Raw genomic sequence first — 143,427 nt, forward strand, 5'->3', positions numbered from 1 at the left:
CACACAACTCTGATTCCTACGCTGGAGAGACTGTAAAATCTAAGAAAAAGAGGCGAACCCCAGCATGGTTTGTATCCTTCCCATTTTTCCTTCGCATTTAAAAACAAATAATGGCATAAAAGAATTTGATGACACATCAAATCAGCATTTTCTTGATTTCTAGATTTATGGACTTCAGGTGTGATAGAATATTGTGGCGTGGAGATGGGATTGAGCAGTTATCTTATATTCGGGGAGAATCCAGATTTTCAGATCATAGACCTGTATGTGCTGTATTTGCTGTAGAGGTGGAGATGAAGAACAAGCAAGCAAAGTTTAGGAAGGGCTTTTCATGCACAGGCTCAAGATTGGGCTTTGAAGACTGTATACCTATGAGGCATAGCTTTTATGACTCACCTCAATTGTAATATCTGGTAGATTTTTAGGTTCTTGGGAAATTGTAAGGCAAAAGCTTCGTATGATATACTCCTACAAGCATAAGTTGATAGTCAATGATCCAATGTAAAGAATAGATTAAAAGATACTTGGGAATATTTATCATCCAAATATGTGACCAAGTAAAAACAAACCTTCAAAGATTAAAGCGAATAACAAAGCAAGAAACTTATGAAGTAGGAGAAAAAGGTACACAAAATATGTAATAAAGAAAGAGAAACACCAACAGTGTAACACTAAAATAAGTCTTGCAGCACAGGGCTGTAATATGACCAGAAGCTGAAAATGACCACTTGTACTTAATGATATGACAAATCCCAAATCGAAGTTGCATTTTCTTGTGGAACTGGACTTTCTTCTGATGGAATCAAATTTAAGTCCATGTTTCCATATGCATCATGATCCAAAGGAAGCTGTCCAATTTCATCATGATACGTATCCATCCAATCATGTTGGCTGGTCACCCCATGATGATCATCATTAACCATTACTTGATCTGCTGTGAACAATACTTGTCCTTCAGGAAATGGTTGATGGTAGATTGAAAGACCAACCGGAAATGAATTAGATTCTTGAGATTTAATGTCTGCATCATTCTTTTCACCATCACTCTTGCGGTAAATGCATGTTTTTTCATGCTCAGACCTAGAATTCTTGTCTGAAAATCCAGAACTTAGATTACTTTGTGGACAATCAGAGTTCTGGCAAGCAAGCAAACTATCCAAAATCACCTCACATTCAAACATGCACTTCCTTTTCTCACTTGCTGCTACACTTGCCAAATTAAGGCCCTCCTCCTTTTCCTTTTCTTGATCATCTTGCTCGGATGGTGAAATCTTCAGTGCTTTCTCAGTCAATTTCGAAAGGGCTTCCTCTTGATCAACAATTCTGGACCAAGTAGAAGTATCTCTGGCTGTCATTTTATCTTGCAAGCATTTAGACTGCCTCACCAACCTCCTCAATCGGTTAAAATCTGGAGCCATATGCTTAATATATAACAGAAGCCAAAACGCTCACCTTCCATGCCTTTTTAAGGTCATGAGGCTTCTTATACGGTGGTGCGCCTTGTTCTTGCGCCATCCCCTGATCACCCCACCAGAGTTCCTTCCCGGTAGGCCACCACGGCGGTGGCAAACCATTCTCTAACGGAAACCGCCGCTGGGGAGGAACGCAGTGTTGCATAAGAGCTGAAAGAAGTGAGCCTAAAATAGTATCTGGTATACCTTGAAGAAGATACAAAAGCGAATTTGGATCAACTCCACCTTCTTGAATAATTTTAGGCAAGAATTCGGCTATGGCAACTGGAGCCATTTGATCAAACTTGACCTTACCTTTCCACCATTCGCGCAAACTGTCAGATGAGCCAGTCATAGCTTTGCCCTTCTCTGGAACAATCCCATCAACAAACCCTTGAGCATTGCAGACTTCCATAATCTTCACCATATACTTAAGAATTGAATCTTGAGCTCTTGACATTTTCTTCCTTCTTGACATATCTTCTTTAGCTTGGGATTCAGCTAGCAGCCTTTCATTTTCCATCATCCTTTTCAGCTTTTCCATCGTCAGCCGATCCTTCCACATCCGTTTCTTGAGATCATCATAGCTAATCTCTTCAACTTCATCTTCCTCTTGATCAATTTCTGCGTTTGCTGGGCTGAGAGGATCATCCTCTTCTTCATGAAACTCTACCATGTTTGAAATATTTTTGAGTTAATGAACAATTACATGTGTGATTGAAATAGATGCATGTATCGAGAAAAGGGTTTTAGCTGGATGCATAAATATTGATGAACTATGGCGGTGAATACTGACCTAATGTTGCAGTGTCGGCCACGAATTGAAGGGGTAGAAGACAAATTGGCTCTCCAAGATTTGAAAGGAAAGTTTGTACATAGTTTGATTTCAGAACTTCAGGAAGTGAGGTGAGCAGTTGATGAAATTGAGGAATGTGATGCAAGTGTTAACGTATCCTACGACAATGTTAATTTTCAGCCTGCATGCATATATGGGACACATGGTTTTGGTGCTTACTCAGACCAATTAACTAAGCTCAAACGTCCGCCTCATAAGTATCACTACCGTCTCTTCCAAGATTAATGTGGATAACTCCATTCATATAGAAATGATTGCAAGAAACAGGAACGGTTGCGCTGGCAATCGTAGACGTGATTCAGATTTGCGATTCAGATTGAGCCACGTTATTTGATCTGATTTAAACAGTTTATTTTAAAAAGATTTTTTTTTAAAAAAAGCAATTTTAGGGTCCAAAATTTGATGCTGGAGCTATTTCTCAAGGTTAGGGACAAAGCAAATCACCCATTTATTGTATGTATCTAACCCCCGCATGAAAACTGGTAACATCGCCGGTGATGTACAGAGCGGGTGAAAAGACTTGAGTAGTGGCTTTACCCCATGGACTACAAGCTCAATAGCCCAAGTTAAAATTGGGCTAGGCTCAATGAAGCTCATTTGTTGATGACAAGATGATTTCTTTTTTCCCCTTCTTCAATTAAGACAGAACAACATGCAAGAAATTATCAACAAGAAGTCCGCAAGACCAGATTTACTGTTAGGGACATTAACTGAGTCTATTGTTAAAATAACTCTTCTTCTAAAATATACACCCAAAGTAATCTAATTTTAAAAATTATTATCTTTATAATTCTTTTTTTGCCACATAGGTTGCATGGATGGCAGAATAGAAATAGAGGCACACTCTATCTTTCTTTTTTATCTAATCTCTATCCTGATTCTCTCTCTGAACTTTTTTCTTTAGTTATTTTTTTTCTTGTCAAAAGTAATTCTAAAAAGCCAATATTTATATTAATAGAATCTAAAACTTCACTATCATTCCTGATATTGTATTCGTGGATGAAAATATTCTTCCCGAATTGATAATCTTAAGGTAAATGAAGATTATTCCCTTATCTTTTCTATTGTGTAGTTTTTGGAATATTCCTATAGCTTTCAAAAAAAATTTGAAAACTAATTATTTAACAAATGATTTCTCATATTGTGTGTTTGATAAAATATCCAAGAGGAAAACTACATAACAACATAGATTCACGCTCAATATGTTTGATTTCTACCACATATACGATCATGTTCATTTGTAGTGCTCCTCTATCACATGACCAAATAATCTCATATACTTAATATATTTTTGCACATTTATTCAACATCAATTGATGGTTTGTGTTACTTTTGAGCAACTTGAGCATTATCTTAATTACATTAGTAGATTTCTTTTGCATTGCATGAAATTTACTAGTCTCAATTTCAATCTAATCTACTAGTAGTTCTTGTATCTAGTGGTATTATAAATAACATGTAAATGATGACCTTGCTAATTATTGACAAATACTGGTAGTTCTTGTCTTAGATAGCATGACAATATTTGCTTAATTAATGATTTTTTTAATTTTGTGTAGGTGGTGCTGCTGAATTTTGTAGCAATGGCTGGTAGAAATGTTACTATATATTTTTTTATTGTAATGGTAGGATGACAACTAGCATACATGGTCTTAGTTACGAGGGTGTTACTCCAAAAGCCATTCGAGTAAGTTATAAAATACCATGAACTCATGGACAAGATATATGTTATCACTGGCTATGAAAAACATCAAGTTGCAATAAAAAAAACTTCTAACTTGTGATAGCTCTTTGTTTTCCTCATTCCCTATATATGATTTGCAGTGATCAAATAGAACTTACCCATTTTGGAGATAGGATCAATGAAGTGCTCGAATTTAGCATTATTGAAGTGCCTGAACATAGGATTAGTGGATTGCCTAATGACATTCTTGTATTCATTTCCTATTTGCTAACACTTAAGGAAGTTTCAAGAGTGTGGGTTCAAATATTTCAAAATTGCTTGCAATTGGCAATGATTATGAGACACATTTATTGATTGCAAATTTATTGTAATTATACCATGATAGTTTTTTCAGTTCAGAATATCTTGTTTTTTAGTTCTTTGCATAAGATATGGATGTTGAGAACTTTATTGCATTTTTAAAATTTAATTTAAAAAATCTTATTTTTGTCATTTTTTCCCTTACAACATGACTTTTTCCAGTAGTAGGATGCCATTTGCCTTTTTATACTACTTGATTGCTTCTATAGTAATTTGGTAGACTTGAAAATTTCAGTATGATTACTTTTTGTAAAAGTTCTTTTCAAGGAGTAGGAAGCATAACATAAACAAATCTGATAACTTTGAAATTTTTGTAACTTTTTCTTGTTGTTACTTACAATTTTCGTTGCAATTTTTGTATTTTTCAAATTTATTTTTGAAAAAATATATGAAATAGATTTGATACATTTTTAAAAAAGTGCAGAGACCAATAATAGCAAGATCAATAATGGTAGAATTTATTTTAAATAATTATAAGGAAATTATCAAAGTTACGCAATCTTCTTGTGTTTTTATAATAAAAAAGTTCAAATTTTTAGTTCATGTTGGAAACTATAGACGAGATTACAGCTTTCCTTTCTTGTTATCCTACATGGCAATCAGGGTAATTAGGTGGAAAAAATAACATCATTATGGAAATAAAATTTGAAAGTGAATCATATTGGAAATATTTTTTAGATAGAGTGCTATTTTGACAAAAAACTCAACATTAACTAGGTAACTGTGCAGTTTCTAATTTGACTCTCAAGTCCTTTTTCCACACGTGGAGTTTCAAACTTGTCTCGAGTAGTATCTTATTCCACAATATTTCTTGGGATAAGTCTTGATTTGGGGCTCTAAAGTAGACAAAAAAGTGTGGATCCAACCCTTAAAAATGAACTAGTTCCGATCGAGCACTCCAAACTGGAAATTTAATTCCAAATGAGCTCTTTTCATCCATTCACAGTTTGGTCCAGTGATAAATTCAAATCCTACCAATTATTTAGGGACTTGAAACTATTAATCTCTCATGTAAATTAGTTTAAAAAAAAAGAAAGAAAGATAGAACAGATCTCTTCCAGTATAAATTTGGTGGATTTAAGTTCAAATCAGAATATAGTTTAGCTCATTCTAGACGAAGGTTAATTTCTTCAAAGTCCCTGAATTATTGCTAGAGTTTTGCTTTACTACTAAAGTTTGGTTAAAATTATTGGCCAAACGTGAATTGATGGAATGGCTTATCTGAAACGAGATTTCCAGTTTCAAAGGCTTAATTGAGACTCGAACACTTTGGAAGGCCAACTCGAAAGTCACCCCATGTCTAATGGCTGATCTTCTCCACGACAAGAAACCAGCAATACACTTCCCCTTCCAATCTACATGCCAAAACGTTGATTGTGAAATTCGAATTGCCACAGAGATTATCTTGGCCAGCCAAAATTTCCTGGCACTTCATGAATATCAGATTTTTCTTTCTTTTCTTTTTTCATTGGTTGGAAGAAATGTCTTGGCAATTCAGAACAGCATTAAGCATCTAATGCCTGATGGCAACTACTTTGACAGCAGTCACATTGATCGGCTATTGTTCCTTAAACTTAAAGCTGATTGACATCAAGGAGAGTCGTCAATATTTTTTTTCCCCCCTTGAATTCTTTCCTTTTATGGGTGGGTGTTTGAGCACTTAGAGCCAAATATTCTTGCCATTGACATCAAACAAAAAAGGTCAGCTGGGAATTTATCAAAAGCAAAAGTGGGTGGAAAAACAGCAACATACACAAAACTACGTACCGTTGAAACTTTGAGGCTTCTAGCATATGTTTTATTATTTATTCTTTCACCTACTCATAGTTTTCATCATATTATTCCCACTTTTTTGGTTACTGGCTTCTTTACTAAAGTAAATATTATTCCTTGGATTGTGACAAATTGATTGGGACGTCAAAGGGTCAATCTCCACCTTTGCTTCACCTTATAAATTGTGGTCTCCCAAAATGGAGAACAGCACATTTGGAAAATACACTACTAGTCTTCAAAAAAATCTCTTAGATCATGGCAAGTTCATTTCAAGGCTGTAGGAAGTATCAAGTGGACTGTGAATGCCTAAATGCTTTTTTCACTGGTATATATGTCTCATTCTTTGGCCATTTTTTTCTCCTTTTTTTTTAATACATTTTAAAGTAAAAGACACAAGTCAACTCCCTCTAGACCACTAATCTATGGTGGGATTGCTCTAACAATTGTAGAGGAACAATCGTTCGGACATTAACTTGCAGGAAGACCTTAACTAGACATAGCTAGCTTCATCTTGGATTCATTTCATTGAAAAACAGAAAAATGTAACTAAGAAGGTTTCGTACTTTGCAGGCAATTGTGCACTTAAACGAAAGCTCGTGGAGATCCTCACAAGTCGAACCATGCAAGAAATGGAACTTATTCGGCAAACGTATTCAGCTGTCTATAACCAAGATATTCTTCATGCTTTATCTAACGTTCGAAGAAACGATCCTTTTGCTGTAAGAATCTTTCCTAGTACAAATTAATAATATGGTAGCTAATGATATTGTATGTGCCATGTTTTATTCTTCGATCTTTTTTTTGTCTATTTATAAATTGCAGAATATGGTTTATCTTCGCATAAATGAGCCACAAGAGCGTGATGCAGAGCTGACGAGGGATTCATTGTTTGGAGGGAATAAGGTGAACCTCAATGTTCTGATTGAGTTACTGTGCACTCGATCTTCTAGCCAACTTTCTTCAATCAAGCAAGCCTACTGCAACCGTTATGGTTCCAACATTGAGCAAGATGTTTCCCAGAAAATTTCTGGCAACTTCAAAGAGGTATTATGCATTAGGTTATTAAAAGTGCTGCTAGATTTAGGTTGGAGAGGACCTGGTTAGTCAACAATTTATCCTTCCAATTGCATGACAAAATTATAGAAATATTTACAACATTGGTAGATATGAACGTCGTAACAAATGTACACACTAACACAAGAATTATGCACAGCAATTATCCGGCCAAATTTTTTTTAAAAAAAATTAAATTAGGGAATTTGTCATGGAATGTTAAAAAAAGAATAAAACACGGTAAAAAAAACCCATTTGTGTAAAATCTGCTCATCGCTCCCATGTGAAGTAAAAAATTTGCAATTTCTATATCTCAAACCAATTATTACTAAGGGACAACAACACCAATCGTCCCTCACATTTTACTAATGTCAAATTCTGATCCCTCACGTGCAAAATAATAATGTATCTTAATCCTTCACAAATTCAGAACGGACCTTTTTTAATCTCTAAATATACCCTCTATCTCATTATAAATGTTATGTTGTCATTTTATTGATGTTTCAAAATAAGATTCGTTATTTCAAATTTAAAATATACTTTCTAATTTTACGATTTAAAAAAGTAGCTTTTTAAAATCTAAATACATATTTAACGAGAAAAATTTTGAATTCAAAAGATACGTGTAAACTCATCAGAGTCACCTTATCCAGATATGATGATTATAAAATGTTTTCATAAAAAGTTAGATGTCAAAAAAAAAATTCTAATATTGTGATAGAAGGAGTACATTTTTTGCCTTAATTTTGCCCAAAAAAGTTCACGTGCTTGAATCTTAAAGTCAAAATTGACTGCTCACATAATTATTACCAAATCCAATCTAAAGAAACCAATTTAGATATGTGTCAAACCTATTACCACTGGCTAAATGTTCGCTCGTCAATTTTAAGTCATAATGTAAAATTAGTGTTATACTCCTCTAATTGCTCCACACCTCTAATTGCTCCAATATGGTGGAAATAGAGTTAGTAGCATTTTTTGCAATTAATCATATAATTTTAAACTTCAATATATGCTTGCCTGCAGAATAAAAATTCATGAATACTAACAACCCGCTTTCATATATTTTTTTTGGGAGTATTTCAGATTCTTCTGGCAGCACTAAAATCAAGCAACAAAAGTGCAAGCAGAGTTGATATCAGCATGGCCATGTGTGATGCCAAGACACTTTACGAAGCTGTGGAGAGTGGAAGTTCGGTTGACTGGAAGACCATCATGTCCACTTTCAGCAGTAGAAATGCAGAACAAATCAAAGCCATATTACTCTCTTACAAAGAACTCTACGGCCATGAATTTTCCAAATTTCTCAAGTCCAATAAGTGTGGAAATTTTGGCAAAGACCTCAGGTTTGTGGTCAGGGGAATTCAATCTCCTGCAAAGTTTTTCTCCAGGCAACTAAGAGGAGCAATGCAGAGGGGTGATACTAAAGAGGTCATGGCTAGAATAGTAGTCACGAGATTGGATGATGATATCAAAGAAATAAACAATGTTTTTGCAGCTAAAACTGGGTGGTCTCTAGGAAATCTCGTTAAAAGGGAGTTCAAGGATTCTGGAAGCCAAAGAAATAGTAGTAATGTATTGATGGCAGAATTTCTTCTGGCCTTGCTAAAGTATACTTGACCAACTCTCCACTTGGTATTATTTCCTCTTTCTTTCTTTCTTTTTCTTATGTTTTTTCAGGGTTGTTTCCGTAGGTGGGTTTTGTGGGGATTGTGAAACCAATAGTAGTGTATCAGAGTTGTAATAAAACTGAAATCTGTTTCCATCCAATTTTCTCTAATCTTTTATTCACGCAAATCAGCAACTCATTTTTTCTTGTTCTTATAAACTACCTACCCATATAGGGTTACTTTTTTTTTTTACACCTCTACAAAAATGGATGTGGGATCTGACATTTTTATACCTATAAAAAACGATCACGTACGAGTCATGTGATAAATTTAGATTAAAAAATAGTTCGAAACTTAAGTTGAGACTAAATTTTACTGATTTGAATTTGTAATTGACAAAAAATTAATATTTTAAAAGTTAAAAACGAAAATTTCATTTTAAAAAATATGAGAGAATATAAAATATAAAATTAAATTAGTATAAATTATTTTTAAAAAAAATAGCTGACTCACAGAGTGTATATCAAATTAATCAAATGGTGCATGAAACAATAGCCGACCAGTACCCATCCCCATTTTGGGCTATGATAAAACCAAACCCAAACCCCATTGAAGGAGCAGAAATGCATTCAAGGCACACGCTAGCTAGCCTTATTTGTTCTCAAAGGTGATGTTCGATCAAGAAATAAGACAATGCAACATGAATCCTGCCAAGAGTAACCATGAAAAGAGCCAGCTGCTGAAGTCCTTATCCGCTGAGTGATTTGAACATTGGATACCCAAAAAAGTCGTAATCTAATAAAATCCTTTGGTCAAAAAATAAAAGAAAAATGGCAACTTATCAACTCAACCTGTGGCTGTGGATAATTTTGACCGGCGAGTGGAATCAAACACTTCCTAGAAGCCGCGGCGGCTACAGTTTAATTATTCTGGTATTCAGCATGGCTGGCCACCGGGCTGCTGGGCCTCAAGGCAGGGTGTTAGGATACAGGTGTACGCAGGAAATTTATTAATTTGGGTTTGTTTGGAAAGAGTAATTTGAAATAATTATTATAACACTTTTTGTAATGCAATGTATGTTAGATAAAAAGGTGGTTGAGAATATAAAAAGATAGGTTGAAAAATGTATTTATGATGCAAACGAAATATTATTTGAAAAAATTTGATATTTAGTGTTCACAATTGATATTAATCTGGTTTTATGTACGGGAAATGTTAATAACACTTCTTAATCTTAATGTAAAGATGACAATTACATAATCTTTTTTTTGTGTGTGTTACATAACAGTTTATTTCATTGTGCAATTTGACCAATACTGTTATATAGACTGGTACTCTCTTTTTATTTAATAGGAGATTTTAAATTTATAACCTTCTACGTATAATTTTTTTCTATCTTATCATCGAATCCAACCCTATAGACTCATACTTATTCACCAATAATCAAATATATATATATATATATATATATATATATATATATGTTTTTAACTACAGTTCAAACCAATTATTAGATGCGATATACGCTTGGCAGTTAGATATTACGATACAGAAGGATGGGTAAAATTGTGTAAGGTGCGACTGTGTATTTTTATTATAGTTGATAGATGTTTTGGTGTGTACTTATATTACTGTGTGAATTTTGCTTTTTTTTTTTTTTTACTTCATTGGCACCAACTACTGTGGGAAGTACAACCCTTTATGGCAAAATACTCTAAGAAATACAATAACTAGACAAAAGCACACTAAAACCAGATGTTATGTACAAAGTACATGATAGCTTGTGTTCTAGGCCATTTGCTTCTTCATCCAAGACTTATCAAAATACAAATGCATGAACTATTTTGAAGGTGAAAATAATTGTAATGTATTTGCATTGCTTTGGATAAATAAATACGATCAGATTGGTGGGTAGGTCGTTCATGAGCTTTGATTTGCTTCTAATTTATTATTATTATTATCGCTTTATGTCTGTTGTTAAGCGATGAGCTTTGGTTGTCTTTTCAATCGCTTTTATATGTGAAAAAATGTGCCAACCATTGCATCAATCATTTCCAATTTCCCACTTTCCAGCGAAGACCTTATCGCTTTGAGGGAGCAAAAGAACGGCTGATAGCAATTTTTTTTATCACCTTCTTTTTCTAGTGAAATTCAGGCAGCAAAACAATTTCATTAATGGAAAGAAAGTACACCAATTTAGCACGTTCAAGGAAACATAAGCCAAAAGATAAACCAAAATATGCATATTCCCAGAAGTATAAAATATGCATGTTCCCTGGAGTATAATAAAAATATATAAACCAAAAGATTTTCTTTCTTGTCTAAAATTTGCTAAATTCCAAAGGCAATAAGCATCTCCTTTTCTTTTTTTCTTTTCTTAATGTGGGTGCAAGGAAAACATATATATATACTTCTGGGGAAAACAATAGCAGCCTCCATTGACTCGATTTCTACGTCGACCCACGTGGCGCATGTAATGGTTTCCAACTTGCATTTAACAATGCAAAATCCATAATTGACGTTTAAATAATTAGGCCTTGTTTGGATTGCGGTTTTTCGTCGGAAAATTACGTCATTTTTCATAATCACATTTCCCTATTACCTTTTTTCCTCACATACATCAAATCGCTACAGTAATTTTTCCATGAAAAATCATGAAAAATGCAATCCAAACACAACCTTAGTTGTTTTTGCTCCCCTATAAGTATCAATCTTCATTAGCCTTTGGATCAGCACTGCATTCTACCGAACAAAAACATGGCATCATTTCACTGCTCATTCACCAAACTAGCATTTCTTCTTTTCTTCATCCCAACCTTTTCTTTCCTTGCTCAGGCTTCTGTTCCTGACAATGAAACTTTCCAATATGTCAATGAAGGTGAATTTGGGGAGTACATTGTTGAATATGGTGCTGATTATCGTGTTCTTGATGTGTTTAACTCCCCTTTTCAACTTTGCTTCTATAACACCACTCCCAATGCATACACTCTTGCCTTGCGTATGGGCACGGTCCGATCAGAGTCGCTCATGCGCTGGGTTTGGGAGGCGAATCGGGGTAACCCCGTCCGAGAGAATGCCACCCTCACATTCGGGAAGGACGGCAACCTGGTGTTGGCGGATTCCGATGGCCGCGTTGCATGGCAGACCGGAACAGCCAACCAAGGGGTGGTAGGTTTCAAGCTGTTGCCTGACGGAAACATGGTCCTCCATGATTCCAAGGGTAATTTTATCTGGCAAAGTTTTGATTCGCCGACCGACACCCTCTTAGTGGGCCAGGCCCTAAAGCTAGGAGGCCCGACTAAGCTCGTAAGCCGGGCTTCTGTAGAGGAGAATATTAATGGGCCATATAGCTTGGTGTTGGACCCTAAAAAGTTTGCTTTGTACTACCAAAGTAAGAATTCTCCACGACCCATGCTCTATTATGATCTAAACACTTTGCTTTCTGTCAAGGGAAATTTAGAGTCCGTGAAGTTCACAAGCAATCCGGAGACAGAGGAAGCTTTTGCTTATGAGATAACATTCGAGTATCAGATAGTGAATTCTTCAAGTGGTGGAAACCGGATCTTGTCAAGGCCCAAATACAACAGCACTTTGACATACCTTAGATTGGGAATTGATGGGAGTTTGAAGGCCTACACGTTCTATCCCAAAGTGGATTATGGAGCATGGGAGGAGACCTACACTTTGTTCACTAGAGACGATGGTGGAGAATGCCAACTGCCATCAAGATGTGGTAATTTTGGGCTTTGTGAGGATAGCCAATGTGTTGCCTGTCCATTGCCTAGTGGGCTGTTGGGTTGGAGTAAGGATTGTGATTCCCCCAAGCTAACGTCTTGCAGTGCTAAAGATTTCCAGTACTATAAGTTGGAAGGAGTCAACCATTTCCTAAGCACATATACAAGAGGAGATGGACCAATCAAGGAGGATGATTGTGCAAAGAAATGCACCAGTGATTGCAAGTGCTTGGGGTATTTCTATCACCTAGATACATCAAGGTGCTGGATTGCTTATGAGTTGAAGACCCTGACTAGAGTTGCAAATTCAACACATGTGGGGTACATTAAAGCCCCTGTTGACCTGAAACAAATGCAAGTTTCTTACAGTATCGGAGCATGAATCATGTTCATGCCTTGTAAGGTAGTAATAAATGGAGGTCTTCCTACCCATGATAACAACCAAAGATAAGGATAGAAGTCTTCCTTTCTCAAGTTATTCTGAAGCCTCTCAATTCTTTGATAAAGGCTTCACGAGTAAAAATGTCTGTACGGTTTGATCCTTCAATGCTGTAGTTCAGAAACTAGAGTCTTGGTTAAGAGTTTCAGCGTTGTGTTTTCTTTGCTAAATATTGTCTGTGCTCAAGAATTTAAAACTTGCCGAGTTCAAATTGTTCTGTCCAAGAATTTTCATCGTTGTAATCTTTCACGATCCAAACTTGCCGAGTATTGTTCTAAGAAACTATTTCAGAAAGTTGAAATTTTTTTTACAAAATTAAACAAAACTTCTTCTGCTAAACAAGAAGGAATGGAAACAGCAGTTGATCGCATTCACGAATTCTTGCAGTTGATCGCATGAAATTCTGCCACAGTAGCAATTTCCACTAAATCTAGAACCATACATGACGATTTCTTTAGTCCTAAGGCCATTGGAATTATGGATTAAACTTATTGATCGTTGAAAATGGTATCTGATGAATATTTGATTTGAGATAATAAAGTAACGCCAAAACTTACAAATAGTAAAAAATTTAACCAGTTTCTACAGAAGATTTCCATGATGATATCTTTAGCTAAGCAAGGGTTTGGTGCTGAATTTCCGTCCATAATCAGCGGATTTGTGATCAGATTTCAGACCATAAGATAATATAGTGACAGCACCAATTAAGATAAATTGCAATTCCGACAGGAATACGAATACAAGCTAATATTTGCGAGGGAACTTGATTTCCCTGCCTTTCCATTTTGGGCTCTAAGCACCCGAGATAGAAGGTGTAGGCCCAAATTAATGGGTTGAAGATAACGTCACAATTTTGGAATGGGCTCGTCCACTCTGTTTGTTGTGTTTATGTAATGTTGCACAAGTTCGAAACAGCCAATGAATGACTGGATATTTATAGGTAGCAAAATGAGTCCAATTAATTAATCCGGATCTGTCCACTTTGTTTGCTTTCCTTGACTATCTCTGAATTTTTTCAGATGAGTACCAGTGTTTAACTGATTTCACCAAGGTTCATATATATTCATAATGATTATTTAAACTTTTAAGACTTAATTACACTTTATCAAAAAATTAACACTAAAGACTTCTTATCGAGTACCCAAAGTCTGTCTTAATTTTTTTATATGAAAAATCGTACTTTAAGCGACGTACATACAACTAATAGATAGTTACAAAATAGAAGAAGATGGCCCACCTCTTGATTTTTAAGAGTTTCATGTCCGTATCTATCATTTAAACATATTTTTGGACGGGAGATTATTTAAAATATTATTTGGAATAATTACTGTAACATTTTTGTGATATGATAAATGTCAGATAAAAAAATATGTTGGAAATTATGTTTGTGATCATTATTTGGCTATCCAAACACACTTATTGTGATTTTTTTAAATAGTTAGTGTAGATGAACTCTTTTTCACACGTGTGTATCTCCCTAGGAGAAAGCCACTGAAGGCAGCCATATATAGTGGCAATTTAAGTAGAAAACAAGGATTGAATCCAATACCACCAAGACTTCGATGCTTGATAGCGACCACCGGACCAAAAGGCTTTTGCTTACTGCTAAGTGCAAGGTGAAATATTGAGATGCTGGTTTACGCGACACTAGGACAGTGAGAGGAAAAAAAAAGGGAATAACAATTAACAAGTGAAGTGGTGTCATTATCTTAAGTTATTTAAAGGCTTGATTACATATTGTTCCTAGGAATTCCCCCGCCCTGTTACCCACTAATTCCCCGCTCTCATCCTGCTCCACGCTCCATTCCCCCCCCCCCCTCCCCACCCGCCACCACCCCATCTTTTCTAGGGGGGTTAATAAAAATTTATCATATAATTTCACTATAGTCAAATTTTAGTAAATAATCACATACAAAAATATTAACACATCACCAAATTATTATTCATTATAATTTTACAATTAAAACCCATAACAACAATCAAACAAAAGTTATTTGAATGCAATCCAACAAGATAAACAAATACAACTAAAATAGTCAAGTTTTCACTTTTGACACAAATACAATCACTAAGTCATTATTTTTTTGAGAAAAAAATGTTATTGTGTTAAGTGTAATTAGGAATTTAGTATAAATGTACTAGTAAATTTAGTATAACTAATTAACAATTTTCATTAGTAGACATGTATAATTATTAGTATAATTGATAATATCAATTATATTACATATACTAATCTACATTATATAATACATATAACTAATATTATTATTATTATAAGTTTGTAACTTATTACATTAAATATTATATATAATTATATACATATATATTAATTTTTTTTAACAGGTGACGGACCCCTGTCCTCTGCCCTGTTTTCACACAGGGGGAAAAATTTCTCTCCTGCCCCGTCACATTAGCCTCCCGCAAGCACCCGCCCCAATTGTCATCCCTAATTGTTCCCTATAATTAGGCATCAATAGCAAATCACTTTCTATATTCACCAATCTACAAGTTGCCTTCTTATTACTATTAATCATATGTATGTTACCAGCAAACAATATAATTATATCCCTCATTGTGAAAAATTGTCTTATAAGCCTTTTCATTTTTCTTCCTTTTCTTCTTCTTTTCTTTATTATGTTTGGATCTTGTTACTCCTTCGAATTTTTTAATGATATATAATTTTTGACAATAATATGCTGAATATTTCTTTTTATGACTAAATATTTAGCGTCGTTTTCTTATAAAAATATTTAATTATCCTAAATCATTAGCAAAAATTAAAAGTAGTCTATCTTTATCAAAGATAATTAAATTAAGTTATATATTTATCAAAACTTTCTTATTAATATTAAAAAATAGAGATACATATTTACTATACATATTGTTTTTTTTTTCTTGGTTATCCTTATTAAGAATTTTTTAAGGCTTAATCTATATATAATTATTTCATTATGTAAAGTATTAGATTATCATATGTTATTTTAAGAAACTAAGCGCGGTTCATCTTTGATAAAAATATTTTGTTCTTTTGTTTAACAACATTTGATATATCATAACATTTAAATAATAAGAATGGCTCATATAAATAGAAAATACTTAGATTTTGTAATAAAATATATTTATTTTAATTTCTAATAATAACTTATGAAATTATATATATTTTGTAAGAAATTATATATATTTATCCATAAAATAAAAGTTTTCAACAAATTATTATCAAAATTTATACGCAGCAATAGAAACGGAGGATGTAGAAAAAGAAATTTAAACATAATTGTAAAAAATTAGAAGAAGAATAAAGAGAAAAAGAAGGGGTTGTCTCCTCACCTACGTGACCTCCACTACAAAATACAAATTGCAGCCAGCAAAAAAGCAACAGCAACAGCAATACCCACAGACAAAAGCCAAAGGCCATGACCCTGGTTTTTCTCCATCAAATAATAATGGGTAAAAAACAAAAAAGTCCATTGTATTAAATTTAATATACAGAAAACCTCTCATAATTTCAAAACGTATAAAATGATACATCATATTTCGAATTAAATTATAAAGGTGACGGAATCTGTTAAAATTAATAAAAATGACTTATTGGAAAATTTTTTTTATATCTAATTTTTAACAAATATATATATTATACTCCTTAACCCCCAACTCTCTCTCTCCATAGAATGAAAACAAATGATTTTGTTGAACTGTCTTTTGCTTAATTATATTAGGACATTTTTGTTATTTCGTCTATTCCTGTTAAGTTTAACGAATTCCGTCATCTTTATAATTTTGTTCAAAGTATAAGGTATCATTTTGTACGTTTTAAAACTATGAAGAGTTTTTCTATATATTAAATTTATCACATAAAACTTTTTTGTTTTTTAGCCAATAATAATACTAAAACAAAATGGGATCCAAAAAATCAAAAGAGTGGACCAAAGGAGGCCTGATTTATGGGAGCCTTGGAGGGTCTATTGGAAAGACCAAGGCGCACATTTTCCAACAAAAGCTCCAACGCTGCACAACTGCCAAAGCTGACAAATTTACTACTCCCTCCGTCCCGTTTTGTTAGTCTTGGTTTTTTTTTTCACACAGATTAAGAAAGTGTAATTAATTTGGTTGGAAACATAAATTTAGATTAATAATTTCCTAAAATACCCTTATGCTAATCACGAAGAGTGCCAATTAATATCAGTTACAGCTAATGGGTTAGTATTGGAAAAGTTCAATGTATTCAATGTAGTGGGTTAGTATTTAATAACAATGTATTAATAATAAGGGTATTTTAAACAATTTGAAAGATTACTACATTTCTTAATGGGAAAGTGGACTACAATTTGGGACAGACGAAAAAGGAAAACAAGACTATTAAAGTGGGACGGAGGGAGTACTACATACTGATATTGATAGAGTACCATGCAGACTCTGCAGTGATGCTGCATGGGACTAAACTCGAACGGCCTTGGCTCATCGCCAACTTTGTTTGGATTGTGATATTTTACAAACAAAAAAAAAATTATGTTTTTCGTAAGTATAATTTTTAATTATTTTTTTATCTCATATTTATCAAATTATTACAGTATATTTTTTTCAAAAACTCCTAAAAATAGTAATCCAAATGACTTGAATTTACCCAAGCAAGAACTATCTAAATGGAAATTTCTGGCCGAGAAAACTTTTAAGAGATAAAAGATTTTCTTGTACTTTTGGAGAATATCTGCTATTTAACACATTTCTGAATCATCTTTTATTGGTTATGTGACGCCCCGAAAATTAGGGTTTTTATTTTATGGATCTTTTTGTTGGACGAGCGGAGGAGCGCAACTTTTCAACTTGGAAAAGAAGAAAAAATTTTGGAAATGTGAAGGGGGCCAAATCCGGCCGGAAATCCGGCCAGTTTCTGGCCGGATAGCTGGCCGGATTGCCCAGCCATTTTGAAAAAAAATGGAGGAGCTCTCTGCCTTGAATCCGGCCGGAAATCCGGCCAGATTCCGGCCGGATTCTGACGTGGCAGGCCGGCCAACAACTTTTGACCAGCCTTTTTGCTTGATAAAATCTTGTTTTGGCTGCTTTTGCTCTTCATTTTTGCTGCTGCTCAACCGAGGCCTTTGGAGAAAGAAAACCTCTTCATTTTTCCAACTTCAATTTTCTCCCAAATCTTGTGATTTCACCGATGGTTTTGGATAATATTTCATACAAGGGCTCACTATGGTGGACTAAGGCTCTTGATGGATTGGATTTGGATGGGGTGCTCCATGTTGATAGTTTTCTTGAATTTGAGGTAAGTTGGATATACAAGTTTCCTTTTGATTTAGTATTGGTTAATTAATGATTTGTGGTGGCCATGTGTATTATTTTGTGGAGTATTTTGTGGGTTAAGGGAATTATGGTGAATTTCTGATTTATTGGATATTTCTCTGATTTTATATAATGGTTATGATTTGTGTTGGATTGATGGTTGGAAATGGTGTTAATAGAAGCTCTTGTATGTTATTTATGGTTGTTACGGAAAATTTCCGTATGTGAAGTGAATTTCCGGTTTCTAGGGTTTCAAATTGGGGATTTTTCCAAGGTTGGCTTTAAGCCTTTAATTGGCTTTGAATGAGGGAAATTATGGCTTAATGGAATGTATGGTATTGCTTGTGAAATATATATGCAATTGTAGTTGACGGTTACGGATTTGGTGAATATTGGTAGGTTGGAAATGTGTAATATTTAGGAGTTATGCCGCCCAATTTTTGAGAGTATGTGTTTGTTTTGAATTTGAACTGATCTTGATTCATTTTATGGAAATTCTTGTGATTTGGGCATTGGGAGGATTAAGTTCCATATGAGTGACATTTCTAAACTTTGTTTAAGTTAATTCATCCTTGTTTTGGCCCGTACATGATTGGTATAGACTAGTCTCATGTTAAGTGGGGATTTCCCTTAATTGTGATTAGTGATCGTCTTATGCAAAGGTCGGTTCAAGAAGAGTAATTTCAGTTTTTCCCTGTTTCTGGACTGAACTTGGACTGTCATTTTCTCTGTACTGTAGACCGAATCAACTTTTGCTCAAAACATGAAACTTGTAGATATATGAGTTGACTACTTGCCTGCAAAATTTCAGATTGTTTGGACCTCTGTAGCTTGAGAAATGACTGAATTGCCCCTGACTGTTTATAGACCCTGTTTTGCGGACAGTTTTCTGTCCTCTCCTAGATTTCGATATTTGACCCTGAAATTGTACGTTTTGACTTGGGAGGTCTTCATATAAAATGTTGGTATATGTCTTAGCTTCGTAACGCCATAAGAATCGTTTCAGTCGGATAAGTGTAGCTTTACTTATGATTAAAATGCCAAAAGATGGCAGGACCTTGTTAAGTTTAGAATTCCTTTTCTTTGACATGCTATTTGTAATTTAGGGCTCCGACTTGCGCAAGTCAATAATGTATGCTGGAAAAGGTTCGTGTGCCGTGGTTGGTGAGTGAACCTCAACTATTTCTCCAAAAGTTATTTTGAAATGATTCTTGGATTGATTACATGATGGCATCTCATTGTGTATGTGTGTGTGCCATAACATTTTGTCTCCAATGAGTTCGTGGGAAAATCTTGTGCTTAAAACCAATGGCTCCGCTACTGTCTATGCATTCTTTGGAGCATGATGGCTCCTTATTTCTGTTCATCTGGTTACTTGATCTAAGGGAGCGTTGGATCTTTAAGTACAAGGATTTTCATTGGCTCCAAGGAGCATTATATGCACATTTGGTCGCTAACTCATAATAGCATCTAAATACATTATTGTTAAGTTATTTGATTACCCGTTTTACTGTTCACTCGCTGAGCTTATAGCTCACCCCCAAATGTTTTTCTTCTCCCCACAGGAATCGAGGCAACGGAAGCGCTTGTATTACGTTATTTGTGTACTAGATGACATGTAACTTGTATAGCTTAGATTTGGATTCATTTGTGTAATTGTTGGGTTGACTGACTGTTTGAAATTGGAATGGATGGATTGTACCGTGTACGGTTTGAATTTGGATTGCCTCTTGTGTAATAGGGTGACTGTCTGAATTGGATTGGATTGGATGAATTTCTCTGGTATACTGTGATTTTGATTTAACTTGTGTCAAATTGGGGATTATACGTGAAATTTTGGGATTTTAGAACTGATTGGGATGCGTATAGTTTAGGTTTGGACTTCCTCCTGTATAATCATTGTGCTCAAAGATCAGAGTGGCGCAGCGGAAGCGTGGACGCTTCGCTTTTGATATGTAAATGTTGGAATATTTGATTTATATTTGAGATTTTATCTTGTTTTTGTTTGAGTACTGTAGTGATCGACTGAGTCCTGGCGAGAGTTGGGTAGGCGGCCCGTTGACCCCTCTGGTTCGCCTTAGGGGAAAATGGGGTCGTTACAGGTTACACACGTTATATTTCAAAAAGTTAATACAATGTTTTTTTTTGGTACAAAAGTTCGAAAATTTCCCAGAAAAAATGCAATCAAATGGACCCGTGAAATAAAGAAAATGGATCTTTGGCCATGAAATATTGCATCTTACACGAGTTACGCCAATTTAGAAGTTGCTAAGGCAAGGGAATTAAGATGGAAGGGACAAAACGGTTGCGTAAGCAAAGCAAGAAAGAATTTTCTCTCTTTATGTCTCCTTCTTTGGAAGTTTAGGACAAAAAAACAAACATTTTTCTTTTGTTTGTATCACAAATATAATTTTCAAGGCACTTTTTATCTTTTAATTTATCTTTTTATCTTATATATATTACGTTACAAATAAGTGTCACATTATTTATTTTAAATAATATTTCAAATAATTTCTTATCCAATGTAGGTAAAGCTCTATAACTTAAAAATTATGGATTCCAATCCCCTCTTCTCACTTCTGGCTTCTAAATGACGCATATGTTTGGCTGATCTAATTGACTTGGGTGCACTTGGGACAGGCTGAAAAAAAAAAACAGATTTGGATAAAATTGTTATACTAAAATCGTCTAAACACAAAACTCAAAAATGTATATCCAATCAATGATACTAAAAACTTTTCCTGGAGTATTAAAAAGAAAAAATTCATGATACTAATGAAGTTTATATATCCTTTATATATATAAGAAGCACTTGGCCCTTCTACTGTTGCTGGGATTTCGAGTGCATCGGGTGCTTCGGGCTCTTGTACGTTGCAATGCTGGTTTGTACGTTGGACTGAAGCACTTGGTGTTTCTACCGTTGCTCGGATTTCGACGCTATCCCCTTGCTCCAGGCTATTGTACGTTGCAGTGCTGGTTTGTACATTGACTCATTGAGTGCTCCCACTCCTGCTTCAGTGCATTTGGACTGCTGGTTTATTGGCTGTGGGCTGTGGACCCCGCCTTGATTATTATTTGTATAGATAGATGGCTTCTGTTGTACTCCAGAGCTGTGCGGATGGGAAAGAAAAAAATGCCTCTTCTCTTGAAATTATAACTTCACTTAAATGATAAATCAAGTTTAAAATGTGAAATGCGAAAAAAAAACCAGGAATTTTATTAAATTACTCAATTGAAATGTAAAAAAAAAACAGGAATTTAAGTTCAGACCAGAAGTTAAATTCATAGACTTAACAATCATGGAAAAAAACCATGTTTAAAATCTGCAATATGGAAAAAAACAAGGAATTTAATCAAACGACTGAATTAAAATCCAAAAAAAAAACCATCAGAATTATGATAAAACCATTAAAATCATGGAAAAAACCATTAAATTTTAGATAAAAGCCATTAAAATCATGGAAAAAATCAAGAATTATGATGGACATTAGAATTGGAGCTCATAGATGTAGAGATATTACATACATTTCTAATATGAACATGTATATTTATTAAACCATGAAAACAAATCAAGAATTATGGTTGACATAATAATTGGAGCCTATAGATTTAGAGATTAGAGAAATATTAAATAAATTTTTTATATAGAAATGTATGTAAGTGATAATATGTAGATTTAGATAATAATAAATTCTTTTTTTTTCCCCGGAAACGTTAGAATGATAATATATAGATTCAGATATTTTTAGATTTGTGATAAACATGAGATATCGTCTACTCCTGAATCTTGACCAAGGAGCTGAATCATGTGTCATAAGGGTTAAATCAGTTGTCTGCCACTACCTTTTGTTTTTTACTGTTTTGGCCATTCAGATGCTTATTTTATGGACCAGTTTCCTCCCAAGGTTGGCTCTTTTTGTCATTTGGAATTCCTTTGCCTCGGTTTTCCATATATTTCTTGTTTCTTACTAATGGACGACGGATACATAGCAAAGACAGATTTCGTGCAAATAGTTTCCTACATTCATAGAACCAGTTTACCTGCAAATTATAGTACATCTTACAGCTTCCTTGAGATCAGCTATTGTTTTATCCTCATCCAAACTTAATTTAGATGAGCTATTCGTTTGTTTCATGATAGTGTATATTTCTTTCATCTCAATCTCTACTCAGGTGTTCGAAGTTTCTTATAATACGCAGTAGCAGAGGTGGTTCGATCAGCTTCATCTGCTCTCTCCATGGAGGTTTTGTACTCTTTCCCGTTCGTTTAACTGCTTTTCTGTTCTGCCTGAATATATTTAGTTCATAGCTCGCTCCTTCTGTACTGATACCCTTGCCGCATTTTACGTAAACAATTTGTCCCTTACGCATCACCGGATATACCTGTTTACGCATATATATACAAAGAATATATATATCTGTCCGTATGCCTACATTCTTCTTTGTCTGTCTTTGTTTCTGCCTTCGTCTGCGCATATAAAAAACATGAGCTGCTCTAAGCTATGGATAAGGGATGATCGTAAAAGGATAACCGAAATCGTAAAAAGAGAGAAAAATTTGCTGCTCTATCTGTCGAAGAGAAAGAGGCTCGACGCAAAAAGAATAGAGAGGCTTCTAATTGGAAAAAATCGTTGAATAGAGAGGATTATAATTGGAAAAAATCCTTTCCAAGTCCTTGCCACAGCAATTTCAACAGGCTTCTAACTCACCAGCTTCTGCATCTATTATACGTACCCTTCCTGCTGAACAATGTTCCTATGGTACATGCTAATCCAAAAACTCTTATTATATTCTCATAATCTGTCTCTTCATGGTCTGTTCATGATAATCTGTCTATTTCTCTTGCTTCGTTGATGGTTAGCTTTGAATAATAAAGTTACCAGACCCGTTCCTTCTCCAACCTTCAAAGACAAGGGAAACGTTATTGGAAATATTGGTTGTAATCAAGGTTAGTGACAATATTTATTCTTCTTTGCCAACTTTTCTTACAATTTTAACCACTATGTTTACGTATACTAAACTTGGTATTTTTCTCCATGACCTTCAGCTGATTCACGCAGTCAGTTCTCATGCTCTGATTTTACAGAACACTTCAGAGGTACTATTTCTATCTACCATGAATCAATAAATCCACCTCAACTTAGCTGTATATGTTTGTTTGTTTCCTGCTACATTGTAGTGATTTAGGCTGTCCATTGTTTCTTATCCTATTTCAATTGCATTTCCTTTTTTATAATATCCATGGCACCAGTCCCAACTCTATTTATTGTAATAGGTGCTTCAAAACCTGGTATCCGAATTTCTCAGTCTCCAAACAATAGTGGTGAACTACCTTATACTGAGTCGGGTAAAAAATTGAAGGACCAGATTTCTTCATTCTCAAGCTATGAGAAAGGTACATGTCATACTTTGTTTTCAATGTATTCTTGATACTGATATTATAAACACTATTCTATTGATACAATGATCTATTTCCAACTTTCATATGCAGGGTCTACTTCTAACTCTGTGACACAAGATGCATGTGTAGCCACTGATATCACACACAACGCAGGTGATTTAAGCTTTAAAATTAATCATTGATTGTTGTTCATTATATACAACCATGACCATTATTATCACCAGCTATATTAGTAGTCTTCTTTGATTCTTAGATAAATCATTCATATGTATGAACTGCTACAAATTCTTGACAGAAATAGCAGAAAAAACTTCAGGTGATAAATCTTCTTTCAACTTTTTCAAAAAAGTCCTGGTACCATTGTCTCTAACAATCTGATGGACTTTATTTTTAATAGGTTTGTCAGCTCTGCTGCCAACAAACCAGGTGTATGAACTTCCTCATAATCCCTCTGCTAAAACAAGAAGAAGTGCAGGTTACTAGCTTTGATGTGAAATTACTACCTTCTGTGTAGAAGAGCTCAAATTAGCATATCACCTACTTAACAACTGTCATAAGATTGTCATTTTATTCTCAATTTAGTTGTATACCTACAAATTTGTTATTTTTGTTCCATGCTCATAGACTCTATTTCACTCTCATGTTTTGCAATAAATCATCTGTAAACTAATTTCAGATTAACAATTGATTAAATAATCAGCTCATTGAAACATGCTAAACTCTTTAATTGCTTCTGATAGGACTGAAAATGCTCCAGTATTTCCTATGGCAGGCTTTCAAAGCTGCAAAATCAGCTTCTCTGACTGGTTCATAATATCACGCTGACATGCATAAGTAATAGTTCCATTATATAATGTCAAGCCACTTCTGTTCATCCAAATACCTTGTTCATATTTGTACCACTATGTATATGAAGCTTATGGCTTCTGCTTCTGATTATATATAGTTGAATCATCCAGGCAGAAGTCATTCATCAGCAAAACAAGTGAAAGCTATTAAGAACAAAAAGAAAAAAAGCAGAGGTATACATTAGAAACTACTGGTTGTTCCTCTTCTACCTTCTTATTTTCACTTCAACCTTTAGTTTGGCTGAACTAATTGCTAATTTTATAGGTAACCAAGCTGTCGATAGAGTTCATGCACTCCAATTTATTAATGATCAGGCATATACACTATCTGCAAAAGCCTTTTGGTCAAATTGGTGGTCGCACCAATGATAGTTTTAACCTTTCAATTAGATTTGACAGCACGGTTAAATCATTGTTTGCCATTACCAAAACTTTGTTACCGTGTTGCCCTTCTAGATACTGATTATGTGGATCCTTAATACCTGACCTTAACCATTTTTGTAATTTCATACTTGTTGGTCTTTGGACGCCACTACTTCTTGCATCTCACTGATAATGATGCATTGATGCGATAGTGTGTATTTGATAGACAAATGAAGTTTCATGCAAGTTCCTCTGTATATTCAAGGATCAAGCTACTTGCAAATTTCTGTATATATTCAAGAAGAAGAACTCCCAGGGGTTTTCCTTCGCTTGTTTAGGAGAAGAATCAGGTATTCTTTTGTTTTCCAGAAATTTTTTTCACTTCTCCTCCTGGTTTTTCTTTGCTGGTTTTTTGCTCACTTATTTCAGGTTTATCTATTTATGTTCATGTGCAATATTTGGTATTCAGCTCTTTAATGCCCATGTGCATACTGTGTTCAACTTTCTTATCTTAGGTGCCAGTGGATTTGCTTTTGTTATCTTGGTTTGGTATATCAATAGAGGTATTCTGCTTCTTTTTACGTATAGTTCATTTTCTTCACATGCATGCTTAGTATGTTAAGTTTTGGGGATCTGGTTTTCAAAATCTGTTTTCCCCTTTGATCCACATAGCCTGCAACTCTTGCTTTTGGAGTATGCGTGATCATCTCACTCCCCGAGAAACCGCTTGTCATGACTATATTCACAAGCGACGGCTTCTTGTGCCAGAACTTGAGAAAATATTTCTGCTTTGTCTCCTGCTTCTTTGTTTTCTCTTGTGGTTCTTGGTCTTGCTCTTTTACCCCCCTTTCTTGCTATTTGTTTTGTTCAAGTAATTCTTATTGCTACATCTTTGTGTATCTATTTTCCTTAGGATTTTTGTGCTTCTACTTTTCTTTCACCTTTTTTTTTGTGAAGACTTCTTTGCCCAGCAATTATATTGTTATCTATTCTCATATTTTGTTCATATTTTTTCCTTGAATTTAAACTTTTGATCAGGTGGGATTCTTTCATGGAGGTTGTGGATTTTCAGCAAATATATCTATATGTGATGGTAACGCTTTTGTGTATTTTTTTTAAATATAGTGCTGACAATAGTTAGTTTTGGTACAACTCTTTAGTTTGTTCTTTGGGCTTTTAGAGATATTAGCTATGATAGTTTTCCAATTTTTAGGTCTTATTATTTTTGCAAGTGTCACGAAGCATCTTACGCCTCAGCCAGGAGCTGGTGGTTTTGATACTCCCATTTCTGGATGAAAAGAAGTCCAGTGATAGAGGTAGAGGTTTTGTTGTCTTAATCTTATGTTCTAAATTAACCCTGAAATTTTTACTCCAATTTCATATGTATTTGTTAATTTTTGGGTATTCCGTGTAATTGTTGAGATGGATGAGCATTTTCAAAAGCTAACGAAGGGAACACCTCCAGGAACAAAGCAAGGAACCACAGTTCAGGTGGTTCTTCTACTGGCCTTTTGGATGTACAACATGTGCTTATTTTTAAGCTATTAATTTGTGTCAAACAACCCGGTGAATCCCTTGCAGAAAATTTACAGAGGACTAGAGAGTGAACCAGACTTGCAATGCAGGATCCTAAGGTGATGTCATGTAAGAATAATCTGATCTACAAGTTCTGCGATGTTGTGAAAATTGTGAGGATGTAATCATAAACTACTATTTGATTAGTGCTTGGAAATTGCAGAGATTATAATCTTGTTCACGATTCCTATTTGATCATTAGGTTGAATTTGGTCTCCAAGTATTTTTGCATTTACATCTATATTTGTATTCTTTCATTGTTATATGTCAATGTCTTTTGTAGTGCTTCCATGTTTGTGCAGTATTACTAATTAGAAAGTTTGTCACCGTAGAATTTGAAGTTACCAAATGCTTCTTATCTGATATCGTTTCTCATCTTTATCATGTTGTTTGAAGACTTCTAAATAGAGATTGACATTGTAGGATTTCCACATGGATCGTTGTAAATTAATTCACATTGTTTCCGGTTCTATTATCTACTCTTATACATTATCATTGAAGTCTGTTGATATAGGAATATCACACTTTGTGCAGCTTCTAGATCTTTCTGTTTGAATGATTCAATGTGACTATCCCTAAATCAACTTCTACACATTACTGTGATCTAGAATAACTGATTGGCTGGTTTCAGAGAGAATGTTTGCCAGCCCTTGATCCCAATCACATCCAAGCAATGGGTTTTTGCTGCTATAGCGAAAGAAGTAAAATTCCTAACTTATTGTCTTTCTTCAGTCCCCAAATTTTCTTCCTCACTAAAATATTTTAGTTTATTTAAAAAATTCAGCTACACTTTAGCATGAGGATTGTAGTACACACACTTTGGTAATGAAGTTGAAAGCTTTGATCTCATTTGCTGCAAGAATCAAGTGGAAGTTTTTCTATAGCTTGCTTGTACTTCTGCTGTGAACTTGTACTTTAATAGTAGTTGACAAGATAGTTTGCATACCATACTGAACTGCATTTTTGAATCTTAAATGATTGTAATGAAGAAAGGAAGGTAAAAATTGGAGTTGATGTGCAAATGCAGTGGGAAAAACGATGCAAGAAGTTAAACGTTGCAGGAGACCTGCCTCTATGAGTGGCAAAATCCAAATTACAGAAGCTTGAAGAAGGGGTGTTCTTGGTGAGAAGGAGTTTCAGTGGAACTCATAAGCTTCTGGATGAAAAGCTTGAGGAAAGAGTAGGTACACAAAGCATTGAAGAAAGGAAAAAAACACCAAGACCAAAGAGTAGCAAGAGAGCACCGAAGTATCTAGAAAAAAGGAGGAAGATCACAGAGTTCATTTCCGCCAAATGAGCTGATCTTGTAAAAGCTTGTCCAGAAGAATTTTTTTTTATCTTTGATCTTATTTTGCGATTGAAAACTTTCTTTGACTTGATGATAGTAAATCACATTTGTTTGAGGGCTATTGCATATAATATCATTAGTTTAATCTTATTTTGCACAGTTGGTTATGTGTTCCTCGCTACTGTTTACGAAGTTTTTTCTCTTAATTTATTTTGCCTAGGAATATCAGAATCGAGTTTGCTTCTAGCTCTACTGGCAAACGAAAAAAATAAAGGGCCTAAAAAGAGGCGCCTGATGGAATTCACCCTCTCATTTTCCATTAGCCATACAATCTTATAATCCATATGCGGATAAATTGTCCACCAAAATATAAACGACCAAAATTTTTTAATAAAACACCTGGCGCCTGCGCATTGCGCAGGGAAGCCTCCTAGTATATATATATAGATGTACTGTATGTACATTCCATGGCAGAGTTCCAGACTAGATTCTACACATTTTTGTCATTTGATTTAACTTTGGCCAGTTCGGCAAGTAATTAAACGGGAATGAGTGAATGAATCAAATAATAAATCAATGTAGATTAGCATTTGCACAGATATCAAGGCAATGCCGCCGTAGTGTGTGTATCTACTGTGCCATATTCCTTTCTCTCACTTTTGCTCCTTTTTTGTCTCATAGTTTCTGCATTTCTTGCTAACACCACCTCTCTGTTACACAACAAACTCCTCTGTTCTCAGACCATAAAAAAGGTTGAAACTGAAATTCGTGGATGGATTGATTATGCAGATTGAACCCATCATCTACTCCTTTTATTTCCTAGTCTGTTCAGCTTTCATTTTTATTGCTTAAAAAGAACATTTTCTCAGTCTCAAGTCTTTTGATTCTTTCATGAAATAACCGAGAGTTTGGGGTCCTTTTTTCAGTGTGAAACTGGAATGTTACTTTCACAAAACCAAAAAGCTCAGAACTTTGGAGTCATTTTCAAGTGGGCTTTTTCTTATTTATCAAAAGAAAGGCTTTTTTAAGTGGATTTTGGTTTCTTGGAAGACATGCTGCTCCAGCCTCCAGGCTTCTCAAAAGGGTTGCTTTGTTTTGTGCTGCATTTGCTCTTCTGAAGTTTGAGGCCAAAATTTGAGTGCAAGAAGATACTGCAGAGGTTTGATTTCTTGGTTCTTAGCTCATTTCCTTTTCTGGGTTCTAATTTGTTTTGTGAAATTTTGGTTGGCAAGTGGAGTTTGTTTATATGAATGAAATGTCATTAGTTACTGAAATAGGATTGGTTTATAGGCTCTGAGAGAAATGTGCTATGATTATGCTGAAGAAAAGCCAAAAATGTTGGTTTCTTTGATAAAGTGGTATGCTTGATTTGATGGTAAAAGAGAGATGGGTGTAACAAGCTCAAAAGAGGGGAGGAGTGAAGCTTTAAGACTATGCAAAGAAAGGACAAGATTTATCAAACGAGCTATTGAATCAAGATATGCTTTAGCAGCTGCTCATGTTGCTTATGTTGAATCATTAAGAAATATTGGGAATGCTCTTAGGAGATATGCTGAGGCTGAAGCACTTATAGAGTCCTCTATACCTACTTCAGCCACTGAACTGGAAAAAACCCCTTCACATTCTTCGTATCTGTCGCCCTCGCCATCTCACATTGGGGGTGTTTCAGGTTCTCCAGTGCTTAATGGGAGCCCCCTTTCACCACCCAATGCTAGGATGAGTTATATGATGTCAGGTGGGACTAGTGCTGTGACTGTTAGGATGATTCCAAATTTACCAAGGAATATGTATGTGGGTGATGATGAGTACGTGACGCCTCCACCACCACCGCCTCCACCTCCACCTCCTGAATCAGGATCTTCTTGGGACTTTTTTGATCCAATTGATGATTCTGAGAGCTTTAGATTTGTTGGGGATAACAGTGTGCCTCTGGATTTTGATGATGTGAAAATGCATGGCGTTGTTGGGGAAAAACATGCGGGTTTTAATAGCAACAATGAAATGGATGAAGTGTTCGTGACACCAAAATCAAAGGTGCAGAGCAATAGCAAGTTGGTTGTGTACAATGGGAACTCATCTATACCTCAAAGGACTCAAAGTGGTCCTCAGCCAGTAGTTGATAGTGAAGTTAAGGGTATGAACATAGAACCAAAAAGGAATGGTTCTGTTGGAACAGCAGTGGGCAAAACAGGTTCTGAGCAGTCAATCTCCAGGAGAGATAAGTCTGCAGTGGGGAAGGACATGTGCACTGACAGAGAGGATCCTTCAGAGTTCATTACTCACAGGGCTAAAGATTTTCTGCCTAGTATAAAGGACATTGAGCACTGGTTTTCCAAAGCATCTGAATCAGGGAAAGGAATTTCTAGGATGCTTGAGGCAAATAAGATCCAAGTTGGATATGCTGAAGCTAAAGGTAACTATTTGTTGGTGATATTGACTTGCTTATTAACTACTTTTTAGTAATGTAACATTTGGATTATTGCATGTGCCTCTTCTTATGGCAAATTTTCTGGTTGCAAATGCTGAGTTTATATCATTCTTGTAGGAAAAGCACCAGTTGCAGTTTATTTGGCTTCTTTCAAAACAGCTTGCTGCCAAGGAAAAAATGCAAACGTATCTGATGGTGAGTTTTATTTACTTTTTCTTTTTTCTAACAAAACATTGTTAATATCAATGATGTTATGGAATTTCATTTGTAATTTTCCACTTAGCAAAGTTTAGACATTGAGGAGGTTCTAATTAAATAAGGTCGTGTGTTGTTTGAGATTGGTTGTCGTCACTTTTAAGTATAGATTCTTGAATGCATACTGTTTGTTTATCTGTGATCCATCCCCAGCCATTCTGACAATGTGATTGTTCCTTTGGACTTGGAGATATGATAAACTAAGGTTTGGTATATAGTTCAGCAAGAATTCCTTAGATTTATATAAATTGCAACAGTGTTGGAGCTTTTCTTCATCGATGAGTTCAAGTTTGTAGATTTTAAGGTAATGATGACAAAGGAGAATGTTTCTTCACAAACATGTGTGATTGACTATGCTCTTTTTTATTTTTTTTAAAAAACTTCTTATACTTGAGCAGATCCAGAGCAGCACGCAACAAAGGTTATTACATGGAAGCGGACAACATCTTCAAGGTCCTCTTCTTCAAGAACTCCTCTTACTAAAGATGACAATGACGGTAGTAGTAGTGACTTCATGGAGGAGTTCTGCATGGCTGCTGGAAGTCATTCTTCTACGTTGGATAGACTCTATGCATGGGAGAGGAAGTTATATGATGAAGTCAAGGTACATCTTTTGTGTTGCTTTTGTCTGTCTTTGTTGAAAAATTCTCTTGTTATGTTAAATTCTGTAAGTTCTCAAGGTTTTTCCCTGTCAACAAGTTAATGATAATTCTTGTTTTATAGACTCGTTAGATAGACTCTATCTAACTCGTTAGATAATTCTTGTTTTATAGACTCGTTAGATAGACTCGTTAATGATAATTCTTCTACGTTGGATAGACTCTATGCATGGGAGAGGAAGTTATATGATGAAGTCAAGGTACATCTTTTGTGTTGCTTTTGTCTGTCTTTGTTGAAAAATTCTCTTGTTATGTTAAATTCTGTAAGTTCTCAAGGTTTTTCCCTGTCAACAAGTTAATGATAATTCTTGTTTTATAGACTCGTTAGGTTACCAAGTTGGTTCGTGTACTGAAGTTCAAAGTCTGTTGCATGACATGGCTTTAAATGGCATATTGCACTTGCTGATTCAGAATGAAAATTGGTGTAGATGAGCATACATTGTTTTCTGTCTTTTGCTACACTTCTTTGGCTCTAATTAAGTTAATTCCCTTATTTTCCTTGCGAACTTCTTTGATGCTTAAAGCTCCTGCATCTTCAACTATTCATATAACTTGTACTTTGATCTTTTAATTCATATTATATCAGTTTTCCTTTGATATGTCATTTGCATCAAAATATGAAGGTATGTACATACGTTCTTCTAACTTCTTTTGGTGGTACATCCAAGCAACTTATCTAGGATTAAATCTTCAGATAGAAGGCAGCAGGTGTGGGAAAAAGCAAAATAATAGTGACAAAAGAAAAGCACAAACACAAAAGATACTACAGTCAACTTTAATGGACTTTTCTGTTTGTTCATCATTAGGTGTTGCTTTCCCATTCCCTTAATTGTTGAATTATCAAAATTATTCCCTGCCAAAGCCTAAAGTTGTCCCTTTCTCCTTCAGCCTCCCTTAAGTAAGAGATTAATAGCGTTTAGACACTGATAGCATTTTGGAGAATGGGGCTTGTCCTTTGATGTCAATGGAGTGTCGTACCATTATTTTTCCATGATGGTATAATCGAAGATTGAGACACCTCTGAGAAGTACAGTTATATGAAAATTTTATTGACTAAACAACAGAAATGTAGTCCTCAGATATTCTTTGGATGTTTGGGTGTCTTTGGTTCTTCATGCATGCATGCATACATACATACATACATACATATCTGTAAAGTTTTTTCTAGTGTGTTCTTTTCCTCATTTTCAGGATCGCGAAAGTGCAGTGTCAATATAAACTAATTGAACCAAAAACATTTCTCGTTTAAAAGAAAAATTAGTATAGTCACTATGAACTGAAGCCAGAGCATTATATGGTTGATTAATATTTGACAAATCGCTGAGGTTCTTCCTCTAACTTTTAGGGTCAGCGAATAATATTTTAAATTTAATTGGGCAACAATATATACTCGATCTGTTTTATTTGGAGTGTCATTTCTCTTATAGAGATTAACATTCATTTTTTGCAGGTTCAGCATATAAAACTCGGTGCTATGTCCTAAAGCATCATCCAAGACTCTTCTGTCTTCTTCTATTGCACAAATCAAACATTTTGAAATTCCACCAATAACCAATAATTATTTCTTCTTAGTTAATTTCTTATTTACACTATCAAACATCTGATAATTGATTTACCCTACATTTAACTAATTTAAAGATCATGTGACACTCTTTTGAACAAGATGATCTGTCAGTTTAACCAGTGGATCACCCTATGATCAGAGATTTGAGTAAACTAATCTAATTCAATTGGGTTTAAACATGACTGCAGCTTGGTATGGAGTAATTTCACTATGTGAAAATGATTTTAAGTTTCCTATGGTATTATGCGAAGGATGGATTCACTTGCATGTGGTATAACATCTGAATTTCAACAAAGTTTTTGCTTTGGATGAATGATATTAGCAGCAGATTGCAACATAGATTCTTAGATTTCATTTTCAGATTGGAGCATTCTGTCCTATATATGTGTTTTGAACCTCACTTCTTTTTCAATTTACCTTTGTAGGCCAGTGAATCTATCCAGAAGGAGTATGACCGAAAGTGCAACCAGCTCAGGCACCAATCTGCAAAGGATCTTAGTGCCCAAGTAATTGACAAAACCAGAGCTGTGGTAAAACATTTGCATTCACGAATTTCAGTTGCCCTTCATGCTGTTGATTCAATCTCAAAGCGGATTGAGAGACTGAGGGATGATGAATTGTTGCCCCAACTTTTGGAACTTATTCAAGGGTGAGATTCCTTCTGCATTACCTTTGCTTTTAAATGTATAAAGTTTGTACTTTGGTGGTTTTCAAGATCCTTTCGGTTGGTACATAAATCACGAGTACCAGCTCTCCAGTTTTTTGAAGACTGGAACTAAATTTAGTTGGTTTAGAACTCTCGTAGTTTGAATTTTGTCATTGGTGTTCCCTAGCAGATTAATCTGGATGTGGAAATGGATGCTTGAGTGTCATTATTCACAGTATATAACCATCTCGTTAGCATACCATTCAAAGACCTCGGGAGGGACTGCCCAAGGAGATGCGCACAAGGATATCATGTTGCAGCTGCTGCATGAAGTAGAATGTTTTGGCTTGAGTTTTGCTGATTGGATCAACAGTCTCACATCATATGTAGAAGCTCTAAACAGTTGGCTACAGAACTGCATCTTGCAGCCTCAAGAACGATACAAGGGCAGAAGAGTATTTTCTCCTCGTCCAGTTTTACCACCACCAATATTCGCTCTCTGTCGTGAGTTGTCTGCCGGCATCAAATGTTTGCCATCACAAGAACTTAGTGATGCAATCAGAGTCTTTTTATCTGATCTTCGCCAGTCCATTGGACATCAAGCTGATGAACCACCCAAGAAAGAAAACACGCCCGAAGCTGGCAATAATGGAGAATTGGAGTGCAACAATGAAGAGAAAATTGATGACAGGTCTGCAAATTTGAATAGCTTACAAACAAGTTTGGCAAAGGTATTGGACAGTCTAACCAAGTTTTCTGAGGCTTCACAGAAAATGTACGAAGATGTTAAGCAGAAAAGTTTGACAGCTATAAATGCATATTACAATTACAGACCACCACCAAGGTCACATACCATATGAGGTATATTTTGTGTTTGATTGTAACCAACAGCTTGGTGAGAATAGGAACTCTAATGAACAGGAGGATGGAATTCTTATCTTTTACATAGCTTAACTGGATGGGTAAAAGGGGACTTGTGTTTCAAGGCATTGTGCAGATCCTTGTATTTTTGTTCTTATCTAAATGTTTTCCTGTTCTGATTTCTTTCTTGGTGATTAGTTTGTGGACTTAAATCTTGGTCTGCTTGCATTCAGCTGGATGCATAAGCTACGATACCAGGGCAAAGGTTTCTGGTGTTTTGCAACTAGGTGGTGACAATTAAGGAGCCTTGATCAGCATAACTGCGTTGTAACAACAATATCCCAAAAGAGAAGCAGTTGAACCAACAGTGTTCATGTCGTATGTAGTTTGCATTTGATAGAAAGTTTACTGAAGTGACATATGAACCCCAACATGGCACACCGTCAAAATGGCATTTCATCTTTATTTGGCTTCCTCAGTTATACAGAAGAAAAAGTGGAGGAATCAAATGAGACTAATACTTGCTGTTAATGGTATTGTAAATTATTTCATCTCATTCATAATCAGTCATGTGCTGGCAAACGCGTCATCTGATAAGATTAAATTGTCTATGGGAACCTAAATGAAGTCATCAAGTTTCTCTTGTCCAGAGAGCCAAATTAAATAGATCAGAAGCTGTCGCATCTGGATTTCCTTCAAAAGAACAAACACTTTCAGAGACAGCGGTTCCTTTCAAATTGGTGACATCAAGAATATTTCTTGTATAGGAGATTCACGTTTAGATATTCTTTGTATACGCAAGTTACAATTATCTATCAAAGGATCAGCATTTCTGCTGAAGTATCAATCTGCTATCTTTACGAAATTCGAAATTTTGAGAAAGTAAGATGAGGAAATATAGCGGTAACCACTGTTCATATTTTTATTCCTCGAAGTAACAACAAAACTATAACTCCGACTTCTTCCTTTCCCGTGCAGATCAAGAACAGGGGAAAGTAAAAAGGACCCAGCTTTCTCTCTGGAACTAGAAGCCAACATGTTGAGTATACTGTGAATAAGCTTCGCCTGCAGTCTGCAATCCAATCGGAGCCCTGATGACATAATCTGGAAGATCAAAGGCGTCAACAAGTTCCCTTGCAATATTCCTAACTTGGAAACTCAGGTACTCTGTCAACTTGTGAATGGCCTGCACAAATATGGCATCCTATAAACATGAGTATAAGTACTATCAAATCAGGAACTGCAGCGGATTCTGGACAGTACAAATGTCATTATGTGACATCAGTCAGAATGAGTAACATACAAAGACACTAGAACAGGGTCTCTGAAAAGATAGCTTGATAGATATGAATTCTTCTCCGATGGACAAATAATCATCGTGAAAGCACGTAATTTTCTTAATCATGGTTATCATCTGAATCAGCTTTAATACCTTAGCTTTGTTTGGGGCCACATAGTCCACATTGCGATAAGTCCCTATATCATTCCAAATTCTATCTAAAGCGTAAAGATCACAAACAAGCTTCAGAGCACTTCGGGAACCTTCATCAGGACAGCTGAAGCAAAAAGCAGCCAGAGTCAAACTCAATTTTTAAGAGGAAAAGGGAAGAACTGAGGGCTAGAAATATAGGTACCTTCGCACTGCTTCAATGAATCTTTCAAGAATGACAGATTCAATATGGGACTCAGCAAGCGTCAAAAGGTGATTCAAACATCTATTCCAAGCACCAAACCCTCCAAGAGTTTTGGAGTGTTTCTGAAGTCGGGCAGCAACACTTTGAAGCAATCGAGATGTACGATACTGCACCAAAAATGTTACATCAACTACAAGGTATAGGCATTCTATCCATTTCCTGTTTTACATCAGATAATCAAACTCACTCTGAAGGCATCCAACTGGAATTTTGGATCCCGCAGATGGTCTTCACCTTCCCATCTGGAAGTTACTGGGTTAGGCTGAGAAAGATAAGTGTTCATGGACTCTTTCAAATAGTTCCATGTGACGGCAAGTGATCCCCCCTGGAACTTCTGTTTATACTGCTTCAATAAGTCAATCGCCACCTGAATTACATTATAAATTTGAATAAACAATTCCACTAGATATTAATCACCATCTAAGAGGAGTCTTTCAGGATAGTTCAATCATAAATTTTGCTGAGGAAAAAGCAGAATCTTAGTCATCAAAAAGCAACAAATTAGCAGAACAAGTTACCTACCAATCCACTGAGATGTGCTTCACCATCTATAAACAAGAAGGGGTGGATATATAAGGTAGGAGTAATTTAAAAGCCTCAAATAAAAAACACTGTACCACCTAATCCTGCATAATATGATCTACTAGCACAGGCCTGACCATCTTTCAAGCGGATGTGATGAACTGTGAGAGTGAGACTTAAGAATGTCATGTTTCAACACAATTTAGCACCTCAACTTACTAAAGCCCGCCCTCCAACCAACTATTGCAGCAAGATTCCTCAAAGAGTCATGATTTAATCTACTAAAATGCAGAAGGTCCTTATAAGCATATAGATGTCTCAGTGTCCATGAGAATCAGAGTGCATATATCACAAGAGAGCATTATAAAAATAGATTGAGATCCAGATAAAACCTGCTGAAGAAGAACGGTGTTATCCCCTTCAAATGTCTGGAATATATCATGATCATTTCTCAAGCTACCAAACCTATTTACGGCAGCATAACCATGGCCTCCACAAGCTTCTCTACATGTGTTCAATGACTTTGCAGTATAAGAGGTAACATAGGCCTTGAGTCCAGCAGAAAGTGAATGGACATCCCCAACCGACTCTTCATCATGTGTCTTCTTCATTTCACAATATTTATCCACCAAGTGAAGTGTGGCAAAATGGAATGCATAAGTTGAAGCCAGCATTGGCATTAGCTTGTGCTGATGAGACTGGTAATCAAGTATAGTAATCTCAGGTTGCTTGGGAGGACCAAACTGCTGGCGCAGTAGAGAATACCTTATAGCAATTGTGGCAGCAATCTTAAGGACACCGCTTGAAGAATATGCAAGGACGACTCTTCCTCCTACAAGTTCCCCTAATGTAGCTCCAAATCTTTTACTGATACTAGGCAGGCTGCTGGTGTATTTCCCATCCCGTGAGACATCTCCAAAACGATTAAGAAGATTATCTCGTGGAATCCTCACTGAACAGAATCTTAGTGCTCCATTATCTACTCCATTGAGGCCAACTTTATGGCCACAATCATGTATTTCAACCCCAGGCAGCGGCTTATGGGTCCTGAGATCCCTAATTGGAACAATAAAGGCATGAACACCCATATCAGAAGTACCTTTTGTATCATGAGTTGGTAACATCAGCTTTGCAAAAACTGAGGCAAACTTTCCATGGACTGCAGCATTCCCAATCCACCACTTGATAGCTCCATCATTTGGTGTGTTGATAATGAATTCATCTGTTAGTGGATCAAATGTTGCAACAGTCTGAAGGCCTTGAACATTTGATCCTTTTCAAAATAACCGAATGAGAGAGAATCAGAAAAAAAAGCACTCCGACAAATTATTTGAGAAAAGGTAATTAAAACTGAAGCAGTTGGAATATGGATTATGACCAATTAGAGTACTAGTTAAAAAATTAATCCTGGAAAGAAATATCAGCATAACAACTTTCTTTCAATTGGCTTCCCAAAACAGGAAAGTGCATCTTCTTTGCATAAGTTAAACAAACTTGTGAAACCTAGTATTTATGTAAGAGAACAACATGATCAAACGATACTGTTTTAGAAATTCTGTAGCATGCAGTTGCACTTGCACTACAGAAGGGAAAATGAAACGGGATTGATGTCTGCTTAAATATTAACAGAAAATACAGCAATCATAACCTCATCATTCAAAACAAATTGGTTGGAACGTGCTTTAAAAAAAAATTACAAGTATCAATGCTATAGTAGTATTGATCAGGTGGAAGAGCATACCATGGTGAAGCTCTGTCATTGCAAAACACCCAGGGTACTCCATGTTGTCTATACCATCAAAGTATTTATCCCTATGCTTTTTAGTTCCCAAGTTGAGAATAGACCCACCCCAGAGACTGCAAATTACATAAAAAGCATTGGCTTTTGTACATTGTTTGAGTGAAAAAAAACTGCTTAAAAGGCCAAGATGTTCATATTGGTTTGAAGCAAGAAGCAAGCCAAGCAGACAGGAAAAATATCGATAATACAAGAAGAAAGCAACAAAGGCAGACAGGAAATATCAATAATACAAGCAGAAAGAAATAAAGGCAGAAGCAACTGATGCAATTAGCTGGAAGTTTTTTCAATTTCCATCAAGTTTAATTTCCAGTGAAAATGCTATAAGTCTAGATCTCTAATACACATCATCTATCCACTGATGTGACAATGTAAAGATTCTATTCAACATTAATTAATTCAGAACCAAATATTAAATCAATCAGCTAGTATTCAGGACCGCAACAGATCAGGTACTTGCACAATTTTCACTACCATAGCTGAACTTATATGTACACCCTGCAGTCCTAATTTGACTAAACCCTATCCTTTAGTTATTGGCCGGAATTCTCCAATAGAACTAAGAGGCTAGTCCAATACCTTATTGTAGAATGTAGATAGAAAGACAAAAAATCAAAAGCTAGTTAACTCACCCCATCTCTGGTACAATTGATCATTGTTCACCCTAGTGCTCTAAAGGGGGGAAGAGAAGGAAAAGACAGCAAGAAATGCAGTCATCAAATTAAAGGCAAAACTGATAGTCAAATATATTATACTCCATATATGCATTACCTCAACTCAATTAAACATTCTCAGCCCAATTACATCCAGAGACATACATTGGCATACTGCAGAACATAACAGTTCTGTTTAATCACAAACTAGGTTGTGTATATTGTCCTCTGCAATCCCTTTTCTAGAAATATCACACAAAGGCTTGCCCTGTCCATGTTATAAGACGTGCACCCATCATCCAAATCCAAAAATTAGATATGATGATAAATCTTATTTCACCTAATCCACTGCAATGACATAATCAATCTAACTCATGTTAACTTGTTACCAGTTCAAATTATCCAAGTAGGACTAGTCAGAGACTATTTCACATTCTAACCAAAGTTCCCTCATTCATCGCGTTCTTTCCCTCTTGTACTACCAGATAATTCCATTATTTTCAGTCCATACATATACACTCCTATTGTGTTATCACCCTTACTACTCCACACAAATACTTAGAAATCAGGAGAGGAAATATTTACAAACATTCTAGCCATAATTTCAAAAGCGTCAGTCCCCAGGATAACTAACTACAAATCTAAATCCATATCTCCAATTCAAACACAAAAAAACAAAATTAATAAATGTGCAGAATAACTGAATACCAATCAATTAAATCATCCATTTACCTGTACTGCACGCCCATCTTGATCGCAAGGGACATGTCAACACTACCAACAGCTTCAGCAATAGCGAAATATTTAGCAGGATCTTCAACCACATATTTAAAGGGTCTAATATTAGCTTCTCTGACAAGCCCAACAAGCTGCCTCATGCAAAGCTCCCTGTGCTCATCTTTTGATATCTCGAGTGGGGTTTGCAGCTCAGGCCTTGACTTGAAGTAGTCAAATACTTGCTCCTGTATATCTCTATGCTTTCCTCTCATGAAACTCGACAGCTCCACCACTTTTACCTCAATCTTCTTTGCTCTTGCCGCGCAAATTAACATCGTCATCTGCTGGTGCGATAGATCATAATGGTTGGATGAGAAGGGGTTTAGATGCAACGATAGCCGCTCAATTCGCCGCCACGGAGTGGTGGCCAGCGTGGTGACTGGATTTTGTTGGTTTTCTTGATCATTTTCAGGCGCTTGAATGCCGGGATTTTGGGTTCTTGATGCCATCATCTTCAGCTGAAGAGGCACCGCTAGTGTGTGTTTTTGGGTGTGAAGATCGGAGGGGCAGAGATCAAGACAGAAGGGGTAGTTTATACGCAAAGGTTTTGGCTGACGTGGTAGGACTGACTGGACAGGTGTCGGGTTATGATTGGGTGGAGACTGAGGTCGTTAGTACTTTGGCGCGCGTTTCAACGCATTGATTGTTTAGGATAAAACACTGTGCTTGATTAATTTTCTTTAGGGAAAATTTCAATTGCAGCCACCTCCTTAAGGTTTGAAAATTTATGAAAACCTCTCCTAAAAAATATATCTTGATAACAATTGATGACGTAAGAAAAAAACTTCAATGAATATCCAATATTACCCTCTCTACTATGTAAAACAAATTAAATATTAAAAAGTTGACTATCATCATTATCGGTTAGGTGAAAATTTCAAGTTAGTTTTTTGCAAAAAAAAAATGTTTAAGCCATGTTTTGAAAACATTATTTTTGTTTGGTACTTTTGATATTTTCTTCAGTTAAGTAATTTTTAAAATACTTATTTTAGCAAATACCTTCCTAATTGGTTGGTTGACTTTTTGTAAATTGATTAATAAATCTAGTTAGAAAAATTGCTAATGAAGCATAACGTATTAGATAGATGACCTTAGAATTTTAGAATAAAGAAATATTAACAAAAATTTTCTATTTTTCTCTTTTAAACTCATTTTCATTTTAAAATTTGTACAATTTGTGAAGTTTATTATAGTCTTTTCACATCACTAAGAGAGGCGACTATAATTTTTCAAATAAGGTGTTGACCACAAGTATCAAAAGGAATAAATTCACAAATCTACCTTGAGGTTTCTACACTTGCACTAACACCTCTTGGGATTTTAAAATTTTCACTAAGACAAATATTTTGGACCCTTTGCTTACGTCATGATGGCTAAAATAACCACTTTGTCCTCTGAAGTTGCTGCCCACAATCACAATCAATCTTGAGGGCGTAGAGGTAGTTGTGATGTTTATATACAATTGCACCTGAATAAAAAAATATGGCCGTTGGAACTTGTAGGCGGTCGTTGCTAAGGCTGCTAAAACATTGCTTATGTTTCCATGTGGTGCTGGTAAGTTCTTGAATTGTATTTACACCCCCTCAATTTTATTAATCATTTCAAGCTTTTAAAGGACTTGCAATCTTCTATTAATATAGGGACCAAAAGGGCATTCATGAAATAAAAATCTCATCTCGCCCATGATAATAATATTTTAATCCTATTTGAACTAAATTGTTTCTAAAATCTCAAAAGTAAGAGTGGTCAGTAAAATTTTTAAAACCTCAGGCGGTGTCAATGCAAGTCTAAAAAATCTCAAGGGAGATTTGTGAAATTATCCCGTATCAAAAATCTCAGGGTAGTTTCTGAAATCATCCCTTTTCCTTAATTATTTATTCAGTTATTAAATAATTTCTTGAATCTTTCGCCTTTTAGGGCAAGCGGATGAGCATGAGAGGTGTTATCCTGTTTGAATATGGTTTTGACTTATGCGGATATTGGAAAGGAAATTGATGAGAATTTTCGGTTGGTCAGAGAAGTGAAATCTATTTTGGCAACTATATCCGTTGTGTAAATTGACTAGTTTGGCCTCCTTACAAAGGAAGAAAATTTTTTATGGAGTTTCAAGATTCATAATGAAGTACCCTTTACGGGACATGGGGAAATCTCATTGAATTCTAATGTGATTTTACCCTAACATTACCATTGTGGTAGGAAAGTTCATTCGATGTCTAAAATTAGCATCTTTTTTTGACATGTGGGCAGCAACCAATATTGTAGTCAATTGTATTCCATGGGTTTGTCTAGTTTCTATTCAAGTGATTAATAATTGATTGAACAAGTTTTGATACCAAGAAATAGTAAAAGAATCTATTAAAAAAACACTGAAAATGAAGAACTAGTTTACTACTCTCTTTTCTTTTCTTTTTTTTTTTTTAACAAACGACAACACAAATGAGAAGAGAGAATACACCTATCTCATATAAGAAGTTAAAGGGAGATATTCATCAAGACTACAGCGATACACTACTACACAATCGCTAAATGTTCCTAATTATGAGTGTGATTGGATAGGAGATTATTTGGAATAATTACTGTAGTACATATTGTGATGTGATGTATGTGAGATAAAAAGATAATTGAAAAGATAAAAAGGTGTATTGGAAATTGTAATGGTGATGTAAGCAAATAAATTTGGACAAATAATCTCTATATTATTACCCGTAGAGTGATTATAAAACTTTGTCAGTAATCAAATCGCATAGTGTTCATTTTATTTTATTGAAGAGAGTAGGGAGATAATTACTTCTGACAGGGCGAAATCGGGTTGGGGAAGAGCCAAGAGTGTATTTGGATAGTAGATTATTGGGACAATTTTAGAAGCTGTTTCAGAGATATGTGACAAATATCATTTAGCGTTCTTGAACTTTGAAAAATATCATTTGCCTTCCTTATTTTCAACTTTTTGTAACATTATAAACCCATTTTAAAATATATTATTAAAAATTCATTTTAATACCCAATATGTTTTCATTCCAGTATCACCCTTGTCTTGTGCACCTTTTTTTTAAAAAAATTTTCATAACAAATCTAATTAACCCCTTAAACTTCTAAAAACTTCACCTATATGGTTTTGTAGTTAAAAATTATAGGATGCTAATAATATTGAAAAACGTTTTAATAGTTTTCATGTCATTAGTTGGCACAATAAATATTAAACTTAGAAACTGGCAAACACTATTTAGTAAAAAGAATGACTTCTTTTGGTCTTTGAAAACATATCAAATGAGTTTGTAAACATAATTAAAATTTTTTTTTTCTAGTTTTCAGAAATTCTAACAATTTGAAAAACTCCTCAAGTTGATTGTAAAAACTTTGTAGTTAATAATATTTTTTGGCTTGAAAACACCTTAAATATACTCTTAATGTACTCTCATGTAAATCAATCACAAAAAATATATTACCATATCATTTCAAATAAATTTTTTCAAGTAATCTCCTATCCAAACACACTTATTATTTATTTACTAAAGCCTCATAACTATTTTTATTTACGTAGTTTGAACTTTAAACATAATTTTCTTGTATTGTTGCCTTAGTAATATAATGTTTCAACTTTTTTTAAAAAAAAATAAAAATCACCTTCAGATGGTGCCAAGTTTGATATGAACCCCTAACAATTTTAAATAAAAATAGAAGTACAATGAGAAAGACATCATACCTAACCTCGTTATTTCTATATATATAACATCCGTAAGGAAAATTACGTCTATCTAATCTAAGGAGGCCTTTGATAAAGTATAAATAAGTACATAATTTATAATCAACGGACATGTACTTGAAGTCACAGAGTATGCAAGTTCATCCGCCAATGAATTAACTTCTTGGAAAAGATGGCGAAACAAGTAAAACCGATTGGCCACTAGATTCAAAATATGGAAGATGAGATGTTATCAATGTCCTAGGGAATCCTCGACGACATTGGATAATAGTATTTGAAATAACCTTTTCGCTCATCCATTTTAATAACAGGTGAAAGAAATTGTAAGTAAGAGATTTTGGATTTAAATAATCTTCATGTTCGTCCATTTCCTGCAAGAATGTAATGCAAGAGAAGGCGCCACATTATATCGTCTCCTGCTTCACTCTCCAACCACATCACCATTGCTAAAACGTGCTTCATCTATGGTAGCTGACCTTCCACACTAAAGCTTCCCTTGTATTAAACCGATAATTACTTATTATTAGAAGAACTAACGCGTCCACGAACTAAAGCTTCACTCCTACCACAATGCCATTCCCAAAACTCACTTTGGTCCATGCCTGCGTTCCCACATTGCAAGATTAGTTTTGATGCTTCGGTTTCAATTGTAAATGAAGTGATTGGCATTAGAGTTGTTATTTGGAGTCATGATGATGGTCAATTGATTGCTGGCTTGTCTAAAAAATAAATCAAGGGCCCAAGTGATGTTGAATTGGCAGTCGGCAGAGGCTCTAGCAGCGAGAGAAGCGGTTTCACTTGCAAAAGTTTTGATGATTCCAAGTTTCATATTGAAAGGAGATGCATACTCAGGTATTAAACTGATTTGCAATTTTGAAGATATACTCTCAAACATAGGTTCTGTAATTGAGGATGTTCGCCTAAGTCTACTAGACGAACATATTGTGGATGTAATTTGGATCCCTAGATAGGTTAACAAAATTGTACATAACTTTGCACTTTTTGGCAAAGTCTATCAACCAACTTGAATCTCTTTGAAATTTCCCTCAAACTTTTGTGAAACAATTGGTGCTGGAGGAATTCTAGTAATCTAATTAATAAATTTATTAATTTTACCTAAATAAAAAACGTGTCCATGAATGTTGAAAGGTTTGGTGACTTTTTTCTCCATATGAAAATAATTAAATATGATATCATCTTTTTTTCGAATTGGACAAAAGAATAATGTGAAATCATGTTTTATAAAAGTTAATACACTGCCAACACTGTCACTTTCCTCCTTAATTTTTCCATATTAAAAATGCATAATACCTTTGTTATTTTTGGGTGCACGTTTTTACTTTGGATTATTTTTTTTTATATCAACAGTATTTATACTGTTAGCATTGGATGAATGATGCTTAAAAAAAAATTTTAGATTTAAAATTCAACTTTTACATATATATCATGGATCAACGATGATAATGTATACATTATAAGATTTACTCTTTTACATCTTAGTTTTTTTTCCCTTGCTTACGGTACAAAGAGCACGTAACTAAAACGCAATCGTTTCAGTTGTGTTCTGGCCTTCTGGGTAGCCGCTGTCGGTTCGATGGGGCGACAATTCAACCCGTGCCCGTGGGTTAAGTTGGAAATGGCCATTTGTAAATTTGCACCCAGCGAGGCGCGCTCCAAAGATGTTCAAAACATGAAAGGCGGGCTAAAACCTCCCGCGGTCCCGCCTCTCCTTGCCTAACCATCCAGATCTTCCGCCCCCTCTTCCCTTCAGTTGTGTTCTGGCCTTCAGTTGCTTACGGTACAAAGAGCACGTAACTAAAACGCAATCGTTTCAGTTGTGTTCTGGCCTTCTGGGTAGCCGCTGTCGGTTCGATGGGGCGACAATTCAACCCGTGCCCGTGGGTTAAGTTGGAAATGGCCATTTGTAAATTTGCACCCAGCGAGGCGCGCTCCAAAGATGTTCAAAACATGAAAGGCGGGCTAAAACCTCCCGCGGTCCCGCCTCTCCTTGCCTAACCATCCAGATCTTCCGCCCCCTCTTCCCTTCATTTTTCTGCCCCCGGGTTCCCTTCTTCAACTGCAATCACAGCTGATATCAAGCATCCCTGCAATCTAGACTCAGACATTCCTTATTGTCCATAGATTCTCCAAATCTTTCACCACGAGGTCAGTATCCAACGTTATCAACCGAAATGTTGTTGTTGTTGTTTTTTTTTTTTTAATTTTAAATTTGACTTTATTAGTTAATTTTCATGTAATGCCCATCAAATCCCAGATGCCCTTTTTATTAAAGTTCGCATTTTTTCACCTTTCTTGGAGTTATCAGTAATTTTTGTCATGACCTATTTTTACTGGTTGTTTTGGGTGCATTGCTTACTTTCTTTTTTGTTGGCCATATAGTGACTTGTTTGCGTATTTCAGGAAATATGTGAAATGGGATCTTTGATGTAAAAAAAGTTCAAAAAGGTGGTTATTTTAGTTGGCAATTGTGTTTTAGACTAGTGAATTTGACGATGGCTGAGAATGATAGCTTTTCTGATGGGCGTGGCAAAGATCGGGTAGTTTTAGGTGATGTGACAAATCAACTTGGTAAAAGTAGGTTTCATTCAATTTCAGGAGGTGGGATCTGTGAAAATGTTGATAAGAAAGAAAACAAGAGGCTTGTAACCAAATTTGTTAATGCGAGTGACAAGGATAGGGGTAAAAGGGCTTGTATATCGCCTCGGCCGTGTAGTCAGATTAGTTCCTTGAAGGGAAACGTTATAATGGGCGTTTCGAGGATATCACCTGAAGTTAAGGATCCCAAGTTGTTGGATAATGAAGTAGGTGGTTCGGTTATCCATGCTACTGCACAAGCTGGTGATAATTCGAGAGGTAGTTGTGAAGATGGTTTTTTGAGGCCTAATTGTGCATCTGAGAGTGATTGTGTTGAAGTAATTTGTGATAGTGAGGAAGGTAGAGTTGGTTCTGGAGGCTCTCAAGATGATAGTGATCATAATACACAAGTTTCGGGGAATGATGGTGATGATCATGATGTTGACAACTTGGTTATGAGTCAGACTGGCTCTGTTGATTGTGCAAGGTTGCCAGAGTCTCAGGAGTCTAGAACCTTTGAGTTAGAGCGATGCAGTGGACTGAAGACTGATGGGTGCTCTAATTTGGCGGCAGATATTGACTTGATAAAAGCTTGTTCATGTTCATTCTGTACAAAAGGTATATCTTGAAATTTTGAGCTCTATTTCCCCACCTAGTCATTAAATATTTGTTTCTAGTTTCTTGAACTGCCAATCATTTTTGTGCACTTGCATTGATAAGCCTTTGGTTTGTTCTGATGTCACATTCAGCTGGTTATATATGGTTAGACCTCCACTACCAAGATATGAAAGGTCGAATAACAGGTGAGTGAGTGAAAATCTGTATTGGTAGTCAGTAACGTCTATTGGTTGCCATTTTGATTCTGCTCCTTTTCCTTTCTCCGAACTTTGTTGTTCTATCTGCAAAGCACTAAAAAAGAGTCAAAAGGATGCAAGCATTCTGGTTGAAAGAAGTTGCAGGAATAAAGGAGCTGGTAAACATGATCAAGGAAGCTCTAGCTCAGCATCAAATTTAGAACATGATCTGATGACTCAGTGGAGGTCCCTGTTTTCACATATGGAGGGTATATTTGAACGTGAGGCCAAGGAACAAGTAAGTATATGTCTAGAACATTTTCTAAGTTCAACATTTTGCCTGAATATGTGAAGTGTGATATTGGATATTACCATCCAACACTTATTCTGCACAAGGCAATCCTATTATGTTTTACTTTGATACTTTCTTCTTCCAAGATTGCATTTGTGCCCAGTAAATATTGTCTGATATAGCTGATTATTTGATATTATTGAACGTGGAAACTGAATTTACTTTGTAAATTGGCTGGTGGAAACATTCAAGTAGTGAATTTAGTCATCATGAGAAGTTGAGGATTGGACATGTTAGTGTAATGTGTCCTCTGTTGTTTAAACTTTCAACATCTAGGAATCTAAATAGCAAATCCAGTTTGTCTCCTATAAGTGGTAGATAGGTGATCTTTATTTTTGCTCGTTGAGATTATGAATTTCACTATATCATGAATCAACTGGCTGGAGAATGAGGCTGTTACAATCATTACTTTAAATAACATGGAATCCTTTTACAGAAGTAAAGCAGAGATGAAAAGGGGCTCAAATGTATGGGTGAATAATGAAGAACTGAAGACATGAGGATAATTAGCAATAAAAAAAAATCAAAGAATCTCAAGGTACAAGTAGTTTAATGGCGATTGATGAGAAATTAATGTAAGCAGTGCCGGAGAGTTAATGTTAGAATTACTAGCTTTAAATTTTATTCTTAATCTAAGTTTGTTAGAGAATTTACTACCACCATCAGGTTATGTTAAATAGTGCAGCAGAAATCAAGTAAACTGAACTCAACTAAGAGGCTCTTTTGTAACTTGAGCATACTGATGTGAATAGCACATGAATGTCATATACCATTCTACATGCTCGATCATTACATGTTCTGAGGATAGAACAAATGTAGGTTATGATTACCAGGTTCCATTTGGGTAGGAATTTTCTGCTTGGGCAATTGTGTGTGTGTGTGTGTATGAGAGAGAGAGAGGGAATCCACAACCAAAGACTTAGAATAACCCCGTCAAAGGTTTGAAGATTTGTGTTAGGGTCTAGTTTCTGGTAAATGTGCAACTAAAAAGTCATAATGAATCTAACGTCGATTTGAATGAAAATTTTTTTCTTTTGTTGTATAAAATTGTTTTCTCTAAGCGATACCGATTTTAGTTCTGAATTATGCAGTCTTTGATCGTCTTTCATTAGTTGCAGACTCAGTGGTTTGTTGCTGGAATTTTGCCTGCAACTTATCATCTTTTCTTTTTATTATTATTATTATTATAAAGAATAGAAAAGTTATATTAGTGGGATGGATTCCTGTTAATTCATGATCTGTTCTACATAATTTTACATCAACTGGAGTAAACTGCTTCCTTTGCCAATCTGAAAGTGGTGGTCAATTCATATATGGTCGAAGAATCGTGGAAATTTTGTAGCCTATGCTTCGGCAGTTTACCTAAAAGAAAGTTGGCTTTTTATCCAAGATCTGTAGTATTGTTTGCAACTCCCAGTTATACCTTTTCATTGAGATTTTCATGCATTTATTGTGCAAACGATAATGATTTTCTCATTTAGTTTTACTGCCCGTAGGCTTCTTAGAAGTAACTAGCTGATTTTCTTTTATTGCAGGAAATCAGTTTAGCTTCAATAAAAGATTTAAGAGACAAATGCAAGACAGAACTCGAAGTTATCAATGGCAAAGCTCCAGATAGCCAGTAGTATGATCTTCATGCTTGTCATGTTTGTAATGCTGTTATCTCCTTTAAGTTATTTGTAGCTTGCCTTCAACCTTTTTTTTTTTTTTTTTTCTTGGTCTTCAACATCTTTGTATTTCTATAGCGCTTTTGCATCTCAAGGATTTCTATTGTATGTAACATTTGCTATTCCAAGAATAGGCTATGCCCCGTGGTTTCTTGAAAATACCCACGATAGCTCTGTTCACTCACGAATAGAGTATTTCACTTGTTTTACCCATGATAGCTCTGTTTTACCTTCAAATTCCTGTCATATTAAGATTACATGATTGTATTATTAGAAAAATTGTTGAAAGAATGAGTTGAGAATTTGATATTTAGCAGCCAATTGTTGCTAAAAACAAGATGTGACTATATAACCAACACCTTATAGGCATTTAAGATTTAAGATACATGGTGTATATATATACTTTGAAGCGAATATAATCTGTGTTCATATTTGCTGTGGATACACAGTTGCGGGGAGAAAAGAAGAAAGAAGTTATCACCGGACAAGTAAGTTAAAAACTCATAATGATATTTTACATTCATAATTTTGAACAGCAGAAGATATGCAAATGAATCTCCAACTGTTGTTCTAATTCGTTTTTTTCTTAAGAAACAGGTTTAAACAAAAATGACCAAAAGAAAAACAATACCCGGAAAAGGATTTTGTAGAAAGAATTGGAAAGGTCTTTGCTAAGTGCAAATGAGATCACTTTACATCTGCTGTTTTGTTGGCTAGACAATAGAGGCTTTCAGAAGAAATATAGGTAATACCAGCGTAGTATCCAGTACAATTTTCCTCAGCATGAGGCTCTCAGGAAGTTATATGCAGATGTGGTATTTCTCACTATATTAAAAGGAGATATTTCAATTATATTTCCCTGTTAATTTTGATTCCTCGCAGAATCAACATAGCTTGCTACTTAAAGAAGAGTATGCTATGCCATTGTAAGGCAGATGTTGGAGGAAACTTGTGTTGATTTGTGACGCCAAATCCCTGGTCATCTGTAAGTTTCTCTTAGCATCATAGCCAAGAACATGGAAGTCTTTGCTTTCAAAATTTTTCCCTCTATTACACTCTGATGCCATTGTTAGCCAATGGGGCATTCTGCCAAGAAAGATAAAAATGCTGCATGGGGAAGCAATTCACTCTCCCCCTGGCCACCCTCACCCCTTCTCCCCTCCCCTGGTCCCAAAACTGAAACAGAAACAAGAAAGCAATCGAAAGAAAATGATAAACTGCTTTACATCTCTGAAGAGGAAGTCCTAATCGATGGATTGGCAAGAAACCAAAAGTTTTCTTGGGTTGACTTTAGTACAAGAAGATAAACCTCTAAAATGTCAAAGTGATTGTTCAAACCTGCAAGAACCTGATTACCCTGAAAATGGTCATTACGAGTATTTCATTATCACGCACGACATCTTAGCTTTTAACTGCTACTAAGTATTTTATGTTATTTCTCTTATCATATGTGTGACGTAGCTTGTGATGACTGGCTAATGGCTGCTTAAAAAATTTAGCACCTAATATGCTGAGCATTGCTGGATGTGGAGGTTTTATCAAGATAGTGTCATGTGATGGCATTGACAATTGTGAAAGTCAACTCCACAAGGTCAATCGAATAAATAATCAAGACTTTATAGGCCACTGAACTTACTAGAAAAACTAGAAAGTCAAGTAGTTTGTTCATCCGAGTGAATCAGACTTCCACCAAGTTAGGTGCATTGCCACAACACCACTAAAAGGCCAAGTTTTGACCATCAAACCCGGGCCAGTTTAGTCTGTATACATTGGTGTTGAGGCACCCAATCATATTGCCACTAAGTATATTGAAGTTGAGGAATTGTTGGTGGAAAAAGTCAAAGGGCTTCATGTCTGTGTTGTTTGTGGACCTCCTTACTCCACTTCTTGTGGAGGTGAGATGAAGACTTTAAGAAATCAATCATGTTTTTCAATTGCATTATGGGCTATCCAATTTTATATCCCCAAATGGAAGTGCTGATGATATGGGCTGTTTGCATCTCATCTCTCTGTGTACATGATGGATGGATACACAGGCACTCTGCATTCACAATATAATAGACAACATTTAATGGTGGAAAATGGATCAACTTGACATTCGATAAATGGGATTGAACATGGAACACAAATTTTAATGGATTAACATTTTATACATTAACAGCGAAGTCATCTAAACATACTAACGTAAAATTTGTTTTTTCACTTTCTCTTTTTTAATTAGCAACGAAGTACTTTCGGCCCACTTATTGCTTTAGTTAAGTGTGTTGTAATACGTGTTGGTTGACTTCAAGGAGGGAAGAATGAGTGTATAGATAGCTTTTCATTTTTGTATTTTCCAAGACTTACTTATGCCCATGCTTTAATTTCATGGTCAAATGCATGCTTCAATTTATTAATAATAATTTGAATCCAGCTGGGCTAATAAACTGCTTTGTGGAATTTGTTTTATCCGACAGAAATGGGGCAGATTAGGTGTCATATGGATCCTCAATAATATGTCCTTCTAGGTCACATGCGAGCTAAGTCTTATGGATGGTAAGAAAGGGGACTTGACTAAAACATGGTTTTGCCTTTTTATAGAGGTTTCTTTCCTCATGGGACCTTTTTTTTTTAAAAAAAAAAAAAAAAAATTTCTTTCACAAGTGAAAAAAGAAATAGAAAAGAGTTATCTAATTAAGCTTTGTAAGTAGATGCAATCTAGATTGAATTCTTTCATCAAAGAAGTGAGCCAACCATGTTTGAAATGTAAATACTTTAGATCTTGAAACCAAATTCTAATGAATTATATATATCTCGATCTAGGTATTGTTTCTCTTGGAACTCCTCTCGAGAATAAAACCCTTGATCTTATTATGGGAATGGTGTCAGCATCATGCAACTACTATTGTTATCAAGTCTTCCCGTTTTACTAAAATAAGAAGTTCAAGAAAACTTCAAGTGACTCAAATTCTAAATTTCAGGACCTATTTTATGCAATTTTTAGTCTCTTATAGTACAAATGAATTGATTAGCACCAGCAGCAAAAGTTCTCTCAAGGGCAAAAACTACATAAGGATGACATTTGCAGGGGAGATTAGTTTAGTTCTTAAGGATGCATGTAAATGCTAAACAGCTTGGCAGACACCAGCTGCCAATGTAGTAGAGCGGGTACAAAAAAGAGGTTTGGAAATCTCAACCTCAAGAGAAGGGCTCTGAATTATGTACCAATTATTATATACTACCAAACTAGTTCATCATTGACAAGGGGACTTTGGCATTCCATGTCTATTTTACCTCGTACTTCATTGTCATCCCTGCCAGACAACCATAGATAATTGTGTTCCAAACCCTAAAGTTGAAAGTCCAAAAGCAGTCCCCAAAGGGCAAGATTCCCCGCCACCTTCTAGTTGCAGCACATGCACTGGCTGCAGTTTGTAATTTAGAAAGGAGATTGAACCTCTACCAGATACTACCTTATCAATCAATCCAGATTGATGAAATTGTCCTTATTCTTGATTAAAAATTGCCTGAAGTTTTCACGTCTCTCAAAGCCACATGAACTGTCTGAAGCCACTCTCAAATCTCTAAGTCCATCCGGCCTTCATGGCACCCAAAAAAAATTCTTGCACATATGACAAACATGGAATCATTAATTTGTGTAGGTTAGGAGGGCCATGAGTTCCCATTTTTCTACCCTAGATTAGCTTCTTTATGTTCATCTGCTACAAACGATGACAATAACAAAATAGATCTTAGATGAGTTTTGTTGATTGATCCTGTACAAGGATAAAATGGGATTCGAGACTTCTACAATCACTCACTGTATGATCAATAATATAACAGATGTAGATATTAACACATCAATAAACAGAAATATAACAAATTTCTGTACTCTTTAAAAGTTACGTTTCAGAATCAATCTCATCCGACTAAATTCAAATCAAACCCATCCCCATCATCAATTGCACCCTAGAACCCAAACTGTGATCATAGGATCCCCTCAAACGATAAAAATGTGTCAGCATGACGAGAGAATTTAAGACTCAGTGTGCATCAAGTCACACCTTAGTGGTCTTCAATTGTTTCTAGTCATCCTTCAATTTCAGAAATAGTGGCTTAGTCGACAAAGAAATCTGGTTTCATTGTCAATGACCATCAGATTCAGAAAGCGAGATGTGTTCATTTGAACGTGGCAAACAAAGGGTCCTTCAAAGAGATATCTCACTGCAAAGTACACATTTATTATTGCGTATAAGCTTCTTCAATGTAAAAGTACATTTTAATCTTGAATTTTACAGTTAGAAGTTAAAAAAATATTGGCTTAATAGCTACTTATATTCGGACTATGGCAATTTGGCAGACCTTAAATTGAAGAAAAGGCACAACAAATTTTATTCCTTTTAAGTATTTTACTTAAAAATTTTATGCTATATCAATCTATTACAATTTTGGTATTAAACAAACAAATGCTGCTGAAAAAGGGAGGGAAAAAAAAAACCCAAGGAACTAAGAAATGCGTCCAATATTTTAATCAATCAAGGTCATTGAACTTTGGATCATTTTTGAAGAAAAATGGGAACAGTATTATGAAACATAAACCAAGTATGAAAACAAATGAAGAAGTCTTTTACTTTTCTAGAGAGGCTAGTAATAACGCCACAGCATCTATTTTAGTTCTACAATTAATTATATGTAAAATGACAAATTAATCTATTTCAATACGAACCTAATCTTCCACAAGTGATGCCCTAGTTGTCGTTTAAAAAAAAAAAAAATCTATGATGAGTTAAAATTTATCTTTTTTTTTCCTTGACGTCAATAATTTACTCCACTCCAATGAACTAAAATTTATATTGTGATAATATTTTTTTTCCCTAATAGGAGAAGCGTGAAATTTAAAAAACGTAAAAAGGATTTTAACTTTAACCACTATACGAAAGGCCTTTAACGTTGTAGCAATAGTTTGTGCCCTGTGAACTTAGGATTAGTTCCTTCAAAAAAAAAAAAAATCCTTAGATTAGCTTTAGAACATCATTAAACCTTGGAAATGTTTGGATAGGATAACGGCGGTGGATATTATACTTTGCGTGGCATATAAGTGACGGCCACGTAGGAAATGACGTGTCAGACGTAAATAACAGGCTCCACTAATATCTCTCGATCCCAGCGGGGCCCGCAACAAATCCGATGGCTTCGCTTCATTCTCACGCTAACTCCGCAACTTGCTCACCGTCCGTCCCTGAAAGTAAAAGCTTCCCTTTGCACCCAAACGAGGAAATTAAATAATAATAAGAAAAGGACAAAAAGGTTGCTTTGTAACCACGGTCCATTTACTATTTATCTAGCCTGGAAAAGGTTTAAACAAGGAAGAAAAAAAATAAAAACACTTTTGAATATTATTTCGTTTGCATTATAAATATAAATTTTAATTATATTTTTATAATAACATTTTTATCTTACAGACATCACATCACAAAAATTATCTCAACTAGTGCTCATTGCATATCCAATGTGTGTGCAATCAAAAAATATATATATAATATTGATGGTCGTATATTTTAAATAAAACTTTTATTACTGAAGCAAACTTTAATCTTTGAAATAGTTCTCATAAAATAATTTTATATTGGTAGTTGTAGTGTTTAGGGATAGTTATGTTGAAAACATATACTTAAATAGTTAAAAGTAAAAATAGTCATAAGTACTTATAGATAGTTAAAGTAAAAGTAGTTTTTATGGGAATAAAAAAGAAAGACGATAAATGTTAACCCCAAACCCCTTCCTCATCCTTTATATATAGTATAGATATTATTTTAAATAATTTTGAAATATTTACTTTATTTTAGGTCAGTAAATTGGTTAGCTGTCAGATGAAAATGACACGACAAGAGGAACATTTACTATTATAAGAAATCACTTTCAAATATAACTTTTACTATATCATATTCAATTCAACTTGTTGATGAGGTTGTCTTGGAATTTATTTCACTAGGTCCAACCTTGCAAGTGTGTGCTAGTGAGTCACGCAGCACAAAAAAAAAATAAAAATACTGAAATAGTAGTATGTTTTGAAGAATAGGTCAATTTGATCCAAGTTAAACTAGAATTAATTGATGTTCAACTCACAAAATCTTAATAGTTTCTGTTACTATCATCTCTAACACTAACACAGATTACTCACTTCAAGAAATCGCCTTATATATGACAAGATTTCTTGTGCAAGTGCATCTAGACTGAAACTTGTATATGTTCAGACTTAGCATGGGATGGAAAACATATATGTTGTCGCTAAATTTTCAAAAGAATTGTACTAAAGTTTATTTATCCATCCAAAATTTTACGTGTCTGCGACTTTTTTCTTTTTTTTTTTTGGTGTAACAAGTGCCCATTAAAGTACTCATTAAAGAATTTTCAAGTATTATTTGTAAACAAAAAATAAAAAAAATTTATTCTAAAAGTGGATAGTAAATATGACTATATCCATTCATGCATGTGCGCCCGCGCAGGGGCGCACATATATATATATATAGACACACACATACTAATCAATACTCTAAATAACTATAAAAGAAAATTTTTCTAACGAGCGTACGGTCAGATATCTTTTCAGTTTAATTTTATTTCACTGAAAAGTTGACGGACGAAACTGAACAGACACTCGCTAAATAAATCCATAAAAATCTAAAGAATGCAAAATTTTACAAGGGATACCGTAAATGTAAAAACTGGATCAAACTATTAGCTTGCAATGGCATTTGATATTGAGGGTCCTTTTCTCCGTCCGCTTCTGGTTGGCTCGCTGGCGCCGCAATTGACGATGGATTGTCGCACTCAAATTAACTTCTTTGCCTTCCCTAGTTTCGCATGGGAAAATGATGATTATGATTTATTCTTCTCTTTCTCCTTTTCTCTTTTTTGCAATTCTGACTCTACACTGTTAACTTCCCTTCACCGCATGAACTTTGACTTATTGGCCAGCAGTTTCTACCACTACCGCTTCCCCTCCTAATCCATGGTTTTGCTCTTTACATAGACAACAATTATATATAATCCTGCGTTGCGTAGACATGGATCCCACAAGTATTTTGTCTCTTTGGCACATGTCCATCCATCTTCATCCTTTCAAGAAAATGGTGGTTTTGCTTTTCGCTAATGACAAAATTAGATGGGGTTTGGTAATGGATAAGAAATGATTAATGCAATTTGGGAAATCATATCCTACATCTCACTTTACCTTGGGGCAATATGTAGCACTATCATGACCATGAAGACTTCTGATGATGTGGGCTATTTTCTGTTTTCTAACCAGGCTGCTTGATTGGTGAATGTCATATTTCTTACTCAATTATTGAAAGGCGCCAAATTTCAAGTCTAATCATACTTCTTCTTCTTCTTCTTGTTAACTACTTTTCTTAAATTCAGTTGATTGTTGGGGGGATGAGTTATTCATGCAGTAATGAATATCCATGGAACCACTGAGCTCAGTGGTCACCACCTTGCCTCTCCCCATTTGGTACTAAATGTAGCAGGCCACTTTAAGTGATTATTGGACGGGTGTGTAGTGCATTCGTTTGGGTCGTTAGGTGATTTAATCCTCTCCGATTTTTCTCTGGATCTCTTCAGGTCCCTCCTATCCCATAGTATAGAATATAATAGAATAAATATAGGGTCTATCGTTGCAGGAAAAAAAAAAAAAAGAATATCCATGGACATTCATGTCATGTCATCATTCATGTATGGTGCTGTATTCAAAATCAAAACAAAATTGAGAATCCAAAATGAATTATTTCTTGAAAGGTACCCCCTAAAGGATTGTCAAAACCCAAATTTGAATTTGATGATAACTAATTATTCATGATTAAATAAACTTTGGAGGAACTTCATTTGCTACATATGAACAAATGGATGTTACAAATGAGGTTCACCAACTCAAATTTAGCTTTGCCCTTGAGAACTTTGTTTTGTGAAAAAAAGATTCTAAAGTTGTAGGAGTATCATTTTACCTCGTGTAAACAGAATTTGGTAATAGTGGAATGCGAATCTTGGACTTGTCTGTGGCCTCTACAAAAGTTGGTGCATTGCGATTATGCCATAATCCATTTCCCATCTAAAAAGAACTAATGAAATTGAAACTGGTCCATGACTCCATGTTTTTTTTTTTTTCCTATTCTTCTTCTTAGCTAGGGCCAAGTTAGACTTATACTAACAAAATCTGGTCCATACGATGATAGCTAAAGCTGTGGTTCATATTGAAAATCTCCTTTCATGTAATCCAATGGCCAAGTTTGCTTGAGGTTGGTGATCAGCAGGTCTTTTTTTTAATCTTCTCACGCCTTTATCTCGCTTTCAACTGTCAAGTTCAAAATTCAAATTTTAAATTTGGTTTTAAATCTTGAATCTGACAGTGGAGAGAGTACTCCCTTAGCCACTGACCACCTGATCATCATGCTGCTAAATTACGAGGTCAAAATTCCTCAACATTTTTCATCACATTTACGTGTTATAATCTTTTTTTCCTTTTTTTTATGAGAGTTTAGGTGTCATAATCTAGGCGTGTCAAAAAAAAAATAGCAAGGACAAAAACTTGTATACATCCTCAAAAGGCCAAAAAAAAAAAATGGTCCTTATATACCATACTACCATTTTGGTTCCCAAAGTTGAAGGTGACTGCCTACTAGCAGTCAACTACATTCACCATCTAATAAAAAATCTCCAAGTGGATCTCTACTGGCACCTGCCAGTCTACATTTCACTGATCTCCTCACGTGTCACTAACCCATTGGATCTTTCTCTTTCATAGAAGGTATCTCTAGAAGTTTGACAAGAATGTAGAATAATTGAGCAAAAAAAGCAGCTCCCAAAGTGGACTTAATACTAAAGAAATGAACAATTCAAGATTAAAATAATTAATCTTGTGTGTACCAGCCGCAGTCTTGGCCTTTATATAGAAGCATGGGAGTCACAACCATATGCAAGAGTGGATATCTTAAGTGAGGCCACAGAAAAATTTGTGAGTTTTTTTTGTGCATTTGCTAAATTTCTTTCTTTTTCCTTTCCCCCTTCTCTATAACATCCCGCTTCTGAGATCCCTTTCTGTCATCGTCTGTCTTTCAAGAAATTTGTTGTACTGCAAAATTTTAAGGGTTGGTTTGTTTTTTTCTTGATTTTGAACTCAAACTTCAGCTGCAGAAAATCTCAAAGCAAACCCCCTATAAGGGTGTTTTTGAAAGCCAGGTGATTCAGAATAGAGATCCAGTTTTCTCTTGTAACTTTGGTATAGTTTCTTGTAGCTCTTCTTTTTACTAGTACTATCAAGGATACCAAAAGGTTCTTTATTTTGAAACCTGTTTGATCCTTTTCTTTTCTTTCTTCCTCTCCTACCATCTGTTTCTTTAGTTTCTTGGTTCACAAGAACTCGGTTGTTAGTTTTTTCACGACTTTTTTTTGGCTCAGATCTCTTTTTTTTTTAAGTCTGAATTATTGATCTAAGTTATGGCAACAGCTATAGATATCTACAGTTATAGTAATCCTGTTTTCTCATTATCATCAGATCCCTTGAGGGAAGAGCTGATGAAAGCACTTGAACCTTTTATGAAAGGTGCTTCTTCTTTGCCCTCCTCTCCTACTACTACCTCTTCTCCCTTTTCCTCCTCTTCGTCTTCTCTTTCTCCTCCTTCTACTTCTTCTTCTTCTTGCTCTTCTTACTACCCTTTCGACTCTTCTTCTTTCTCTTCTGAGCCCAACATGTACTCTTCTTTTACCTCATATGTTCCATCCACAGCCCACATGTTTTCTCAAGGGTTGTCTAGCTTTGATGAGATGGGATTTGATGAGCAATCAGGTGGTGGTTCAATTGGGTTAAACCATCTGACCCCATATCAGATCCTTCAAGTCGAGGCTCAAATCAAACTTCAAAATCAACAACAGCAATACTTAGCTGCTCAGTCCCTCCAAAACTATAGCTCAACCAGGCAATTGCAGCACCAGAATCATTCCCACTTGAGCTTTCTTGGCCCAAAACCTGTCCAAATGAAGCAAGTTGGAACTCCTCCAAAACCCGCCAAGCTTTACAGGGGAGTTAGACAGCGACATTGGGGCAAATGGGTAGCTGAAATCAGACTCCCCAAGAACAGAACTAGGCTTTGGCTTGGAACCTTTGACACAGCTGAAGAAGCCGCCTTGGCCTATGATAAGGCTGCTTATAAGCTGAGAGGAGAGTTTGCTAGGCTTAATTTTCCAAATCTTCGGCATCAATTAAGCCAAGATTTTGGTGACTTCAAACCTTTGCATTCCTCTGTTGATGCTAAACTTGAAGCCATTTGTCAAAGCTTGGCCGATTCTCAGAAACAGGGGAATACAGGGGAGCAGCAGCAGAAGAAGGTCGGGGTACAGACAATCCCAAAAGTGGAAAACACCTTTGATGATTCATTGAACAGTGAATATTTCTATCCAGGAAATGAGGGTGTTAAGGTGGAGGAGACCTCATCATCATTATCACCTTCAAGATCTGATGAAACATCATCACTGGAAATGTCTTCACCTGAATCTGATATAACTTTCTTGGATTTTGCTGAGCCCACTTTTGACCAGTCAGAGAATTTCTTGTTGCAGAAGTACCCCTCAGTGGAGATTGATTGGGCAGCTTTATAATTTACTATATCTACTACATGTATTAGTTTTTTTGTTTCCTTTCCTTTTTCTAGTCAAGATTTTAATATTGTAATAATCTAGAGTATCGTAGAGTCTGAACTATGGCTTTCCGCAATGGTTTTTTTGACATCTGCAGAAGCCAGTGATTAGTGGTGGTGCTGAAGTGTCTAGTCTGTCCATATGTGGTCTGCTGGCATTTTTATCTGTGCATGACCAAGTGGAGATATTTCTATCTGCATGTGTTTGGTTTTGTAGTTAATGTAACCAAGCATATCCATGCATGTATAATGTACTATCAGCCTTGTTTAATGTAAATTATGGTGTGTGCTATATTTCTTTTGATTACATCTTTTTAAGTAGCTTGTACATCTCAAAAATGGCAAGTAACACCTACAATTTTATACTTTGGAGAAGCATAATTTTTTTCTTTTGAAGGAGGAGAAGCATAATTTGGTGAAGATTTATCAAGAACTTGGTGGGATTTTATTAAGCTTAAAATTGGTGATAGCCACTTTTCTTCCACCTGTTTTTACACGACTAGAAAGTTTGTGCTAGGTCACCATAAATGTGCGGATTGCTTACATTTCAGGTGGTCCTCTTAACTGGAGAAGCAAAACTATATAAGGGTTAATTTGTCTAGTGCAGAAAGATAATCAACAAAAATAAGCAACCATCTTTTTCTGTAAAATTGAAGAGTGCGACATATTCATTACTACCTTTTATTCATTTTGTGCCTTAAAATTTTCACTACTATTATTTAATCTATGTACTTCCCATCTATAATTCGGTTTTCATCTGCCCTTTTCTTCATTTCTTTCTTTTTAATAGGAGGAGGAAAAGATAAAAATACCCTTTTGTTAGATTCAATTAGCAGAATAGGTGAATAGTTTCTCGCAAAATATACTTTTAAACTTTGAAGGTGAAAATTGAGCCAAAACTTAGTTAAAGATTTTTTTTTAAAAAAAGGAGGTAACTAAAGGGCCCTAATGAAATTTTCAATATTCGGATCTTTTTGTTTAATTTTGTACTTGAGATTTCTAGTATTCGATAGCCTTCATGGGGGAGCTGATTTTAGTCTTCAATGGCTTTTTTCAAGTATTTGGGATTATAATTTCTTTGTTAATACCGAAAGGACTAGACAATGAAGTGTCTTTGCATCATTAATCTATTTTCCTCGAAGAATATAAACTTCAAATTTAATTATCCGGCGAGCTTTGCATTATAATTTACTTTTAGCTCCTAAATTTGCCACCATCTGAGTAAATATATGATGCTTTGAAAAGTTCTACTTGGACAATAAATCTTTCTTCAAGAATCAATTTAGCATCTCAATAAGCAATTATACAAGAATGTGTATTACTGAAAAAAGGATTATTACCGGTTATATATATATATATATATATATATATGTGCCTACTTGCATGTCAATCATATTCAACATGCTTTACCAATTGTGGAGTGGTCTGATTGACAGAACTGCACTTTCTTCCTCGTGTTGGAAAGTATCCGATGCTTTTAATTTTTGGGGTGATTACCCACTCACGGTAGAGAAAAGTGTGATTAATCAAGTGAAGCATCTTTGTGATTAGTCATAACATGGAATCTTTATTTTAATTTATGAAATTATTCATCTTTTTGGAGAATGTTTAAGCTGCATTAACACGTTAGGGATTGTTGTGCATTTATCATTTGCTTTCAAGAATATACCCAAAAGTCCTTGAAAGAACTTATGTAAGGGTGCGGTTGAGATTTAAAAAATTCACAAAGAGGCAAAACATATGCTTAATTTCTTGTAAGGGTGAATAGAAACATGTTTGCGGTGAGTGTAACTAACTTTAATAAGATTGGAATAACTTTTGTAATATATATAAAAAATAACTTTCTTATTTTAAAAAGGGCTTACGCTTCCCCGCTTGTTAAGTCTCCCGGCCTGCTCCTCACTAGGGATGGCAATAGGGTAAGGATGGGGCGAGGGATCCCTCCCCTCCCCCGCCTAGTACCCTAAAATTTTCCCTCCCTTCCTCCCTGTCTCATCCTTGTCCCTAGCTTTTACTACTTCGCCCCCTACTTCACCCTAACCCATACCCTAATAGGTGACCTATTATATTTTTTATTTTTCCTTTGACATTATTTTATATATATCTATACAATATCAATAACAACATTTTAAGTCACTTTTTAGATTTTTAGCTAAATATTCAATGTGAAATCAAGATTAAAAATAACTTTGATATTTTTTAATTCATTTCTCTATTTTTAATAGCAAACCCAAACTTATGATCATCAAATTCGTTTAAACAACTTACAATATGTGAAAACAATTGAAGTAAACTAAAAATAACCAAATAATCATTTTTATCATACAAATTACACATACACACACAAACATTATTGATATATAGTTACAATGCATATATATATATAAAGCTATATAAAAATATTGATTTTTTTAAAACTTTATATTAGTAACAAGGGACAGGGAGGGGATATCCTCCCCCGTCCCCCTCCGTCTATAACTGGGGGAGAAAAATTCCCCCCACCATCGCACTCGTCCCGCCTCACCCCCTACCCCATGACTCCCCTTGCACGGCAAGTGCCTGTGAGTTGCCATCCTTACTCCCGCCTTTTTAGTCCCACTTCTTTTTTGCTGAATAAAAAAAGTTCTTTTTTTTTTAAAAAAATTTAGTTCTCTTTTTTATTTGTGGACGCCCTCTTTGCAAATTACAGCCACTTTCTTTTCAATTTGTTTTTGAATTCTTTAAATACATCATCCAACTGTATTTATTTTTCAACCATCTCTTTAATGCTGACATACAAAATTTTATGTTTTTGGAGACTATTGTCAAAATTAACCCTAGGCGCAAATGATAATCCCGCGACCTAAAACGATTACTACATTTTGGAAGGGACCATGACAAATTGTGCATTAGATAAGAGGATAGAAAAGAGGAAGCATCGAGGAATGCCAAACTGATGTGGTTCTTCTACAACAATTTTCTTATCTCTACAGCCTTCACTGACAGGTGGGAACAACGAAAGGACTGGTTATTTTTGAGCCAACATTTACAGTCATAGAAAAATACAATTGCGTTATCTTATCCTCCGAAAAGATCAAGGATGGAGGGTACCACCCCACCTCAAAAAGATCTTCAATTCCATATTCTTATTCTTTCTTCACAGCAGTTGCATGCAAGGACAAGTCCATGCTGCCAAAAATCTTAAGAGAAGAAAGTGACTCTGAAAAGCCTTTCTCGGGCCATCATCAAGAATCCTTCAAAGCCAAGCCTCAGAATTTCTCTTGCTTCCTTTTTACTCCTTGAGGATTCCCATTCTGTGTAATTTTTTAGAGCTTCTTTTTGTGAGAATGTATACTATACTTGACAGTTATCTTTGTCCGAGGAGAAGTATGACGCAAGAGGCCAAAAAAGGAGTGTGAAAGTGTGTAAAAATTGCATCACAAAGTCATTCTTTTGTAGGGTTTAAGAAAAGATCATCAAGTCCCTACTTGATCATTTACCAAAAGAAAAGGCCAAGAATTAAAGACCCTACTTGATCATTTCACTTTACAGGCATTGATGAGGTGGTCATGAGGTGGCTCTACGCACCTCAACTAGGATTGTTCATCAGCAAAGAATCTTAATTATACCTTCTTTAACGTAATTTATTTTTTCTATTTTTGAGCAGTCATCTTTAGTGCGGATCGATGGTTTTTTTGTCTTGCTTACTTGGTACCCTTCCAGTTAGAGTAAGGTGGAGAGAAAAGTTTTTGGGAGTTAGGCGCCTTTTGAAACCTGAATTATGTAATCAGTTAAGAAAAGAAAAGAAAAAAAAAAGAGGAATTGTTCTTTCCATTTTCTGGGCAACCAAAGCCATTATTTTTTGCCCCTTAACATTTCAATTCTTTTTCTTCCTAATTCCAAATTGCAAGCAAGCAACACAATTGATAAAAGGTTGGAGGAAGTCCGCCATTTCTGCAGAATAGAGGAAAAAGGAATTGTTCCAAACCCAAAAATAAGATAATGGTCAGTGGATCTCCCTGCAAATACAAGCAAGTTGTTATGCGTCGCATGTGAAGGGTTATGTCAACATGCACGTTCTAGTGTTCTGCTACCAAAAAACGTTATCTTCTATTTTCTCTGCAGTTGGAATCTCTAATATCCATCTTTAACAATGTATTATTACTGGAGGGATTGCTGTGAAATGGAAATGTGAAGCATATTGACAACCACTGCAACTAAAATCATTAGCAATCCAGCCCCCATCCAAGCAATAGACTGATATATGGAAGCTATTCAGTCTTCAAATAATTTCGCATCAAAAGGTGGTAAAGATGAGATTATCCACAACGTACAAGCTTAAACAGCAATTGCAGTGGTGGAACCAGATTATATTGAGGGTAGAAAATTGCCTCCTTTAATTTTGTAAAATTTAAAGAATGGCCTTGAAACTATTGCGAACTTTTATGTTTTCCTAATTGTTCTGCCCCCTAAGTACCCTTTTCTCCTTAAAAATTAATTACTACATGAACAAGAAATAAAGTTAAAGCTTTTACAGCACAGAAAAACTCGTGATACAAACATATTCTCAAATCAAATTTCTCTTTCCATGATTATGACATAATTTTTGATGATGTATAATACTACTCCCATTGGTCATAGGTCCTACTTCCACCATTGAGTATATGAAAAAGTCCTAGTGATTATGAAAATTAGAGGAGATAAATAAACTTCATAGCAATGCTAAACTGCCTGAAAGAGCTATGCCAGATTCCTAAGCAAGTAGCAAAGGGCGCTCGATCGATTCCATCAAGGGAAGAAGAAAGAATAAAGAATTAAGAAGTGAGACATTAAAGGTTGAGATTCTTGGAGTTAGTGGTTCCGAATTCAAATCCTACTTCTCTCTTCCTGTTTCTTAATTCTCTTGCTAGAATTTTTTTTAAAGAGTGATATTATATTCCTTTTTAATTATTATTACTTTTTTTTTTTGGTTTTACGCTCCCATCCTTTTTCATACCCTTCCTACCCCCAACTGCCAGGCACAGGAAAGTATTGTTACTTCATTCATAAAGTGGTAGTCATATTCTAAATCATTTTTCTAAAATTTATAGCAAAAAGTATTCATCAATAACGGTCCTTTGACATTTTAAATCAGGTTAAAAAAGACAATAATGTTGCAACAGTTCTTTGCTGTGGAAATGAGCAAAAGAGAACTTTAATGGAATTGTGTTGTTTGGTTTGTTTATGATGGCTTGTTGTTGGAAAACATCTCAAATGCCCCTGCTAACGCCCTATGGGAATGCATGCCACAGGGTGAATCAAGCTAAAGATAGAGTAGGCCCATATATGTTTCATTTAGCTATCCGTAGTCCACAAAGACCATCTGGGCTGGCCGAAATTTAATACAGTCTGGATAATGAATACTTGAAGGATAGAAGCTCACCAGTTATGTCCAGTTAGTGATGATTTATTTCACTTTGCATTGTTATACTCAAGTTTTTGTTGATACATTGGGAACGAGGGAAGTAGGGCTAAAATTGAATGTTTGGATAGCATAATTTTTGCCAGAAATCTTTGTCTTGCATCATAAATTCATCTCTGTATATTGTTTTAATGTCACATAAATCAGATCACAAAATGTGTTACAGTAATATTTTAAAACTTTGTTCAAATAATCTTCTAAACAAACACCAAAATTTATATATCTTTAGGAAAATTTCTCTACATCATTCTAGTCTTGCTTTTCATTAAGAAAAAGAAAACAGTGAAAAAGAGTTGATTAATTGTACCTTTGCAATGATACTTTAAGGTACCGGAGTCATCTTTCATTGTTTCTGTCCTTACATCTCATACTGACCCAAAATGGAAGGTGCCGGAGTTGGTCTGGTTCACTTCAAACTATGATCCAAGAAACATACTCGAGTTTCAGATTCATATCCATAATGGCCCACTAAAATGGGCCTAGGCACAGAGGTTAAATTTCGAAATAGCCTGCAATCCTTCGCTCATTTTTTTGGAATTTGTGTCTTTGGCAAATGACTGAAAATATTTGCCCATTAAAGTTGGGTTTCACCATTTGGAGATAGGTGATGTTTGTGAATATCATGTTAAGGAAATGAATGAGAAATTATTTTTTTTCTCTCGTTCTTGCAGCTTTTTGGAGTATGTCTTGTACAACAAGTGTACCTCTCCTTTCTATTTCCTCTGTCTGTCAATCAAACGTAACTATTTTGATGAAACAAGACTTGTCTCTTTGTACCATAAAAATATTTTTCAATCATTTTTTTATTTCATATCCAACACTTTTTCAAAAAATCAACCCGAATTATCTCCTATCTAAACACACTAATTGACTTTCTCTCTGTGAATTCCCAGAACCAAACATCCCTACAAAATTTTGATGCAAGCAACTCTTCAAATGCTATGGATGCTAAAATCAGTGCAGGCCAAGTAGAGATGGGCTGATGTTGGGCTAGTCACTTTTATTTAACGAAGGAAGATTCAATTTAGACAAAAGCATGGAGGGGTCAAGATCGTAGGTTGTGATAGCCCAAATGTCCGTATCACAATTAGAATCTAATCCAAGAATGTCGGTTTTTTTTTTTTAATTAATCATTTCAAAAGCTCCAAATATTTGGGGTGTTTTTCTTCTTGAATGTGAATATATATGAATCCCTCCCTCTAAAGTAAGTTAGAAAGTAAGTTGCTAATTTGTACGGTCGGTGATCTTCGTTCTGGAAGAATAATGGAATGCTGTGCCAGTGGCCTTAAAATGCAGCAGCATATCATCACACGAGACAAAATGAAGTCCTCTAAGGGATTCAACAAAAATGGTCAAAACTCAAGAGCATATAATCTGATTTTGTTCCATGGAGATCCTCAAAGATTGCTACACAATTTTCAAGAATGGCGACTGGCCCGTGAAAAATGTTTAGCAAGAGGAAGAGTTGTCAAATTTGTGCTTGGATACCATAAGGACAGGACTGTGACATTTGCTTATTTTCCTATCAGAAACTTTGTAGGGTTTAGAGGCTTACGTTTTGTTTTTTATATGTTGAGAAATGTACTTTGAGAAAAGAAATCGAAGATCCCCCGATACCTTCAGAACATTTATTTTCTAATCTGAGAGCTCAATGAAAAATTAATTTTTCGTACGACAATCTCTTACATGTATGTAATAAGAAGAAGAAAGAGCTGGAAAAAAAAAAAGAAAGAAGCAACCCATGATACAGATTAAAGTAGAAAATCAAAAAGCTATTAGGCAAAAATATAATCCAATAAAATAAAAAAGAAAATTGTTTTGGAAGCTATAATGTCTTTGATCCTTAATTCTCTTCAAAGGTGCAGAAATTTGGCAATGGGTATAACCAAATATCCAAGAAGTACCCAAAATTTTCTTAAAACCTTGATTGTTGAAGCAAAAATTCCAATGGTACGCGACTCCACTAGGACATAGAGTTCCATCCATGTTGGTCCAAATGCCCTATCAATTAATTTACATGCTACTATCTTCTGACGTAGAAAAGGTTGATTTTTTAACGTCGTCTTTATTTGAAAGGTTCCGACTAAGGTGATTCATACCAGCAAGTTCGAGAACACAACCTAAAACTTCTGATCTCCCATGTAATCAGTTTGCACAAGTAATGGAATTTCAAACCCTCAAAACAAACTCCCCTGATGCTGCAGTTTGGAGTTGTGTTCTCCATTTGGCACGCGGCATTTGACAACAGAACTTTTGACGAGAATCTCAAAAAAAAAAATTTGAAAAGAAGTACTTTTATAAATTGGATTAATTCTATTCTTCGAAGAACATCTTTTCTGGTGTCGGATTCTTATTTGTTTGTGATTTTAAGGGTATCTAATCTTCACACCTCATTAGCTAAAAAGTGAACCCAAAAGAAATAATTCTTTTTCGACTTATAGTTGATCATGATTCGGCAACAATTGACTGACTAATTAGCAACTTGGGGGAGAGTGAGAAAAGCAAATAGTTTAGGTAATAAGTTGGTCAAGGTTTAAACTTTATGGCTTAACCAATGTATTCAGTCAACCGTCAAGAATTCTTTGAAAGGTATACGTTCGGCTATATGCATGCGTAGACCTTGCAATATAGGTAGGTTTTAGTTTGTCCAATATTCGGAAGAACAAAACGCTTGGTCAATTGGAATCCCTTGTTAGCATTTATTCTACGGGGTTGTTGCTGGATATTTGCCAAGGTGATCAAATATATGATGCAGGAATTGATGCTCAATACTGTGGTAGGATTTGCAGGGCTACCTTGATGATTCTTGGGCTGGGAAGAGTTTATCATATAGGTCGCAGTCCTACACAGAAACCCGTTAATGAAGAACTTATATTCAACAATTCTCTTCTTCATAATTTAATCTGCTATGGTGTTAGAAGCATAATGAATGACTACTACAATCGATCGATCCCATTCATTGAAATGAAAGTTCTCTGCAGTGTAGTTGTAGGTGCAACCGTAGAGCATTCGAATCCTGCTACAATTAATAGGGAATGTCACTTGTGACTAAATTGAACAGCCAACTTTCATAAATGCGTAAAATTTTATACAAGGTATTGAATGATTCATGTACATCACGTAGCGCACCGTACGTACTAAAAATTTTTTTGGTATGAAAAGGCAAACTTATAGTACTAACTTGGAGGCGGCTATGGCGTAAACATATCAGCAATTAATTCCCCTAAGTTGTGATCAAAATATGCTGATGCATAGTTTTGATCTGGACGTGCTTGGTCATAACACTTAAAGCAACGACGCAGCATTTGCCTGGCAAGATTAAAAGCTATAATCCTGTTGGCTTAGGTTGAAGCATCCGATTAAGGTTAATGCACACGTGTAGTAAAGACTAAAGAGCAGAATAAGTGGACAGTTCATCCCACATCCTTCTATCTTTTTTCGTTTATTTAGTTGATCTTTTGATATAGATCAAATCAAATCACCTAGGCTATGTAATCACCCTATCAATTAATCTTTTTTTTTTTAGTTAATTAAAGTAAGGAATTTCATGTCACCTAAATAACAACAATAATTTCATACTTAATCTCGATTCATTATTTAAAATTTTGACGTTATTGCCATCCACGTGGAAGGTCACAATGCCGACTTGGAACCTTGTAGGAAGGTCCCTCCATTGTTTCAAATCACCAACTGTTTCAGTTGGAAAAAGGGCCAAAAGGCATTGAGATATTGAGATTAAAAGATTATCAAAAAATAAATAAATAAAGTAAAAAGGTTTGTTCTATCTTGATTTTGCTTCAGTTGTTGGCTTTTTTTCTTACCTTTTTTCTAAGTGAGCTTCAAGGTGTAAACACGCATGAAGATAAAAAGGCAAAGCACATGGAAGATTGGAGAGACTGCTTAGCAAAAGAAACAAACTTGTACACTCTAACTAGCTAGTGAAGATATAGTTCTCCACTATGCATGCCCGTGTTGGAAGGATATGCCGCCTATAGATCCTAGTGGATAAATGGAATTTTTTATTTTCAAGGATGAAGAGATTTATGTGTGTGTTTTTTTGGATGTATGTGTGGAGATCATGCAATATCAGATGACATGTGTGGTTATGAACAATGATTATGTTCAGTTAATTGGCTGTTTTCGGATAAGGCTAGTTTGATGATCAAAAGTTGCAAATTGTTTGGATATTTATACAGCAGACTTTTCATATCCCTGCTATCTTTTAGTAAGTAATATTCATGTGATCTCTTAAACAGGATGGTGAAGCTCAGTTGACAAGGAAGTCTTTGGCAGTCTCTTATTATGACTCAATCTAATCCTAAGGATTTATGTTCTTGAGAATCCCATCTCCAAATGTCTGATAACACGTTATTCTCCAAAATACAGACATGCATGCAACTTAATGAAGTTATTGATTTGCACTAGAGATCTTTGATGTGATCAGCTTGACATATGAAGATATACAATTAATGCCTTATTTGAATAATCTACACCTTGAAAGATGAAGGCATCGCATTCTTATAAGGAGATCTGGTACAAACCCTGATATTTGATCTTTTATAGAATTGGAATCTGCATCCAATTTTCATGAAATATATGATTCTTTTCTTAATTTCCTCACATTCAGGACATATCCAGTTCAAAGAAGTTTGGAGGGCTTGAGGATAAGAACCATGAATATTTCCATAATAGTAGTATTGTCTATCTGTACCAGCTGACCATCATAATTATGCTAGAATAGTTCGATCAATTGAACTTATCCCCTCTTTTCTCATCATTTTCATAATGACTCTAGATCCCACAGGTATATCTTGTTCTATTCTTAGGCATAATCGTACAAGTGTTTCAGCTTTTAGAGATTTGTACATACTTAGAATGTACCATAAATAATTGATATTAATTTAAAAATTAAAGCATTTCAGTGTGGATGATTAAAGCAAGATACATATGCGAAATAGAATAATATTGTATTTCTGAAAGGAGATTTAATAATAATGTTATCTCAGCGATAAAAAGACAATTGTACTTTCCGGGGCTTTCAAAAAATCTAAGTACGTTTATGAAGTAGTAACTAATTAGGGGCCTAGACCTACGTATTTTAACTTTTGCTAACCTTATCATTTGATCAAGTCCCATCATTTACTTTTAAATAAACAATTTTACTTTGGGGTATAGACTTTGTTTTGAGTTAAAAAAATTGAGAAAAAGTAAGTTGTATGATGGAAAAATGCCATCAAATGTAACTTTGCAACAGGAATGATGTGTGGCTTGGTTGGAATGCTTGCTTTTTGTTTGATTCCAGAAAACAACAACTCCACTTAATTGTTTCCGTTTTGAGATTTTCTCTGTTTGGCAGTGAAATCTTGGTATTCAAATTAAGCAAATAAAGATCATCCCATCAAACACCATACAATATATCGAACAACAACATGATCCATGGAAGCAAAAAAAAAAAGGAAAAAAAAAACTTGCTTGATTCTGTCAATAACAAAATTGTATGCATTATCTTGACGACTTGGTAGCTAGTGAGCAAATTGAGCTACTCATCACATCGTAGACCCTTTCTCATCTTCCTTCCTTAATGAACCATTATACAGTCATGTGAATCAAGCTTGGGACTAAACTCTTCAATGATGATCAAAAGCTTGAAACTGGTCAAGCATTTCTTAATTACAATAGACATAATGAAATCCTTATCTCCAAACAAAAATGTGATAATCTAAAAGATGTTGTGTTCTTTTAGGTGGAAGACATTTGTAGCATCTAATAGTTTTACCTCTAAATTAACAAAGTAGAACATTTAATAAAATTGAGTTGAGCTTTTTGACATAGATTTTATTCTAACTCATGACTTTGAGCTCAATCACTCATGTATATTCTGTGATTTAACTCCATTTTACCCTAAATAAACTTGACTGCAAACTAGTAATAGGTTAAAGTGTTAGGACTACGATTGTTTAATTAAAGACAACAAAAAGAGGATCCTCTAAAACTAGAATTAAAGCATGCTGCATTTTAGGCACTAAAGTACCCTAGCTCCCAGAGACCATTATAGGCACTTAAGTATTCATCGAATTGTTTGAATCACTATTTGCTCTTCACTTTTAGAAATTGACATGAAAGCACAATTACATCAACTTATCAAGAAGAAAGCATCACAAATGGTGGTTTGGAAAGTTAATTAAGGGTCCAATTATATTATCTGGCCTTTTATGCTGCGGGTCCTTTAAGCCGCGTTACTTTCTCTTTTCTTGATTTCTTTTCACTCTCTCCTCCATTGAAATTCCAAAATTTTGACATCCAAGACTAATTGCAGGAATAATCCTAAAATCTTTCAAAAAAAAAAAAATTTTTTTTTCACATCATTAATCGCAGAGTTTAGAACTCGGATACAGTATGCATGTATATATATAGAGTTCCATGCATCAATCACAATTTTCACGTATTATTGTGCATCAAATCTTTTTATTTCTCAAATGTTTGCGTTCACTAAATTTATATGCTGCAATATCTGATGTTGATAGCAATCAAAGAGGACAAACAACCGATATATCTAGATAAAAAAGAAAGAAGGATCACACTTGAGGGTAGGGTTTTTGTTTGTGGATTGCCCACTTCGGGAGAAAGATATGGACCCTGCAGATAAATATAAGTTCATATAATCCTTATTAATTTGTAGAGATTTGGACCACAAATCCAGGCGTCACACAGTAACCCTGAGATTTCATTCTCAAGGGCTCACATCAAAACCGAAAGTTATACAAAGTTTGGATCGGCAGTTATGTTGGTTACTTGTCACATTTTTTGGAAAATAGATTCCTTCTAGTGAATTTGGCATCTAGTATATCTGTCAATTTTTTCCCTTCTACTTTGTAAATTCTACTGATGGTATATATGTTTTTTTTAGCAAGGAATAAACAATGTGGTTAGGCCGGCTAACTCTTGGGAGTTCTCTAGACAAAGATAAGTAATTCGAGAAAAGAATAAGTTTGCTATCTGATTGCAATTCACATAGGTTGCTTTTTTGTTGTAAGCTTTTGATAAGTTCATTTTGTGGGGACAAGATACGAATTAGACAATGCAGAAACAGCAACTGAAGTTTTCAAGTTTCTTTATGGTACACTTTGCAGAAAACTAAACAATTAATTATGTTTCTTGTCACATTACTTGCTTAAGTGGAATTTTAAACTAGCAAACTTGGCCTTCCATAACGAGGGAAGTTAAGATTTCGACCCTTTTTTGTTCAAAGAGCCAAATAATGGGGTTTTGTTTATTCCTTTTTTTTGGGGGGGAGGGTAGGGTCTAAAGTTAGCACTCCAAAATCTTGATATATGCTAATTGGGTAAACTACTTAAAGATAGTTTTCGAACTAATCCGATCATCAACTTTTGGCCCTCAATAACAGAAAGCATTAAATTTTGATCCTTTAGTCTGTGTCCATCGTTAATGGTCATGTATCAAAGGGCAAATTTTGACGCATCTAATGGTGGGAATGGATTGAAGAATTTTTTTTAAAAATTGATCCTTTTAATTATTGAGGAATCAATTTAAGACTTCAAATAAATGAGGAGCTAAAAGTTAACTATTAGAATAGTGTAGGAATTTTCTAGGTAGTTTATTCTCTGCTAATTTGTCCATTTCTTCCCATTCGTGCTGAAATCATGTGTTTGGATTGCAACGTCTCCCTTCCGTGAACACATTTTTTAATGACTTTTTTATCTCACATATATCAAATCGTTACAGTGATTTTTTTACAAAAAAAAAATTCAGACAAATGCAATCCAAACAAAGCAGTTTGTGTTACCCTTGAACAGTAATTCACTAACAAGATTGTGAGAGAAATTTTATTTTCATCTGATCACTATTCAGCTAGAGCATTTGTCATTTCAATTTTGACACCTCAAAGTTCAATTCAAGATAGTTGGTCTCTAATCACTACTGTATCAGCGTCGCAATTAGGTCAGATTCATATTATATCATATATTGAATGGTCAACCTACCATTAAATCGGATTTGCCTAAGACGGAGAAGCGGTTGGCTCTCATATAACCGCAGAGTTCATCAAGTTAGAATCGATCAACAAATAGTTAGAGCTCCAACAAGTGAGGTTTTTTGATGTGGTAATTCGTTGTACTTCAAACAAATGTTTGTGAAGTTTCAGCATTTGCAAACTGAAATAGAAATATTTAAGCAAAAAAGTTGCTACAGTAACTCAGGGAGACAACTGATGTTTGGAAGAGAGTGGTGGATTGACCACATTCCTTTCAAAGAATCGGCTAAGTAGAAAATGCTAAGGCCATAATAATTGGTTCCACCCCACTATCATAATATCATCATTACGAAACTGCAGCAGGTGCAGTTGCCGTAGTCCCAAAATGCGGAAAATCTTTGTAACACTACTGGCATCTAGTTGTCAAGCAATACCTTTTAGTGTTTTTACCAATATCAAATCATTTGAATGGGCCACAATCGTGGTGGTTGGGCTGTGGAAAACTAGAATTTAAAGATGAGTCAAATTATTTTTGATACTCGAAATTAGTTGAATTTAATAAGAGTTCATTTGAATTTGATTCGTCAATTAATTAAATCAAAATTAAGTTGTATTTTATATTCGATAACACTGTTTAAATTTAATTTGACAAATAAATAAGTTAAATTTAAACTAAATATCAAAATCGTTGAGATAATCAAATAAGTTTAAGTTTTCAGAATGATCGATCTGATTATACACGTTTACTTACATCCCTAATGAAGATATTCTAACACGCGTTCCAAACAAAAATATTAGGTTGAACAATTCTTCACCATGGTTCAGAGTCAAAACCACCCAATGCCCACGGATTTGGATATGGGGCATGAAGATGATCGCATCGTACAAAATTAAACACAATCTTCTTTAGTGGTTTAGATTGAATTGTATACTACTATCATTTGAAGTTACGCATATTTGTCGTTTCCAAGATGCAATTTATTCGGGGTAGATGTTACTCACGTAACAATGAGGAATGAGGATTCTGATTCGATCTTCAAATCTTTCCATTTTCCCTTCTCTTTCTCTCGTAAGATCTGAAATCTCTCTTTAAATCAAAAATTACTTACGTTTATCACATTTTTTTTTTAACAATCGGAAGAAACACACACACACGTTTATCACATGCAGTATAACATTTGCAAATTTAGAGGAAGCAAACAAAAATATGTATCCGTTAAAAAGGCGTTGACTTCATTAATATTACATTATTAATACAATTATCGGTCTATCTTGAAAAAAAAAAATACAATTATCGGTCTAATATGATGATATTCTAAACATCAATTGTTCGAGATTATTGCAAATCCTACCCTTTTGAGTTTTGACCCTACATCCACCATATAGACTTCAAGCACATTTCGATTCCAAGAGGACTAAATCAAGGACCTAATATCTGGTTAATTCCCTATCAGTCGAGTTATAAGACTTAGGTGTTGGAGGATGTGACATGAAATTTTGTATATAAGCAATACTAGCTAGCTAGAGGCTGAGCAAGAAAAGCCAAGTTAACCAAGTGGGCCAGTAGTAGTCAACACACATGTCTTCAAACTGTGGGCCGACACAAAAAGTGGTCTCGATTGCACGCGCAATTGGATAGGTGTATGGTGTTAGGCTGGTGACAGATGAAGCCACATGACCTGAATTCCAATACAACAAAATTGGTAGGATCCAATCTGTTGGGAAGGTAAATTTGAACTCTGAAACTTTGTCCTTCTTTTCTTGTTCAGATCAAAGCCACTCTGATTTTCAGCTGTGTTATTGCTGCTTCTCCTGTTGAGTGACAATTGACAATTGATGCTAATACCAGGCACCTTTCTTCTTCTTCTTTTTTTTTTTTTCCACCTTTTTATTAAACAAAAATATCGTTACGCTTCATTGGGTTTACAATCCACCCCTTTTATGAAAAGTTTTAACTAATATAAAAAAATAAAGGCATTTTTATCTTATCACATAAGTTAATAAATCAATTTGTTGTCATTAGCAAATAAAGCAGTAGTGTTATTAACATTTTATAAAAATATATTCAACACTTAAATTTAATGGATTGATGTTCAGATACGTTTAATAACAAAAAAATAGAATAAGTTCTAAATTGTTTAGGCAAAACTTTCTCCAAAAAAATAAATAATAAACTGTACACTTATTACTTAATATTGCTCAAAATTAATGTTTCAAAAACAATTTAGTAACTTAACAAATTTAAATTTTATCAAACTCACCCTTAATCAAGTGAGTAAAAAAAATCTTGAATTCAAATCTCCCTTTCTCCTTTAAATATTGCTTCTTAAATCCCACTTTTTTCTATTAAAAAAAATACATAAGTAACTCACAGTAGTGATTGTTAAATTTTTAGTTGGTGTACATTGTAATATACAGTAAATTCCATTCTCACCTTCTAGAAAAAGAAATTGCTTCATATTTGTCTAACTGACAACCGCCCAGCCCTGCCTGGTATTCTAGCAAGACTCTTGACCTCTTTTTCTAATCTATGGACTACTAGTCTACTACTGATTACTTCCTTGGCCGCCAAGATAGAATGGAATGCATTAAGTGGTTTCCCGTGAACTTCGCCCCGCCTTCTTTCCTTTTTGACCGCCGGACCGATGCTCTGATAATACAGATAAATAACCAGCCTGTTCCCTGGGGAATCCCCCGCCCTTGACTTCTTCTTCCACATAATAGTCAAATCATTATTCTAGGAATCCGTTTGGAATTATAGGAGTACTAAAAATGAAAAAATCGTTTCAAATAATTTCTCAATTTTTGTCATACAAAAATGTTGTCATGTATACTAGTACTAATCTTGGCTACTTTTTCTGAAACAATACAAATATGTTATCATACGTGTGTTTTGCTTTATGGGAAACCAACAAGAAATTGCCAAGTAACATTTAATAGACTAAATAATAGTAGTAGTATAATGTGAACAACACAGGTATGAAAGGATGATAACTTCAACTTGTTTGCTTCGGTAATGGCGGTTTAAACGAAGGAGACAAAAGGGGGCAGTTTGTTTGTCTTCGAAAGATAACAGTAACAGCGGCGGCAAAATGCGAGCAACCTCGGACTGTATCGAAACTTGCTGCCTAAGAAACAAGCAGCCCTTCACTTCACGGTTCACACGTGAAGGGCTATGGCGACCAAATGACAGAGCATGTCGACACTATTACTTATTAATTCCTCCATAAGTCTTTTCTGTTAAGCTTCGACTTGGGCCAGGACAGGAGGAATAATGCTGTACTACTAGTAGTGCCCTTTATTGGGTGTTCTCGTTTGATTATTTTATATGATTTTAGATCTGAATTTAAAACCCTCAAAATAAAAGGGGGTTTGTGATGTTGGTGTGTTGTTCTAGACCTAATTTTGGAATTTTTTTTGAAAATAGATATAAATATAAAAATTTTAGATACACCAAAAAAAAAGAAGGGTGTGAGAGTCGAATCAAGACATAATCAATACTACTACGAGTATAAATAAAGAATGATGTGCACAATCAAAGGATAAAAAAATATTATATTGTGCATTAACTACGACGGGTACCTAACACATACGCTTATTTTATTTTATAAATGGTTCTACGACACACGCACAGTTGGCAGTAAAACTATGTCAAATTAATAATATAGTAGTTAAATGAAGATGGAATCCTATGAACTAATTAAGTATTGATTATTCAAGATTCCCCTGTATGGTGGATGAGTTAATGGAACTGCGAACTAATTAAGTATATTGATTATTGAAGATTCCCCCGTAAAGTCGATCTAATGGAACTGTTATTAGCATCTCCAAAGAGCCTAATCAGCAAGAGGTATCTGCTCGAAATGGTATCATCTATTGAAGTCAGTCGTTTTGCAAACAAATATTAGTACTTCGTCAATTATTTTATCGAGTGAGGTTATAACGGCACAAACTAGCTCACGTTAAATTATTGAACAATAATGTTGAGAGAGTTTAATCAATTAGTTATTTGTGTGCTAAAAAAAACATAAAATACACGTAAATTAATCTTAAACTAGTACTACTGTATTATGCATATACAAGGGGTGTGATGCGGAAATCAGCCCAGCCCAACTCCCAAATACATCCAACCGCTTGAACTTTGCCCTTTTGAACATTTGTTAAATGCTTAGAAGTCACCCTTTTTATTACTTTTTTTTTTTTTTCACAAAGATGATCAACGGTGGTTTTTTACTTTACTTGCTTCCTTGATGACTCGTAAACGTCTTATCAAATAGTCTGCACTTTGTTGTCTAATTAAGAAGTCACTTCTCTAAGGTACTCCTTTGAACATTTCTAGCCGAAATATTAACTTTATTCTTCATATAAATAACTATGAGTAACTCATAATGGTCAAAAAAATAAATGGTTTAATGATATTCCAATTTATAACTCACAAATAATGGATTGAAGATTGAAATCTAATATAGATTTACTTAAATTCAGAATCTCTAACTCATAGATTCTCAACCTCGTCGACAACTAGGTTAAAACTTTATAATATAATATAATCTCACACATTTAGTTATATGCAAAATTTATGATGTATACAATCTGATTAAGTTGAGTTGTCTAAAGAGGCAATTGAAAATATCTCAACTGAGGGGTGAGGGGTGTGTTTCCTTTGCTCAATGATGATGCAGGGCATAATGCAATGCATATAATTCGATGATGTTGATCAAGAATATGAATCAAAGGTACCTTATTCAATAACCTTAGGTCCTCAACGAACAGAATGCCTTTGTTGATTCCACATTTGATTGGTAAAACGTGCCCTATGTCGTGTTAATTATTAAGAGACCATGTGATAAAAGATGGCACGAAATTCTTGGCATTGAACGAGGACTCTTACCATCACAACGCAAGTGAATCTATCATCTATACTTGACACATATTCTCCACTATTATTAAATGAATACAAGCTCCTCGCGACAAGGATTGATGAATCCTAGGGCTTTACATTCACATTACTGTGTTAATCAATTAGTTTAGTTTAATAAAAAGTGTGTTTGGATAGCAGATTATTTTTTGAAATAATTTTTTTTAAAAAAATACTATATCACTTTTTTTTTATATGATATGCGTGAAATAAAAATGTGATTGAAAAATATACTGATAACGTAAACAAATAAAATTGTGCAAAAAACTCACTATCCAAATAAGCCCTCACATTACTAGAAGCGCTCCTGAATTTTAATTAAGTGATCAGATCACTACAAAAAAATAATAATAATAAAAGGAAGAAGACAAAAGTGAATCAACCAAATAATTGGTGGAAGTTTTTAATTCGATTCTCAAATTCTTTGTTTTAAAAAAAAATTTTTTTACGTACCCAAAAGAAAAACGAAGAATTAGCAAAATTCTCCTAACTAGGGAATAACTTTGAGCCAATCCTCGTATTATTGGATCATCATCGATCTCCGAATTGAATGTGGCTTCAATCAGTTTACTAATGTAGATACCTAACCTAGACGAACATTAGAGGGTTTAGCCATATTCTTCCTAGAATTCCTTGAGTTATCCCGCAAAAAAAAAAAAAAAAAAAAAAGAATTCCTTGAGTTAAGCATTGATTTGGTCGGTAATAATCAAGTGAATCAACCGACTAATTAAAAAGTGAGTGATCAGTTTTGAGTCGGTTAGCAGGAACATGTGGCATATCAAGGACCGGCATAGCCCCCTTCCTAGTCATTCCAGACACGCCCCGTGTAGGCCGTGTTCGATCGTTTAACCTTTGCAGGACAAAAGTCACACGTGTGATGTCGGGCATCCGAACAATAAGCTAAGTGCAGCTATCAGTGCCGACTGCGGTACCAAATTTCATAAACAGTTCTTCTAAAGACGCTCTATTACTTTGTATCACATCAAGAAGAAGAAAACGAAAGTTTTCTTTCTTTTTTTTTATTCTTCTTCTTCTTTTTAAATTTGAGATTTCTTTGTCATTACTCTTATTTTTACTGTTGTTAGAAAATCTTCAATTACGTACACCACCGATACTGTAATTTTTGAAAGTTACATAAATATATACAATTTTCTTATTTTATGTCGTCGGGAATTTTAAAGGTCCGTAAAAATGTCCAAAAGTTAGGGATAAAATACTTAAACGGTTTGTCTAAAGGACACCCGTTAAAATATATTTAAGGTTTTATATTTTTGACAATATAAGATTAATTAGATAAAGTAAATGAATATAAGAGAGGATAGACAATATTAAATAGAAAAAGTATATGAATGCAAGAAAAAATAATTATTATTAATATGTGTGTATATATATATATATATATATATATATATGAATGAATGATAAGTTAACTGAATACTAGATATGTTAACGAGGCACCCGTTAGAAAAAACGCATACTTAAAATATAAATATAAGAAAGTAATATGAGCAATATATAACATTACAGCACATTCTTTCCCTTAACTGAAAGGTGTTACTTTGTCCTGAAATGATGTTTACTTTTTTCGAATGACAAATTTTAGTGCTAAATAGAAGATTCATTTTCTCTCAAATGCCTTGTTTCTGAGTTTGTTGTAATATCACTATCGTGACATTCCCTTCAAACCCATTCCATGTTTTAAGTCTCTTCCAATATTTTTTTGCCAATTAATTTAAATTCAGGCATCTAATTTAGAAAGAAGGTAGCATAAGGTCAATCATCATTTGTTTTTATTAGACTACGTAATTTTAAGCATCTTTTCTGAAGTCTCCAAGAAGATTCTTGCGTTATTTTGGAATTGTTTCAGGGCTGTTATTTTCATTCCTTTCTTCTTCATTATTCCGTTCCTGACAAATGTACATGCCTTCGGTGCATGCGAGTTGGAGAATCGGAATTAATTGCATCTGACATTTGCCAAGTTTGTGAATGAGGACGTATTGGCAATTCCTAACGTCGTAGACTTCATTATCGTGGTTTTGTTCCCCTGGTCAAGCACTTTGAATGTTTTGAAGAAGCAAAATGATCAGCTCAAATTAACTGATTGTTTCCTCTCTCTCTCTCTCTTTCTCTCTCTCTATATATATATATATATATGAAAAAAAGGGTCCTTCGGATGGCCAATAATAGTGTATGAATTCAAATTTCACGTAGTCGAGAATCAAGCACTAGTCAGAAATCGACTGATTAATTTACGGGTTCAAGTTATTAAGAGATAAATGAAGAACTACTGTTGATCCTCTTCAATAAACGAAAAAAAAAACGTACATAGTCAAAAATTTGATTAAGTCACAAGGTTTTTGGCTACAAGCCATAAATATCCCTCCCTGACTGAAATGGTTTTTTGTAACGGAACATATTTTCTCTGAACCTTATAATTTTTTATGCTTAATTCACTATTTTGAAAGTCATAATGCTGAAGAATACTACTCAATATCCCTTCCCCAGTCCCCATCTTCCTCCAAAAGCAAAAAAAGAAACAGTTAGAGAAAACGTAGAAAAAGCAGAAAATATAATATTGAAACCCAAAAAGAAAAAAAAACAAATCAATAGTATCGTCTTTTGGGGGGTCGGAAATCTGAAAGAAAGCATGACCAGGAATATACCTAATTAATCCTCATTAAAAGTCTAATTATGAGCCATCCATGATCGATTCTCTGGTTGGCTCACTATGAGGGGTGTAACTAATTGGAAGCTTCAGGATCGAACATTTTTGCCTTTACTTAAATTTCTTGTGATCCTCTTGTGACTCTAAAGACATCATTTCTCCATTAAAAATGCATCTCCATTTTTTCTTTTTTCCTTATTCAATTGGTTGTGGATTCTTATTGACGAATCAGCTGCAAGAAGAATCAGATGTGAGATCGGACAGATGACGTTGGACAATCTTCATTTCTTTTAATTCAAAAGTGTTAATTCATAATTATGTCAATCCTAATCCTTCCCATACACGTACACAAACCCGAGGTATAGATTGTCAGAATTAAAAATTGAGGTTTGGACATTCAACTTACTTTAATCTTAAAAAACACACACAAATCATATAAAAAAAATGGGATGCAACAATAATTGGAGATCATTCATTAATTTTGATACTTCTCCACAAATTTATCGACCCTCATTTACATGGGGAGTAAATCCACAATGTTCTTTAAAAATTAGGTGAATGGTGAAATCTAAAAGTGGTTATTAAAAGCATATGGTTTTCTCATCGTTGTCCAACAGATAAGTGTTGTTTAATACACCTAATTTAGCATATAAATGCATATATTAAAACATTTTTTTTTCGTTCTTTTTTGTTGTTTTTAAAATCTATTTTGCTAGAAAAACAAATACCTAAATTCCTCTTAAATCATGCCACTAGCCATTCGTTAAAAAACCCAAGTAGAGAACGGCTAAATATATGTTTAGTGGATTGAGGATGTTATAGAGTATCTTTAACCAACTTAGCTGATAGGAGCATTAGTCGGGTGATTGTGAGGTTTCTGATTTGATTATGTTTTCTCTTAATAATAAATAAAAAATAATATAGGACCGATGCTTTAATGAATATATGCAAGTTTTGTGTTTGGATAACTCAAGTTTGCCAAATAATATTTCACTACTTGCATCATAAATGTTTTTTTCAATTCATCTTTTTATATTTTCAATCACTTTTTTTTATCTCACATCATCACATCACAAAAAACGTTAAAGTAATTATTTCAAATTTCATAGTCATTATATGTTTATAACTTTTATCACACTTATATATAGTAAGTGAATTTTTTTAGTTCAAGGGCTCCAAATAATGTACACAACACGGAAGCAGCCAGAGATAATTTATGTCTTAACACCGGTAATTTAGGCGAAGAAGATGGGATCACTTTTTGATTAATAAAGGGTTTCTTTATGCTTTAGTTCTGCTTACTTTTTCGGTCCTTTCTCTGCAAGACATGGAACCAAAAAAGCCAGTAGTTTTCCTGGCAATTGCAGTCGGTTTGACCATCAAAGTACAAATCAAGATCTCAGGTCTCACAAAAAAGTGTCGTAATCTATATAATAAAATAGGGAGATAGTTACAGAAAAAATTTCTAGTTACGTAAATGCAGACTCAAGGCGATGTATTCCGAGCATGAAGACTATTCTATGCAAGAATCTCATACTTTTATTTTGTGTAGAAAATTGTGCAGGGATTCAACAATAATCTCTTCAAAGGTTCTGTTTTGATTATTCTCCTAATTTATTCTTCCACTGTTACCTTCAAGAATCAAGAGGAGTCCTCCTCCTGTTCACACCTATAATTATAGTAACTAAACATCATTAATTAATTATGTTCAATAATTGAGCCATCCATCATGTTTAATCATCCTGCCAATCACCTAGCTTGTGCTCTACGGTTCTTTCGTCTGCTGGTCTAATGCTCATAAGCCTCGTGCATGTTAGACTGCAACTGATTCAAAGCAGGGGTGAATGTCAAGTTCTAAAAATGCCAAGAGGCATCAGAAAAGTGACATAAAATGAACACTGCATGAAGGTCCTCTCACCAGGGAGGCAGTATAGAAGAACTTTATTATGGTGTGGAAAGCACTAGTCTGCCGCTTCAATCTAGAAATTCATCAATACTACGTATGAATTTGACCGGAATATTCATCTATTTGTCCTAAAACATAATACTCAATTGGTCTTTTTGTTATTATCTCAATTCCAAGTTTGTTACATGAGCATATATATATATATATATATATATATATGGAGCAGTGTAAAGGTGTTGGAATAAAAAACAAGTTGGGATACAATAAAAACAAATTGATTTTTTTTTTTTACAAAATTAGACTCTAAAAAGCAGGTGAAACAATCGAACTAGAACTCTCCTTAAAAAAATACACGACTTTTGGCCATATTCTTGTAGTATTATTTCTCTTGGTGTATGCGTAAGTGCACCAATGAATACGTAACAGAGTAGAATGGGACAGAACAAAGGAGGTGGAAATGGAATTGGGGGCATGAATTATGACTTCCGTGTCGATTTTTGTAGTTAGTCCAGTCAATAGTGAACGCATCCAAGACTAGATGCAGAGAAGAGAAGTGAATAAAGGGCATAAGGACGATTTTGTACTGTCTCATGAAACCCCATCCACTTCCCTCTGACTCTTTCTTTCCATCTATCTTTCTCTCTGTCTTGCATTTTGACTGACAAAGCAATTACATAACACAATGCATAACAATTTGTATTTTGGATTTACGTGGATTGCTGTCTCAGTTTCAACCTGCTTTTTGTCTAGCCACCAATTTATGATTATTAATTTCCAGGAACAAAACTAAAGAACAAGACAATCTAGCTACTGCCTGCGTGCTAACACTGGTACCAAGTGTTTTGGAAGCCAGGTGGCTCGAGAACAAACCCTTTAGGCTTTAGTATTATTGCTTTCGGTTGCTATACAAACCTATGACACGTATTCCAAATTTTTTTCCTTTTTCACTTTTTCTTGTATTACGTATAGACTGCCTTATTTTAACCACTCACAACCTTAGATATGACTAAAAAGAGGAAGTAGGTTATTGGATATTTGAATCAAGATTTATTCGGTAAAAACTCATTCAAACTTAGTTCGCAAACGGATCAAATTAAAAATAAATAATGTTTTGTGTTCACTATAATTTTTTAATACAGTTTAAATTTAGCCCAAGTAACGTAAAGTTTTAAATTTATGCATAAAAAAAATTCAAATTATTCGAGCTCGATTTGATAAAATGTTCGTTTATGTTTGATTCGATAAATAAACAAGTCAAATTTAAGCTCATTAAAAATATCAAACAAATTTAAACACTAAGGTACTCCACAAATTTAAATACTAAGTTGCTCGACTTGATTTCCAGCAACGATCAATCGTACTGGACGATTTCCAACAATCCGTTAATGAAATATGTTTTGTTATTAAAAAAAAAAGTTGCTCGACTTGATTAGTCTCGTCTCCACCCTTAATTTTAATACCTTCTGTTGTTTACGTTGTCTCGTGCAATTAATAATCGTTAAGATCCAATGCATAGGGTAAGGGATGGGTTGGATGGTATGAAGAAGGGAGTGTCACTTACACGAAAAAAAAAGGTCCCATACCCGTCATATTGAGTTGGGTTTACTTTCCTTGTTCTGTGTTTTTTTTTTCTATAATTGATATAGACATATTTATTCTAATTGCTAAGATTAAAATATCAGGAATTAAAATTCTGAGTTCTCGTTTCTCTGCCTCCTTTCCACTTCTTAAATACCACCCTCCCTTACTAGCAAAAGTGATAAAGAAAAGATATAATAGACTTACATATGTTAGAAATAAAGCTTAGGATCATTCATTGAATATATAACTAAGAGAACTTGTGGTAATTAGGGCTCGAAACTTTGCAATGATGTTAACAGGCAACAAGTTGCATTCAAGTAGATATTGTATTATTTCTTGATGGACAATTTACTATTTTCAACACTTTTTGAGTAGGAGTACCATTAACGAAGAAAAGCCAGATTTATTAGGTAGACTTGTGTTGGTCCAAAAATGCTTATTTGGATTATTGGATTTCTCCTTGGCAATATATAGTTTGTCATGCCAGTGCAGGGATAAAAAGGGTAAGGATCGCAATTTGTATGCCCCTGCCTCAAGTTAACATCCGCTGGATTATTTAAGCAGTTACCCGATGGGGTTTGAGGAAATCCCTGTTGTCAAGTTTCAAGTGCATGGGCTTGGAAGCCAGAAATGTCAAATGAGCAAGACTTTCTTTTTTTCCCTACAAAAATATTAGATGACCCTTAAGTAGTTATTGTTCGATTATTCGGTCAGCTAATTAAATTAGTTGGTTTGATGCTTAATTTATTTCTTGTTGATCCCAGCAGCCAGAGAAAGTGAAAAAAAGTAAGATATACTAATTGACTTATAGGTTCTAGGACTGTGGAAAAACTACTCAGCCTCTGATAGAGGAATAATTTTCAGATAGAGTATTATTTGTTAGGACGAGAAATTAATTTTGTTTGGATAGAGTATTATTTGAAATATTATTTGGAATAATTACTGTAGCACTTTTTGTGATATGATGTATGCGAGATAAAAAGTGGTTGGGAATATAAAGAGGTAAATTGGGAAATATGTTTATGATACAAGCGAAATATTATTTGGAATAATTTGGCAATCCAAACACCGAGAACGTTTTCTTAACTTGGCCAGCCAAAAAACAAAATTTCAGGTATACCTAATTTAATGACCTTTCCGGGTTCTTTAACTTGTGTATTTACTTGTGCACCGGCCTACTCAATTCATCTAAATGTCCAAACAAGCATGACTAGATCTACACACACACACAAAAAGATTTTATTGAACACCAATGAATAATATATCTCTCTTTTCTTTTATTAAATGATGTTTTGTTTCAAAAAATGAATATGTGTCTTTTTTCTTTTTCTTTTTTTTATATCTACTTTCAATCAGAGACTATCACCGATTCAAAATAATACTTCCCGTGACTATTTTTTGAAGCACATGAATAATATGCAAGGTTCATCTTTTCTCTTTTATTCCTGATTTATATGATGGCATTGATTGGAAAACTGCTGGCATGCATGACGCATCAATATTGAGGAAAAGTAGCTCTTACAAGAGGTAAGAGAATATGATGCTACTAGGGCACCCTTTCTCCACAAATTCCCAATTTTCATAGCCAATCTCACTACCCATTTTAAGTATGACAGAAAAATACGTGCAAGTAATCCCCATACCATGCACTGTTCACTTTCTTTTTTGATGTAAAATTCTAGAAGAATATTAGGCATGTGTTATTTCACAGGGTTTTTTTTTTTATTCTTGTTATCATTTTCCACAAGTCTTAATTAGTGCCCCAATGCTTTTGTTAACCGACTCTATTAATTAGTGCCATAGAATTGGAAAATAACGTCTGAATGGCATCAATTTAGGTTGGAAGAAGTATAAAGTAATCACCAAACACCACTCTCCACCATACTCCCCTTCCCTCTTGTTGCTTCAATGGGGTCAGAATCATTGGTGCCACGAAAAAAAAATAAATTAAAGCCTATTCATGTGCCAAGCAAACGAAGCGAACCATAAAGTAACACAAGGATATATGAAAAGCTTTCCCAACTAAAATTTCCTAATATTTTTCCACCTAAAAGCAGTAAAAATAAAGAAAACAGAGACAAGGAGCTGCTGGTTTTGCAAAACTAATTATTAAGTAGGTTTTGAGCTGCTTGTTTTGCCGAACTTAAAAATAAAAAAAGGGGGCTGGCCATTAAAGTCCCTACAAATTTAGGGACCATTATCTACTCAAGGAAAGTTCGCAACCTTTATACTTCATTTTCTTATTTAAAGAAGAACGTTTTTGGCTACATCCATGGAAATCAACTCCAAAAATCCGTGGGTATGACTATGATACTCCACTAGAAAAGTATCAGACGCTCAATCTGAGCAACTATGCGGTAATTTTTCTAATACCAATAATTTATTACATTCAATAGTAAGTAATAGGGTATACCTTGCAAGTTGTAGTTGATCAACTATTTCTTGTCTGTTGAAACAGGGCCATCAACCATTGTCATAGGCAACTGTTTCACAAGATTCATGGTCATAATTGACTAAATTTTAAAATTTTAAATTCCAATATATATATATATATAGACACACAGATATGCATATTGATTTTTATATTACGTGTGTGAGGAGTGTAACAAGTGTTTCATGTTTACATGGTACACAACTCCATTTGAATTTGTCTGTTTTTCAAATACAAGTTTTCAAATATAATACTGCAGTATCACTATAGTAATACACAGACATATACACCTCAAAAAAATTTAAAAAATAACTCCGTTTGGATTAGTTTTTTTGGAGTATTTTTAAAAAGAATTACTATAGCAGTATATATGAAAAATTTTTATTATAAATTTTTTTTGAAATATTTGATATATTGTATGAATGAGATGTTTTTTGAATTATTGTGTATTAATATAGTATTGTATTTGAAAAACTTATTTTTTTAAAAAATAGCCAATTCAAATGGGGTTATGTTACATTTTCGTATATATTATTATAGTAAATTTTTTCAAAAACAGACCAAAAAACAACTAATCCAAACAGAACGGCCTGAACAAACAACTTACAATTTGTTCAAATCAACTAATCAGTGATCATCGACGTCAAATATACTACGTTATATATATGACGTGGTGCACATGAGTATGCAATACCTTCTCGACCTCACCCGCACCATACCAGTAAACCCCCACTCTAACTGGCCACATGCCACGTTGGCCAATCCTCCCCCATACTTCCTCATCCACGTGGCACATGTTCCAGCTGGCAATGGAGGACTGTTGTGGTGACGGCGAAGACGGCGGTTAAGGAAGGTGTTGTGATTAGTGATTAGCAAATTGGGAATACGGTGTGGGTATGGGGACCACGTGGGAGGAAGTGGAACCCTCCACAGGATATTGAATGTGGGGTCCAATTCTTCTTTACATTTAAATTTTTTTTTTGGTATATACAAAAGACGTGGGTCCTACCTAAGGACTTAGGGGGGGCCTGGTTTTCGTCCGTTAGTGTCTGGTTGTAAGTATAAAACAACCAAACTGCCTCCAAATTTTCTCGCAGTCACGCACTGAAAACTCTTCTTCCTTTTCTTGTTTTCTTTACTCTCTTCCTCTCATCTCTCCTCCTCTCTCCTCACAAATCTCTGTCATTCTTCTGTCCCATTTCGTTCTTTCTTTCTTTCTCTCCTCCCTCCCTTGCATTCTCACAAGAAGAAAAAAAAAAAAAGAAAACAGGGCACTCTGTTTTCCTCCATCTCTGTTTCTTGAACTTCAGGTGATTGATTAATGCTATATATTACTGATTCTTGATCAATTTCATGACACGGGCTTCTCTTAAATTGGATTTTCTTTTGACAATGTATGGTTTGGAAACTTCCTTGCAGGCAAGAAAACAGCTACAATGACCAAACAGAATGTGCTAGTATCTGATACAAAATCAGGTATCAGCATGGCAATAACACTTGCGGTGAGAAACTCAGCACTCTTCACCACTGCATCCCAGAAGCCTCCAGCTGTTCCGGGAACTTACATGAAGAAGCTGCTTCAGAACCTTGAAATCAATACTGGGGCCAAAATCAACTCTTGGGTTGACTCAATGAGAGCTTCTTCCCCTACTCATCTCAAGTCCACCCCACCTCTCTCTTCTGACGACCAATCCTCCTCGACGGTAAGTTTTCGCTTGCCAGTCGCCATCTTTCCTTTCTTTCTTGCTGTCAGGTTAAGGGTCCGGTTCATATAGAAAATTTTACAAAGGAAGAAAAAAAATAGTGCGTGTTTTTATTTCCTTGTGCAGTCACATCTGCAACTTGGCTAGTAAATTGCATGGAAGATACAAGTGAAATGTGGAGGTGGATGGGATTGTTTTTTTTGTTTTTTTCCTTTTGATTTATTAGTCGGTTTCTTGCAAGAACGATGACGTAGGTGATGACATTAGGATTGACATGGAAAATTTATTTTGGATTTTGATCAAACAGCTGCACCATCCATCGGCTCTGGACATGTTTGAGCAAATAACTAATGCTTCCAAAGGAAAGCAAATAGTGATGTTTCTCGACTACGACGGCACGCTTTCGCCTATAGTGGAGGACCCTGATCGCGCTTTCATGTCGGACGCGGTTAGTTAGTTAGTTAGTTATTTCGTACTTTGCGAGTATTATTGGTGTTATGCTCCTACGATTATCAAAGAAGGAAGAAAAAAAAATCCCATTTGTTCATACTTCTGAACAGTAGCAGCATTTGTGTGACAGATGAGGGCAGCCGTGAGAAAACTTGCTAGGTATTTTCCCACAGCGATTGTCAGTGGAAGGTGCAGGGACAAGGTACATTTTTTTCTTGAAAATGTTTTGCCTTTTGGCTTTGGTTTTTGAGTAGTAGTAGTACTAGCAGGTATCTATGTAGTGGTTGGTACTATGAGATATGGAGATTTGGTTATATTCTTAATTTGGATTGCTGGGGAGGATGGTTTAAGTTTGGACTAATTGTTGTTTGGTTCTTTAATTTTAGGTATATAGTTTTGTACGACTGGCAGAATTGTACTATGCTGGAAGCCATGGAATGGACATAAAAGGGCCATCAAAAGGTTACAAACACAAGAAAGTAAGTAGCAAAAGCTTCCGTTTTGGTAGTGAATCAAGAAACTTCTTGGGCAGCTTATATCTCACTACTTTAGTCCACCCAAAAGAAAAGAAAAACAAAAGGGACCCCCCTCCCTCTCTAATCAAAAGTTTTGTCATTAATCAGACTCTTTTTTTTTGTTTTGCCCCCCCTAATCTCAGGGAGCTCAAGCTGTGCTTTTTCAACCAGATGCAGCTAATGAATTTCTTCCTATGATAGATGAGGTTAGTATTTTAGCTAATGAACGTACGCTTGGTATTATTATTTTGCAAATCTGATTTATGTTAATTAATTCCCACTAATCAGGTTTATGAAGCACTACTAGAGAAAACTAAATCAACGGAAGGGGCAAAAGTGGAGAATAATAAATTTTGTGTGTCTGTACACTTCCGCTGTGTTGATGAAAAGGTATATTCTACTAACTCCAAAGTACTAGTAACTTTTTTCCTCTTTATGTCTTGTCTATCATGCAACTAGTTTTTACTAGTAATTATATCACTAATCATGATTATTAGCGTGATTTTTATTTTTTTTTTTTTAAAAAAAAACTACTTTATCTGATAGATACATGGATGGGCCTTTGATTACTTTTGTGGGCACGACCAATCATGGTTAAAGGTTTAAAGTAATGGGTTCTGAATTTTCTATTGTGATATCACAGAAATGGGTTGAACTGGCACAGCAAGTCAAATCAGTCTTGAAGGACTACCCAAAGCTTCGATTAACCCAAGGAAGAAAGGTATATATGTGTATGACGTCATGATTAAGTCATTTCCTCAACAAAATTAATCATCTTTAATCTATTAGTATGATTTCTTGGGTTTTAGTGCTAATTTTGGGTTTCGTACGAGATTTTATTTCAATTAATTAAGTGATCATGAAAGAGTGTCTCACTATCAGAGTGTCATTTTCATTTGTAACAGGTATTAGAAATCCGTCCTACTATTAAATGGGACAAGGGGAAGGCCCTCGAATTTTTGTTAGAATCACTTGGTAGGTTTTTTTTTTTTTTTTTTCTAATGAAAATTTTATTTTTTTTATACTCATATATATATATATATTATAATTATGTTTTAGTACTTTGGATACTACGGAGCACATGATTATAAAAAATGACTGACTGAAGTGATGAAATGAGTTGTAGTTGCAGCCACTTTTTTTTGTAGTTTCGATTTAATTAATCTAGAGTTTTGTTCCAACATGTGATAGTTAAAAGTTGCTTAAACATAATATAATTTAATCACTCTAATTAACTGTCATAATAATTAACAAATCCAATCCCTTTCTACATTACAGGTTACGCCAATCGTAAAGATGTATTTCCTGTTTATATTGGGGACGATCGAACCGATGAAGATGCTTTCAAGGTATCCAATGCTCCCAATCAAGATATACATACATATATATATATATATATATCTTTTTATGTTAAGTAGTAATAATCAAGGTTAATTAATTGCAATAATTAGGTGTTGAAAGAGAGAAGACAAGGTTTTGGAATTCTTGTTTCAAAAACTCCAAAAGAAACCAGTGCTTCTTATTCACTAAAAGAACCATCAGAGGTAATTTGACACATGTTTATCTATCTCTATAATCACTTATTTTTGTTTTTTAACAAAAAAATTATTCTAGTACTCATCAAATTTTTAAGAATTTTTTCAATGACTTATGAGTAGTTTCTTTTAATTGGTTTCTTTAGGTGAAGGACTTTCTCCAACGCCTAGTGCAGTGGAAAAGGCTGTGCTTAGGACGACAGTCCAGAGTTCGAAGGCAGCTTGAAGACATAAATGCAATCTCTGGCTAATAAATTAGAGAAATTCTATAGTAAAGATATAAATATATGTATTGTTGTAGCCGGAAAAAGAAAAAAAAAAGTAAATTCAGAGAAAAGCATGAAAAAAGAAATTTGCTTTTCTCTGGGCTTTTTGGCCTTGTACATCTTTGTATTATTTAACCATGTACAAGGGAAATTCCGCTGCACTAATTTTGTAAGGTCGTTTTCTTTTTTGCTATCAATGAAAAATAACTAGCTTTTAGCTTTTCAATGGTATCCGTCTTACCAACTACTACTACTACCTATCATTGTCACCACGATTACCAAGAATTTGGCATGTAGAAATTAATTATTAATCCAAAATGTAGGAACTCAATTAGTACATCTGAAGAGGTCTGACAAGCAGTCAACTTCTTCACATTTCAAAATATCAGTACGAGTTAAGTAGATAGCTCCAATTTTCAGTCTCCCTTATTTTTTTTGGTCCCAAGGTTTACTTGTTTGTACACAAAAAGCAACTATAAAAAAAAAAGAAAAGTTTGAAGTTTTAACCAATGCGGACAACTGCCGCTGGTTTAAATTGGCTCCACATGCATTGACAAGTCCCTCAAAATTGACCAATGCACACATACGTACGAGCACAAAAATGCTTGCTCATGACTCTCCTAGTAACTACCATCATTTTGTTTTACATATCAAGTGTGTGGCAAGACTTTCCCATTTGATTGTAAACTTGAGAGAATTTGTGGCAAGACTAGTGAGGGCGAATACAAGTATAATTTATGGAAGAGTATAATATTAGAAGTCCTCATGAATCAAGCAGAAGCTTTGAATTCATACAATTTTTTTTCCTTTACGTATCCTTAAGTCCTATCTACGTGCTTCCGTTTGTACATCATTCATCCGTAGAAGCCACAGAGGTGCTGCATTAGGTTTCACACTACAACGCAGGTTCTTGACCGATGATACAAAATCCAAGAAGAATACTAAACTTACTACTTTCGCTTGACTGGCCGATCGGTTTGCTACAGATGAAATGAACTGGAGCAACCGCCCAAGTGCAGAAAAATGTATCCTACGTAAACAGATAAGTAGGCTCCTCTTGGCCCCCCCCCTCTTTTCCTACCCTATTCTAGATGGCCGTACAAAAACAAATTTAATAGCTATCCACCAGTTTCTCCCCGTGTAATAATCTCCAGCATATACGTACGTGCATGCGACCTCTTGGACCTTCGAGCTCTGCGTTTAATCACATACCGAAACTGAGTTTACTAATTTAAGGAAGAAGCCTCTCATGTGGGATCCAGCAAGGCTTCTTAAGCTTGTAGCAGTTCTGAATTACTTGGACTTGCACTAGGAAAAACGTACATGTTACGTAATACCTCCTTATGTCTCGAGGTATGTAAATATCTTTTGTCACTTTAATACACGGGCCAACACAATACTTGCACGTCTGTTTTCTCATAATTATGTAGTCGCAAAGCATAAGACCTACGTTACTTGGACAATTATTTCTTGCATTTTTAGTGTACATTATACTACACTTCAAATCAAGTGAACAACAATGATTTATGTGCCAATTTTCAAGGAGATGACAAAGGTCTAAGTGAACTTTGAAGCAGATGTTTTTTAATTGAAAGAAATGTTGCATTCTTCAACCGACAACAATTGCTATAGGCCGGCCCTTTCCGTGGCACGACGGTTGAGAATTGAGTCTCTTCATCCTAAGTACATTATTGGCAAAAGACATCTGCAGCTTGAAGAATTTCAAAATCTTCCCTTTCTTTTCTGGAGATAAGATCATTAAAAACATATATGATTTGTCATGTGGGATTCAGGTAAAACATGGACCCCGATACAAAGAATGGGAGTTATCCATCCTTGTCTCTCTCTCTCTCTCTCCAGCGTCGTCCCATGCTGAGTCAAAAGGGATAGCTTATGACTTAGATATTCAAGTATTGAATAGATGGTTCATTTATTTTACGGCAATTGATGTTCTTCTTTTTTCCATTTCATGCATCAACTGTGGATACATTTGATCTATTAGTTGATTTGACTTGTGAAAATCAGAGATATAAAGCGCTAAAAATTCATTGATCGTGGCATGGAAAAATGGACAGTACAGCAATCTGAGTTCTGAAGCAAAAGCATAATGCCCATTGCCCCCTCCATCCGAGTTACTCTGCCAATTATTGGTGAACCAAAGCTGTTGTCGTCTTTGTTTTCTTGGGTTCTATACTACCAATTATTTGGGCAGCATTGATGGCCGATTTGAGGACAGATAAAATTTTCAAGTACTGTCATCACGAGAGTTAAGGAAGATATATTGATACAGCTTAAGTTTGAACCAAAGCTTAAGATTGATAAATATTGTAAAAAGAAGAACACGAGATAGTTAAGTTGAGCTCTCCATCATTGTCTCCTTTTCACTAAATCAACCCACTAATTTTTTTAAAAGATTCTAGAATAGCACAAAAGTCTACAAATGTGATTAATTGTATCTCCACAATGCCACTAATCAATGGAAACTTTACTAGGAATCTACTGAATGCTGCCGGAACAATGAAAAAGAAAAGGACTTTTCTTTTTCTTCGCATTTTGTACTGGTGAAATGTGACTAGGTCTTTTGTTGCTTTGCGAGGACTAGTTTAGAGTTTTGAAAAAACAAGAACATTCATTTACATTTGACTAATTATAAAACGGAGTTTAATTAATTTGATAGCCAAAAAAAAAAAAAAAACAAAGAATAGACTCTAGGCAAACAAGAGTTCAGTTACATATTATATTACTTAGATGTTCTTTCATTTATCCACAAATAATTTGATTGTGTCTGTTCTTTGTAGATGGCTGCCTCCTTGCGTCGCATGTCCTAGGCCTACCTACATAGTACATAGACGGATACACCACTTTCTCGGACAACAAAAAAGGCAATTTCTTGTAATCTTCAGGAAAAAATTTTCTAAAGAAAAGGATCGAGTGGACGCCAGAATTTAACCATCGTGATTAATTAATACTAAAATACAATCCGAGGACGAAACCATATCATAGACCAGATATTTTATACGTCCCAAGAATTCTATTCCATGTTTCTGGAACAAGAAACATAGAAATAATGGACGGCTGGTAGCCATTGTCTCCTCAAGAAAATATGTATAGGCCAGCCCATTGGGCAGCTAGATTTAAAGGATCCCACCTTAAAGTTGGATGCAATGTCCTCTACAAAATTTCTAGCTTTTTTATTTTAATTTCCTTTTTCTTTTTTTTTCTTTTTTTTTTGGGGAAATACGAATGTATGTGCTGGGGGATTGATGGAATGGGGAAAAGAATAAAAACCCTTTAATTTTATTTTTGTGTTTTGTTTGTTTCGATTAGGTTGTGAAAGGGAAACCCACCCACCGAGAGGGCCTTTAGGAATCTACATGGTTGAATGAGGAGTTGGAATCCACTCAAAAGAGGGAGTAGTGTTTTGATGTGAAGAAAACGAAACACATGGATTTTGGAATGAAAACACTAACATGCTTCCAAGTTATATTTTGACAACCTCGGCTCTTTCGGACGTGGAAAGAACGAGTCCACTAGATCGAATCCACCCCATCATTCTTGCCTTAACTACAAATAAACAAGAACGTGTCTTTCCAAGCTTCAATAATTGGTGCAAAAGCAAAAAAAAAAAAAACAGAGAAGAAGGGGATGTTGCATATGATGGTAGGGTTTTGAGAGGAGGGTGTATCTTCCTCCCCTTCAAGCTAGGCAACAACCGTGCCTAATCCTACCCAAAAGCTGTCCTCCTTTTACTTTTTCTATAACTATGCCTCCATAACTTTGCCTTCGAAAAAGGATAAATCCCATTTCAATCTCTCATCAATTTCCAATCCATTAACCACGTTCTACAATGCCTTAATCCCATAAAAATTAAATTTCTTTTTTTTTTTCAAATGAAAATGCGGATAGATCCCAATTTGTGGCACGGATGAACAAACTCAAAATCTCCATGCATGAGCAACCACAAAAAAAAAAAAAACAAAAGACATCCACTGGGATTTAATCAAACCAAACGAGTTAAATACATAAACCATGCATAGCATGCACCATATTTGTTTTGCATACAAAAACAGAAATGGAGGACCATCATTTCTTTTCTTCTCTTTAAGGAAAATGTTGGTGTGAGGGGCTGGTAGCTGTTGATGCCACGGGCTGGAGGGAGGGAGGGAGGGAGGAGCCCATTCGCCATGGTCCTCTGAAAAATACGTGTCTACAACAGGAGGATACATGCAGGAGGGATTAGGAACACGTGTGCCCCTCTAGGGAATCGGTCCCCGCATTGAGGGTCGAGCCATGGAGGAGAGGGGGGAGGAGGGGCTACCATAAATGTAGATACAGAGACTCTAACGGGATGGTTGCTGAGACTCGGTCGGATGTGCTTAAGTATAGGTCACATGGTGATCCATGTGCCCCAGATGCCATCGTTGCGGGGAACAGATTAATGCAGCTTTGGTGGTGTTGGTCATTGGTAGGATCCATTCGGAATTAATGGCATATACCAGCTCAAATTGGTCGATGCATAGAACAAGGATCCAAAACATGTAGGAATGAATACAATTGCCTGCGCGGTGATCCATGGGGAGTGCAACCGTTACTAAACTGTGTAGTACCTGTTGATAACAGTGAAGTTATATTCAGTTAATGTTTATATGGGCTGTGTGCATGTTGTTAATTACAATATTATAATTACGTGGTTTTTTGTTCAAAATTTATTGATTGATATAAAAAGATTGAGTGTTTTGCCTCGAAATTTTTTTGGTTTTCTTTGGAAAATTTCAATGGCAGTCTTACTATCTTATTTTTCATAACAAGAAATTATACGACAATTAAGATAGTAAGAGTGTCACAGACATTTGGCTTTCTTTTTCTAATTTAAGAAAACCCCTCGTAATCTTTTTCTAACAGATGAAGTATAAAACCAATAGCCAGTGAAACTGTTCGCCAAGGACTTAATATCTTGTCTGACAGATTAGAATTTAAACTTGGCTATCAGGTTTGGAGTAGGAAGGGAATAGAGGAAACTGGAAAGGTTTAAAAAAGAAGAAGAAGAAGAAAAAGTATAATAATGATAGGTTTATTTTCTCTTGGATGAACCTTTTTGGACCCTATTTTGATCCGTATACGCAATCACCATTCTATGGTAGATCAAAATGTGCCCTTAGTGCTTTGATAGCTCTACATAATTGTTGAATCACCAAGAAGAGCCTTTTGCTTGTAGTTTTTATCAGATACGGGCATGCATGCCACGATTCGCCTTTATACCATGCGTGGTACCTTGGACTCTTTATTCAACATTATTATACATCTAAAACATGTACTTTTTACAATTATATTCTATCTTTATTTGCCTAATACAATGAATGGTATCTTGAACTCTTTTTAAGATTATTCAACGTTATTGTACACCTAAAAATAGGTACTTGTTACAATAATATCCTACCCATTTTAAGTATATATATATGCTCCCAATTTTCAATAATGTAATTCTCATGAATAAAAATTATAGATGGTGAAAACGTGATGCACGTACCTAGTTTCTTTAAAGAACTTTGCACCGGTATCCTCGCACGAAAGGTTGAACAGAGAGTGGCTCAAGAACAAGGCTAACTTGCAACATGCAGCTAATTACCAAGTCTATTAGTCTAAACTTTTTGAAGTTTCGTGCACTTTGTTGATATCTTTTGCTGAAAAGTCATTGAACATCTCAAAAAAAAGCAGATGTAAACTCCACTAGTAAATAGACCGACGACTTTGCAGTTGTTAGTCACGCTTAAGGCGGATTAACGAGGAAGAAAGGTTTGTGGAAGTACATTAAAAGAAGCGTCTTCAATGACTAATTATACATTTGAGTTTAACTTTTCAACTACTTTCGCAGTGATCAACTTTATAAACCATCTTGAACTATGGTGTTAACCTGTTCAAAAGCAGCCACGGATTAAATTATTACAAGTAATCATGACTTTGATTTGCTTCCTTTAATCCAACACTTGAGACTTAAGCAACTGGGCATTTGTTTAATAAATAATTGGAGATCTTCAAGTGCAACTTGTCTTCGACTTGGCATTTGTGTATTTATATTTGCTAAACTAGTTGTTTAGTAAATGTGTGGACCTCGAGTTTGATTAATTAGTAGGACTTGTTAATTCCAAAATGACAACAAAACCCACTAATGCTTCCCACTTGTAGCTCTTAAATGGACTCAAAAGTGAAAAAGAATAAATAGAAAAGAAAAGAAAGCAAGATATTTTTATTATTGAGCCATTTGCAATATTGCAGCAACTATTCTCACACCATTTGATATACCAAAAATAAATAATAAATGTGAACAAGAAACTTCTCATTATTAAGCTGTATAAATTATTTTCTGAGGAATATTCGCATTCCTCGGTTATTGTCAAGAAAAATTATTATTTTTTATATGCATAATGAAGTCTTTTAGTGTGTATACACACACACATATACATGCATGCAAACTTACATCGCACTCACCAAATTTGCAGTGAAAATTTTGTTTTATAATTGAAAAAGATAATTTCTTTAATTTGTAAAAACCAAATTTGTTTAATTGTTTTATCAAACTGTTCCCTTCCTGCAGACTTGACTGAGATTTGGAATAACAATGCGGTGCGGACTATGAATAAACCATTTTCTAACTTGACTTTTCTTCTTAGAAGAATCATCCTTCCACTTTGATGATAGGATTGATCGAATAACAAAAGCAGGAAAAAGAAATCTACCACTGGATTAGTGCTCCAAGCCCACATAGCTTTCTTTCTTTCATTCTAGGCCTCTCTTTTTCTCTTTGGAGTGTGGGGCTTGTTCTTTGTCGTTCGAATTGGTTTAAGCTTAAAGATTAAAAAAGAGAATTAAGGATCTACTTTTAATAATAAATCTTCTGATTCCCATTGTAAAGCTAATTCATTTTGGACTCAACATGGCCTTGTCCCAAATTAGTTGTCAAGGCCACTTGATGAAGCTTGATTTGGGCTATTGTTTTTCTGCAAGCCGTATGGAGCCCGTAATCAAATGTGGAATGTTTGAATTTTCGGGTTCATGGAAAGTTCTTGCACTATAAAAAAGGAAGAAAGAAGAAAAATATTTGAGAGTCGAACTAATAATTTTGATGTTTGATGGCTTGGGGACGAGGATAGGTCAATTTTGGTTTTAATAGGCATGCAATGAACTTAGCGGCTTAGTTTTGGACCCTTTGGCAGGGCCTCTAAGTGGGCTAGGGTCTTGGTGGTCCAACACATTTTCAATTAATTATATAGATCTTTCCCATTATCTGTTGGGTTGGGTAGGAGATCATTTCTGGCCGTCTTTTGGCAATATTCTTGTTTTTCCGTTTTTGTTTTTGCCACGATTGTTTCGATTTTGAAGTAAAATAGAACCAAAAGTAAAAAACCAAGAGAAAATATAGGTATGCTTGGTTGAATTGCATCATTTGTTGTATAAGAAAAATGATTAATGGGATTTCAAGTTAGTGCATGACAAACAATGTGTTGGGCTTGATCAAGTTAGGTTCAACTTGAATTAGGCTCGACTTGAATAATAGTGTCAAAATCAAATAATTCATATATTTAATACTTATCCATGTACAAAATTAACCAAATTTTATGAATTTATGACAAGTATCGAGCCTGTGTAATAATAAATTTCTACTCACAAAAATATATAAGTATAATGGTAAATAAGGTCATCTCCACAGGGATTGGGAGAAATTAGATTCCTTCCAAGTAAGAATTAATTGGGGGTTTGAGAAATTAAAATAAAAATAAATAAATAAATCAATACACGTAAAAGCAATCAAACAAGAGAGAATTTAAATTAATTCAATAATAAACAAGTTCTCGCCAAGGAGAAAACTCTGGAAGTGGTTCATACAACTGCTCATTGATGCAATAATTATTTCATCCATTCGCTAACAAACGGGTTATAATTGCTAAACAAGTGATGACAATCATCTTTTCATTACTGTATCGAATTCAAACAAGAAATAACCCTAACTATTCCTTACTGTATAATGCTCATCTTGAAAATGATTCTCTTTTTTGTCAAATACAAACAATTTTATTTAACATTTTTTGGGTAAATTTTACAAACAATATAAAAAAAATGATATATATATATTCTTTTTTTTTGGGGTAGGAGATCAGTAATGTTGGAACAAGCGATTACTGTGTTCTCACTCTCGTAAAAAAGGGAGAAAATCAAATGTTTAATAAATGTCTTAGGGTGCATTTGATGAAACTGAAATCTGAAAACTGAAGTCTGAAATCTGAAATCTGAAATCTGAATCCATTAAATTATTGAATTGTTAAGTATTAAATCTAATACATTTGAGTTCATATCACATTCAATGATAAGTGAATAACTTATCACTTAATTTTGGGAGCAAGTTTTGTCCAAAAAATTCAGTGCAATTTAATTAATTTAGATGTTCAATTTTTTATTATCAAACGGTTTGAATATGTTAAGATCTGAATCCATTAAGTTTAAGTACTGAATTGAGTTATCAAGCAGGACCTTAGTCTAAAGAGTAATGAATTTATTAGATAAGTTAAATTTTCCCGATCACTTGATCTTGATAAGGTGAGGAAGTGAGAAGTGATGAAACTAATATGATCTAACCCTAGTCGTAAGTGCCATTTAGCCGTAATCTTGAAGTAGTTACCCTTCTTTCTTTCAACGCTGAGCTTTTATGGACTCGAAGACCTCTAAATTGGGCCTTAGTCAGTTCACCCCATTAAACGAAAGTGAAATTTTCTCGCATGTCATCTCTTCAATGAGTGAAACTTCCTGAAATTGTCAAGCAATTGAGAAATTTTATATGATTTTATTTCTCTAAGCATAACGGGTGCTTCCAGCTTGCCTCTTTTCTTCGTGTTTCCCAGCATCATATATATTAAAGAAAGTAGAAACAATGATCATAACACTTGAACAGAAGTATAGTTAAGCAATCCAAGGTCTAAATTTTTGCAAGTAGGAAGCCTTAATTATCAAGGTTGGACATGTCTAAGGCCAGAAATGGTAACAAGCTTGAGCAAATTCCTCACCACCACATTAGTTTAGCATCAGCTAAAAATCTGTTCCACAATTTTGAGATAAAATTTTTGCACCTTCGCCTAAGGTATTTACCTGCAGATCACATCCAACAATGAGTTCTTTCTTCAAATCCTTCCCCCATGTTTCAATTTCAATAGGCACATCAATATTCAAAATCAGGGACTTGGGACTTGTGCCATTCATGCTTCTTGCAACCCAACCAGGTAATGCTTCCTTTCTACCATACAGGGTTTCATCAACCTTAATAGGCTTCCCTGCTTCTTGTTGAAGCAATGGATATCCACCACTAGCAATCTTGTGGCCCTTAAAACTAAGGGTCACATTTCCAACTCCATAATGGACTTCCATGTTCTGATTTGGATTGTCAACTTGTAACAAGATTTCATATTCAGGAACACTGGAATGATGATTTGAGGCTTTCAAATTCTTTTTATGGAAATGAATTACGGAAAATTCAGGGGATTTAGGCTTCGCTAAAATGTGAATGGTGACAAAGATGCCAAATCCAACTAGCATGATGGCAAGAAATATTAAAGTCCAACGTCCACCACATCTGTTTTTGTTATCACGAGAAGGGCTTTGGTAATTGTCGGAAATGTGGGAGTTTTCAGGTGCTGGTACGCGGTAAACTTGATCCCTAGGGATTTGGACAACGTAGGTTTCAGATGGCTTCTCCGGCGAGCTAGGACGCGGATGTTTTGGCGAGGGATGCAAGGGAGGGTCATCGTTCCCGTCCCCTACCGGTGGCACCAGCTCCCCCATGAGGAGGTGAGGAGCAGTTCAGGTTAAAGGGAAGCAAAATCTTACCGAAATGAATGGAAAAATGGAAATTAATTTGCATGAGAATAGGAGTTAGACAAAGGTTGATTTGGAAATCTTGGATGTCCTTGGTGTAGACAGATACAAAATTTTCAATATGGTAATGTACGATGTGGAATATTTTGTTACGTACTACAAATTTTTTTTTTTTTGAAGTTTGTGTATTTATGCTTTCCATCCTTTGCAATGCAAAATATTTGACACACTGGAAACCTTTTTCCGTCTTTTACTTCTTTTTTTTTTTTTTTGAGAAATAAGAAGTGTGTTTAACAATATTTTTGATTAATATTTTTTTCCTTGAATTACCCGAAAAGTCTTATAATTGCACCTTACTACAAATTTTTGGAACCAGGAATTTGTTTGATATCACAATAGGAGAATTTTTGAAGAATTTAAGAACGAAATCAATAAATTTTTTACAATCCCTTAATTTTGTATAGAAAATCTATGCCACACCATTCGGTTTGACATTCAAGATACTGTGGAATTAAAAAAAAAATCATTTTTTCTTTTATGTCATCACAAATTATAACTTAATAAGGATTGTTATGACCTAACTGGTACTAAAGGTGCAAGGCTGCAAGTCTCAAAACGTTGTTTAGTTCGCTAAGAATTTTTATTTTGTTTCAACAGAGAGACGAGATGAAACGAGTAGACTTTCAACCAAAACTTGGGAAAGTGATATTTGCATTCTCAAATTAGTCTCTTGCACCCTTTGAAGGTACGTTATTTAGCGAGCGAATTGAACTACAAGAGGTTAAAATGAAAGTGCGAATATCAATTCTCAAAACTTACAGTACAGAAAGAACAGCAAAATTCTCAACTTTTTTTTATTTGCATTGTACCCAAAATTAGCGTTTAGAGTTGGATAGAGGATTCGATGCGAACCACACTGCGTTCAAAACATGCCGGGCAGTCCACAACAATCAAGAAATTTATGTGAAGTGTATAGAATTTTTTGCTGCTACTAAGACTAGTAACATTTCTTGCAAGCTTTGAGCAGGAAGAGAATTTTGAGACTAGATTTATTTAAAGTCACAAGAATGATACTAACCCTCGTCTAAATACACAGTTTTGTCTCACTAATCTCCTCCTCCTGCATAGCTTGGATTTCTTCATTGACCAAACTTACCAAAACTCAGAAGTGGGCATATAAATCCACAATAAAAAAACAATCAAACCACATGAGTTGGACAAGTAACATAGTATGAGCTACCGACTACCATGGGTCAGTACTTGGGAACATTTATTTGCATCCAAATCCATATTGAATTGTTTATCAACCAAAAAAAGGGAAAAGAAAAAAAATAAAATCAGGCCAAGTGTAGGATTTAGACTCTTTGTTCTTTCCGATCAAGCCTATGATGGAAAAGTTTATTGAATTGTTGAAAAATATTGAAGGGAAGAACCGCAAAGCCTTGGCTTACTCAGTTCATTGGTCCAACGAGGCAACAAGAAAGTTGATAGCTTTGTCATTAATTATCCATCTGCCCCTCTGATAACATTGGTTAAGAGTTCCTGTCCTTGTCTCCCTCAAAATAAAATAAAAAAATGAAAATGAAAATGAAAATAAAGAATAAAAAGTCTTCGTCCTGGACAGTGAAGATGGCAGTTTGGTCATTCCACGAACTATTGAGAGCCGAGCGAGATATCTATGATACCAATAGAAACATGCCAAGCAAACAAAAAAATTACCAAATCCGGGTAGACCAGCAAATTTTCTTTTTCTTTTTTTATATACCTATCCGGAGGAGGATTCAACTGGATAAGAAGAATTTAGAAGGAGTAATTCCACCTCTAAATTAAAAGGCTGTACTACTGTGCATTTTTTAGATTCTACTGTCGATACAGAATTGGGAATCACTCCCTCTAAACTCTTTAAAAAAAAAAAAATTCGCTAATTGTCGACTCTTAACTGGATCGAGAGATTAGAGAGTGTGATTCCCACCTCTAAGTTGATGGGATGCACTACCACTGCACACTCTTTAGATTTTGCCGTGAGTACAAAAGTTTGAACCCTAATTTGTAACCAGGTCTTTACCTTACATTTTACTAGTGACCAACTTAATAAGGTGAGTTGGTTCCAACAAATTTTTCCATTCATGAATAGATTTGTATATGACTCGTGCTAAGTTTTACACTGAAAATTTATGGATAAAATTTGTAATATTTGTACGGTAAAAAGGGTTACTATTAGTTCCTCTACATTTAATAAGGTTTGTTCACGTTCTAAAATTCTGTACTGCATGTCCGATGAGAAAATTTAACGAAAGTGTTGCACACTTAGCTCATTTTCGTTTCGCAAAGAAATTGCAGGCAATTTTCTGTTCTATCCTTGTCAATCTTTCCTTTGTCGATAAATTGTCCAAACTAGTCATGTGGTTTATATAGGTCCACCTCTGTAGCTCCACATTTAATTCCCTCCAACCTATATTTTCCTCTCTACCTCCTCCTGGCTCCTCTAAATCAGTCATATACAGATCAAGAAGGCCAGAGGCCTCAGAAAAATATACATATATATATATATAAAAACAAAAACAAACTCAACAAGTAGGAGACATGACTGTATTGGGAAAAGGTTTCAAAGACATATCAAACATCTCATGGCTTCAATTCTTAATCCTCACCTCCGTTTTCACCATTTCTCAATGCGATGTAAGTTACTTTTTATGCATTCGCTTTGTTGCTGTTTATTTATTATTGTTTTCAATGGAAGCAAAATAAGTACCAATATACAATTCCATGCAGGATCCAGATTGCGTATATACTGCTTATATAAGAACCGGGTCGATCATTAAAGGTGGGACAGATTCAATCATAAGCTTGACCCTTTTTGATGCAGCCGGATATGGGATCCTAATCAAGAACATTGAGACTTGGGGAGGACTAATGGGTGAAGGGTACGATTATTTTGAGCGAGGCAACTTGGACATCTTCAGTGGGAGAGGTCCATGCTTGGGGGGTCCGGTATGTGCTATGAACTTGACATCAGACGGATCGGGTCCTCACCATGGATGGTACTGTAACTACGTGGAAGTCACCACCACTGGCGTCCACCAGGCCTGTGCCCAGCAGCAGTTCACGGTGGAGCAATGGTTGGCCACCGACAGGTCGCCCCATACTCTTACTGCAATCAGGGACTACTGTGATTATGATGGTATTTACAAGTCATCTTCCCCTCTTGTTGCTGAGATGTAAGGCTTGTTTGCCATATGGTGTAATACTACTGATTTTGTTCTTTAGTTTCCACTCTCGAGTGGTCTGTATTGGGATTTGGAGATGTTTGATATTTAGTGGGATTATTTTTAGTATGGGAATTCTATTTTTGTTCAATGTTAAAATATGGAAAGTGGAAGTTGAAATTGAGACTAAAGTAAGTCAAAATTGAATTCTGATTTTAAGACGGGGGACAAAAACTTGTATTCGAATTTTGATTTCTATTTTTTTTTACCGCAATAATAATATTTCTAAAACCTAATTTATCATATTCTATAAAGAGGTACAAAGAGGAGAACCTATAGGTAACAGATTTACAAATTTAACTAGATTAAAGGTGTGTTTTAACAATTTTTCAGATTTTTTTTTACTGTAAATAGGGTTTGAACCCATGAGTTATAGCCAATCTCTTTTTGATGGCTATTGAGTGCAAGTTGGATGGTTTATTGGGATCTTGATTTCACATTTGGACAAATGATATGCAACCAAAATCTCTTGCGCAGACAAATGACTTGCAGCCAACATAGAAAACTTACTCATTTCTCTTTGGTTTCATAACTTCGTTCTCACCTCCATCTTTTACAATTTCTGAGTCTACTTTAGGTTACGTTTCATATGGTGTTTTGTTCTTTTTGATTAAGAAAAAGAGAAAGTTTAAGAGCCGATCTAAATGAAAATTTGAAATATCTCAAGTTACTGAACTGACATCCCAACTAATAAACTTAGATTTGGTAGAAACTTTCACAAACCTTTCTTTCAGATTTTTGTAAGTTTATCTCTTTCGGGTTTTTTCTTAAAGCTGTTGGTGACTGTGTGTAAAGCATAAATCCATACAAGATTCAGATTTTGTGCACATTATTTAATTAAGGTCTTAGGTCAATCATTAGAGGCAAGACTGGACCAAATGTACGTTCAACCCATTATGATTCATCCGAAATATGAAAATCCGAATCAACAATTTGGAAAAGAGAGGAAATGATGTGATGGAATCCTTCTTCCACAATGAGCAACTACAACCTTCTCAACTGGAATTGTAAAGAAATTTTTTGTTTTGGCTCTTCTCCAATATGGTCTGAAGGTATTTCCCCTAAGGAATAGTTTTTGAAACCTCCCTTGAGGTTAGGCCTAATCTCACCTAGCACCCCTATGGTTTCAAAATTAGCACTTAGCTCCCTTTGATTGACATTTTGTGTAAATTTGTTAGCCCTTGAGATATAATTTACCAATAAATAATTCAATTTACATGAGAGAGAAGAATTTACTTTCATATGTACCCTTATGATGTCCCTTATATGAAAAAAATTATCACAATTAATAGAAAACACTAAGAATAATTCGGTATTGATGGAGGGAAATATTGGTAGAATACAAAGAATAAAATTAGGCCTAATATTTTTTCCATTATTCCAATTCATTTTATCATGATAACTTGCAGGGTAATTTCGTCATTTAACTCTGATTGATGGAGACATTTTGTCCCCTCGATTTGATAAGGGAGCTAAGTGCTAATTTTGAAACCACGGGGGAGCTAGGTGAGATAAAGCCTAACCTCAAGGGAGGTTTCTGAAATTATCCCTTCCCCTAATATACCTAAATACTTGCCATGTGTAGGAGTTGCAATACGAAAGGCCCCTGCTCCTAGACAATTCTGAAAGGACGCCAGCAATGTGGCAATTTCAAAGAGATATCATGTCCATCCAGGCTCCTTCTGACTTTTCCATTGTTGTTATTCAACAGCAGGTGTCAGCTCAGCACAGTGTAAAGGGGCTTTAATCATTCTACGTACGTCGTTTGAGATACTGCCAGATCTTTATGCAGCCTTTAGACGAATGACATGCAGCCACATGCTTAACCAAATTATCGCCAAATATTAAGGGGATAATGCCAACATTTCAACCAAACAATTGTTGTGATGAATATCAGGAAATGTGACCCTTTGACCTCTGCTAATACTAGAGGATTATTTACATAGAGACAAGCCTTATCTTAGTATAGACAGCTAGTTTGATGTCGAAAGAAGAATTTTCAATATAGTTTATGATTACATATATCAGTCAGTTCAATGTATGGTATGGTTTTTAACATGTAACATTAATGGTTGCATTTTGTTCAAGAAAATTAACTTGTGGCTTGTTTCATACAATATAATGACATTTGATTATTCATGATTCAGGCATCTAATGAAATAAAATCTCAAATTGGCTAATTTTGATGTTCTTGCTCTGTAAAAGGTGTAATATGTTTATGTATTTGTGTCCCATTGCCGTTATAGACAACAGAAAACCAAACATGATGGATTGCTAGAGAAAAATAGTAAAAACTACATTGTGGGTACTCCGGCCTTTCCGGCCTTGAGGATACCTCAGCCAGTTTGGCCTTCGCAAAAAGTCACTTATGGCATGGCTTGCTTATCCGAGATCAGTAGAAACCCCGGTTAACTATCATGTTCTAATTAGCGATTAATATAATTAATGTGACAATCAACCAATCACCCTATTGTTTAACATTATCACCGACATCATCATCACCTTTTATTCTATAAGATCAAACTATCAATAAATCTCATCATTTCGTTCTGACTCTTCTAATATAAATATCAGTCATTTACCTACTTCAGAGGTATGTATTCTAGTCATCCGATATAACTCTCGATAGCTACTCACTTAAACATTGAAGTGAGTCCAGAGGATACAGTCCCGAATACTTATTATTTTTCAGGTGAGTTCACATTGCATTTAACCTCGATTGGACTAGCTAGACCTCGCATGAACGTATGTCAAACATAACAAGGTGCGCGATCCAAGAACCAACAAAAGATTATAGTAAAATTTTACCGGACCATGTGCTTTTACTTCCTGTTGTATGCTTAAAGGGTTGTTAAGTTACCATTAGTAAAAACAGAAGTTACAGAACCAATCTTTGTGGTAGACATCATGTGATTATTTCTCATATATTTTAGGAATTTCACATCTGCTTTCCAACTGCTTACTCTCTTCTTTTTTTTCAACCACTCCATTAACGTAAACTTAAACTAAAGAAAAGGGAATATTAAAGAATCATGATGGGATACACTAGAAAATTACTATAGTGCTACAATGATTTTAGCATACACAAGACAAAAGGAAACAGTTATTACTAGGAATATTTGTGTTTGAATAGAGTATTATTTGAAATAATTATCTAGCATTTTTTGTGATGTTATGTTTGCGAGATAAAAAGATTGTTGATAATATAAAAAAATGAGTTAAAAAATGTATTTATAATGTTAGCGAAATATTATATGCAATAATTTAGCTGTCCAAACACTCATATATTACTTCAGAGTTCTTGTTTTATCAAATCTTCACAAAATGTCCAATCATAATAGTCATCCAAGTTTTGGGAAGCATTTCATCTCAAATTAATTATCAGGCTTTACTTATTCAAAGCAATAGATAATTACTATAGCACTTTAAAATATTATTAATGTGTTTGGATAGGAAATTATTTGAAATAATTAATGTAATATTTTTTGTGATGAAATGAATATGAAATAAAAAGATGTTTGAGAAAATAAAAAGATATGTTAAAAAATATTATGACCGTGTAAGCAAAATATTTTTTTTGAAAAATATTTTTTTTGATAAATAATTCTTATCCAAACACACATCTTATTTTAAAAAAAAATAAAAAGAAATGGAGATTGGTCCTTTTTCCGCCCTTTTCTTTTGTTTTTCTTCGAGTACATTCAGCTCACTAAGGTCCATCTACACCGTCCACTTCTATTTATACAGACCAATCAGATATAGCTTAAAAAACACTAGAAAAACAAGAAACTGAGAGGAGGAAGAAGAAGAAGAAGAAGAAGAAGCCATGGCCATTAATGAAGTCAACCGCCTCTGGTTCCCTCTCTTCATCCTCCTCTCCATCTTCACCATTTCCCGATCTGACGTAAGTCTTCTTTCCCATATCCCATTTCACAGTTTTCCTTTCCAATTCCATAACCCTTATTTTTGGTGCAGGATCCAGATTGTGTTTACAGTGTATATATAAGAACCGGGTCGATCCTGAAAGCCGGGACGGACTCAATCATAACCCTGACCCTTTACGATGCAAACGGGTACGGCATCAGGATCAACAACCTGGAAGCTTGGGGCGGGCTAATGGGTCCGGGTTACAACTACTTCGAGAGGGGAAACTTGGACATCTTCAGTGGGAAGGGTCCATGCTTGGAGGGTCCGGTTTGTGCTATGAACTTGACGTCAGACGGGTCGGGCCGTCACCACGGATGGTACGTTAACTATGTGGAGGTCACCACCACTGGGGTCCACAAGGCTTGTTTCCAGCAGCAGTTCACGGTGGAGCAATGGCTGGCCACTGATACGTCGCCGTATGAGCTCACTGCTATTAGGAACTATTGTGGTGGTGAGAATCATGTGGTGATTGGAGAGAAGTCAAAGTCAAAGGGCTCTTCTTCTGTTGTTGCCGAGATTTAAGGACTTGTTTGTCTTGGTTTAATGTTTGTATTTCGGTTTTCATTTTCCGCGGGGGTCTTGAGTGATCTGTGTATTGGGGAATAAATTTTCATGGAATAAGATTTGCTTTGTTGCACAATTTTATTGTAGAGATGGGTCATTTGGCTAATGTTGGTAGTTTATGTAATTGTTTTGGATTGCTTAAGGAAACTATTAACCCACACTTCCCTATACTAAACAGTAATTTAACAGAACACAGTGCAAATTTCAATACTAAATTAATAAGTGTTTTGAGAAACCAGTGCATCGAAAGTGTAGATATAAAATGGAAGGGTGTCAATATTGTCCATTCCTTGCTTTGATTATTTAACAGATTAAGAGTAATAATCGATGAAATTGTCATGAATGTGTTAATTAGTTAATTTAGTAATTAGTTTATAATGAAAAATTGTTTGCTAGTCAAACAAAAGTTGATGCAGGCCATAATTTAATAACCACATAGATTTTTTTTCCCCCTTCATGTTATTATCAGCCTCATTTTGTTAAGATAAGCTTCCAATCTTTTCAGTTTCTTTTATTTCTTTCCAATTTGCTTACGGTTGTGATGAAAACGCATAAACAGGTGTAGTGCTGTTTCTTTTGACCGGTTTCTTAATTTGAGGCAAAAGATTTTATATTTTTTGTGAACGTATTTTTTAATTATTTTTTATTTTATATATTTTTATCAAACATACATTAAACATCTGGAGGAAATAGAAACAAATAAAATCGAGAATCCATGGCCATATGTGGAGACAACCATTTCTGGTCCCACCTCTTCATCTCCATCTTCACCATTTCTCAATCCTCCGTAAGTAAACTTCTTCAACCAATAATGATAAAAAAAAAATCCCATCTCATAAAATTACCATTAGATGGGATTTTTGAAAAAGCAAGAGCATGTAGGTTAAGTAGCTCACTGTAAGAACACTAGATGATCCATCCAATAGCAATAGTTTTGTTATCATTCTGACTGTTCAAAGCAAGAACTAACTGCATTTTTTATTTTACTAATGGCATCAATATATTTATATGTGAAATTTATTATTTTAATTACCTATACTCTTTCTCTGAGATGGCATGTCTAATTGAAAAAAATTAACAAGTTATTTGGATACTTGGGTTTAATTCTTTTATCATTAGTTTTCTTATAGTTTCTTTCTATTCTAACAACTTTTATCTTTTTAATACATTTAAACTCTTTGTGGGTGCGTGTAAGATCCTAATGGAATTATGGAAGAAACTAGAGGTGTCAAAATGGGTGACTTGGGCGGGTTTGAGTTGAGTAAAATGGGTAATGGGTATAAGCGAGTCAATCCATTTATATCCATTTAATTAGATGGGTATAAATGGGTAAGTCAAAAAATGAATTGGGTAACCCAATTACCCATTTATAACCCATTTATTTTAACTTTTTGTAAACTCATTTAAATTCATTTTTGCAAACTAAGTTATCAACTTATACCACTCTTTGTACCCACCATTAGTTTTAAATATTTATTTATACTGTTCAATAAACTTAATTACCAATTTTTTTTCATTTATACTCTATGTCACAAAATTACTTATTATTTAATAATTAAATAATAAGAATATAAAAATTTGAACTAAGTACTATAAAAATTAATATAAAAACTTAATCCAAAAATTTTGAACCCCTAACATTTTTTTCATATATAAATTTAAAATTTCATTTTAGAAAGATAAGAAAATAGGCTAAAATTTATCATAAATTAGTAATGCTGAAAAATGAGCAAGTTAACAAACTAAGAGAAAATAAAATAATAAGATAAAACCAACAAATAATAATAATAATGAAACAAAAGTAGTTAACATCATGACAAAATGAAAAATTTGAAAAAAAATGGGTGGGGGAAAGAGAATTCTAAATGGGTTAATTGGATTTGATGGGTTCTCCAACCCATTTATACCTATATACAAAAATTAAGATACCCATACCCATCTATTCATGGACGGATATGGGTAAATTTAGTTAAGTGGATTGGTTTGCCACCTATAGAAGAAACTAGAATGATATAGCAGAAAAAATGCCAGAACAAGAAGAGCTATGTCAAGAACACGAGGAGCAGGATCTAATAAACCTGAGAGTGTCAACAAGAAGTCAACAGAGGCCAGCACTACTTGGAGTTGGAGTTACAATCAGATGCCAAACGGAGACACAGTTTTTTGGGCAATTAAGGAAAGAAGCTCTAGAAACAAGAACATAGATGATGCCTTGGCAATCAAACTGGTCTTGTGCAAAGCATTGGAAAGACAGTGGAGCAAAATCCAAATCCAAAATAAGGAACTCTTGAGGCAGCTTAAAAAAAGAAGGAATGCTGACTGCAGATTGACAACACTTCTTGAGGACATTTTAAGTCTAAAGTCTTTGTTTCGAACGTGTTTCTTTTGTTTAGTTAGAAATGATGATAATGATATTAGTGAAAATGTTAGTTCATATGCTCTAGGCATTTTTTTGAATGAGGAAGGCATCATTTTTCCATGTCATTGAACACGACATGTATAGATTATCGAGTCTTTGCTCGAATTGTAAAGCTCTCTTTAAAAGATTAATGAAAGTATTCCAACGTTTCGAAAAAGAAAAAAAGAAATGATGCTTGTAGTGGCAAAAAAGACAAGAACCCATCACTGAGAAAAAGAATGAACAAGGTTTCATTATTTAATAGCCTTTTGATGCCTTGAAATTTTTTGATATTCTATTTTGACCTTAGTTGTTTCAATAAATTATAATTGGACGCTAAATATTTTCAAATTATATTTCTAGGCTCAATTTGCATAAATTGTTTCTATTAGTTATAAGGTCACCAAAATGCCAAGTTAAAGTATTATATCATTTGGTTGGACCCTGATTCAACTAGTGGAATTTATTGACTCGTGATCCCTAAATTCAGTTGAGTCATTGTTCTGCCTGAATTTAACAACATAATGGTCAACGTTGTTGGAACCTCCAAGAAGTCCATAGGCAAGGAGAGAGCTTGTTTTCTTGGTATCTTACAAAGCAATTAATTTTTTAAAATGTTATTTATATTTCCATTTTTGTTAATTATACTTCCATTATTATTATTTTTATATATTTTTCATCTATTAGTTTATATGATAAAATAAATGATGTGGGTGTAAATAATAAAATATCAAACGCAAATGACATTTTCATTTTATTTCAAGTGGATTACTATTTTTAATTTCATAGAATTACGCAATCCTTTTTTTTCAAGTGGATTATTTTTTTAAATTTCTTAGAATTACGCAATTTTGTGATATATATCCACATCACGCGCTTCTCTCTTATGCGTTTATTTTTTAAAAAAAAAAACTATTTCCTCCTCTCCTTTATGGATAGATTGGGATTTTGTATGCATTTTTGAAGATTACATACTTTTGTGAACCATGAGGAGGATGAAGAGAGGGAACCAGAGGTGGTTGAATTCATTAATGGCCATGGCTTGTTCTTCTTCTTCTTCTTTTGAGTTTCTTGTTTTTCTCGTGGTTTATAACCATCTGACTAGTCTATATAAAGAAGTGGACAGCATTTCTATGCCGTTTAAAACTTTAAGCGCTGTTTGACAAATAAGTTTTTTGGATGGATTAGTTGAAGTAATGAGCCTCCCAATATACTGTAAAAGTTGTAAGAAAAATTTTTGAAGTGGGTAAATTTTTTAATATCTTGAAGTGTAATAAAATATGATATGCAAATGATATTTTCATTTTATTTTAAGTGGATTACTATTTTTAATTTCATAGAATTACGCAATCTTTTTTTTTCAAGTGGATTATTTTTTTTAAAATTTCTTAGAATTACACAATTTTGTGATCTATATCCACAACATACGCTTCTCTCTTATGCGTTTATTTAACAAAAAAAACTATTTCCTCCTCTCCTTTATGGATAGATTGGGATTTTGTATGCATTTTTGAAGATTACATACTTTTGTGAATCATGAGGAGGATAAGGAGAGGGAACCAGAAGTGGTTGAATTCATTAATGGCCGTGGCTTGTTCTTCTTTTTCTTTTGAGTTTCTTGTTTTTCTCGTGTTTTCTAACCATCTGACTAGTCTATATATAGAAGTGGACAGCATTTATATGTAGTTTAAAACTTTAAGCGCCGTTTGAATTGTTGGCGCTGTTTGACAAATGAGTTTTTTGAATGTTTGTCTAAAATTTTATTGTAACATATTGTAAAAGTTGTAAGAAAAATTTTTGAAGTGGATAAATTTTTGAATATTTTGAAGTGTAATAAAATATGAAATGCAAATGATAGTTTCATTTTATTTTAAGTGGATTACTATTTTTAATTTCATAGAATTACGTAATCTTTTTTTTCAAGTGGATTTTTTTTAAATTTCTTAGAATTATGCAATTTTGTGATTTATATCCACAGCACATGCTTCTCTCTTATGCGTTTATTTTTTTTAAAAAAAAACTATTTCCTCCTCTCCTTTATGGATAGATTGGGATTTTGTATGCATTTTTGAAGATTACATACTTTTGTGAATCATGAGGAGGATGAAGAAAGGGAACCAGAGGTGGTTGAATTCATTAATGGCCATGACTTGTTCTTCTTCTTCTTTTGAGTTTCTTGTTTTTCTCGTGTTTTCTAACCATCTGACTAGTCTATATATAGAAGTGGACAGCATTTATATGCAGTTTAAAACTTTAAGCGCCGTTTGAATTGTTGGCACCGTTTAATAAATGAGTTTTTTTGGATATTTATCTAAAACTTTACTATAACATACTATAAAAGTTGTAAGAAAAATTTTTGAAGTGGGTAAATTTTTGAATATTTTGAAGTGTAATAAAATATGAAATGCAAATGACATTTTCATTTTATTTTAAGTGGATTACTATTTTTAATTTCATTGAATTACGCAATCTTTTTTTGTCAAGTGGATTATTTTTTAAAATTTCTTAGAATTACACAATTTTGTGATTTATATCCACAGCACACGCTTCTCTCTTATGCGTTTATTTTTTTAAAAAAAAAAAACTATTTCCTCCTCTCCTTTATGGATAGATTGGGATTTTGTATGCATTTTTGAAGATTACATACTTTTGTGAATCATGGAATCGGGCCAAACAATCGATGTTATTCAATGTTCGAGAGAAATAAAGATAATTTATGTTGTATTTGCCTCTTCAGGAATCTAACTCAACTCTAAGACTAAAGTCTCGCGTGAAAACCTTAAAAATGGGGACATGTGGTAGAAATTTGTTAATGAGGCACCATGTGAGAACCCGGTTTTTTCCCATTTTCTAGGTTTTATGATTTTTCATAGCTTGTTTTCTGCAATTTCAGGATTAGAAACATTTTTTAGATAATTTTAAGGAGCCGATATAATTTTTAGATGATTTTTCTAGTATCAAATAGTTTTTGAGAAATTAAGAGCGTATACCGGACGTAGGACCCACTAGTGCGAAAAGTTCGGAAAAATTCGGCCAACTAGGTTAAGTTTTGGATACTGGAATTAAATTACCGGGTGTTAAGAGATAATTAGAGGATGCTAAGTGGATTGGTATAAGAGAGACAAATTAGGTAAGCATTTAATAAAAGGTGACAAGTGTCACCATGGGATTGCTTCTTACAATAAGACCACTATTCACCTTTTTTTTATTTGACCAAATAAAGCACAAAATTAACCAAAATTTCTCCATTTTCTCTCCTCTAGTGGCCGGCCCTCTCTCTCAAAAAGAAAGAAAGAAACTCTTTAAGTTTTGCTTCCATTTAGCTCAAAATCATCCAACCAACCATTGAAACTTGAAATTTCTCCATAGAACCTCTTCAATTAGTGTTAGTGAGTTGATTTGTGGAGTTATTTGGAAAGCTAAGAGGACCTATTGCTCCCTCTCTCTTGTTTCTAAGGTGAGTTGAGAAGAACCATTCTCCTCCTCTAATGATGTTTAATTTGTGATTAGTGGTAGTATAAGGTGCAATATTATGGATTACATCTTGATTTATGGTTGAATTAGTGAAGTTTTCTATTTATTGGTGATTTTTCTGTTTTAATATGAACATGACTGTGTGGCTATCTATGATGATTGGAAATGGTATATAATAACTCTAGGAGGTGGAAAAAGTGGGTAATTACAACCAATTTCTGTTTGGAAGAAAAATTGACAAGTTAGGGTTTTTATGAATAACATTCTGCCCGGTTTTATAGCTCCTAGTTAGAGGCCGAATTGGCCTTGGCTTAAAACATGAAAGTTTTAGGGAATGACATTTTAGAGGTACCTACAATATTTCAGATCAATCGGAGTAGCGTAGAATGAGAAAAGTCGAAATTACCCTTGCTGTCCTGGTTTTACCCGAATGTAAGAATTGCGCCTGTAATTGGGTGTTTTGGCTGGAATTGCTTCGGAATTTGTTGTTGAGGCCTTCTGATGAAATGTAGCCCTGTTTCTTAGCTTTCAGCTGGTTTTGGAATTTCAGGATTTGGACTTGGATAGCATGATTTATGATGTTTCCGCTAGAATACGTTCTGTGAATCTATTTTACGGTTTTGGTGTAGTATCTTGCATTTTTGACATGGTTGCACTCAAAACTGGGTTGAGTGACCTTCTGTAATGTTGTAGCCCTGTCTTTTAGCTTCGAAACGGTGTATCGTACACCTTTATCCGGTAATTGTAGTGCCTTTGGTGCCATTACCGCAAAAAGAGGTCAAAAACTGTTTTTTCAGGGCCAAAGCTCATTGCATTTCCGCATTTTCTGGTTTCCTCTAACGCTTGTATATGCTTATGGAACCCTATTGGGGTTGTATTTGGCATTGGTTTATGACTCGTTATCGAGTCTCATTGTACTTGTTTGCATGTTTTAGGGCGTGACGTTGGTGCACGACGTCCTTTTGACGGAGGTGCATGAAACCTCATTTGCAAGCTTGGTGAGTGTACTACTCACTTGTGCGTGTTAATATATGGCTTTAATACTTGAACTTGGTGCTTGGAATGTTAATTGCTTGAAGTGAAAGTGTACTTTATCACTCTCACTTATATGCCTTATATCATTGTTATCATGTGATTGGAATGTTACACGAAGTGTTACTTGAAATGAAAGTACATGGCTTGGTGTCGTTTGGACGAGTATCCAACGACTACAATTGTTATTTTTGAGCTCAACCCCATTGGTAGTTGATTGAATCGAGCCGGCGAGGGTTTGGTCGTGCCAATTAATAATCCTTGGGAAAATGTTATATGGAATCTTGTAGTATGCGAGACTCTCGATTCCGGTTTATTCGAGTAATACCAAAGTGCAAGTGTTTGGAGTTCGGGCCCGGTAGGGGAATGTTAGGTGGAAGGAATGGAAGTAAAGTGGAGTCTACGGTTGGTTACTTTCGAATTGACGGAGAGTCAATGAAGTTTGATCAAGAAATGCAAACGAGGGAAAAGGGCTCTTGAGAGCCGCCCGTATCCTTTTATCACCACCATTATTGTGTGCCTTTGTTCACTTTTGACGAATTGAAATGAAATCTTTATGCTTACATGAACTTGGTTGATTGAGTGATAGTCTCTCACTGGGCAAATAGCTCACCCCGTTGCTTTTGTTTTCCTTACAGGAATCTGACTGCTTTTGGAATGACTTTTGAATTGGTTGCCAAATGAACTAGATGAATATAGCTTTTGAAATGTATTGCTTATGAATTGAAACCTTAAATGTGCCTTTGAGGCCGTTTTCACTTTTCATTTGGCAATCATACATGTATTAACTTTTGAGTGACTTTCCTATGCCATTTTGGCTTGTAAACGCTAAATGTTACATTGTATATGTATTTTTGATGTTTGGTTGGGTTGCGGACAGGTTCGGTTTCCAAACGGCAAAAGAAAAAAATTTTGGCGAGGACTGCCTAGCCTGAATCCAGCCAGGAATCCGGCCGGATTGTCTGGGGAAATTTTGAATCCGGGCTGTTAGCTACTGGACAGTATCCGGCCAAGAATCCGGCCGGATTCCACTGTTCCAGGCACTATTCATCGTTTTCATTTTTTTTTTATTTTTTTCATTTTTTTTTGGTACTTGTGGCTGGTCCGAGCACGCTTTTACTTTCCCGAAACGTTTTAGATCGCGTGTAACTGCCCGTTAGTCCTGGCGAGAGTTGGGCAGGCAGTCCGCTAACCCCTTTGGTTCACTTTAGGGGAAGATGGGGCTGTCACACACCATGGGTGGTTGGGGAACAGGGCCAAAGACTTGTTTGCACTAAAAATCTTTTTTAAAAAAAATTATATTTTTTATAAACATATTTTCTAATTATTTTTTTACTTTATGTACGTCAAGTTATTACAGTATATTATTTTATAAAAACTTTTAAAAATAAGGGCCTGTTTAACAAACAAAATTTTGACCAAATTTGTCTGCTATAAGCTTTTTAATAACTTTAGTTATAGTAATCTCAAAATTTTTTTTAAAATTTTTAAACTATACACTTCAAAATATTCAAAAATTCACCCACTTCAAACATTTTTCCTATAATTGTTACAATATATTACAGTAAAATTTTAGATAAATACCTAAAAAAAATTTCATTGTCAAACCGCGCCAACGATTCAAACGGCGCTTAAAGTTTTAAACTACATATAAATGCTGTCCACTTCTATATATAGACCAGTCAGATGGTTAGAAAACACCAGAAAAACAAGAAACTCAAAAGAAGAAGAACAGCAAGCCATGGCCATTAATGAATTCAAGCACCTCCGGATCCCTCTCTTCATCCTCCTCTCCATCATCACTATTTCCCGTTCTGCCGTAAGCCTTCTTTCCCACATCCCATTTCACAATTTCACTTTTCATCTCCATAACTTTTATCTTCTTTTTATTTTCATCTTCTTCTTTTTTTTGTGCAGGATCCAGACTGTGTTTACACTCTTTATATAAGAACAGGGTCGGTTTTTAGAGCCGGGACGGATTCAAGCATATCCCTGACTCTTTACGATGCAAACGGGTACGGCATGCAGATCGATAACCTGGTAACATGGGGCGGGCTAATGGGTCCGGATTACGACTATTTCGAGAGAAGAAACTTGGATATCTTCAGTGGAAGAGGCCGGTGCTTGGTCGGTCCGGTTTGCTCAATGAATTTGACATCTGACGGGTCGGGTTTCAATCCTGGATGGTACGTTAACTATGTGGAAGTCACCACCACTGGTGTCCACACAGCTTGTTTTCAGGAGCAGTTCACAGTGGAGCAGTGGCTGGCTACTGATGTTCTGCCGTTTCAGCTCACTGCTCTTGTTAACTACTGTTATGGTGAGAATCATGCGGTGGCTGGTAAGGAGTCAAAGGGTTCTTCTTCTGTTGTTGCAGAGATTTGAGGGCCTCTTTCTGCTTGGTGTGTTGTTTGTTCTTCTTTTTTTTGGCTCCACGGGAGTACGTGTGTATGTGTATGGCAAATAAAGTTTGATGGAATAACTTTTTATCTTGCACAATTATTATGGAGATGGGTGATTTGGCTGAATGTCAACATACATAAGTTGGCTCAACGGCTAAGAATGGACTATTCTCGTGTATTTGAATTTTGCTATCAATGTAGAATTGTGTTAATAAATGATTTATAATAATTTATGTCAGAGACCTGTGCTCCTGAAAGTGTGATGATGATTAGAGACGAAATTATTCAAACTTTTCTTATCACAAAAAGGCGTGTTTAGTGATTTAAACTCGATATGAGTTCATATTTGACTAGACTTTACATCATGTTTTCTAAAAAAAAAAAAACTCTTATCCATTTAGCGGGATATAGTTTTTTTTTTATATAAAAAGAGAATATTTATCAAACTTCATAAGTTTCAACTACTTTAAGCAATATTAATGACTCACAAATTATTAGCATAAGATACTAAATTGCTTCAATTAACAATCTAGGATGCGAATTTACATTATTGATAGTTCAGCAATGCATATTAATTAACACCTTCAAGTAATAGCCGTCATGTTATTATTAACCTCCCAATGCATTATATAGGTTATAAGTTCCCCCATCTTTTTGGCAACTCACAATCTTTTCAGTTTCTTTTTTACTTCTTTTCAATTTTGTTTTTTGGTTATCAAAAATTGCGTCCACATATAGACTCAGACTCTTTTGAAAAATTGCATACACACCTAGACTCTGATTCTTTTGACCATTTCTTTAATTTGTGGCAAAAGATTAGAAAGTTATAATATTTCTTTAATTTTAAATTCTCCCAATACGTTTTAAAAAGATTTTTCCCTTTAAAAATTTACTAAAGCAAGTAACACCTTTCCCTTTCTTTAATTTTTTTTCCCCTTATTATTGCTTTCTCCAAGTTAACTTGTAGCTCAAAACCCCTATACCTAATTCTTCTTCCTCATATTTATCACTATCACAATTGATCAGTTATCTTAGAGAAAACGAATATTATTTCACTTGTCCAAATTTCACAAATAATACGAAAGGAACCTTACACATCATACCAATAAGCATTTTTTAATTAGTTGACTATCGAGCAATGCCATCAAATTTTCCTGCTAATCCTTCCCAAAACCTCACTTATATAAAGATTAAACAAACTTTAAACATCTCGAGTAAACAGAAACAAACAAAAAGCAAGAATCCATGGCCATCTCGGGAGTCGGGAGTCAACCATTTCTGGTTCCATCTCTTCATCATCATCTCCATCTTCACCATTTCTCAATCCTCCGTAAGTAAAATTTCTTCACTCAACACTAATTAAAAAAAAAATCCCATTTCAGAAAAATATACATTTTTACGGGTTTTCATAATAACATATAGTTATATGCATGTTCATGCAGGATCCGGATTGTGTGCACACGGTTTACATAAGAATCGGGTCGGTATGGAAAGGCGGAACAGACTCCATCATAAGCTTAACCGTGTACGATGCAGCTGGGTATGGAGTCCGGATCAACAACTTGGAAGCTTGGGGGGACTAATGGATCCGGGCCACGACTATTATGAAAGGGGCAACTTGGATATCTTCAGTGGCAGAGGTCCATGTTTGACGGGTCCATTTTGTCAAATGAACTTGACTTCTGACGGGTCGGGTCCTCACCATGGATGGTACTGTAACTATGTTGAAGTAACCAGCACTGGGGTGCACAAGACTTGTGCTCAGCAGAAGTTCGCGGTGGAGCAGTGGTTGGCCACCGATGCGCCGCCGTATAAGCTCACTGCTATTAGAGACTACTGTGGGAATCAAGTGGTGGTTGGTGGTGATGAGTCCGAGTCTTCCTCTCTTGTGGCTGAGACGCAAGGGTTTGTTTGGCATGGTGGAAGTGGTGAAAGATATTGTTGATTGTCATGCTTGTTTTTATTTTTGGTTTTTCCACTTGAGTGTGAGTGATTTGTGTTGGAATTAAACTTGGCTCTATTTCTTTTGCTTTTTTCTGAAAAGGGTTTTTGATTCTTTTGTAATATGTTATCATTTTACATGCAGTCTTCACAATAGATTAGTGTTGTGACGTTTTTCAAAATAATTTTACGAATAATTGTAATGTGGACGGAGTAAATTTGGTGGAATCATATGCTTGGATGGTTATTTTTAGTTTTTTTTTTAAGTTTCTGCTTTTGTAACCACTTTACTGAAAATAGTGTATGTTAGACAAAAAGATTATTGAAAAATACATAAAAAGCTATTAGAACCAATCTGCCCATCCAATCTGCTCTAGATCTTCATTATACAATGTGAGAAAATTTGCTTAACTTGTTGTTTGTTGGCACGTAGGTTTCTTTAATTTTTTTTATTTAAATTCATCATTCAATGGTTGTATTTGTAAATGTTGGCTCTCTAAAAGAAATGTCTCATAAGAAGTAAGCATAAGAATATTCGAAAGGGTTCAAATAATATCTTGTTTATATTGGAATAATATCATATATTCGAAAGGATGAGGGAACCATAATGCTTTAATATTTTTTTTTTTTTTTGGCTTATGTTTTGGCAAGTGACAAAGTACTTAAAGTTTTAACATGTGCCAAACTGTTCATTATACCCTTGAATGCTTTATTGGCTCATACATAGCAAAAGAAAATAAATATAATAAATTGCTAGGATTATATGATGACAAAAAAGGTTTTTTGAGAACTTAAATACAAAAGCATGAATATGAGGATACATGAAATTGTTTTTCTTTGACATTTTGTTCAAGCAAAAGCAAGAATAGCTATTATATTTTCCACTACGAAGAATCATTTGCAGACCCCTAAACATCTTGCGTCAAAAATGAACGGAACATATATAGCAAAAAAAAAAAAAAAAAAAGAAGGAGAAAAATATTTACAAGCTTTGTGGACAATAGTGGTTTTTAAGTACCTTTCAGAAATAATTAACTGAACCTTCTCTTTCTCCTTTACATTGAATTTACTTTCACATAAGAAGCATCCATGTTTCTTTTCTGTTCCATTTTTCCCTTTCACTCAAACAAACCAAGCATGCAAAGAAAAAGAAAAAATTGCCTTTCACTTTTCAGTGCTTCCTCAACTTCCCTCAGGATAAATCTTGTGTGCTTTGCTTAATGAGGTAGTTCCAATAAGACACATGACTGCATGCGAATTAAGGGTTAAGAAAATGAATCTTATAGACAGCTTTAGATCTGAATTATATACAAATTGTTAACTTATGTGGCAATTAAAAGCATCAACTAATTGATCAATTATTTTCATCCAAATCAAAGGAAAGAAAAAAGATGATGGTTTTGTTAACAACAAATTGGAAAGATCGGACTCGCATCCTTTTATCCTAAATCCAATCGTTCTCAATTCTGCTAATCTTACGGGTTCTTTGAAATACAAGCCAAGAATTTAAATCAAGACTCCAGAATGTAAATATAGCTATTCATTTGAAATATCAGACGATCATTTACGCACTTTCTTGGACGTTTAATTTTCCAGTCAAAAGCACAATTATGCCCGCTAGCAAAGCAGCCCCACATTGCAAAAGAATTCTACGACGAGTGGGTAGTACAATCAATTCAATCCAATCAAGAAACACGTTTTTTTGTTAGACTGATTTGTTTTCAAATGAATGGATATTTTGAATGAGGAAAACGTTTTTCTTCTTTGTTTCTCAAACAACAAAGGGGGTAAAGAAAAAGAAAAACATGTGTCCTCATTTATATCTATTTCCATCGTTCATTCCTTGATCAAGATGTAATGTTAGGTCCAGCTGTCTAGGGCAGTTGAGAATGCTTTATGGTGTAAGCTTGATTTACCTTTCAATACGAAGGAAGAGTGTGACGCCATTCTATAAACATATGCAATAAGGTCGAAACTGCGTTTTGGATTATTGGAGTTAGGTCATCAAGTAAGATGCTCCGTCATTCCCATTGAAATTATCATTTTATCTATTTTAAAATGTTTCAAAATATTTATTATATTATCAAAGTTAAAGTTACTTTTGATCCTTTTTTAATGTTATCCTCACTTTTATTTATATTTCGTACTAAATTCAAATTTAAAATTTGAATTATCAAGGGTAACTTTAGAAACAAATTCTCTAACATCACTATCGATCCACTATTTTTAAAAGGTTGGAATTCCAAAATGCAACAAACAATTTGAGACGGAGGAAGCATATTGCAACCAGTTGCAAAGGGACAATTGACTAGATCCAAAGATTCAAGAAATGTTGTTGGTAATAAAGTTTATGGAACTAAAAGAAACGTTGTAGGATTTATGGGGTTTATCTCTTGTTTTGTCTAAATTGCTATTAAGCCCATATTGAAGTTTGAACATTGGAACCAATCGCTAGAATGGATTCCTAAATGTGTTAGTTTTACCAAAGAACTAGTTACATAATTAAGGGGAAAAACAGAAAGAGAGAGAGAGATAATGTTTTAAAGAAATCAAAATAGACGGAGGCAAAGATACAAAGCACAATGAAAAGATGGAGAGCAATTTATAGTTAATTTTGAAATCTAAGGAATTTCGTATTATAATTTAGAACTACAATCTTTTAAATATTTTCATAGTGTTATAGAAACTGTCATATCGAAAGTCACAAACTTATAAAAACATAAATGTTAATTTTATTGGATGAGATTTTAGGTGAAGAGTGAATATCTTAATAGATTGGGGTGAAAGAATAAAAAAAAATTGGGGTTTATGTGCCTAATTTGGGGACGAGGTAGTTTAGTTGAATTTTAAACACTGATGGACCGTGAGCAAAGAAGTTGAAGAAATATCCTCGCAACGGGCTTGTCCTCATAGACAATTGGGCCTTAAACGGGTCCCGATTGCTTTGTTTGGTTAATGGTTGAGTGGGGACATTTCCCATTTGGGCTAAAGTCCACCATTAACAAACTGGCATTATTTTTTTTTCTTTTTTTAGTGTTAGTAGAACTTGTCGAACTCAAGATCTCTCATTATTTTTCCAACTAACATGTGCAATTACTATTGCAACTCAAACTCTCAGCTACATAATACGATCATTATCACCAATAGCATACAAATTCTTGTACTCACATAAAACTGGGCCCTAAACCGGCCTTGATTGCCATGATTGCTTGAATAGTAGCATTCCCTATTTGGGCTTAAGTCCACAATTCACAATCTGGCATTGGGTCGCCCTGGTTAGCTTGGCTTTATATATATATATTGGGAGGTTTCGAACCCAAAACTCGAAATTTTTTACTTACGCTCCGTTCTTCTATATTATATAACCCATCCCTTCTTCGTTTCCGGTGGTTAGCTTGATTTGTCAAAAAGAAAATAATAATAATAAATAAATATTATTCAGCTTACACTATAAACATAATTTCTAATTATTTTTTATTTCAAATATATCACATCATATAAAAGTACTTCAGTGTTATTTCAATAATTTTTTCCAAATTATTTTTCAACTAACATGTGCAACTACTGTTGCAACTCAAACTCTCAGCTACATAACAGGATCATTGTCTCCAATAGTAGACAAATTCTTGCAGGCAGGGTCAAGTTTCAAAAATCATACACAGCCAATCATTTTGTGCAAAAAAAATATTTTTTTTTTCTACCGTTAATGCTAATAATCCATTAGGACAGCTACTTACAAGGTCCGACAGTATTATTGCACGGAACTTTGCTGTGTATAATGACAGGCTACTCATTCAAAATCACAAATTTATGAACTTGAACAGTTGAATTTTAACTCTTTATAGGAACAAAGAGAAAGATATCATTACTTCTGTAGTTGATTCTGCAAAGATTGCAGTTTCTTTTGCCTTCTTTAATTTTGAGTAGTTTGTTAAACGGGTGAAAATATTTCATGATGCCAACCCACTTGAATGAGCCAGGCCTGCCAGCTTCATTTGCTTCAATTGCTTTGTGCCTTTTATGTTTTAATTTGGGACCAGGAATTCAATCTCATGATTCTTGCATTCAAAGTTCTGACGCCATTTTCTTCCTATTCATCGATGTTTCCACTTCCAAATTAGCTTTTTTCCACTTTTTAGATATTATTTAGGAAGCGAATTGGAGTGCAAGAAATTAAAATGAGAGTATGAATACCAATTTCCCCAAAAAATTGGAGTGGTATAGAAAATGTTTCATGCACCAAGAAACAATGGGTCTGTTTGGATTAAGAGGTTTTAAAAAAAAAAAATTCAGATTTTGTTTTGATTGTATTATACACATAATTTCTAACCATCTTTTTATCTCACATATATCATATCACAAAAAGTGCTACAGTATATATCTCAAATAAATATTTCAAATAACCTTCAATCCAATTGGAGTGTATATGTATGTTTGGTTAGCTTGAAAGTCATGTATTATGAGTATACAACATGAAACCAAATGTTTGGCCATATCCCCCTCAAACGTTGGCTTGAATCCCAAAGTCCCTGAAAAGGACGTGCTACTTCGGTCCTAATATTAGAGTCACTTTTGAGGAAATTAATTTCTTATGGAAAGATATAAACATTCTGTCTCTATAAGGTCCGATTGGAGAAATATACATATGTCATCTTTGAAATCAAAATACATGTACATTGGATTTGCAGAGATTGTTTCTCAAATGACATAATCAGAAAGCAACTAATATTTTTTTCATTGCTTTTAATACGGTGACTCTAATTTGATGTCAAAAAAGTGAAATTTAGAAATATCGCATTAGCAATTGAACAAATAGAATACTACTATATCTTTTCTCCTACCTCAAGAGTGATGATACAAAATTTATTACTAGTAGTTATTTTTATGTTCATTCAAGGTTGGTTTGCCTAGGAAGTTTTGATTTGGTGATTAAAGTTTGATCTTAGAGTATAGAGATTCTGGATTTTAATTTTTTTGCCTGCTTCCGTTTACTTAAAACTCCACCCTTCCCTTACTAAAAAAAATTTTTTTGAAAAAAAAGGGTTGGTTTGGGCATTAAGCTGGATAGACTTTGTACAGGTTAGATGTGGATTTGTAAGATGACAAAAGACTTAGTCGCCATAAGCATTTTCAAGAGTTGTTGCCCCAACTAATCGACTTAACAAACTATTAGACTTTGGTGCAATAATGAGGAAGAACCTCTTTAAAGCTCTCCCGCATACACTAGGTTGAGAGTTTAAACTTCACCTAGCATTTTAAAAAAATTCTGAGAGTGTAATAATGCATTTATTTAATCTGGTGGTTTACCTTTCAACTCGTCTTTAGATTTCCCTTCCTCCATAGTGTAGATTAGTATAAAAATATAGTAGATTGGTGCCGTCGCCGAAAAAAAATTACGAGACTTAATAATACTAGGTGGATAACTGTTGAAATTCTAGTCGCACCGCCAAAATAAGTTGCTGGACTTGGTCTGCTATTTTATTTTCACCAAAAAATAGCGTAGTCTCACGTCTTTCAAGCTTTTTTGTTTGGTAATGAACGTGACATCTTTTAACAAAAGTTGCTTTCAGTATTTTCGGCTTGTCTAGTACAAAAGAGAAGATTTTCAAAATGTTGATCCAGCAAGTTTCCATCCATGACAATGTATTTAGACATGCACAAAAGTTAACCAATCATTCTTTGCTGGTTAGTCGAATGAAATATCTAATCAAGAACCAGTCATAGTTGTTTTTTTTGGCTAGGATTCGTAGGCATGTAAAACTTCAGATAAAAATTTTACCGCTGTACCAGATGATGATGTCAGAGGATTAACAACACAGTAACTAAGATTGAATAGGCTTGATTTAAAAAAATTTAAGAATTTTTCTAATGAGTGCTCTAACACGCCTAATATTCATTTAACCTACCATATACGTACACCTATTAATAATTATTGTCTTTCCTTGCATTGATATACTTTTCCTATTTAATCTCACCTACTTTTATTTGTATTTATTTACGTCTCCTAATTAATCTTATATTTTTAAAAATATAACACCTGAAATATTTCTAACGAGTGCTCGTACACACCCGTTAGACAGACCGAAGAATTAAATACCCCGTCCCTTTATTTCAATCTTGGATTTGTTTCATGGACAAAGCAAATCCAAAGGAAATTGCGAAATTACTTGCTTAGAATAGGAAATCAGAGTACAGGGTTTTCCGACAAATTGAAATCAAAGCACTATTTCTCACCTTACTTTTCTCGAGTTTAATGTTGGGACAACACTATCTTAGCTGTATGGCACCATTAACACCAGCAAATGTAATTAATTGGCTGTAGGACCCTGAGTTCATCCTCTGCTGAGGGATGAATCTGATGATTGCTTAACTCTAGCAAATAACTTTTTATTTTAACCCCAAGACCACAAATTTACTGAACCTCTCTCTCATAAATATTCTTACAATTTTCTTTCTTAGATTAAAATTTGTTGGTTTTCTTCCCCCCTTTTCTTTTGGAATTCATGTTTCGAGTCAGTTTTAAAAATTTAGGAACAATGCAGTGAATAATATTGAAGTTCTTAGAGAAAATTATCGTGTTGAAACTTGAAATTTACTAAACAAAAAAAAAAAAAAAAAGATATCCTTTCTCAAAAAGTCAGCTGCAATTTCATAAGTTTAACATATGCATCACGCCATAAGGACAGAAATGAAGAAAATAAAAATAAAAAGGATTGACTTCATAAATCAACAAACAAAACCAAACATCTGAGCAATCCGAAACCTCAATTTTACATTAGGGCCTTTACACAAAAAATGAAAAGTTTGGTTATTCACCATGTTAATAAAATGTCTTATAGTACAATCCAATCCTCAATTTTCCAACATGAACCCATTTTTCCCTTGGTGCTAAAAGAGCCATGCCAACATAGGCCAAGGCTAATGAATTGAATCCTAATCCCTAGTAAGCCTCCAAATTTTATAGAATCTTTTTTCTCTTTTAATTCTGTTCTCTTCCCTAACAAAGAGTTTTGATCCCCTTTTTTTTTGGCTCTCTACAGCTGCTTCAAAATTTTTAAGCTGCAGGATGTTAGCTGATGTACAGTCTGATTGTGCTCTCTAATAAATCATGGTTGTTGCCTGAAATTTCCCTGGTTTTTGAACCACTTTTGTAAATCTTGAAGGCCGGCAATGCATTTACACCTTCAGATTTTGCCAAGGAAGGTTGATCCTCAACTTCAACCTACGTAAATTAAACAATAAAAAGCTACCACCAAAGAAATAATAAAATGTCTAATACTAGTGAGGATTAGAGAATTGATATGTACCTGTTTAGCTCTAAAATAGAATATTGTTATAGGTAATCTTTTTTTTTTAATTAAAAAATTGCTTTAGTTCTTCTAATCATCTCTAATCATCCCAACTGGTCAAAAAGAGTAAATTCTTAATCTATTGTGCCAAAGAAACCTGTAGGAAACTTATGGCATTTTATGATGGGATTCTTGATCATTCCACCAGTAAAAAAAAAAAAATTAAAGAATTCCAAACCTTGAGGAAATTGACAGAGGGGTATCTCTTTTGCAGCTGCTCCATATAGTGAATTGTTGGCTTGTCACCTGGCTTATTACAGAATAGGACAACAGACACACCTGCATTATGAAAAAGAGAGCACACAATTTCCTATCAAAGTCGAATCAAGAATCCTAAACACATCAATTAACCTCATTTTCACTTGGACTTTACATTAACTAAAACACATAAAGATTCCTAAACACAAACTACCACCCGTGGATATACATATTTGTGAACGTGTGGAGTGGGATTTGATTTTGATCCAAATGTACGTATGTGCCAAAACAAGAATCCAACATAATATATAGTACCATTTCGTTTGGTAGCTAATCAAGATAAAATTTTAAAGAAAAACATTTCGGTTGGCAAAGATTCTGATCAGTTACTATTATTATTACCAGGAGAGGTTACATAGTCCCTGAAACGTTCGTTGCTTGACACGACAATTATGTCACTACTAGAACGGGCATCATTTCCAATTCCACCATTGTGGTTGATGGTTTTCACGTCTTGGCCTCCTCCTCGCTGTGTTCTTAGCTGTGCTTGGGCCTCCTTCAGCATCTGCCCCACCTCCTCGTCCTCTGGTGAATCTCTGAGTAGCGCCTCACAATCCTGTATACATGCCTCCCATTTTTGCAACTATCACCCCCCCCCCACCACCACCAATTAAAGCACATTAGTACTCTTATAACCAAAACAATATACATATTTAGCCTTCTCTATAAGGCATTTTTCGAGTTTTTACTGTTTCTGTTATAGATGAAGCCCCTTAGTACTATACCATCTTCTTCCTTTTTTTTTTTTTTTTTATTGAACGTTTCAAAAAATTTATTGACAAGAAAATATATATATATATAGTTAACAAAAAATTTGAGTCGTATTATGGGAGTTTGGAAATAGTTACCTTGGCAAAGCAATCACTTCTTCTAAGTCTGGCCTTGCTATATGAAGGGCGTACATGGAGGGCGGCATTACAATCTTCCAATGCTTTTCATGTTGACCAAGTTTGGTTCGACAGGCAGCTCGATTGCACAACAAGACAGCATTGTAAGGATCATGGTTTAGTCCTTCTCCATATGCAACGCATGCTTCGGAGTATTTTCCTAACTTGAAGAGGTCATTTCCATTTGATCTGGCTGTTGCCACAGCTCTAGTTCTCCTCACCAGCATGCTTGCTTCTTTATTATTTGCATCAAGCCTAGCAGCAAGTTGAGCTGCCGCCACAGCATCATCAAACCTTCAATCATTTTTTTGTATTAGTTCTTATTACCATACAAGGAAATTAAATTCAAGTTTTTTATTTTTTATTGAATAGGAGTAGCAATTAATTGACCAGTTGGGAGAGTATGAAAAAAAATAACAATTGACCAGTTCTTCTGTATTATCCTAAGTTTTTCATTATTTTGGTGTTTGCCATGATAACTTAATTCGAATTGAATGTCAATTTGCAACAACCGTTGAACAGGAAATTTTAAATGAGAAGATAAACCGTGTTGAACAGGAAAAATTCAATCTAAACTTAGGTAGGTAGCCATAGGAAGCATAGGAATATTTGCACCAACACCAAAATTGAGGCATCTTTTGGTTTCTCTTTTCTCTAACATGTTTTATCTTTTGAGTTGTTGAACCAATCATGATTAGGTTCATTAATCATAAATAACTGGTAAACATGCACCTTTTTTTAACCTCTTTCTACGCAGACTGCAGTAAAAAGAGTCTCTCTTTTTTACAAGTTGAATTAAAGACATCTATCTTTAGGTGACTCAATTAGCTAGGAGCAAAAGTACAAAACTTTGAAAAAAAATTATACTCCATGCTTTCTTTATCAAAGAAAAAAGGTTCTATCAAAAACCACTGTGATGATGAGTTGATATTTCTTGATCAAATGAAGTACTACTAACCTGCCAGCAACCATGTCAACTTGAGCCCGTATGACTAACAGGGTTGCATTACCAATAGGGCCAAAGAATTTTGTACACTCATCATCTTCAAATTTTGGACCATTTTTCATAATCTCATCTGCTTCTTGGTGTCTTTGGAGCTTTAATAAGGCTTCCGATTTCAATGCAAATATCTATGTCAATGACATTCAAGCAAGAACTGACGTCAAACATTGATTTTCAAGAAAAATTTACAATTTTTGTGTGAGTAAAGAAAATAAAATTGATGGCATAGGCTAACCTGTGGAGCAGAATCAGCTCCAGCTGCTACAGCAAGGCCTGTTTCTCTTAAGAGAGTATTCCAATCTCTTTGCATTTTGGCCTCAGTGCACTTGTTCAGATGAACCTGAAGCTTTTTAACTTTTGTAAGAACATCAGGATCAGCTTCAACACCGGCATGTTTGTAATGATACATGGCCTTTTCTGCTTCCCCCAATCTGCCAACCCCCGCCAAAAAAAAAAAAAAAATTCATGAATTGATTAACATACTTTTCCTAAATTAAAGTGGAAGGAAATGAATTCTATTACCTGACATATAAGGTTGCCAAACGATTATGAGCTCTTTGGTAACTAGGTTCAATTCGAATTGCTTCTCTGCACTCGAAAACTGCCTCAAGAAGCCTCCCAAGAGCTGTCAGAGCTGCAGATTTGTTGCTTCGATAAGAAGCTTTATTAGGATCAATAGAAATTGCAGCATCATACAAAGCCAAGGCTTCTGCAAACCTTCCATTCTTGTAATCTTCATTACCCAAGATTTTCAATTGCTCAGGATCCATTCGAGTCGAAATAGCCCTGCAAAGGGAAGTTGGTTTTTCAGTTGATGACTCCTGATCATTCTGTTTTTTCACCACATTTCCCATGACACTAGTTGGATATTTCCCATTTGGTACTGATGATTCTTCTCTTGTAGCTCTAGGAAGATGATCAAGAATATTGCTCGTATTCAAATTACTATTTCCTCCTCCTCCTTGTCTTAAATTTCCCAAATTTCCAAACAACATCACATTGCTGGATGAAGCTCGGACTAATGTACTAGCACCACTTGATCTTTGATGATCAGCAATCATGCTATCGAGCTCGCCTGACAGGCCAACTGCTCCTTGTGGAATCTTCCTTCCCGCCCCTTGGCTGGGGGGTGCATCTCTCCTGCCCTGATTTTGCTTCTGATTACACACGGGAGGAGCTTGGCGATATTGATGAGCATTTCCAGGTGGAGTCTTTCCATGATTGGGCGCTGGCCTTTCAATAACCCTATCAACTTGTTTTTCTGCAGTAGGTTTTGCTTCTTCCTCCAGGAAAGAAGCCTCATCTGAGCCACCCCTTCGCCTTTTTGAATTAGGGGTGCTTGGAATTCTTGGGAAATGATTGGGATTTGAATTTGGTCCCGGAAGTGAACCTGTTGAAGTCGTTCTTCTAGGCCAACTCCTCCTTCCAAAAACAGCATTCAACAGCCCACAACCTGATTTTTTCTGCTCAGGAGAAACGTCTCCCATTTTCAGGTTATCAAGCCTCCTCTATGCCCAAAAAATTGAAGCTCAGAACTTTATATACAAAGAAGCCCGCAGCTTGTGATGGAAGACAAACAATGGAATTTGTTGTAATGATGTACAAGGAATGAATGTCAAAATAGTATGCATGGGAATTTTCTTAGAAAAAGTCTGGTTTTGGTTAGGACATATTTTATAGTAAAAATGCAACAAAAAATTATTCAAATTCAACCACTTGTGGGCCAAGGAAATTAAAGAAAAAGACAATTTACGGATACAATAATGTTGTTTGTTGTCACCAAGTATAGAGAGGACCCTTGTTATGAAAAGAGAATTTTAAGAATATGGTGGTGGAGAACTGGAGATAGATAGAGATATTCATACAAAGGTTGGTTGTAATAATTGTGTCAAAAAAAATGTGGGGCAGTATGGCTGCACCCCAGGAGATTTGTTCATCTTTTCTGTATTAAAAATTGATAATCTCACACAGCCTCCTGGAGAGGCTACACCCAACAGAAAACAAACTCACTCTTACTTATGAAAGATAAAGAAAAGATGACAGCATGAGAGAAAAGACAAAGAAACAGAATTTGGAGAAAAAAGAAAAAGAGAAAAGTTTTTTTCTTTTGAGGATTGATTTTAATGGGAATGTGAATTTTGGGGGTTCTACTTTTTTTCCTTAATTTTTTCTTTGTTTTGCCTTTTTGTGTGGTGGGAAAATGGAAACCAAAAAACTCGGTCATTAAAGGAAGGAGGATCTCTAGAATTTTTAAGAAGAGAAAATCATAATAAAGGTGTGAGAAATGTACCTTTATTATTTGTTAATTCATCTATTAGTTTTTTTTGGTGTTGCAAAAACCTCAATTGGGGTAGGCGATTTCGTATTCTAAATTTGTTTTCCAGCCAAGTAACAGACAGGATAGACCCCAAAAAAAGCCCTTAGGAGGGGAGTTCACGTATCTTCCTTCTACCAGCCCATGTATGCTTCCCCTCCAGCTGTATTACTATAGAAGTGGACCTACCTTCCTCTTGCCGAATGGGGTTCCCTAATGCATTGCTATTACATTCCTTTAGCATTTCCTGTAGTTTTATTCTCTTTGTGATTTTGACTATTACATTCTCTTTTTTTTTTTTTTGAGATTTAATGCTCAAACTTTTTTCTTTGGCCAAAAAAACCTCACTGACCATTAAACTATTGCTCGCATTGACTTTGGATCATTAAATAATTTTTCGTTATAAATTGGCCACTAAACTAATTAATTAATATAACCATGGCCATCTCGTAGATTTTGGCTCTTAATCTACAAAATAATTAGAACATCCAAGGGTTTTTTGTCCACTATTAACTCGACCCTATACTCTTGCTCCATTAAGTTTTAGCAAAATAGCTCCAGTATTAAACGTTTCATAGCCTATTTCTTGCGGTTCTTCAAGATCATCGCGGGTGGTATTTTCACCAACTTCAGAATTCATCCAATATAACTAACACTTAGTGACAAGCATTCTGATTATTTTGTAGATTAAGAGCCAAAATCCACGAAATGGTCACGGTTGTATTAATTAGTTAGTTTAATGGTCATTTTGTGATGAAAAATTATTTGATGACCAAAAGTTGACATGAGCAATAGTTTAATGACCATTGAGATTTTTTGCCCTTTTTCTTTTGTTTTTGTAATTTTGGCCAATTTGATCAGTAGTTGAATGTTAATTTTGGACTGGAGAAACCAGTAATCATTATTAACTACGAACTGAATTAATATCATTATCTGTACCGTCCTGTTTAAGTGCATGATTTGTTTCAAATAATGTCAAAGTAGCGAGGGAGTAATATACAGTGCATTGGCCTTTTACAATAGCCCACATGGAACTATACAAAATGCCAAAGCTTCAAGAATTCTAGAATGTAAAGTGACACTATATGGAATGAGAACCTAGAGATGAAGTCGGATATGTTAGGTGGATTCTGCTCGAGATTGAAGAGTTTTTGTTTCTTTCTAGAATACGAGGATGTATACATGCTTATAAGTCATAACAAAGAGGATCAGATGACGCATGAGTAGTTTTGATGTTCAAGTCTTCTATCTATCCACTTTGACACCATCTTCATACGAAAAAGTCAAAGCCTCAATACTTTCTAGAGTGTGAAGTGACACTAGCCCCTATGGAAATTGGAAATTTGTGTACTTGGATACATAGATAAAATATACTTGAAGTTAATTGATGAGCTTGGACCAGATGGTAGGTGTGTTGCTAATATTAATGCTAATGAGAGGTCGCAATATCGGCTAACCCCTGTATGTGGTACCTTAAAAGGTTTTGGATCAAATCTTCATTCTTGAATAAGAATCAGACTCTGCAGATACTCTCGGGTCGAATGTGGATTAGTTTCACTGAAAGTGGGGATACCGGATGTTCAAAGTTTAAAAAAAAAAAAAAAAAACCTAAGGTTGAAGGTATTTTTTTTCCTTTTCCAGAATATAAGAAGATTTATTGATACTTGTGATCAAAAGAGAATGAGAGGATGTGTAGGTACTTGATGTTGAAGCCTTCTTGTTTATATCTACCTTGATACCATCTTCTTGATTCTGCCTAGAATTAAGAGGATGCATACAAAGGGAAAATGTTTCATCGTTTCTGCTCACCTATTTCTTAATCCTATTCTAACACAAAAGGCAAGATATCTTCTTTCTATTTGTGCATTTTCCTTATTAAAGTTCTTTTTCTTTTCTTGTTTTGACATATGGATTTAGCATCAAATTTATCGGTAACCGAACTTAGCAACGACCTTGAGATTCTTGTTTCCTCGTAGTCTAAATATGCTTGAAACTCAAAATTCAGCATTGTGATCATAAACTTCAAGGATTTAGGATTTTTTTTTCATGCACCAACAATTGATAAAATGCAAAATCTAGAACCTTGAGTGATGGAGCTGATATCTGACCTAAAAATTTGTTGGCTAGTCGAATTTCAAAAACCTTGAAATTTTCTGTCTCAAAAGTCCTCTTCTAGCTGATAGCGTAAATTAATCTCTAATGTGGGCTATCAAGTAAATAGCAAATTGTAATTACGTTCATAACTCTAAAGACGTCCACTTTTTTAGACTAATGAAAGGAATACACACACACACACACAAAAAGGCAACTTAAATGAAAAACAAAATCACCATGAAGTTGGTTGGAGCTACCTACTTTGGCTCGAGGAATAGGAACAATACCAACTCCGCTTATAGGTTACTTTCAATTAACACCAAAAACTGGGGCTTTTACATTTCGTAATCGGGACATAAACCTCCATTCGCCATGATTTAAAGTCCTTTATGCCACTCTAAATCTCAATTAACAGTTGAAAGTTAATCACTATTGGGCTGAAAAAGTCCTAAAATTGCAAGATTTAAGTCGAACTTTTGAAAGTCACTAAGATAGTAATGTGCGAATTCGAGGCTCCGAGGTTTACTCGACTCGTGCTGTGTGGAAACTGAATATAGCTATCTATTGCTACAGAGTAACAAGAAACAAAAATTCATTTGAAATAGGAATAATTTTATACTAAATATTGTTCTACATTAAGTGACGTACGACTTAAATAATAAGTGATAAACATGGATTTGCCCGGCTTCCTTGTTCTTTATAGGGTAGACTCTCTGAAATACATGGCAAATTCATAACAGACCCCTCCTTCCTGAGTGTAGAAGGGCACAGACCATGATGTTAGACAAGTACTAGTATCCAACATTCAATTCAATCAAATTAAATTCTTGATGTGCAATCAATTCAACCAATCAATCAATCTAACCAAACAGCTGTTCGACTGTTCATCATGTGACTGCAGAAAATTTTAACAAGTTACATGCTCAAGCATGTACTTGACTCATCCCTAAACATAAAGGAAGGCAACCAAATAATTTCTATGCAGAAAGTGTTCTTGGCATTCTGCTTTTTTTTCTTCTCTTTTATCTGAGCCACCTTTATTTGGGGTATAGACAGGAAATCCTTTTTCACCAGGTGGGACAATGGACGCTAAGCTCTCTACTAAATTGCCAACTGGAAAATATTTGTACCATATTTTATCCCTCCATTTGTCAGATTTTCGAGCCTTCCAGTTAAAGTTTTCGAATGATACAGAACAGAACGTCTGAGTGGTGTACCTCTCTCAGTTGCTCCACCAGGCTCCGACGCAATAGTCGCCAGAATTTTTTTGGTATGGCATTACATCGGCTGTACTAAGGATAGGCTGAATATCCAAAGTATCTTTAGTTATGGCAAATAGTTTTACCCAGGAACAGAGATTGTTCCCTCACCCAAAGTTCACACACACTTGGACTAGTAAAATCCAGATATAGAAAGGTATCCTTGGAATAGCCTAAGCCTATGGTAAGTTTGAATAGGAACATGATCAGGAATGAATGAAAATAGCTTCAAGTATTTCTCGATTTATGTTAAATGGGTTCACCCAAACTGCACCCCTGCATATATCCATTGAATCCAGTAGAACTACATCCCCTGCATATAATCCAGTAAAGAAATCCATCAAGGATCAGTCCCATTGAATCCCACAATGGCATTATTCTGGGCGCAGGATTAGCACCATAGCTGGTTGTTTTTTGTTTTCCAAGAATGGTTCATAAGACTATATATCCCAACCTTGTACCTTTCATGGACCATTTCAGGTGGTGGTGTCATATCAACACCACATGTTGGAACAACAACAAAGAGAATACTATAAGATGGTTGCAAAATTAACAAGAAAAAAGTTTCAAATCTTGATTACAAATCACTTTCCTTAAGGTTTTATTCATCTCCTATAATGTGCAAAAGACTAAAGACGAATATCCTCTAGAATTATGAAGTTTGGATGCAAAAACTCTACACTAAGTTGTTACAACTCCCAAAGAACAAAGAAAAGAAGAGCAAAACTTTCTCTAGAATTTGTAGATATTTTTGTGTGCAACTAAAAGACCACAAATTGATCCATATAAATAAGATTTCATGTCGCCTAAATAGTTATTAACCATTACAATCATGTGTGGAGTTGTATCACTTCAAATGACGGTTGAAACCTGTAAAGTTGCGAATGAAACACAGAAATCTACTTGTAGAATTCTGCCTAGGTTTTCAATATTTAAAAATATTTCAACAATCCCCTGCCATTTTCAATATATTGAAATTTCTTTATGGATCATTGAAAAATTCTGATAATCCATGCATAAATAATGGTATCTTTCGATTGAACCATTATGTTCGTGTTAATTGATTATAACTTGTTAATATTATTTGGTAAACAAATTTTGAACCAAAAGTATATGCAACAAGTCACATAATTTATGTGTGTGTTAATTTACGTGGATTATTGCTTATACTCTTAGTTTAAAACTTGTCTACAAAATATTATTAACAAGTTATAATCAATTAACACTAAGACAGTGGTTCAATCGAAAGATACTATTGTTTATGCATACAAATTATTAGAATTTTTCAGTGATCCATAAAGACATTTTCAATATATTGAAAAAGGCAGGGGATTGTTGAAGAAATTTTCAGTAATTGAAAATTTCAGAAGTCACACCTAACAACTTTCTACAATTGTGCTTGCAACCTTTTGCGTTTCAAATGATTCAACCGTCATTTGAAGGGATGCATCTCCAAACAAATTTCAAACATTCAATAATTATTTAAGGGATATGAAATTCTATATATGGATCAATTTGAGACCTTTTTGCTGCAGAATTAAGGTCTACAAATCTCAAAAATTTCTACTCTTCTCTTCTTTGTTCTTTGGGGATTGTAACAACTTAGTGCAGAGTTATTACAATTAAATTTCATTTTATCTTAGAGGATATTCGTCCTTGGTCTTTTGCACATTATAATGGACGAATAAAGCTTTAAGGAAAGTGATTTGTAATCATGATTTGAAACCTTTTCTAGTTAGTTTTGCAACCATTTCATAGTGTTTCCAACACCACATACTATGACGATTTTGTAGTCTTCACTCTTCAGTCACGGGATCAAAATCAAAGCCAACAGCAAGAATCCAGTGATCTCTACTAGTGGTTCTTGGTGATTGTAACAATCAGCATTGCCGTAAGGCGCGCTGGGTTCCATAGAATATTCTCTGGAGACCACATCCACACTCCTCCTCAAGCACAACAGCCCTCGAGAACTACCTAAGAGATACACTTTCCGGCTAAGGTAGAGTAAATCATTGTGGAGGATTGTGTAGTTATGATCAGCATTTGCGATTCTCTGGGCATGCATATCAGGGATACGTTTGCAGGAGCTCGATCCAACTGTGCAGCAACAATGTCCGGGGTGCCTGGTTTTGGAGATGAGTGTTGATCAAACTTTGGTCAGAGGTCATAAGGTTTTGCCATGACTTGCATGCGTAGCAAAATAAATCTGACTAGGGTCTTAGCAGGTAAACGATAAAAGATTTGGAAAATTATGTCGGTGTAATTTGAAGATTCTTCCTCCATGTTCAATCCCAGAAAAGCTCCGATTTTATTTTTCGACCATAATAGGATGGTCATGGTACCAGTAATTGTGTAGGGGCTGCTCCGGCCGGATTTATGTAGCATAACCTAAACTAACAAATAAGAGTCCAGACTGGAAGAGAAGACAAAAGAGGATGAGGACGAATGTAACTCAAAAAGAGGATATTTCGTACCAATCAACAACTTCTGTTGTTGGTTCCTTAGGCCTAATGCTTTGTGGATACGCTCGGCTAGATTTCCACGGTTGTATTTAAAGAGATAAGTTGCATGGCAGAAAAGAAAGAAAACGAAAGGTTATTAGTTAATCAAATTGTTTAAAAAACTTTCTTGTTTCACGTATAAAGAACTGAACGTATATCATCTCTCACGTCTAGACTCCAGCTAAAACCAATTGGTTCTTTATGTTATTTTCACACTTTATCCCAAGACAACAACAAAGGAAGGCTTTCTCATCGGGAAAACCCAAATTATCTATTAAAAAATAACTCCCTTGTCAAATATCTAGGTGTGTATGTGTGTGTGAAAACGATTGAAAATCAAGATAATTCATTCCAATATTTTTAAACGATAGATACAAATATGAGAATTGCTAAAATCAAATAGGTGGATTATCATTTAGTTTGTATCTGTATGAGTTGGACCGTGGTTTAGAATAGGATTTTCCGACGTAATTAAATTCATAATTACACAAACAAGTTACACTTTCTGATAGATGCTAAACAACTCAGCTTATACTAATTCTGTGACTGAGAACTCTCCAAATCTCGCGAGGGGGATGCAATAGCAAACCGCAGTGCATTACTCATTGCAGTAGTAAATGGCATTTCAGACTGCAATATCTGGAGATCCGGATGATTGCTAAAGGCAAAGGTCATTTGTTTTCTCAAAATCTGTCAACAAAGCTTTGGCGTAGCATACCAACCCTACATCCTCCTGGAAGCTGGGGAAGGCATGCTTTCACACTCCACATATTCATCGTAGCAATTATTAGCATAACCACAACAAAAAGATATATACATACAAATTGTAGTTCTTGATGCCAATTTGATTTGCCAACTACATGAAATTTTTGGTACGATCCCAGATGCTGCCATAACGAGGATGGATGTATGACTGTAGGGGCTTACGGATGTTCCAGACTGCAAAGATTGAGCTACTTGTTTAACATTAATTATCCACTTTCGCACCCAAAAAATAATACCAACAATAACAATGCAAACACAACCAAGGGAGAGCAGAGATCTGACCAAAAACACTCTTTCCGCTAATAAAATTGCACAAATAAACTTTCCATCTCAGATCATTTCTTTCTGTGCCAGTTGAAGTGTAACCTCATAAAAAAAAAACTTAAGGGAATGGTTAGTAAATGATTCGCTAGTACTCTTGTATATGGAGCTCTGTTTGAGACATCCATCATTTCTAATGCCAATACAATGGAACTTGGGAAGAGTAAACAGCCTTTCAACTGAGCAAGAGAAGACAAGTAGATTGCTATCCAAGTCAGATGTTCCTCCTACGCAAAAAGAATGCATCAGAATGACTATGTTATAGTTTTCTTCAGCTCCTTGAATATGGCTTCTGACAATTCCTCTGCATTGTATTCCACTCCAAAGCATTTTACTACTTGCATTTTTGGATTCAACAAGTACCTGTTTGAGGTTTATTGATGTTAACTTTGTCGAACTTTTGGACTCATTAAGAACGTCATAAAGACTGAAAAGAAAACAATAGACAAACAACACAGATGGTCAGGAAAGAGGAAGGAAACCCCGATGCATACATGTTGTGGGAAGACTCAACAAGATAATCGTCTGCTTCTTCATCAACTTTCCTGAAATACACTCTGTATTCTTGTGCCATCTGCCTAATAGCTGCAACTGGTCCCGTCAGTCCCACAATTCTTTGGTCAAACTCTGCAATTGAGTTTTAACACAAGTAGAATACATGGAGCTTAATCATTAACAGCACATTAATAGACCTTCATGGCAGAATACAAACAACTTTATCAAGCTCAAGGAATGGAATATAGCAACAGCAAAAAAAAAATACAAACAGGAAAAACTCACCTCTAAGATAAGCATGCAGTTGGGAAGGGGTATCACGTTGAGGATCCAGTGTAACAAATATGGGTAGAACCCTGAGATTCTGTTTAGAATCTTGTAACAACAAGAATACAAAAGTTTAGCGGTTAACGTCTTTCAAAATATAATAATTCAATAAAAGTACAAGTAAAAGAATACAACCTAGAATGTCAATAGCCTTGGCCATCTTTTGAACTTCCGCTGGCCCAACATCAGGAGAAGAAGTATAATCGAAGTAGAGAAGAACCCAGTTACCCAGAAGCTTCTTTTCTGTGACCACCTGACCTTCAGTATCAATTAGACTGAAAGGACCACCAATTATTGGCCCTTCAATGGAACTTCTTTCAAACTTTTCACCCTGGCCTGATTCAAACAAACGGAAAGACGATTTTGATAAATATCTGCATCAACTGCTTATGCACAAGGATCTGATGTTTATCTACATAACCTGGAAATATGTGCTCAAACTGATATAATACCACAATATGTGATTTATAAGTTAGATCCCCAGCAACCAAAGTTTCTCATGAATGGGAGACAAATTCTAAACTCCAACTGATATGTGAACAGATAGTATAAATAACGGTAAGAAGCATTATGAGCCTATTCTGAGCTAGTTTACCATCCCATCTATGGGTCAAGATTGATTTCCAACCAATTTGTTTACTTGATAATTTCGTTTCCAACTTACTCGGTTCCATCAAAAGTTCAGAATAATGAAATTGTATGATGATCTTATGGTCCATGAAACTTTATAATAACAGCAAGGCCAATGCATTTGAAATATTGAGGGAGCAAATTGAAATTTCAGAAAAAAATTACAGGTGCAAAAGTCAGATCAGTCCCAATCTCCAGATCACCTATTGTTAAAACAGATTGCAACATACCTAAAGCCTCACTTCAGAAAAGCCAACAGATACCGGCCAAATCATCACTTGTCCCAGTTGCAGGTCATCATCAACAAACTTCCCAAAAATTCCCCATAACCATAACTCATCACTAAACTAGCTTACAACCTAAATAACAAATAGAAATTTGACACGTTCATCACAGCCCTCAGAGTTCAACTATGCAAATAGAAGAGATAAACTATGAGAGAGAGAGAGAGAGAGAGAGTTTGTGAATGTGTTGTACACCGTGCAAAGATGGGTAAACAACCAATAGAGAGAGAGAGAGAAAGAGCGAGCATACACAATCTGTCCCTCTCTCTCTCTCTCACACACACTCTCTCACGCACACACACAAACAAATGTATACCTTTTTTGGTCAACAGTTACAACTGCAATACTAACACCTAGCGAGCTATACAAATCCTTTGGCAAGTATTTCATAAAATGCACGAGAAGAACTTCAGTTTCTGACTTCTAAGTGATTACAATGTGGAAGTAATATAACCTTTAGGGATGGCCCTCCTCTCGTCATTGTAGTGAAGAAAAAATGCCAGACCACCAACTCCAGCCAAAACAGCACCAGGCTGCAAAAGACAAACTAAGACTAAGTGAATAAAATGGCAGGGAAGAAACAAACTAATAAAAAGATGTGTGAGCTGGAGAATTAAAAGAAAGCAAGAAAGTTCAGTCATAAAAGGTTTTCAAAGCAAAGAGCAAGTTAATTAGCATACAACTATATAAGGTCTCCAGGAATGAGAGGTCGTGGTTTTTGGAGGCAATAAAGGAGGAGAGTTTGCGCTCTTTGCTGATTGCAAACATCTGCCAGAGTGGAAACTCTTACAGGGAATAAACCTGCAGCAGTATAAAAAGAAACAATATCATTAGCTTTAATGTGCCAAGGAGGTTCAGGGTTGGTCAGACTGTGTGTGCAAAATGGCAAGTGTGTCTGTATGTGTGTGTGTGTGAGAGAGAGAGAGAGGGAGAGATCCCAGGAAGGAAAAGAAGAATTGCAAGCTTAGATGAGGATTTATGTTTTACAACTTCATTCTGCCACAACATTTTGTCTCATTTGAATAACTCTAACAAACATCCTCAAGATTAGACTATTTCACTTTTCTTGCACATACTGAGCCCCAACTGTATAAACAAAAGTCAATTGAACTCAATTTGAATATATGCATGAACATGCATCAACAAATTGACACGCCATCAATGTCAGAAGCAAGATTGTACAGTGAAAAAGTAGTCACGTACATACACAAAAAACAATGCATAGGTTCCTCATTAAAACCAAAAGCCTCAAGTCCAAGTCTTAAAACATTCAAGCTTTATATATAGATGAAAATTTGTGCGTACTAAATCACGAGAACAGGAATAATGGTGAATCAGAGGGACATCTCTACCCAGAGAGTTGTATTCTCTCTTCAATATCCTGCAGAAGTCTCCCATAGTAGTTCAACGTGTTTTGAAATGTTCCGATTGAACCATAAGAAACTTGCTCATCCAGGTCATGCAAAAATTTAGTAAAATTACTGGCAAAATGAAATTTCTGATGATATCCCAGAAAAACCAAGTAAGTTGGTCTCTGCCTCCACAAAGAACCTTCATCAGCAACTTAAACAGGAAATGGCAATTTCTAGCCATCCATCTGACATCCTTCAGCACGATAGCTTTTAAAGCTGACAACCTGACCAGTAATAGAATACTCCATTTCTTATTCAAGTCCACTAACACTAAATTCATCATCAGTTTATTTCTACATATCTTGACAATAATCCACCTCCTCTGTGATATATCACCAGAGAGATAATAATAAAAAAAAAAATCACTGCCAAAATGCCTAACATGATAAGTACTGGATATCCTCCTTAAACGCATTCATTATCATTGAAATGAAATATGCTTTCATGTCTCTCAATCTTACCGCACAGACCATAAAACTTTGATATCTATAATCTACACAGAGAGAATAAGGGTAATGAATATTTTTACATAATCGATTGTAAATCTCTTATGTTGATTCGATCAGTAAATATAGCAAACGTTCAAGGATTGGCAGAACAATGAAGTCATGCAGAATAATCACATTGCCCAACAAGTCATGCAGAATACTGCTTTGGAATCTCATACTCTTCTAAATCAAACAAACAAACCTCATAATATACATGCTATTTAGTATGTTCTAAGCCTCCATTATTTCAGATTTACCATTTCACATTTTCAACAGCTCAAGCTAAGAAAAATCGACTAAAAATCTAAATGAGCCCATCTCCAACGAGACTTTGCAAACTCCTCCTTGGCCATAATGCATTAAGGAAATTTCAGAAAAGCTTGAAAATTAAACTCAACCCAGAAGAAAACTAAAGAGTTGAATTGCAGAGTAATCAAACAAACAAAAATAATCACCTGAAATAAATTACTAAACAAAGCCCACATGCTTAAACATGAAAATAAACTATGCCCACAAAAAAAAAATCTATCCAAATATGCCAAAAAACAACATAGATACGTGATGGTTATACCTTTTCAGAGTATTAAAGGATGCTGCAGAGCGATTTCTTAAGGAGGGGAAGATAACCCTTGACATTGACATTGACCTTTTTCCTCTCAATTTTCTACTTTCTTTTACAAATTTGGCACATGGGTAAGTGGCGTTTTCTTTATTTTGCAGTAAATTTTGTGAGAAAGAGAAATGAATTTGAAGTGGGTTTTATGAGTGAAAAGACGGGGTTCATGGGCATGTGAAGAAGGCACCGCTCCTTGACGACGTCGTTTTAGTTTCTTTTCGTCCAAGCTTGTTTCCCTCTCTGAGCCTGGTATTTGGTAAGACCAGGAAGTAGGCCGGGTTATGCTTGCGGGTTGAAAGAGAGTAGTATATTCGTTTCCACATCAATTTTATTAGAAGAGTACATTGTGGATAATCCTCTTGTAGAAAATGTGCCCTGATTTTTAGGTTAAGAAAAATATCAGTAGTTTGTTAAGGACAAAAAGATTTAGAAACTTCGATGAAATTTAGATAGATAGTTATTATCTTCAAGAGGAGGTGATGCCTATTTATTATTTTAGGTCCTAGAATATTTGCCTAATACAGTAGTTGAATGATGTGCAATGTCAATAGCAAAGTTTTTAGCTTCTAAGGGTGTTAATTTCATGCACTTCCTAAAAAAGAATGGCACCAATGAGGATGCGAATCTATCAATATCTAAATTAGCATCATTTTTAGAGTTAATTTTATGTATGCTGACAATGTATATACAGCTTATTTGTTTGGATAGGATATTATTTGAAATATTATTTGGAATAATTATTGTAGCACTTTTTGTGATGTGATGTATGTGAAATAAAAAGGTGGTTGGGAATATAAAAAGGTGG

The 143,427-nt window shown here is 34.9% G+C and overlaps 14 protein-coding genes, 1 long non-coding RNA gene and 1 pseudogene across 16 annotated transcripts; 11 read left to right on the forward strand and 5 right to left on the reverse strand.

Moving 5' to 3' along the window:
* Positions 1–734: 734 nt before the first annotated feature.
* LOC113776755 (putative ETHYLENE INSENSITIVE 3-like 4 protein) lies at positions 735–2,127 on the reverse strand. The gene is given in 2 exon segments (XM_027321819.1): positions 735–1,427; positions 1,429–2,127. Coding segments are annotated over 2 exon segments (1,392 nt in total).
* A 4,224-nt stretch (positions 2,128–6,351) lies between these two features.
* LOC113778631 (annexin D7-like) lies at positions 6,352–8,909 on the forward strand. Its single transcript, XM_027324093.1, has 4 exons — positions 6,352–6,449; positions 6,695–6,843; positions 6,947–7,168; positions 8,264–8,909. Exons 1-4 carry the CDS (start codon positions 6,380–6,382, stop codon positions 8,795–8,797), a joined length of 975 nt encoding a protein of 324 aa, XP_027179894.1. The 5' UTR covers positions 6,352–6,379; the 3' UTR covers positions 8,798–8,909.
* A 2,575-nt stretch (positions 8,910–11,484) lies between these two features.
* LOC113778133 (epidermis-specific secreted glycoprotein EP1-like) lies at positions 11,485–13,130 on the forward strand. Its single transcript, XM_027323418.1, has one exon. It carries the CDS (start codon positions 11,545–11,547, stop codon positions 12,901–12,903), a length of 1,359 nt encoding a protein of 452 aa, XP_027179219.1. The 5' UTR covers positions 11,485–11,544; the 3' UTR covers positions 12,904–13,130.
* Positions 13,131–26,277: 13,147 nt separating this feature from the next.
* On the forward strand, positions 26,278–27,871 carry LOC113777565. The gene is made up of 3 exons (XR_003469202.1): positions 26,278–26,349; positions 26,440–26,502; positions 27,461–27,871. It is a non-coding gene; the product is annotated as an uncharacterized LOC113777565 (long non-coding RNA).
* A 552-nt stretch (positions 27,872–28,423) lies between these two features.
* Positions 28,424–34,309, forward strand: LOC113777526 (nitrate regulatory gene2 protein). The gene is made up of 5 exons (XM_027322643.1): positions 28,424–30,134; positions 30,267–30,344; positions 30,803–31,008; positions 33,053–33,276; positions 33,464–34,309. The coding sequence occupies exons 1-5, from the start codon at positions 29,108–29,110 to the stop codon at positions 34,131–34,133; spliced, it is 2,205 nt and encodes a 734-aa protein (XP_027178444.1). The 5' UTR covers positions 28,424–29,107; the 3' UTR covers positions 34,134–34,309.
* Positions 34,310–34,860: 551 nt separating this feature from the next.
* LOC113778327 (acyl-coenzyme A oxidase 2, peroxisomal) lies at positions 34,861–40,068 on the reverse strand. The gene is made up of 7 exons (XM_027323697.1): positions 39,534–40,068; positions 38,092–38,207; positions 36,743–37,623; positions 36,016–36,195; positions 35,769–35,935; positions 35,567–35,690; positions 34,861–35,320 (listed from the first exon to the last, which is right to left on the reverse strand). The coding sequence occupies exons 1-7, from the start codon at positions 40,028–40,030 to the stop codon at positions 35,159–35,161; spliced, it is 2,127 nt and encodes a 708-aa protein (XP_027179498.1). The 5' UTR covers positions 40,031–40,068; the 3' UTR covers positions 34,861–35,158.
* Positions 40,069–45,273: 5,205 nt separating this feature from the next.
* LOC113778576 lies at positions 45,274–48,841 on the forward strand. Its single transcript, XM_027324016.1, has 5 exons — positions 45,274–45,447; positions 45,703–46,494; positions 46,626–46,679; positions 46,784–46,968; positions 48,558–48,841. The coding sequence occupies exons 2-5, from the start codon at positions 45,795–45,797 to the stop codon at positions 48,645–48,647; spliced, it is 1,029 nt and encodes a 342-aa protein (XP_027179817.1). The 5' UTR covers positions 45,274–45,447; positions 45,703–45,794; the 3' UTR covers positions 48,648–48,841.
* An 8,787-nt stretch (positions 48,842–57,628) lies between these two features.
* Positions 57,629–59,663, forward strand: LOC113777582 (ethylene-responsive transcription factor RAP2-4-like). Its single transcript, XM_027322724.1, has one exon. The coding sequence runs from the start codon at positions 58,161–58,163 to the stop codon at positions 59,316–59,318; it is 1,158 nt and encodes a 385-aa protein (XP_027178525.1). The 5' UTR covers positions 57,629–58,160; the 3' UTR covers positions 59,319–59,663.
* A 27,729-nt stretch (positions 59,664–87,392) lies between these two features.
* Positions 87,393–90,988, forward strand: LOC113778038 (probable trehalose-phosphate phosphatase J). Its single transcript, XM_027323286.1, has 12 exons — positions 87,393–87,598; positions 87,708–87,991; positions 88,299–88,439; positions 88,572–88,643; positions 88,828–88,920; positions 89,100–89,162; positions 89,245–89,346; positions 89,600–89,677; positions 89,862–89,931; positions 90,235–90,305; positions 90,408–90,500; positions 90,638–90,988. Exons 2-12 carry the CDS (start codon positions 87,725–87,727, stop codon positions 90,740–90,742), a joined length of 1,155 nt encoding a protein of 384 aa, XP_027179087.1. The 5' UTR covers positions 87,393–87,598; positions 87,708–87,724; the 3' UTR covers positions 90,743–90,988.
* An 8,844-nt stretch (positions 90,989–99,832) lies between these two features.
* LOC113776756 (NDR1/HIN1-like protein 13) lies at positions 99,833–100,582 on the reverse strand. The gene has a single exon (XM_027321820.1). The coding sequence runs from the start codon at positions 100,580–100,582 to the stop codon at positions 99,833–99,835; it is 750 nt and encodes a 249-aa protein (XP_027177621.1).
* A 2,513-nt stretch (positions 100,583–103,095) lies between these two features.
* LOC113777685 (PLAT domain-containing protein 3-like) lies at positions 103,096–103,982 on the forward strand. The gene is made up of 2 exons (XM_027322848.1): positions 103,096–103,294; positions 103,388–103,982. The coding sequence occupies exons 1-2, from the start codon at positions 103,199–103,201 to the stop codon at positions 103,835–103,837; spliced, it is 546 nt and encodes a 181-aa protein (XP_027178649.1). The 5' UTR covers positions 103,096–103,198; the 3' UTR covers positions 103,838–103,982.
* A 3,643-nt stretch (positions 103,983–107,625) lies between these two features.
* LOC113777693 (PLAT domain-containing protein 3-like) lies at positions 107,626–108,460 on the forward strand. The gene is made up of 2 exons (XM_027322856.1): positions 107,626–107,785; positions 107,857–108,460. The coding sequence occupies exons 1-2, from the start codon at positions 107,708–107,710 to the stop codon at positions 108,328–108,330; spliced, it is 552 nt and encodes a 183-aa protein (XP_027178657.1). The 5' UTR covers positions 107,626–107,707; the 3' UTR covers positions 108,331–108,460.
* Positions 108,461–116,991: 8,531 nt separating this feature from the next.
* On the forward strand, positions 116,992–117,911 carry LOC113778263 (PLAT domain-containing protein 3-like). Its single transcript, XM_027323600.1, has 2 exons — positions 116,992–117,095; positions 117,194–117,911. The coding sequence occupies exons 1-2, from the start codon at positions 117,018–117,020 to the stop codon at positions 117,659–117,661; spliced, it is 546 nt and encodes a 181-aa protein (XP_027179401.1). The 5' UTR covers positions 116,992–117,017; the 3' UTR covers positions 117,662–117,911.
* A 905-nt stretch (positions 117,912–118,816) lies between these two features.
* On the forward strand, positions 118,817–119,623 carry LOC113776757 (annotated as a pseudogene).
* A 7,065-nt stretch (positions 119,624–126,688) lies between these two features.
* LOC113776758 (inactive TPR repeat-containing thioredoxin TTL3) lies at positions 126,689–130,603 on the reverse strand. The gene is given in 8 exon segments (XM_027321821.1): positions 126,689–126,841; positions 127,147–127,247; positions 127,569–127,809; positions 128,075–128,157; positions 128,160–128,407; positions 129,072–129,244; positions 129,352–129,547; positions 129,639–130,603. Coding segments are annotated over 8 exon segments (2,160 nt in total).
* A 7,722-nt stretch (positions 130,604–138,325) lies between these two features.
* On the reverse strand, positions 138,326–142,894 carry LOC113778136 (protein SCO1 homolog 2, mitochondrial). Of its 2 annotated transcripts, none has more exons than XM_027323421.1 (7): positions 142,578–142,894; positions 140,787–140,907; positions 140,561–140,639; positions 139,328–139,528; positions 139,151–139,240; positions 138,865–138,997; positions 138,326–138,733 (listed from the first exon to the last, which is right to left on the reverse strand). In XM_027323421.1, exons 1-7 carry the CDS (start codon positions 142,646–142,648, stop codon positions 138,625–138,627), a joined length of 804 nt encoding a protein of 267 aa, XP_027179222.1. In that variant the 5' UTR covers positions 142,649–142,894; the 3' UTR covers positions 138,326–138,624. The 2 variants fall into 2 exon arrangements, with proteins under 2 accessions (XP_027179222.1, XP_027179223.1); XM_027323422.1 differs by having other exon boundaries at positions 140,561–140,653; positions 142,578–142,660.
* Between the last annotated feature and the right edge of the window lie 533 nt (positions 142,895–143,427).

This window comes from Coffea eugenioides, chromosome 7 (genome assembly GCF_003713205.1).
Source record: "Coffea eugenioides isolate CCC68of chromosome 7, Ceug_1.0, whole genome shotgun sequence".
Classification (NCBI taxonomy): Eukaryota; Viridiplantae; Streptophyta; class Magnoliopsida; order Gentianales; family Rubiaceae; genus Coffea; species Coffea eugenioides.

Coding starts and splice junctions, on each gene's coding strand:
- LOC113778576 (XM_027324016.1), top strand. CDS start 45,795: ATGGCTGAGAATGATAGCTTTTCTGATGGGCGTGGCAAAGATCGGGTA. Junction 46,495..46,625: donor ATGTTCATTCTGTACAAAAG/GTATATCTTGAA, acceptor TGTCACATTCAG/CTGGTTATATATGGTTAGAC. Junction 46,969..48,557: donor AACGTGAGGCCAAGGAACAA/GTAAGTATATGT, acceptor CTTTTATTGCAG/GAAATCAGTTTAGCTTCAAT.
- LOC113778038 (XM_027323286.1), top strand. CDS start 87,725: ATGACCAAACAGAATGTGCTAGTATCTGATACAAAATCAGGTATCAGC. Junction 88,644..88,827: donor GTGGAAGGTGCAGGGACAAG/GTACATTTTTTT, acceptor CTTTAATTTTAG/GTATATAGTTTTGTACGACT. Junction 89,347..89,599: donor TCCGCTGTGTTGATGAAAAG/GTATATTCTACT, acceptor GTGATATCACAG/AAATGGGTTGAACTGGCACA.
- LOC113778263 (XM_027323600.1), top strand. CDS start 117,018: ATGGCCATTAATGAATTCAAGCACCTCCGGATCCCTCTCTTCATCCTC. Junction 117,096..117,193: donor TCACTATTTCCCGTTCTGCC/GTAAGCCTTCTT, acceptor TTTTTTGTGCAG/GATCCAGACTGTGTTTACAC.
- LOC113778136 (XM_027323421.1), bottom strand. CDS start 142,648: ATGTCAATGTCAAGGGTTATCTTCCCCTCCTTAAGAAATCGCTCTGCA. Junction 140,640..140,786: donor CCTGGAGACCTTATATAGTT/GTATGCTAATTA, acceptor TGTCTTTTGCAG/CCTGGTGCTGTTTTGGCTGG. Junction 139,241..139,327: donor CAAGGCTATTGACATTCTAG/GTTGTATTCTTT, acceptor TGTTGTTACAAG/ATTCTAAACAGAATCTCAGG.
- LOC113777526 (XM_027322643.1), top strand. CDS start 29,108: ATGGGTGTAACAAGCTCAAAAGAGGGGAGGAGTGAAGCTTTAAGACTA. Junction 30,345..30,802: donor AAATGCAAACGTATCTGATG/GTGAGTTTTATT, acceptor ATACTTGAGCAG/ATCCAGAGCAGCACGCAACA. Junction 33,277..33,463: donor CTTTTGGAACTTATTCAAGG/GTGAGATTCCTT, acceptor GTTCCCTAGCAG/ATTAATCTGGATGTGGAAAT.
- LOC113778327 (XM_027323697.1), bottom strand. CDS start 40,030: ATGATGGCATCAAGAACCCAAAATCCCGGCATTCAAGCGCCTGAAAAT. Junction 37,624..38,091: donor AATGACAGAGCTTCACCATG/GTATGCTCTTCC, acceptor TATTTTGAAAAG/GATCAAATGTTCAAGGCCTT. Junction 35,321..35,566: donor TGGCCCCAAACAAAGCTAAG/GTATTAAAGCTG, acceptor ATATTTGTGCAG/GCCATTCACAAGTTGACAGA.
- LOC113776756 (XM_027321820.1), bottom strand. CDS start 100,582: ATGGGGGAGCTGGTGCCACCGGTAGGGGACGGGAACGATGACCCTCCC.
- LOC113777693 (XM_027322856.1), top strand. CDS start 107,708: ATGGCCATTAATGAAGTCAACCGCCTCTGGTTCCCTCTCTTCATCCTC. Junction 107,786..107,856: donor TCACCATTTCCCGATCTGAC/GTAAGTCTTCTT, acceptor TTTTTGGTGCAG/GATCCAGATTGTGTTTACAG.
- LOC113778631 (XM_027324093.1), top strand. CDS start 6,380: ATGGCAAGTTCATTTCAAGGCTGTAGGAAGTATCAAGTGGACTGTGAA. Junction 6,450..6,694: donor CCTAAATGCTTTTTTCACTG/GTATATATGTCT, acceptor CGTACTTTGCAG/GCAATTGTGCACTTAAACGA. Junction 6,844..6,946: donor GAAGAAACGATCCTTTTGCT/GTAAGAATCTTT, acceptor TATAAATTGCAG/AATATGGTTTATCTTCGCAT.
- LOC113777685 (XM_027322848.1), top strand. CDS start 103,199: ATGACTGTATTGGGAAAAGGTTTCAAAGACATATCAAACATCTCATGG. Junction 103,295..103,387: donor TCACCATTTCTCAATGCGAT/GTAAGTTACTTT, acceptor AATTCCATGCAG/GATCCAGATTGCGTATATAC.
- LOC113778133 (XM_027323418.1), top strand. CDS start 11,545: ATGGCATCATTTCACTGCTCATTCACCAAACTAGCATTTCTTCTTTTC.
- LOC113777582 (XM_027322724.1), top strand. CDS start 58,161: ATGGCAACAGCTATAGATATCTACAGTTATAGTAATCCTGTTTTCTCA.